This window comes from Oncorhynchus masou, chromosome 12, assembly GCF_036934945.1.
Source record: "Oncorhynchus masou masou isolate Uvic2021 chromosome 12, UVic_Omas_1.1, whole genome shotgun sequence".
NCBI lineage: Eukaryota > Metazoa > Chordata > Actinopteri > Salmoniformes > Salmonidae > Oncorhynchus > Oncorhynchus masou.
Genome location: NC_088223.1, coordinates 68,499,238 through 68,643,416, shown reverse-complemented (window position 1 = coordinate 68,643,416; position 144,179 = coordinate 68,499,238). Strand labels below are relative to the sequence as shown.

Below are 144,179 nucleotides of genomic sequence, written 5' to 3'. Positions count from 1 at the left end.
CTTGGTTCTCCCCAGACCTGACTGCCCTTAACCAACACAAAAACATCCTATGGCGTTCTGAATTAGCATCGAACAGCCCCCGTGATATGCAGCTGTTCAGGGAAGCTAGAAACCATTATACACAGGCAGTTAGAAAAGCCAAGGCTAGCTTTTTCAAGCAGAAATTTGCTTCCTGCAACACTAACTCAAAAAGTTCTGGGACACTGTAAAGTCCATGGAGAATAAGAACACCTCCTCCCAGCTGCCCACTGCACTGAAGATAGGAAACACTGTCACCACTGATAAATCCACCATAATTGAGAATTTCAATAAGCATTTTTCTACGGCTGGCCATGCTTTCCACCTGGCTACTCCTACCCCGGTCAACAGCACTGCACCCCCCACAGCAACTTGCCCAAGCCTTCCCCATTTCTCCTTCTCCCAAATCCGTTCAGCTGATGTTCTGAAAGAGCTGCAAAATCTGGACCCCTACAAATCAGCCAGGCTAGACAATCTGGACCCTTTCTTTCTAAAATTATCTGCCGAAATTGTTGCCACCCCTATTACTAGCCTGTTCAACCTCTCTTTCGTGTCGTCTGAGATCCCCAAAGATTGGAAAGCAGCTGCGGTCATCCCCCTCTTCAAAGGGGGGGACACTCTTGACCCAAACTGCTACAGACCTATATCTATCCTACCATGCCTTTCTAAGGTCTTCGAAAGCCAAGTCAACAAACAAATTACCGACCATTTCAAATCTCACCATACCTTCTCTGCTATGCAATCTGGTTTCAGAGCTGGTCATGGGTGCACCTCAGCCACACTCAAGGTCCTAAACGATATCTTAACCGCCATCGATAAGAAACATTACTGTGCAGCCGTGTTCATTGATCTGGCCAAGGCTTTCGACTCTGTCAATCACCACATCCTCATCGGCAGACTCGACAGCCTTGGTTTCTCAAATGATTGCCTCGCCTGGTTCACCAACTACTTCTCTGATAGAGTTCAGTGTGTCAAATCGGAGGGTCTGCTGTCCGGACCTCTGGCAGTCTCTATGGGGGTGCCACAGGGTTCAATTCTTGGACCGACTCTCTTCTCTGTATACATCAATGAGGTCGCTCTTGCTGCTGGTGAGTCTCTGATCCACCTCTACGCAGATGACACCATTCTGTATACTTCTGGCCCTTCTTTGGACACTGTGTTAACAACCCTCCAGGCAAGCTTCAATGCCATACAACTCTCCTTCCGTGGCCTCCATTGCTCTTAAATACAAGTAAAACTAAATGCATGCTCTTCAACCGATCGCTACCCGCTCCTACCCGCCTGTCCAACATCACTACTCTGGACGGCTCTGATTTAGAATACGTGGACAACTATAAATACTTAGGTGTCTGGTTAGACTGTAAACTCTCCTTCCAGACCCATATCAAATATCTCCAATCCAAAGTTAAATCTAGAATTGGCTTCCTATTTCGCAACAAAGCATCCTTCACTCATGCTGCCAAACATACCCTTGTAAAACTGACCATCCTACCAATCCTCGACTTTGGCGATGTCATTTACAAAATATCCTCCAATACCCTACTCAACAAATTGGATGCAGTCTATCACAGTGCAATCCGTTTTGTCACCAAAGCCCCATATACTACCCACCATTGCGACCTGTACGCTCTCGTTGGCTGGCCCTCGCTTCATACTCGTCGCCAAATCCACTGGCTCCATGTCATCTACAAGATCCTGCTAGGTAAAGTCCCCCCTTATCTCAGCTCGCTGGTCACCATAGCATCTCCCACCTGTAGCACATGCTCCAGCAGGTATATATCTCTCTAGTCACCCCCAAAACCAATTCTTTCTTTGGCCGCCTCTCCTTCCAGTTCTCTGCTGCCAATGACTGGAACGAACTACAAAAATCTCTGAAACTGGAAACACTTATCTCCCTCGCTAGCTTTAAGCACCAACTGTCAGAGCAGCTCACAGATTACTGCACCTGTACATAGCCCACCTATAATTTAGCCCAAACAACTACCTCTTTCCCTACTGTATTTCATTTAATTATTTTGCTCCTTTGCACCCCATTATTTTTTATTTCTACTTTGCACATTCTTCCATTGCAAATCTACCATTCCAGTGTTTTACTTGCTATATTGTATTTACTTTGCCACCATGGCCTTTTTTTGCCTTTACCTCCCTTATCTCACCTCATTTGCTCACATCGTATATAGACTTGTTTATACTGTATTATTGACTGTATGTTTGTTTTGCTCCATGTGTAACTCTGTGTCTTTGTATGTGTCGAACTGCTTTGCTTTATCTTGGCCAGGTCGCAATTGTAAATGAGAACTTGTTCTCAACTTGCCTACCTGGTTAAATAAAGGTGAAATAAAAAAATAAAAAAATAAATAAATGTATCTAACTAACCATGCTGCATTTTGGTCCGATCCTTGTTCCACCTCTTCGTCAGAGGAGGAGTTGGAAGAAACTCGTTACATACCCAAGAAGACTCGAAGCTGTAATCGCTGCCAAAGGTACTTCAACAAAGTACTGAGTAAAGGGTTTTGTATTTATACATTTGCTAAAATTTCTAAAAACTTGTTTTTGCTTTGTCATTATGGGGACAATTACATTTTGGGGGGGGGAAATGAAGTAGGCAAAAACAAATAGAATTCTTTGCTGTGCAAAGACTGCACTTTAGAGTGTAATCGTGTAGCACAGCATTTTGGGGGAAGTTAAGGTCAGGTCCAATATTGACTATGTACCCAAGAGGGAGAGAGGTTGGGCCATCCTAGAAATGTTTTAGGGAAATACATTATAGTATATACAATTTAAAATAAGCTTTTATCCAAATCGACTTATAGTCATGCGTGAATACATTTGCATGACAGGGTTATAAATGTTTTGTATAGCCTTAATTGAATATGATTTATAAAGCCTTCATTAAGCGGTGCTCATGCTACCCTTCATAAAACACAGGTTTATGTCATATTTGCCATTGGTGGTTATACAGTTATACCACATTTAAGAATCCTTTATAAAGCATGACATATGGTTATAGATGATTTGTGACACATTTATATAGTGTTGATGAAGGCTTTATGAAGCCTTTAAGCTGCACGTCATTTAAAGTGGGTCCGCTGAACGTCATTTAAAATGGGTCCGCTGCACGTCAGTTAAAGTGAGTCCGCTGCACGTCAGTTAAAGTGAGTCCGCTGAACGTCAGTTAAAGTGGGTCCGCTGCACGTCAGTTAAAGTGGGTCCGCTGCACGTCAGTTAAAGTGAGTCCGCTGCACGTCAGTTAAAGTGAGTCCGCTGAACGTCAGTTAAAGTGGGTCCGCTGCACGTCAGTTAAAGTGGGTCCGCTGCACGTCAGTTAAAGTGAGTCCGCTGAACGTCAGTTAAAGTGGGTCCGCTGAACGTCAGTTAAAGTGGGTCCGCTGAACGTCATTTAAAGTGGGTCCGCTGAGCGTCATTTAAAGTGGGTCCGCTGAACGTCGTTTAAAGTGGGTCCGCTGAATGTCATATAAAGGGGGTCCGCTGAACCTTATTTAAAGGGGTTCCGCTGAACCTTATTTAAAGGGGGTCCGCTGAACGTCATTTAAAGTGGGTCCGCTGAACGTCGTTTAAAGTGGGTTCGCTGAATGTCATATAAAGTGGGTCCGCTGAACGTCATTTAAAGTGGAACCCATCACGGTCTAAATCATACATACAGTTTGCAGTACACTGTTTGCGTGGCTATCAGTAAAGATGCTGCCAAATTATTTATAGGAAATTGTACCTATTGATGAGGTCCTTACATAAACAAATAGTGATGATTGTTCATTTTGAGAAGAGGTGTAACATACTTACATGATAATATATGTTAATGAATGTAATGTTACAATAAAGTGTCATCACTTATTAATATCATTAAATGTTAATAATGCCAGAATGTGCACCCATAAAGCTAGTATGTAACCTTCCCCATGGCTACCAGACTGTGATGGGTCAAATGAAAAGTTAATCCTTCTTTACTTGTTTTTGCTGAACTTGCCCACTGAAAAAGTTGCATGACGACTCAAACTGAATGTTCGCTACATACTTCAGTCTGAGATTGCCATCATTGAAGTTGGTTGTGGTGATGTCAAAATGAGGGTTGGTGTACAAAACAAAGTCATCATAGATCATTTCTAACCAATCAGAGTATCAAAGGCAATGACGCACTTTCAAAACACTGCTTTTCCCACGTGTGTTCTGGCTCTGGCCCAACCCATCGGTTTCTGGGACCAATCAGAAAGGTTAGAATGAGTTTGTATTCTAGAAATTGTCGGGGAGGTACTAAGATCCAGACTCATTGCGGAGAAGAAACTAACATCAGTGGGCGTGGTGTAGCGTTTGGCCGGAGCAAAGCGTTTGGGTAGCATGGCAATTGAAAAGGTGCCATATAAGACAACATCAGTATTCCTGGCCTGTGTTTTGCAGTGTCTGCGCCCCACAAACTGTTCCAGATATGCTGCGCTAAAATAAGGTGAAATTATGAATTGTCACACTTTCTGCCATCTCAGACTTTCTAGGTATGCAATCCAACACATCCCAACACGTCACATCCCAACATGGCTCACCTCATGTGGGGGGCTGTTTAAAACTTTAACATAAACACAGGCACCATTGTCATGATGAATAGTGTTGCATTGATCTCCCTCCTCTGCTCTTGAAGTGTAGTGGTATCTTGCATTAATGCATCTGAAATGCATGGCGCAAATTTTGACTGGATCGAGCAGAAACATCTCAGAGATGAAAGCCCAGGCGCGAGTCAAAGCAAATTCTCTTTGTTTTTCAACACACTTTAACAACATACACACACACAAACTGGGCCTGGGCAAGGCATGCTGGGAGATACCAATATCTGTTGGGCTTTCCAACAAGTTACAGCATAGCACAGTGATTTTATGTTATGCAAGTCATGTTAAATGTATACTCTCAAAGTAAACCAGGATAGTGGAAGGGGGAAAAATAACAATGTTCCTGAAGACTGATAAGCCAACAAATAAGATAAAACAGGGCATCCATCTTTTGAATGTGTTTAAACTGTCTTAAGACTTCTTACAGCTAGGGGTTCCGCTACCGGCACCCCTCGACAACATTCCGCTGAAAAGGCAGCACACGAAATTCAAAAATATTGTTTAGAAATATGTAACTTTCATACATTAACAAGTGCAATACACCAAATGAAAGATAAAGTTCGTGTTAATCTACCCATCATGTCCGATTTAAAAAAGGCTTTACAGCAAAAGCACAACGTATGATGATGTTAGGTCAGAGCCAAGTCACAAAAACACACACAGTCATTTTTCCAGCCAAAGAGAGGAGTCACAAAAAGCAGAAATATAGATAAAATTAATCACTAACCTTTGATAATATTCATCAGATTACACTCATAGGACATCATGTTACACAATACATGTATGTTTTGTTCGATAAAGTGCATATTTATATAAAAAAATCTCAGTTTACATTGGCGTGTTATGTTCAGTAATGTTTTGCTTCCAAAACATCCGGTGATTTTGCAGAGAGCCACATCAATTTACAGAAATACTCATAAGAAACATTGATAAAAGATACAAGTGTCATTCACAGAATTAAAGATATACTTCTCCTTAATGAAACTGCTGTGTCAGATTTCAAAAAAACTTTACGGAAAAAGCAAACAATGCAATAATCTGAGTACGGCTCTCAGACAACAAATCAAGCCAAACAGATATCCGCCATGTTGGAGTCAACAGAAGTCAGAAATAGCATTATAAACATTCACTTACCTTTGATGATCTTCATCAGAATGCACTCCCAGGAAATTCCAGTTCCACAAATGTTTGATTTGTTTGATAAAGTGCATCTTTATGTCCAAATACCTCCTTTTTGTTAGCGCGTTCAGCCCAGTAATCCAAATTCATGATGCGCGATCACTAGGAGCAGACGAAAAGTCAAAAAGTTCCGTTACAGTCCGTAGAAACGTGTCAAACAATGTTTAGAATCAATCTTTAGCATGTTTTTAACATAAATCTTCAATAATGTTCCAACAGTAGATTTCCGAAATGCAATGGAACTCAAGCTAACTCTCACATGAACGCGCATCACGAGCTCATGGCACTCTGGCAGACCACTGACTCATTCAGCCCTCATTCCCCCCTCCCTCACAGTTGAAGCATCAAACGAGGTTCTAAAGACTGTTGACATCTAGTGGAAGCCTTAGGAAGTGCAATTTGACCCATAGACAATGTGTATTCGATACGCCAAGAGTTGAAAAACTACAAACCTCAGATTTCCCACTTCCTGGTTGGATTTTTCTCAGGTTTTCATCTGGCATGTGAGTTCTGTTATACTCACAGACATCATTCACTTCAGAGTGTTTTCTATCCAATACTACTAATAATATGCATATATTAGCAACTGGGACTGAGTAGCAGGCAGTTTACTCTGGGCACGCTTTACATCCAAATGTGAAAATGCTGCCCCCTATCCCAAACTGTTTTCACCTTCTCCATATTTCACCAAGGCTGTCAATAAGATTGTAAACTGATGCATTCAGTCTAGTAACAGCATTGCCATTCGAATGATGTTTACATAAGCAACATCTGTCTCTGGGTGACGGTACTATGCCGCTACTACTCAGTGTGCTCAGAAGAAGAAATTCTTGTTGAAAGAAAAACTAACTGTGTCATAACCTCCTCTGACAGTCCTGCCCCTCTCTCCAGCACTTGGCCTGCCACTCAAATTAATCATCCTGAATCCCTGTCATCGCATCTCGAATCCCTGTCATCGCCAGCCCTCTGTCACTCCATCTTCAGCGAGGTGCTCTTGAACTCGTCCTCCTCCCTGTCCACTCTCTTCATTAGCCCTTTCTCTCCCAGCTGCGGCCCGCATTCACATGTCAATTATAGGCACCTGTCCAAATGTTGTACAACACTATAGCCCCATCCATGACACTCATGTACAGTCACAGTCAGTCACAATTGTATGAACATGCACACACACACACAAACACACACAGCTAGCAACAACACTTCCGGATCCGGTGTTATATGCGTGTTTTCAAATACTAGCTGGCTGACATGTCAGGCTAGTCTGGTGTTCTATTCTTTACGACGCTTCTGTTTTTGCCACAGAAGCAGAAGCATACATGTCTCTCTTTGAATTGAAATGGATAGAGATTGAACTGCTCTTACTACTCAGGAAGGGAAGAAAAAAACTGAAAATTGCAGGTTTATCTACTGAACACTACAAGTGGAAGAAGGAGAATACCCATCTCTTTTCCAACCTGTGAGAAGCATAGACGAGGAAAGACATTTCAATACTTTCGGATGTCTGTTGCTAAATTCGACAACTTGCTTCAGCGGCTTGCCCATCACATCTCGCACGAGAGAACTCACAGCTTGCCTGTTGCCTGTAGCTTGCAGGAAAACTGTTTGTGACCCTTCGGTTTTTGGCGTGTGGCAGCACACAGCAAAGTATCGCTGAGGAATCTCAACAGTTGTTGATATTGCCTCAGAAATGTGCCAAGCTCTCTGGCCTGTCCTGAAGGAGGATTTTGTTGCTTATCCCTCTGTGGCAAAACGGGATTCACCATGATCAACATGGGGGCATAGTTGGGAGAAAGTTTGGCTACCAACTCATTGCAGGCCAGTTGGCGCTACCAAGGCTCTAGTGCTTGCCGGGGGACCCAAATACTGAGATCATATGTCTTAGTGGGAGACAAAGCATTCCCTTTGATTGTAAACCTGATGCGACCATAGCCAAGTAAAGTACGCTAAATACATGTACTATACAGTGGCAAGAAAAAGTATGTGAATCCTTTGGAATTACCTGGATTTCTGCATAAAATAGTCATACATTTTGATCTTATCTTCATCTAAGTCATAATAGACAAACACAGTCTGCTTAAACTAATAACACACAAACAATTATACGTTTTCATGTCTTTATTGAACACACCATGTAAACATTCACAGTACAGGGTTGGAAAAGTATGTGAACCCTTGGATTTAATAACTGGTTGACCCTCCTTTGACAGCAATAACCTCAAACAAATGTTTTCTGTAGTTGCGAATGAGACCTGCACAAAGGTCAGGAAACTGTTTCAGTTTAGCAATATTCTTAGGATGTCTGGTGTGAACCGCTCTCTTGAGGTCATGCCACAGCATCTCAATCGAGTTGAGGTCAAGACTCTGACTGGGCCACTCCAGAAGGCAAATTTTCTTCAGTTAAAGCCATTGTGCTGTTGATTTACTTCTGTGTTTTGGGTCGTTGTCCTGTGCACCGCACCCCCCAACTTCTGTTGAGCTTCAATTGGCGGACAGATAGCCTTACATTCTCCTGCAAAATGTCTTGATAAACTTGGGAATTCATTTTTCCGCCGATGATAACAAGCTGTCCAGGCCCTGAGGCAGCAAAGCAGCCCCAAACCATGACGCTCCCTCCACTATACTTTACAATTGGGATGAGGTTTTGGTGTACTGTGCCTTTTTTTCTCCACACAGTGTTGTGTGTTCCTTCCAAACAACTCAACTTTAGTTTCATCTGTCCACCGAATATCTTGCCAGTAGAGCTGTGGAACATATTTTGCGAACTTCAAACGTACAGCAATGTTTTTTTTGTAAAGCAGTGGCTTCTTCCGTGGTGTCCTCCCATGAACACCAGTCTTGTTTAGTGTTTTACGTATTGAAGACTCGTCAACAGAGATGTTAACATGTTCCAGAGATTTCTATAAGTCTGTAGATGATACTCTAGGATTCTTCTTAACCTCATTGAGCATTCTGCGTTGTGCGCTTGCAGTCATCTTTGCACGACGGCCACTCCTAGGGAGAGTAGCAACAGTGCTGAACTTTCTCCATTTATAGACAACTTGTCTTACCGTGGACTGACAAACATCAAGGCGTTTAGAGATACTTTGTAACCTGTTCCAGCTTTATGCAAGTGAACAATTCTTAATCTTCTGAGATCTCTTTTGTTCGAGGCATGGTTCACATCAGGCAATGCTTCTTGTGATAGCAAACTCAAATTTTGTGAGTATTTTTATAGGGCAGGGCAGCTCTAACCAATGTCTCTATTCTCGTATCATTGACTGGACTCCAGGTTAGCTAACTCCTGACTCCAATTAGCTTTTGGTGAAGTCATTAGCCTAGGGGTTCACATACTTTTTCCACTGTGAATGTTTAAATTATATATTCAATATAGACAAGAAAAATACAATAATTTGTGTGTTATTACACACTGTGTTCGTCTATTGTTGTGACTTAGATGAAGATCAGACCATTTTGAAGGCCTGCATGGCCCTCCACAATTAACTTTGTACTACAGACATTGACAACACAGTCATCAACACAGTACATCCACCCCACGTTTGTTGACCACTCCACACCCACTGGGGACCTGCATCCAGAAAGGTGGAGACAGGCGGTGCATGAGACACCAGCTTCCCAGACCCAAGAAACATGTTTATTTATTTTATTTATTTCACCTTTATTTAACCAGGTAGGCAAGTTGAGAACAAGTTCTCATTTACAATTGCGACCTGGCCAAGATAAAGCAAAGCAGTTCGACACATACAACAGCACAGAGTTACACATGGAGTAAAACAAACATACAGTCAATAATACAGTATAAACAAGTCTATATACGATGTGAGCAAATGAGGTGAGATAAGGGAGGTAAAGGCAAAAAAAGGCCATGGTGGCAAAGTAAATACAATATAGCAAGTAAAACACTGGAATGGTATATTTGCAATGGAAGAATGTGCAAAGTAGAAATAAAAATAATGGGGTGCAAAGGAGCAAAATAAATAAATGAAATACAGTAGGGAAAGAGGTAGTTGTTTGGGCTAAATTATAGGTGGGTTATGTACAGGTGCAGTAATCTGTGAGCTGCTCTGACAGTTGGTGCTTAAAGCTAGTGAGGGAGATAAGTGTTTCCAGTTTCAGAGATTTTTGTAGTTCGTTCCAGTCATTGGCAGCAGAGAACTGGAAGGAAAGGCGGCCAAAGAAAGAATTGGTTTTGGGGGTGACTAGAGAGATATATACCTGCTGGAGCGTGTGCTACAGGTGGGAGATGCTATGGTGACCAGCGAGCTGAGATAAGGGGGGACTTTACCTAGCAGGATCTTGTAGATGACATGGAGCCAGTGGGTTTGGCGACGAGTATGAAGCGAGGGCCAGCCAACGAGAGCGTACAGGTCGCAATGGTGGGTATGTTATGGGGCTTTGGTGACAAAACGGATTGCACTGTGATAGACTGCATCCAATTTGTTGAATAGGGAAATGGAGGCTATTTTGTAAATGACATCGCCAAAGTTGAGGATTGGTAGGATGGTCAGTTTTACAAGGGTATGTTTGGCAGCATGAGTGAAGGATGCTTTGTTGCGAAATAGGAAGCCAATTCTAGATTTAACTTTGGATTGTAGATGTTTGATATGGGTCTGGAAGGAGAGTTTACAGTCTAACCAGACACCTAAGTATTTGTAGTTGTCCACGTCATAGCCGTCCAGAGTAGTGATGTTGGACAGGCGGGCAGGTGCAGGTAGCGATCGGTTGAAGAGCATGCATTTAGTTTTACTTGTATTTAAGAGCAATTGGAGGCCACGGAAGGAGAGTTGTATGCCATTGAAGCTTGCCTGGAGGGTTGTTAACACAGTGTCCAAAGAAGGGCCAGAAGTATACAGAATGGTATCGTCTGCGTAGAGGTGGATCAGAGACTCACCAGCAGCAAGAGCGACCTCATTGATGTATACAGAGAAGAGAGTCGGTCCAAGAATTGAACGCTGTGGCACCCCCATAGAGACTGCCAGAGGTCCGGACAGCAGACCCTCCGATTTGACACACTGAACTCTATCAGAGAAGTAGTTGGTGAACCAGGCGAGGCAATCATTTGAGAAGCCAAGGTAAGCTTACAAGGCAACCAAAGTTGCTATAGACGTGAGCAACAACCTCAAGGACTACTTCCTCACACCAGCTAGCCAAGTGTCTTTCCAAAATCCTACTGTCACGCGTGGCACCCTACAGTAAATGCTCAAATGGGGTTTGGAAATGTGCACACATAAATTATGTTCTCTTCCTTTGGTTGATGATTGTTGTTGTGAGATAAACACTTGTTTTGCTGTTTTTCTTGTTCACACTTTACAAATCACAATAAAGACTACCATAATGGTAGCCACTTCATCCTTGTTGTTTTAGTTTATCATATTTTTTGGCGGTTGGACCTCAAGACATATAAATAACTTTATGTTATGCCTTTCAATGGGGACTTTTCTGCTATGGTACACTATATATACAAAGTATATGGACACCCGATCAAATTAGTAGATTCGGTTATTTTAGCCACACCTGTTGCTGACAGGTATTATAAAATTGAGCACACAGCCATGCAATCGCCATAAACAAACATTGGCTGTAGAATGGCCTTAATGAAGAGCTCAGTGACTTTCAACATGCCTTGAAGCAAGGTCAGCCTAAAAACTGTTCATCGTGAGCTTCATGAAATGGGTTTCCATGGCCAAGCAGCCACACACAAGCCTAAGATCACCACGCGCAATGCCAAGCATTGGCTGGAGTGGTATAAAGCTCGCCGCCATTGGACTCTGGAGCAGTGGAGAAGCGTTTTCTGGAGTGATGAATCCCGTTTCACCATCTGGCAGTCCAACGGATGAATCTGGTTTTGGCGGATGCCAGGAGAACACTACCTGCCTGAATGCATAGTGCCAACTGTAAAGTTTAGTGGATTAGGAATAATGGTCTGGGGCTGTTTTTCATGGTTTGGGCTAGGCCCCTTAGTTCCAGTGTTGGGAAATCTTAACGCTACAGCAGACAATGACATTCTAGACAATTCTGGGCTTCCAGCTTTGTGGCAATAGTTTGGGGACGGCCCTTTTCTGTTTCAGCATGCCAATGCCCCCATGCCTTACTAATGCTCTTGTGGCTGAATGGAAGCAAGTCCCCGCATCAATGTTCCAACATCTAGTGTAAAGCCTTCCCAGAGGAGTGTAAGCTGTTATACAGTAGCAGCAAAGGTGGACCAACTCCATATTAATGCCCATGATTTTGGAATGAGATGTTCGACGAGCAGGTACCACATACCTTTGTTCATGTAGTGTGCTTCTGAGAGAATGGCTGTCTAGCTGTAGACAATGAAGCTGGACCCTCAAGACATTCACCTTTGTCACAAGTATAAATAACCACAAATGCATTTGCAGACCATTTTAGATATTTATTTAGGAACGTAATACACAAGCGAAAAGTGTGATGAAAGGGTAAATAAGAGAGAAAAAACACAAAGTAAACCAGTGAAATGTGAATTAGGAAATAATAAATATTTAAAAAACACCCGTTTTTGGGGTGAGACTGCTCTGTCTCACACGAGAGCAGACAGTGCACTGATCGATGGTCCTGTGAAAGTACTGTACATTGTCATTTCCCTGACAAATGGGAGACATTGATCAGAATGCATAATGTCAGTGTCCAAAGGTTGCACCTGGACGGTGGGTTGGGTGTTGGTGAGAGGGGCCGGGGAGATGTTGAACCAAACCGGGGAGAGAGATGAACAAAGGGGCAATGAACCACCTGTAGATGGGTCCTCAGGGCTCAGCTCTGTGTCTGGGCTGTTCAAAACATCACCCACTGTGACACCTACAAGCAGATGAGAAATACATTAGAATACATTGCAAGCATTCTTAAAATATCTCCATGGGCTCCTTTGAGTACCTGTTGAGGCGAGGGGTTTCCCCCCCCCCCCCCCCGTTCAGCTGAAAAGGTGGCGCAGGGAATGCAAAAATATTCTTTAGAAATATTTAACCTCCACACATTAAGTCCAATACCTCAAATGAAAGATAAACACCTTGTTCATCTACCCAGCATGTCAGATTTTGCAAATGTTTTACGGCGAAAACACAACTTATATTTATGTTAGACCACCACCAAACCAAAGAAAAAACGAAGCCATTTTTTCCAGCAAAAGATAAAAATCACAAAAGCAGGATTTAAAAAAAAATCAATCACTAACCTCTTGAAAGTCTTCATCAGATGACAGTCATATGACATGTTACACAGTACATTTATGTTTTGTTCGATAATATGCATTTTATATCCATAAATCTCGGTTTACATTGACGCCATGTTCAGAAAATCCTCCAAAATATCCGGAGGAATTATAGAAAGCTACGCCAGATAACAGAAATACTCATCATAAACTTTGACTAAAGATACATGTTCTACATATAATTAAAGATACACTGGTTCTTAATGCAACCGCTCTGTCACATTTTTTTTAACGTTACGGAAAAAGCCTAACATTGCAATAATCTGAGACGGCGCTCAGACGTAACAATATTTCTCCGCCATGTTGGAGTCAACAAAAATACAAAATTACAATATGAATATTCCCTTACCTTTGATGATCTTTCATCAGAATGTAGTGCAAGGAGTCCTAGTTCAACAATAAATCGTTTTGTTTGATAATGTTCAATTCTAGTGTCCATGTAGCAGCATTTGCTATCACTTTCAACTCACATGCCCAAAAAATTACTTCTGGTCCAGGATAACTTTGCATGAAAACTTCCAAAACCTCCAAAAGACATATTACAGGTCAAAGAAACTGGTCAAACTAAGTGCAGAATCAATCTTCAGGATGTTATAATCATATATATCCAATAACATTCCAACCGGATCATTAGTTTTCATCTGGGGCTGATTGGAACAGCCGTAGCACTCAAAGACAAATGCACCACAACAAAATGGCATTCTCTTGCGACACCGACTACTTTCCTTCCCATTAGGACAAAGTTCACAGCAAATGCTCCATTACACTTTCTACTGAATGAGGAAATCTAGTGAAAGACGTAGGAAGTGTTTCCAGATCCATAACTTGTTGGGAAGGGAGAGGGCGATGACGTCAAAGTTGCCCCAACTTTCAGGATTTCAAAACTAGTTTGGAAGATTGCCTGCCCTGTGAATTCTGTTATACTCACAGACATAATTCAAACAGTTTTAGAAACTTCAGAGTGTTTTCTATCCAATATTAATAATAATATGCATATATTAGCAATTTAGGACAGATTTTGATGCAGTTCACTATGGGCACACAATTCAAAGTGGAAATACTGCCCCCTATCTCTAACTGGTTTTAAAGTGCTTACTCAAAAGCACTGATTTCATAAACATCTTGATCTAATTAGCACACACACACCACAGCATCTGTTTTCAGATGTTTGAACTAGCCCTGCTAATGAGTATGATAACACAGTCACGGAATATTTCCCACTCAAAATGTCTCCCATCCAGACAAGAGCAAATCTCACATTCTAACTATTTCTGTAAACATATGATCACAAACATGCACAATGTACGAAAGGACTTGGCTGCATGTCAAAAGTACATTACGTATCTGGTTATATTATTGGTGTCTGTCTGATGATGTCCACGTGAACGAGAAAGCCAATTCAGTTGTCGAACAATCGACAGCAGCAGCCCGACTCCTCGTCTCCCTCACCCTTTTCAGATTGCGAACAAACAGGTCCCAAATCTTTCTCCACGTTTCATTAATATCAGCATGGGTGTTCACATTTCGTGATATCCGTGACATCTCCCTCCAGCTGTTGTTTTTGGCGTGCTTGTTTGAATACAACCACATCGAAGGGATGGAAATGTTCTTGTATGTCTCGCCAGTTTACACACTCTCTTCAAAACTGGACAGAGAAATATACATAATTATGTGTAGAAAATCTCTAAATGAAAGCACAAAGAAGGAAGCTTGCAAGTAGTAGAAGTGAAGTAGCAGAACGTCCAGCTCTTCTGTGTTAATACCACGAGAGAGATGGACGTTACCGGAACAGATGTGATGTAGACATGGGCGAGACTTCCGTTGAAAAACTCAGTCAAAAATGCCCCTCGTTCTCTCAAGGAATGATATGTCGGGGTCTTAATTTCCCGATAGAAAAAAATGTGTCAAATGATGGTGTGTTTTACAAGTAGCGGCCCTATTTGTGACTAAAAAACAACATTGAAACACTGCGCTATGCTCCATCGGTCCTGTTTGCGTATTCTGTGTTGACACATTTAGATTTAGCTGCTCTATGACCATTTTGAGTCAACTGGGTCTTCTGCTGCTCTAAGAGCAGAACTGTACTGTTTTATTTTATGCTGATGTTCTATGAGCAGCACAAGACCTCTGGGACAGCTGCTGCGCTTGTAACAGAACTGTGTCAACTACATATTGCTGCTCTAAGACCATTTTGACTCAAATGGATCTTCTGCTGCTCTAAGAGCAGAACTGTACTGTGTTATCTTGATGTTGCTGTTCTATGAGCAGCATAAGACCTCTGGGACAGCTGCTGCTCTTGAAGCAGCACAAATTAGCTAGTAGTGCTGCTGCTCAACTAGTTCTAGATATTGCTGCACTAAGACCAGTTTGAGTCAACTGGGTCTTCTGCTGATCTAAAATCAGAACTGTGCTGTGTCATAATTTATGTTGCTGTTCTATGAGCAGTGCACTGCGAGCACTGCTGCTCTTAGATCATAACTGTGTCAAGTATACTGAACCAAAATATTACCGCAACATGAAACAATTACAAAGAATTTACTGAGTTGCAGTTCATAACCAAATCAGTCAAATCATTAGGCCTTAATCTATGGATTTTACATGACTGGGAATAAAGATATGCATCTGTTCACAGATACCTTAAAAAAAGTTAGGAGCATGGATCAGAAAACAAGTCAGTATCTGGTGTGACCACCATTTGCCTCATGCAGCAGGACACATCTCCTTTGCATAGAGTTGATCAGGCTGTTGATTGCGGCCTGTGGAATGTTGTCCCACTCCTATTCAATGGCTGTGAAAAGTTGTTGGATATTGGCAGAAACTGGAACATGCTGTCGTACACATCAACCCAGAGCAATCCAAACAGGCTCAATGGGTGACATGTAGGCCATGGAAGATCCAGGAATTACTGGCTTTATTTATCCTTTACTGAACTAGGCAAATCAGTTAAGAACAATTCTTATTTACAATGACACCCTACCCCAGGCTAATGCTGGGCCAATTGCATGCCACCCTATGGGACTCCCAATCTCAGCCAGATGTGATGCAGCCAGGAATTGAACCAGGTACTGCAGTGACACCTCTTGCACTGAGATGTAGTGTCTTAGACCACCGTGCCACTCGGGAGCCCATGATCCTTGCTACATGGGGCCCTGCATTATCATGCTGAAACATGAGGTGACGGTAGCGAATGAATGGCACGACAATGGACCTCAGGATCTAGTCAAGGTATCTCTGTGCATTCTAATTGCCATGGATAAAACGCCCATACCATAACCCCACTGACACCATGGTGCACTCTGCTCACAACGGTGACAACAGCAAACCACTTGTACACACAATGCCATACACGCTAACTGCCATCTACCAGGTACAGTTGAAACCCAGATTAGTCCGTGAACCCAGATTAGTCCACTTCTCCAGCATGCCAGTGGCCATCGAAGGTGAGCATTTGCCCACTGAAGTCGGTTACAACGCCAAACTGCAGTCAAGTCAAAACCCTGGTGAGGACGACGAGCATGAAGATGAGCTTCCTTGAGATGGTTTCTGACAGTTTTTGCAGAAATTCTTCTGTTGTGCCAACTCACAGACAGGTTTTTAGATTTAAAAAAAAATTGAAAACAGATACCTTATTTACATACGTATTCAGACCCTTTGCTACGAGAATGGAAATTGAGCTCAGGTGCATCCTATTTCCATTGATCATCCATGAGATGTTTTTTACAACTTGATTGGAGTCCACCTGTGGTACATTCAATTGATTGGACAAAAACCAAGCCATGAGGTCAAAGGAATTGTACATAGCACCGAGATAGGATTGTGTTGAGTCACAGATCTAGGGATGGGTACCAAAAGATTGTCTGCAGCATTGAAGGTCCCCAAGAACACAGTGGGCTCCATCATTCTTAAATGGAAGAAGTTTGTAACCACCAAGACTCTTCCTCGAGCTGGCTGCCTGGCCATCCTGAGCAATCGGGGGAGAAGGGCCATGGTCAGGGAGGTGACCAAGAACCCAATGATCACTCTGACAGAGCTCCATAGTTCCTCTGTGGAGATGGAAGAACCTTCCAGAAGGACAACCTTCTCTGCAACACTCCACCAATCAGGCTTTTATGGTAGAGTGGCCAGACGAAAACCACTCCTCAGTAAAAGGCACTTGACAGCCCGCTTGGAGTTTGCCAAAATGCACCTAAAGGACTCTCAGACCATGTCAAACAAGATTCCCTGGTCTGATGAAACCATGATTGAACGCTTTGCAAAGCGTCATGTCTGGAGGAAACCTGGCACCATCCCTAAGGTGAAGCATGGTGGTGTCAGCATCATGCTGTGGGGATTGTTTTCAGAGGCAGGGACTGGGAGACTAGTCAGGATTGAGGGAAAGCTTAATGAAGCAAAGTACAGAGAGATACTTGATGAAAACCTGCCCTAGAGTGCTCATGACCTCATACTGGGGCGAAGGTTCACAGTTCAACAGGACGATGGCCCTAAGAACACTGCCAAGACAGGAGTGGCTTCAGGACAAGTATCTGAATGTCCTTGAGTGGCCCAGCCAGAGCCCGGAGTTCAACCCGATCTAACATCTCTGGAGAGACCTGAAAATAGCTGTGCAGTGACGCTCCCCATCCAACCTGACAGAGCTTGAGAGGAACTGTAAAGAAGAATGGGAGAGACTCACCAAACACAGGTGTGTCAAGCTTGTAGCGTCATATCCTAGAAGATTCAAGGCCTTAATTGCTGCCAAAGGTGCTTCAACAAAGTACTGAGTAAAAGGCCTTAATACTTATTTAAATGTGATATTTCGGGGGGGTTAATACATTTTCAAAAATGTCTAAAAACCTGCTTTTGCTTTGCCATTACAGGATATTGTGTGTAGACTGATGAATGGGGGAAAAAATATTTAATCAATTTTTAAATAATGCTGTAACTTAACAAAATGTAGAAAAAGTGAAATGGTCTGAACACTTCCCGAATGTACTGTATCGTGTGCAATATGATTATTAGGCAATGGCAGTTTGTTTGTGTGCAAGGTTGAAGAAGAAGGTACTGTACCTACTTATTAAATTAATTCAATCTTCATTTTCATGTTGTTGGCGTCGCTTTTGAACACACTAAACACAGTACATGTAAATCAACATTTCAAAGAGGGGGGCGGAACTCTTGTGAGATTCGAACGTTTGCCACAATCTGCGACAATTACATGGACCAGACACCAGTCAGTCAAATACACATAATAGTTGCTTTGATGATCAGAGTGTGCTGTTGGACTTAGGTATGTTAAGGATGCCTCCATCGATGAACAAGTGTTGAAACAAGTCCAACTACTATTTTTAATTGGCTGATGCAGTTATGCCAGGATATAAATCAGTGCCACCTGTTGAATTTAGCATAGGGCTAACGTGTGCCATGTTATCGGATGCGGCAAGCTACAATTTAGTGTTCTGTCGCATGCAAGAAAATCAACCATTTTAATTGGCTGATTCCCTAAGTGGTTACTTATGATTGCAAGTATGGTCCTAACATATTTATTTAGTGTGTTTTTAATTAAGCGTTGTGTTGCATAACTTCTATCTAAATTTCATCTCAACCACAATATTTTAGCTAAAATAAAGCGAAGCATCAATGTCAGCCCAGAACCTCAAACAGCAATCAAAGCAGATGTAGAAGCGCGGTGGCTAGGAAAAACTCTCCAGAAAGGAAGGAACCTAGGAAGAAACATAGAAAGGAACCAGGCTCTGAGGGATGGCCAGTCCATTTAGGCCAGATTGTTCTTCAAGATGTTCAAATGTTCATAGATGACCAGCAGGGTCAAATAATAATCACAGTGGTTATAGAGGTACAACAGGTCAGCACCTCCAGGAGTAAATATCAGTTGGCTTTTCATAGCCGAGCATTCAAAGGTCGAGACAGCAGGTGCGGTGGGTGGGTGGGTGGTGGGGGGCATACTTAAGTTCACACAGGACACCAGATAAGGCAGGAGAATTTCAGCATATAAGACGTACTGACCCTAGCCCCCCGGCACATTCCCTATTGCCACATTGATACTAGAGGCTGAGACAAGGGGAGTAGGGGGACACTGTAGCCCTGTCTGACGATACCCCCGGATAGGGCCAACTAGGCAGGATATAACCCCTCCCACTTTGCCAAAGAACACCCCCACGCCACTAGAGGGATATCAACAGATCACCAACTTTCTACCCTTGGCAATTTTCCGATTTTGTTGCCTGACAACCTGGAATTAAAATACATTTTTTTAGGGGTTTGTGTCATTTGATTTACACAACATGCCTACCACTTTGAAGATGCAAAATATGTTATACTGTGAAATAGACAAGAAATAAAAACTTGTGCATGCATAACTATTCACCCCCCCAAAGTCAATACTTTGTAGAGACACCTTTGCAGTAATTACAGTTGCAAGTCTCTTGGGATATGTCTCTATAAGCTTGGCACAGGGTCCCTTACACAAAATAGTCCAACTTGGTGAAGTGAATGTCCATTACATGAAATCCAAATAAAAATCTATTTTAATTGCAGGTTGTAATACAACAAAATAGGGAAAACGCCAAGGGGGATGAATACTTTTGCAAGGCACTTTAGGAGGGCCAAGCACATGAAGTAGCTCTTTCAGTAGTTTCATTGGAATTAGCGTCCAGTAGGCAGCTGGAAGGTTTATAGGCCATTATTATTTTTGTAAAATGTGTCGACAGATAAAAAATCTAATGAATGTCTCCCTTGATCCACTGAGTCTACAGTTATGTGCAGACTCAGGGCAACTGAGTTTGGGGAGAAATACACAGATTCAAAGAGTCCGCAATTTACTTTTCTTTGAATAAGTTGAATTCATCACTGCTGAAGTGAAGGCTATCCACTCTTGGGGAATATTGCTTTTTAGTTAGCTTTGCGACAGTATAAAACACATAATTTTGATTGTTTTAATTCATTATTAAGTTGGAAAAGTAGGCTGATCGAGCAGCAGTGAGTGCTCGACATTACATGGTACGGTCTTTCCAAGCTTGTCAGAAGACTTCCAGTTTGGTGGTGCATCTTGAGTATTATGCAGGGTTAAATTTAGATCCTTGGTTAGGTGGTTAACAGATTTTTGTACTCCAACGTCCTTGGGTAGGTGGAAGGAGTCTGAAAGAGCAGCTAGGAATCTTTGGGTTGTCCGACAATTTATAGTGCAGCTTTTGATAATACTTGGTTGGGGTCTGAGCAGATTATTTGTTTTGCGATTGCAAATTTAATGAGATGGTGGTCAAATAGTTCAGGATTCTGAGGAAAAACATTTAGATCCACAATATTTATTCTACAGGACAAAACTAGATCCAGATCCTATAGAGCTCATCACTCCCCCTAACTGGGAGGGGGCCAGATACAATTATGTGATGCCAACACGTCTTTCTACCTAAATTATACGCTGAAGTTATGTTGCACTTCGTGACCTCAAACTAACATCGTTGGAGCCAGCATGGATAAAATATCCCTATACTATCTACACTCGCCAATTTTAGCCTCAGCCAGCACCATCTTCAGTATTAGCCTTTACGTCGGTAGCCCTGCCCCCTGGTAAACAATGTATGATCAATGGATGATTCTTTTTCTTTCTTTTTTTTCTTCTTTTTTTTGCCCCTTTTTCTCCCCAATTTCGTGGTTTGCAATTGTTAGTAGCTACTATCTTGTCTCATTGCTACAACTCCCGTATGGGCTTGGGAGAGACGAAGGTTGAAAGTCATGCGTCCTCCGATACACAACCCAACCAAGCCACACTGCTTCTTAACACAGAGCGCATCCAACCCGGAAGCCAGCCGCACAAATGTGTGGATGATTATTTTTAAGTGTAACATTGTGGCTAATGGAGTTGCCAAGGTCTAGGGTTTTCAATTTGTCAGAGCTAATGGTGGGAGGCTTTGGCGGCTTATATCCCGTAACAGGTGGAGGAGAGACCTGAGAAGGCTCGTGCTCTGACTCCGACTCATTGTTTAGTGGGGAAAACCAGTTGAAAGTTTCTATCGGCTGAATGAGCGACGCTGGTTGAGCATGCTGAAAGCATTTCTTTCCAGGAGCCATGAGAAAATTGTCCAGCTGCGGGAACAGTGTATTCACACACAGGTATGCGGAGGTCAAACACCTGGCAGGAAATACCATTTATGGCTACCTTCACAGTGAACAGAAAGAATGGTTAGTGGGTTGGAAGAGAGGCAGCCATATTAGGACAGGGTAATGTAATCTCATGTAATGGTAATGTCGGGGTAGGGTAGACATGGTAATGTCACCTCACCTGGATTAGAACGTTATCATGGATCCATGTGACGTTGAAGAGGTGACAATGGGCTGAAAGGGGAGCCTATGAAATGAATATTTACTAGAAGATGTTAGTCATAACAGGGATTCCTACAGGCATCATTATGATAACCCTCACAGTAGTCAGTAGTGCCTTACTACAAATACACAAATAACACTGGTCTACATCACAATTTCCCTCCATTAAAGGCCATGATTCCAACAACTTTTCCTCCAGCATTGAAAATGTAGAATCGGATAGTTTCCACTTGGCCCTGGTCTGTAAAAGAAACACTTTGAAGTGTGACAAAAAATAATAACCCTATGTCATTTATTGTGCTATTCTAAGTCTTTCTTATAAGAAATAGATGAGAGGTCTACATTAATACATACCAGCCATTATTTGATGACAGCTTTATAATGAATATATCTGAGTCATTCTTCAGGCACTCTAGCTAGCTCTCTCTAACCATGCCACCAGCATCATGACATCTGTCTTGTGTGAGCCATCACAGGGACTCGCTGTGAGAGACACATTTACTCTGGAATAACGAAGGGTGACTGTTGTCCACCTCCCCGACTTCATTATTCAAAGCGAAAGGATGTATCACGCTCAGAGAACAAGATGTCTGCCCCCTCCTGCCTGAGACCCTGTTGCCCATCAATACGGTTCAGCTAGCGTTGGCCTCCACCAAGTGGCTCAGGAATATGACAAGAATACAGTTGGCCATTACAGAGATGAACAAATGAATATCTGCAATGCAGGGTTACAGAGAGAAAGAAAAATGAAGATAAGGAATAAGTAAATTCAAATTAACTTTATTATCCATGTTTATAGCAGAAAAAAAGACTTTGTCTCTAAGGGACTAGGTTTTCTTTCAGGTGTCATGTTCATTCTTGCTATGAGGAGCTGTGGCACCTTGCTCAGGTGGAGCAACAAGACATTTGCCTTGACTGTAAATGGATATGTTGAAAGGATGCAGGAATGTCCCAAAGCACTTCTCAAAGTTCACGGATCTCTCTCCCTTCCAAAAACACTGAGTAATTATACAACCTCAATCAACCCCTCCAGCAACGACTCATTGATTTTTTCATGATATCTACTTGGAATGACAAATTCCCATTCCTCGCTTGTGGAAGGAGGGCCGAGGCTCTCTGTCACAAATGTCAGTATGGAGATTATCTCGATTGCTCAAAGACTCACTGTACATACATACTGTAAGTCAATGAGTTCTCAATAGTAAGGCAAGTTATGGTATCACTGAACAGAAATGCAATGTTCATAAGCACAGGGACATGGTTGTAAGACAGATGACTTCAGATTGAATTCATACTGCAGGATTAAACGAAAACATAATTTTACTCATTTGGGAACATTTTTAAAACATAATTAGTATTGTGTAGGCTTTTGTGCTGTATCAAATATTAACACAATGTTTCTCCTCTCTAGTAACTGTGCCTGTGGACATAGGTCACTAACCTGAGAACTTGGAGGATAAACCAGCAGATAAAACAGGCCACAATGTGTCTTTTTTAATTGTATCCTGAAGCTTTTCCTACCCCTTGCGGTAACAAGATTCATGTCATGTTTTGTTACGATTGGCTACCGCTAAACCACAGAGAAAAGCCTTTCTGTTACAGTACCGGTACGTATTTATACTGTTGTTTTGCTATGAGGTGGAAGTGATGCTGCAGAGGCAAGAGAAGAACGTTTTGGGAAACAAATTGCAACGGACTTCTACCATACAGTATAAAGTGGAGAAAAAAATTGTAAGTGGATATTGAATTAAAATGGTTATTCAATCAAAATTATATCAAAGCCCTTGACAGCGTGTAATTGCAATCAGTTAAATTGCTTAATCTAAATGGAGAGACATAGCCATGGTGTGTTTGAGAGAATGAACTGTAGACCGTTTCTCAAACCATTTCCTACAGCGTTTAACTACATTTAACACTGATGATTACATGTGTGTATACTGTCTGGCAGTTGGCTAATACTGATGAACGTACACCACCATTTGTTAAGTAAAAACACTGTGATTGAGTGGCATCTTTACCTCTAACACAGCAAGCCTTCCAAATCTCTACTACTCAATCACTGAGACCAAGAAGTTAAAATGCAAAGATTTTGTAGACAGAATATGTATTAGCCAGAATTATAATGATACTCCAGATATTTACCACCAAATACTTACAGAGAAGAACGTATTTGTATTTTTTGTTGATGGGTGGCTTAGTTGGTAGTTAAAAAGTATGCACACATGACTGAAAGTCGCTTTGGATAAAATCATCTGCTAAATGGCTTATATTGTTATTATTATATTATTGATGGATGAATGATAATGAAGGGGAAGTGTCCAGCGCCCCAAGAAGGTTCATCAGACTTTGCATTAATACTGTCTGACCATGATGGAAGTGTCCCCTCTAACCATGCCTTTTCCCTATTTCAGCTCTATTTCCCCAGAGAGGCATGGAAGGCTTGGAAGAAAAGCAGGCTAGGATCGGGATGCCATAATTTAACATGCTCCAGAGTTGAGATTATATCCGGACATTATGATGGTGGTGAGAAATAGCCCCTCTACACTGTGGGCTTGTGTTCCAGCAACGCTGAGGTGAATAATGGCACCCGGAGAGCAGTGATTTGGTTGCTGAGTTCACATGTACATTACCACAGTTTATGTTCAGAGGGCTCTCCGAGAGCTGAATACTTTATGGTACTTTGTAGGCAAGATAAAGGCATTCATCTCATTTTAACACGGCTGCAATGGAGGGAGAGAGAGGGCCTCAGTGGAATGTGAGTGGCTCTCTCTCTCACCTCCTTCCGTTGTGTTATTCATCCCCTTTCAGTGAGCTCCAGCAAGTCAACTGATTGAGATAATACATTTGGAGTGTTAGTAATGCCACTTTAAGTGCCTCTGGAGGAGCCAGGCGAATTAATAGTCTCCATGCCACGATCTCAGCCAATTACATTATCCCCTGATTTATGGAAAAACAGGCCTTAAATAGAACCGTAACCTTGAGTCGGAGGAATGCAAAGTGAAATAGCTTTTCTATGAAATTCCACAGGCAGAAATGCTCGACATCGCTAAAACGCTTAAGAAATCAACCGTAGACATGAAGAGACGAGAAAACAATGTAACTTCTTTGTTTGTTGATTTGGATTTAAATAGAGATGCTTTCTTTGGCAGTTCAGTGGAATGAGAGTTGAATTTTGACACCAAGGTGAAATCCATGAGTGAACAAGAAAACTTAATGTACCTTGTGGAATGTATTATAATTCAGTCGATTCACCTTGCAGTACTTTGTTATCACTCCCAGCTAACTCCGAAGTGCCTGGAATCCTTTGGACGCTATTGCGCAAATAGGCCTGCAAAAGGCTTTTGAGTGGCTGCCTAAAGTGAAGTCAGACCAAATGAAAGATTTCGAGAGTCAACGATCAGATTTAGAAGCATTAACATAAGAATTTTCTCTGACAGCCATGGCAATAGGTTTTCAAAACAGGCCTAGTATTTCATGTAGACCTCCTTAGAGATATTCATAATAGGCTAATTTATGTAATGCTGATGTATTCTAGCCTTGCTAAAGGTGCAAAAGGGGGCTATAGCAGTATGGCTACAGAGGTTGGAATGCTAGCTACTAACAGATCTTGTGCATCAATCAATGCAATTACATCTAGCAAGGAGGATGATGATAAGGATATCCTTGTGACAAAACTAACTGCCCTGAAAGGATCAACCCATAGACTTCAGCTCACATTAAATCCAAAGTCAGCGTCCTGCTATTAATCTACAGTGACTCAGTGATCGACTCATTGGCCTACAAAGCCTGAGGAGAGCCAGAGAGAAAACCAAGGAACACCACAATGTGTTTGATAGAGATTTCGGATGATTGGCTTGTCTGCATCTGGGAGTCACCACAAGCACATGAGAGTACATTAAAGCAGATTAAAGCTGAGCCTGTTTTGCACAGCAGCTTAAACCGCTTGTGACAGCCTCTTGTCCTGTGGGCCTTCGAGTGGGGCTTCAACCACCACAGGATGACTAGAAGTGCCACCGTTGTTTAGACTGCCTGTAATGCCAGCAGACAAAACCTCCAGAAATCAATGGACGTCCGTTGTTGTTCTGATATCATTTGCTTAGTTTACATACAACGAGTGACCTACCAAGTGGCCTGTGAAACCTGATTTAATCACAGTCGGTGGGTGCTGCTTACAAACCGAAATGAAGCATTCTCATCTACAGCAGTAGTAAAGCCAGACATGTGTTGGTGGGTGAGCCTGCAGAATTTTGGGCGGGCCCAAAAATATTACATAAAAAAAAAAAATGTGGGAAAACAGCTAACTTCCTGCACATTTTTCCATGGAGCAAATAGAAAAAAAATGCAATTTTAGAGCTAATCTCATGCTATTCTACACATTTTGCAGTCAGGCTGGGAGAACCTCTTTAATTTAAAGCTCAAATATAGGTGTGTTGACCGCAATAAAGGCACTGGGTTATGAACTGTCTTGTTTGCTAAATGAATGAAGTAGGCAGTGGCATGGTGCATATAGTCATAGAAGCACAGTGACATATGCCTTAATACAGTCATATCTGGGGATTATTGGAGGTGTGACTATCAGTTAGTTATTTTTGGCATACCATCCCATGAGTGAATGTCATTTCAGTTCATCTGAATGTCATTCCAGTGCACTGCTTGCTATGAATTCTATCTGATAGTGTTTGCATGTTTAGGTAAAAATAAAAAATAATGTCCCGTTTGGAACACTGACAAGTACAGAGCATAAAATATGTAAATACATTCTATGCAACTGATCTACAGTATCTCCAATTCTCCAAAGCTGAGTATATAGTGTAGGTGGCATTCAGAAAGGTCACTGGGGGACTATTGAATATGCCACTGTAATTAAACGTCAGGTCACTGTGGCTGTATTGAACAAAGTCTGGAGTCTACATTTATTGAGTAAAAAGCACATTATGACCTATGATAAAGTAAACATACTAAACATTAACACCATTTACACACACCACTTGTCTCAGGGGTAACAGCTCTTAAAAAGTTATATAACCATGTAAATATGTTTGTTTCCACAGTCAGGGCTATGTGAATATACAGTGGGGCAAAAAAGTATTTAGTCAGCCACCAATTGTGCAAGTTCTCCCACTTAAAAAGATGAGAGAGGTCTTTAATTTTCATCATAGGTACACTTCAACTATGACAGACAAAATGAGAAAAAAAATCCAGAAAATCACATTGTAGGATTGTTTATGAATTTATTTGCAAATTATGGTGGAAAATAAGTATTTTGTCAACTAGAAAAAAGCAAGATTTCTGGCTCTCACAGACCTGTAACTTCTTCTTTCAGAGGCTCCTCTGTCCTCCACTCGTTACCTGTATTAATGGCACCTGTTTGAACTTGTTATCAGTGTAAAAGACACCTGTCCACAACCTCAAACAGTCACACTCCAAACTCCACTATGGCCAAGACCAAAGAGCTGTCAAAGGACACCAGAAACAAAATTGTAGACCTGCACCAGGCTGGGAAGACTGAATCTGCAATAGGTAAGCAGCTTGGTTTGAAGAAATCAACTGTGGGAACAATTATTAGGAAATGGAAGACATACAAGACCACTGATAATCTCCCTCGATCTGGGGCTCCACGTAAGATCTCACCCCGTGGGGTCAAAATGACCACAAGAACGGTGAGCAAAAATCCCAGGACCACACGGGGGGACCTAGTGAATGACCTGCAGAGAGCTGGGATCAAAGAAACAAAGCCTACCATCAGTAACACACTACGCCGCCAGGGACTCAAATCCTGCAGTGCCAGACGTGTCCCCCTGCTTAAGCCAGTACATGTCCAGGCCCGTCTGAAGTTTGCGAGAGAGCATTTGGATGATCCAGAAGAAGATTGGGAGAATGTCATATGGTCAGATGAAACCAAAATAGAACATTTTGGTAAACTCAACTCGTCGTGTTTGGAGGACAAAGAATGCTGAGTTGCATCCAAAGAACACCATACCTACTGTGAAGCATGGGGGTGGAAACATCATGCTTTGGGCTGTTTTTCTGCAAAGGGACCAGGAAGATTGATCAGTGTAAAGGAAAGAATGAATGGGGCCATGTATCGTGAGATTGAGTGAAAACCTCTTTCAATTAGCAAGGGCACTGAAGATGAAACGTGGCTGGGTCTTTCAGCATGACAATGATCCCAAACACACCGCCCGGGCAACAAAGGGGTGGCGTCGTAAGAAGCATTTCAAGGTCCTGGAGTGGCCTAGCCAGTCTCCAGATCTCAACCCCATAGAAAATCTTTGGAGGGAGTTGAAAGTCTGTGTTGCCCAGCAACAGCCCCAAAACATCACTGCTCTTGAGGAGATCTGCATGGAGGAATGGGCCAAAATACCAGCAACAGTGTGTGAAAACCTTGTGAAGACTTACAGAAAACATTTGACCTCTGTCACTGCCAACAAAGGGTATATAACAGTATTGAGATAAACTTTTGTTATTGACAAAATACTTATTTTCCACCATAATTTGCAAATAAATTCATAAACAATCCTACAATGTGATTTTCTGGATTGTTTTTCTCATTTTGTCTGTCATAGTTGAAGTGTACCTATGATGAAAATTACAGGCCACTCTCATCTTTTTAAGTGGGAGAACTTGCAATTGGTGGCTGACTAAATCAATTTTTCCCCCACTGTATACTGGTAATAGCTAGCTAGGATAACAACAACGTAACCACATATGGTCAAGGATTGGGCAACATTGAAAGACCTCATTCTTGCGTTATGACAAAATAGTGATGAAGATCAAGTTAGTTGAGTAGAATTAGTAATGTACAGTGTCTTCAGAAAGTAGTCACACCCCTTAACCTTTTCCACATTTGTGATGGACTGGCTCGATTCGGTCTTATGTAGCAAAATTCAAAATGGTATTTTTTACATTGGATAAAAGTAGACTCAGAGCTAGAAAATGGTATATCATACACTACAGTTGACGAACAATGGGAAAGTCATTGTGCTTTGAAAGTTGATAAAATTGTGACCCCACTTTTGAGAAAACGTCCCTTTAATGTTTTGGTTCAAGTATTGAAGAGCTCATCTTAGTCTATAGCCATTCATTGAGTCTCTGATCCACCTCTACGCAGACGACACCATTCTGTATACTTCTGACCCTTTTTTGGACACTGTGTTAACAACCCTCCGGACGAGCTTCAATGCCATACAACTCTCCTTCCGTGGCCTCCAACTGCTCTTAAATAAAAGTAAAACTAACTGCATGCTCTTCAACCGATCGCTGCCTGCACCTGCCCGCCTGTCCAGCATCACTACTCTGGACGGTTCTGACTTAGAATATGTGGACAACTACAAATACTTAGGTGTCTGGTTAGACTGTAAACTCTCCTTCCAGACTCACATCAAACATCTCCAATCCAAAGTTAAATCTAGAATTGGCTTCCTATTTCGCAACAAAGCATCTTTGACTCATGCTGCCAAACATACCCTCATAAAACTGACCCTCCTACTGATCCTCGAATTCGGCGATGTCATTTACAAAATAGCCTCCAGTACCCTACTCAATAAATTGGATGCAGTCTATCACAGTGCCATCCATTTTGTCACCAAAGCCCCATATACTACCCACCACTGCGACCTGTACGCTCTCGTTGGCTGGCCCTCGCTTCATACTTGTCGCCAAACCCACTGGCTCCAGGTCATCTACAAGACCCTGCTAGGTAAAGTCCCCCCTTATCTCAGCTTGCTGGTCACCATAGCAGCACCCACCTGTAGCATGCGCTCCAGCAGGTATAACTCTCTGGTCACCCCCAAAAATAATTCTTCCTTTGGCCACCTCTCCTTCCAGTTCTCTGCTGCCAATGACTGGAACGAACTACAAAAATCCCTGAAACTGGAAACACTTATCTCCCTCACTAGCTTTAAGCATCAATTGTCAGAGCAGCTCACAGATTACTGCACCCATACATAGCCCATCTATAATTTAGCCCAAACAACTACCTCTTCCCCTACTGTATTTATTTATTTTCCTCCTTTGCACACCATTATTTTTATTTCTACTTTGCACTTTCTTCCACTGCAAATCTACCATTCCAGTGTTTTACTTGCTATATTGTATTTAATTCACCACCATGGCCTTTTTTTGCCTTTACCTCCCTTATCTCACCTCATTTGCTCACATCGTATATAGATTTATTTTTCTACTGTATTATTGACTGGATGTTTGTTTTACTCCATGTGTAACTCTGTGTTGTTGTATGTGTCGAACTGCATTATTCTGTGGACGAAGGATCGGACTAAAGCGCTGCGTGGTTAGAGTTCAACATGTTTAATAAAGACCATAAACATTACAAAATACCAAAACAACAAATGTGAAAAACCCGAAACAGTCCTATCTTGTGCATAGACACAAAGACAGAAGACAACCACCCACAAAGTACCCACAGAATATGGCTGCCTAAATATGGTTCCGATAGCTGCCTCTAATTGAGAACCAATCTAGGCAACCATAGACCTACAAACTAACTAGAAAGGAAACAACCCCATAAACATACAAAACCCCTAGAGAAGTCAAAACACATACATCACCCATGTCACACCCTGACTTAACCAAAATAACAAGGAAAACAAAGAACACTAAGGTCAGGGTGTGACAATCTTGGCAAGGTCGCAATTGTAAATGAGAACTTGTTCTCAACTTGCCTACATGGTTAAATAAAGGTGAAATAAAAAATAAATAAAATACATTTTGCATCATTCACACCCTCTTAAGCCTTAGACCCACCCATCTCTTTAAGGAGTCACATGCATGACATCAGTAGCTTGGTGGTCCAAAATAGCAGAACTGGAGTATTTTAACACAAATGAATCCATCCGTTTAAAAATTAATTTAGTGTCAATCTAGCAAACCAGGCAACTAAAAGCAACTTTCTAACAATGTTTTGGTTCGTTTCTAGCTTGTTAGCTAGCGAGCTAATGTTAAGTTAGCTAGCTAGCCAGTTCAAATAATGACCAAATCATACAGCTGACAACGTCTTAACTTAGATCATTTGTATTCATTATTACAGGAAAATAAACTCACAACAAGATCATTATTTAGAAGTTAATGGCAAGAAAATTACAGAAAATAGCTTACGGTTGTGACTGTGATGAAATAAAAGCATGGCATTCTACCGGAGAATTTTAGAACTGGGACACTGTTTCGTTGGACAAACGTGATATCCTAAATTGACTTTGGTGTAGGTCAGGTTGTTCTTCACATTACCGTCTCTGGTAAACACACACTATATCAAATCAACTATATTTGTCACATGCACAGGATACAGAATGTGTAGTGAAATGGTTGCATGTAGTGAAATGGTTGCTAGAGTCTTTTGTTTTAGCTAGCTAGCTAACAAATGAACCATAATCCCAATTTATAATGTTACTACCCTGCATGAGTCATGAATCCAACTAGATTCAATGTTAACTAGCTAACATTAGGCTATAACTAGCAATGCAATTGGTCTATGATATGAATAATATTACTACACAGATAATGCACATAACGTTAGCTAGCGAGATAGCCAGCTAATGTTAGCTAGCTAGCTAAGAGTACGCTTTAACTTGCAATTAAAATTATTTTCTGAAAAAAATAGACACATATAATATCTTAAAATGTAGCAAGCTAGATTATCTTACCTGTATAATTTACATGGATGAAAGCTTCTCCATCTTAGTCACGGATGCCATGCCATTGCCCTTAGTTTGAAGATGTAATCCAGAGACAGGTGTTTTATACAAATTAAATATAATTTTATTTGTCACATGCGCCGAATACAACCGGTGTAGACCTTACAGTGAAATGCTCACTTACAAGCCCGAACTAACAATGCAGTTTAAAAAATTTACAAATGTAAAGATATAAAAGTAACAAATAATTAAAGAGCAGCAATAAAATAACAATAGCGAGGCTATATACAGGGGTTACCAGTACAGAGTCAATGTGCGGGGGCACCGGATAGTCGAGGTAATTGAGGTAATATGTACACTACCATTTAAAAGTTTGGGGTCACTTAGAAATGCTAATTTTTTTGAGCCTGTAATCGAACCCACAAATGCTTATGCTCCAGACACTCAACTAGTCTGAAGAAGGCCAGTTTTATTGCTTCTTTAAATCAGAACAGCAGTTTTCAGCTGTGGTAACATAATTACAAAATAGTTTTCTAATGATCAATTTGCCTTTTAAAATGATAAACTTGGATTAGCTAACACAATGTGCCATTGGAACACAGGATTGATGGTTGCTGATAATGGGCCTCTATACACCTATGTAGATATTCCATTAAAAACTATGCCGTTTCCAGCTACAATAGTCATTTACAACATTAACAATGTCTACACTGTATTTCTGATCAATTTGATGTTATTTTAATGGACAAAAAAATGTGCTTTTCTTTCAACAACAAGGACATTTCTATGTGACCCCAAACCTTTGAACGGTAGTGTAGGTAGAGTTATTAAAGTGACAATGCATAGATAATAACAGAGAGTAGCAGCAGTGTAAAAGAGGGGGGGCAATGCAAATAGTCTGGGTAGCCATTTGATTAGATGTTCAGGAGTCTTATGGCTTGGGGCTAGAAGCTGTTTAGAAGCCTCTTGGACCGAGACTTGCCACTGTTGTGTCATCGGCAAACTTAATGATGGTGTTGGAGTCGTGCCTGGCCAAGCAGTCATGAGTGAACAGGGAGTACAGGAGGGGAATGAGCACGCACCCCTGAGGGCCCCTGTGTTGAGGATCAGTGTGGCAGATGTGTTGTTATCTACCCTTACCACCTGGGGCGGACCGTCAAGAAGTCCAGGATCCGGTTGCAGAGAGAGGTGTTTTGTCCCAGGATCCTTAGCTTAGTGATGAGCTTTGAGGGCACTATGGTGTTGAACGCTGAGCTGTAGTCAATGAATAGCATTCTCACGTAGGTGTTCCTTTTCTTCAGGTGGGAAATGGCAGTGTGGAGTGCAATAGAGACTGCATCATCTGTGGATCTGTTAGGACGGTATTCAAATTGGAGTGGATCTAGGGTTTCTGGGATAATGGCGTTGATGTGAGCCATGACCAGCCTTTCAAAGCACTTCATGACTACAGACGTGAGTGCTACAGGTCGGTAGTAATTTTGGCAGGTTACCTTACTGTTTTTGGGCACAGGGACTATGGTGGTCTGCTGGACTCAGACAGGGAGAGGTTGAACATGTCAGTGATTACACATGCCAGTTGGTCAGTGCATGCTCGGAGTACACATCTTGGTAATCCATCTAGCCCTGCGGCCTTTTGAATGTTGACCTGTTTAAAGGTCTTACAACAGCCTTCTGTATGTTCTCTTTTCAACTCCCTTCACATATTTGCAATCAAATGCCAGAATTTTCTTCACCTCTTTAGCTATCATACTCTGCTTCCACTGGGCATTCCAATGATTTCAAAACTCCGTCCTCCAGAAAGTGGAGAGCAACACTTTGCAGTTATTCATGATGATTTTCAAAAAGCTGTGTTAGAAAGGATTACCTATACATACTGAGCAGCCCTTTGTTATAGACAGAGGCATGCTACATGGCAGACCGATCCGAACTCATCTCTCGGCATGTCCAGTCTATCCATTATCTTAGCCAATCATGGCTAGTGGGAAGGTTCCTGACTTTTTCCGTTGCTAAACCGACTAGGCTTGTAATTTAACAATTGAATTCGTATTTACAGACCACATAAAAGTTTGTAATTAAGTCACATGAAAGTACACATATTCCAGAAGACATATCTACCAAAAATGCATTATGATTAAAAAAAAGAATGTTTATGTTCAATTGCCTCTCCTGTGAAGTAGTGACATACATCTAGTTTCGTGAAACAAGTCAAATTTTGTTGTGTTACAGCCTGAACTTTAAATTGAAAAATGTTGTCACTGGCCTACAAACAATACACCATAATGTCAAAGTGGAATTATGTTTCTGGCCATTTATAGAAATGAATTAAGAATGAAAAGCTGAAATATCTTGAGTCAATAAGTACTCAAACCCTTCAATATGGCAAGCCTAAATAAGTTCAGGAGTAAAAATGTGCTTAACAAGTCACATAATAAGTTGCATGGACTCTGTGTCTGTGTGCAATAATAGTGTTTAACATGAATTTTGAATGACTACCTCATCTCTGTACCCCAAACATACAATTAGCTGTAAGTTCCCTCAGTCGAGCAGTGAATTTCAAACACAGATTCAACCACAAAGACCAGGGAGGTTTTCCAAGAAGGGAACCTATTGGTAGATGAGTAAAAAAAACAGACATTGAATATTCCTTTGAGTATGGTGAAGTTATTAATTACACTTTGGATGGTGTATCAATACACCAAGTCACTACAAAGATACATACCTTTCTGAGTTGCCAAGTCACAGCTTATTATGTGACTTGTTAAGCACATTTTTACTCCTGAACTTATTTAGGTTTGTGTCATGCCCTGGCCATAGAGAGGCTTTTTATGATCTATTTTGGTTAGGCCAGGGTGTGACTAGGGTGGGCGTTCTATGTTATTTTTTCTATATTTTTGAATTTCTTTGTTTCTGGCCGGGTATGGTTCTCAATCAGGGACAGCTGTCTGTCGTTGTCTCTGATTGAGAACCATACTCAGGTAGGGTAGTTATTTTCTGTTTAGTGTGGTTTGCACCTGACGGAGCTGTTTCGATTGTTACTTTTGTTCCTTGTTGTATTTAGTGTTCAGTTTATTAAAATAATGATGAACACTTACCACGCTGCATCTTGGTCCTCACCTTCTTCATACAACAACCGTTACAGTTTTCCATAACAAAGGGGTTGAATACTTAGAGTCAAGATATCTCACCTTTTCATTTTATATTAATTTGTAAAAATAAACATAATTCCACTTTGACATTATGGGATATTGTGTGTAGGCCAGCATACCCATAAAAATAACCGGAAACACAATGGGAAATGTACGCTGGAGGTGCTTACCAAGAAGACAGTGAGTGTTCCTGAGTGGCCGAGTTAGTTTTGGCATAAATCTGCTTGAAAATCTATGGCAAGAATTGAAAATGGTTGTCTAGCAATGATCAAATACCAATTTGACAAAGCTTGAATAATTTAGAAAAGAATAATGGGCTAGGAATGTACCATATAAATGCCTTAACTGAAGATGACATTCATTGTAAATTAAATTATGTGCTCTGGATTTTAGCACATCATGCTAATATTCCCAATCCTTCAGCACCTCCATTTATTCCTATAATGTGTTCACACTGAATGAAACATTGAGGATAATGCTGTTTTCACACCAACCATAGAGGTGTATCAATCAATCAAATTGATTTATAAAGCCCTTCTTACATCAGCTGATGTCACAAAGTGCTGTACAGAAACCCAGACTAAAACCCCAAACAGCAAGCAATGCAGGTGTAGAAGCATATAATGTATTCTATCATTCTATTCACTGTTGATTGATGTTTTGTTTATTTTTTAGCTAACATTGTAAAATTGGTCAGTAATTGAAATAGCTATAAAAGCTTTAAATATAACCTATTGCAATACAGGAATGCAGGAAGAAATGGTCATGATATAGGTCTCCACACCCTCTAACACATGCATGCTTCCGTTCCAGCATATGTACGTGTGCAAATTGCAGACCAGGTCTTCCCAGGGACCTGGTTGACAGTCAAGGCCTGGGTAGACAAATTACCATTAGCACATACAGCCTGGGTCAAGTACTGAGGGCCACAGATTCATTATCACAGCCATGCTAAGAGAGGCTCCACATGCCTAGACATGGGCCACATTACATGATGAAGAGGGTTGAGATGTGGCTAGGGGTTTCCTTACCTTGCCATTACTCACCTGGATATAATACCACTGTAGTCTGCTTTGTCAATCAACAGCCATCCAATCAAGACTGAGCATAGGATTCCATAGATCCACTGAGATACTGGACATTGCTGACAAAAAGTTATTTCAAGGCAGATGAAGGATGTGATGATTGTGAGACATATTGGAGAGGACATGAGTTCATACAGATTCAGATATAAGACCATAGTTTCATAGTTCACTGTTTGTCACAATATTGTGTACGACAGGCACACACAAAGAGGGAGAGAGAGAGTTGGTTTGTTTAACTATATTCTTGCACAGAGAATAACATGTAAGCCTGTGAATGAAAATACAGTATCGATAATGTGAAACACCAAAAATAATAAAATATAAACCTTTATGACCCCTCTATCTTGCAGTGCAAAACCAGCTTGCAAAGCAATGTGTTTTACTGCTCTATTTATGCCGTATGTCTTTGGTGTTGATCACCGGGCAGTGTGTCAGAAAAATATATATCACCTTGTGGAGTTTCCCAACCTTGGGTTCAGTAATCAGAACCCTTAACGATCCTCACGAGCCCTTCAACACGGCTCCTCTCCCCTCCTAGTCAAACCTCAGCACCTTAGCCGCATGGCCCAACCATTGCTTCTGAATCACACACTCTCCAGTGCCATATAATGCAAGTAATTCGACTGAAATCTCATGACCATTGGAGTCCAGGGTATACTATGTTTAATGCACATGTGTGTTATGTGACTACACAATGGCCATGCATACTTTCTTTCAATGGTCTCTTTCAAGCCAAAATTGTAACATTCCAGTTTAATCTTCAGAGGAAGGGGAGAACCTGCCAGATTGAGGGTTTATTTTCCATTTTCCATTACACAGATCCCAATCATGTCACAACTCTTGTCATAGCAAGCGTTCACTGTTTTCACTAAGGTTCAAGGCAATTGAAAATAATGATTGTAAAGTTGACTCTATTTTAAGCCAGAGCCCGCTCTCCAGTTAACCTTGGTCAGGTCCAACAACAACAACCACCACAACACCAGTAGCAGCCTGTGCTCTCGATGTCTGATACCATGTGGAATCTGCACTACAATCTGCAAAAAAAGGAGCTTAATTTATCTTCTTAAGTGAGAAAGCATGCCAAGATGCGCAACAAACCAAACCCCCAACCAAACTTGTTCAACATTTCCAAATCAATCAAGATTCAAATAAATGAAACTACACACCTGCAGTGCCAAGCTATCGCCAGAGGACAGTGAATAATCTGCCAATAAAATGAATCAAGCAAAAGGGTCTGACTAATTATTCACAAACAATCTGGAGCATGGCGGTGTGCTTAAACAGTTAATAGTTATCATTGAATTAGAGCAGAGATTAGTGCAGGCGCAGTGGCTGGGTTGTTTCATCATTTAGGAGCCTGATGAACTGTGGCCTGGGCTGGGCATTTGTTTTGGGAGAGTGACAGGCAGCCCTGACTTTAATTTGCTAGAGCCTAAAGAAGGGTCAGAGACAGAGAGAAGTTAATTACTAGTGGGAATGCAGCGCCACAGCGGAGCAGAGCATTACAGCATGGCAGAGTCACAGCTCCTGTCTTACATAAACTCAACAAAAAAAGAAACGTCCCTTTTTCAGGACCCTGTCTTTCAAAGATAATTCATAAAAATCCAAATAAATTCACAGATCTTCATTGTAAAGGGTTTAAACACTGTATCCTATGTGTGTTCAATGAACCATAAACAATTAACGAACATGCACCTGTGGAACGGTCGTTAAGAAACTAACAGCTTACAGACGGTAGGCAATTAAGGTCACAGCTATTAAAATTTAGGACACTAAAGAGGCCTTCCTACTGACTCTGAAAAAAAAAAAGATGCCCAGGGTCCCTGCTCATCTGCGTGAACGTGCCTTAGGCATGCTGCAAGGAGGCATGAGGACTGCAGATGTGGCCAGGGCAATAAATTGTAATGTCCGTACTGTGAAATGCCTAAGACAGCGCTACAGGGAGACAGGACGGACAGCAGATCGTCCTCGCAGTGGCAGACCACGTGTAACAACACCTGCACAGGATCGGTACATTCGAACATCACACCTGTGGGACAGGTACAGGATAGCAACAACAACTGCCCGAGTTACACCAGGAACGCACAATCCCTCCATCAGTGCTCAGACTGTCTGCAATAGGCTGAGAGAGGCTGGACTGAGGGCTTGTAGGCCTGTTGTAAGGCAGGTCCTCACCAGTCATCACCAGCAACAACATTGGCTATGGGCACAAACCCACCGTCACTGGACCAGACAGGACTGGTAAGAAGTGCTCTTCACTGACGAGTCACGGTTTTGTCTCACCAGGGGTGGTGGTCGGATTCGCGTTTATTGTCAAAGAAATGAGCGTTACACCGAGGCCTGTAGTCTGGAGCGGGATCGATTTGGATGTGGAGGGTCCGTCATGGTCTGGTGTGTCACAGCATCATCGGACTGAGCTTGTTGTCATTGCAGGCAATCTCAACGCTGTTCGTTACATGGAAGACATCCTCCTCCCTCATGTGGTACCCTTCCTGCAGGCTCATCCTGACATGACCCTCCAGCATGACAATGCCACCAGCCATACTGCCGTTCTGTTCGTGATTTCCTGCAAGACAGGAATGTCAGTGTTCTGCCATGGCCAGCGAAGAGCCCGGATCTCAATCCCATTGAGCACGTCTGGGACCTGTTGAATTGGAGGGTGAGGGCCAGGGCCATTCCCCCCAGAAATGTCCAGGAACTTGCAGGTGCCTTGGTGGAAGAGTGGGGTAACATCTCACAGCAAGAACTGGCAAATCTGGTGCAGTCCATGAGGAGGAGCACTGCAGTATGCGGCACGGTAGCCTAGTGGTTAGAGTGTTGGACTAGTAACCGAAAGGTTGCAAGTTCAAATCCCTGAGCTGACAAGGTACAAATATGTTGTTTTGCCCCTGAGCAGGCAGTTAACCCACTGTTCCTAGGCCATCATTGAAAATAAGAATTTGTTCTTAACTGACTTGCCTAGTAAAATAAAATAAAAATACATAAAAAATGCAGCTGGTGGGCACACCTGATACTGACTGTTGATTTTGACCCTCCCTTCTTTCAGACACACATAATTCAATTTCTATTAGTCACATGTCTGTGGAACTTGTTCAGTTTGTCTCAGTTGTTCAATCTTGTTATGTTCATACAAATATTTACACATGTTAAGTTTGCTGAAAATAAACGCAGTTGACAGTGAGAGGACGTTTCTTTTTTTGCTGAGTTGTGTACATGTATACAGTGGCGATATATAGGGTATGTGATCTCATAATGTTAGTATGTTTACCTATGACTGCAATCAAGTAAAGTTACTCTCTATAAAATGGGATTTCCCATTTGTGCCTGACTGGTTTGATCCAAATTTGTATATTTCAAAGGTACTTCAATGGTACAAAAGATTTTGGATACATGTAAATCCAAATGATTTTGGTTAGAACCACAGATGACATTCATATTTGAACATCCCTGGGTGCCTGATCTCCCACTGCCATATCCATTTAAAAATCTTGACTGGCACTCAGATCATTTTTTTATGAACATTTCCGGGAAATTGAGATGCTGTGTTCCCCTTAAACGAAGTGATGACACTAATCATTCAAACAATAAATCAAAAAGAATTTGTGCCAGAGGGACATTATCAATTTCTAGTTTTAGAACGTACACCATTGAAAAATAATAGATGAAGTTGGCTCCGAGCAAAAGCACTAAGCACTTTAAAAGCTTTCACAGGCTTACAATACATTTCCAAATCAATATTTCATTATCTGGAAAGAGGTGCAATGTTCTTTGTTAATAAAAATTGATAGAGGTACATAGTTCTTTGTTAATAAAAAAATGTTTTTGCTGGATACAGAGTTAAAGTTTACAGTTTGAAAGACTTTAGGCATGAAGATATGGTATAGGGTAGGTAAGGTGGGGGGCTGGCTGTGACCTGTCGCATGGAGAGCCCTGATTGTATATGTGTTTATGGCTCGTTTTATGGACAGAATGCAACGGATCCCTATAGACACGTATTAGGTGACTTTCCCCACAGCAGGTAGTAAGTACTGTACATAAGGAGGTGCTCTGACTCTGGCACTGATTAATCTCATCTTAATCTCTACTCAAATACAATTTGAGAAGGTCCAGTGACACAAATTTGATGTGATGTTTTCATTTATCTGCAATTCGATGTAGTAGCAAGCCTCCGATTTCAGCTTTAAAGCTAATTTCATGCAATTCTGCACATTTTGGCATGTCTTATGTGTGTTCATATGACACCTGAGGGACTCAACAAAATCAATGGGGGTCGAGTTGAAAGCTCGACTAAGTTCCCCAAAAATATATATAAATATGTTTTTAAGTCGGGACCCGCGGTCCTAGGAAGACCGGACGGACCATATAAACCGCGGAGCTGTATAGCATAACTATAATTAATGTCAACTGTACAGTTGACATTTAAAGAAGAATAATTCAAGATTTGGAGGCAAGAGGTGGAAGGTGGTAAGGAAAGTCTATTTTGAATATGTCCCCTCTCTACCCATATGGTGCCATCCCCACAACTGCATGACAGCACACTGTTTATCAATTACCTTTGTAATACTAGTAACTATTGGAATGATAGGATGACACAATATTAAACAAATTCTGTCATTACATTATTCAGCAATCCCGTTCATTCTAAGATGATAAGGTCGCGCGTAACCAATTTAAATATTGAAATTGTAACATGCATAACAATAGGATTGGATTTGTGCCTCTCAATAGCTGCTCAATTTAAACATGATATTGGATTTTATCTGCCCGGAATATAAATTGTGGGCATGTGCTCCATTCAATCAAGAGAAACATATTCCAACACATTTTGCTGGTGCTGTTGGGTCTTTGCATAATTTAGTGCTAAGTGCATTTAGGAGCAACACAACAGTGACACCTAGAGACAAGCAGTGACTATTAGGCAAACTGGCTTCCTTCATTATGATTATCACAACATGAATCCATTGTGTTGCAGAACGCCTCCTATTATATTATAAAACCTCTGAAACCTTACTGCAAAATTAAGTATGTTAATGCAAATCTATAACTATAAACTAGACTGGCATTTACAAAGATCTTCTATACTAATTCTTATTCTAGGAACAGAACTAATGCCCCAAATGTCCTCCTTGCTGATCCTGCAGTGATTATCTATTATAAAGACGCATTCATGATGGAAACAACAAAATACCTATTTTAAGGATGCATTCATGATTCAGCAGGTAAAAAACCCAGACCCCACCCAGGAAATTGCCAACGCGATGAGGACGCTCTGTAAGCAAGTATATTCAGGGACAGATATGAATATTGTTTTATTGAAGCCTTCAGACTAGCTGAAGTCCAGGATGCAATGAACGTGTTTGTGTCGGATTCTGTTATTGCTTTGTCTCAAGGGCAAAACATTCTGTGCAGGCTGCATGGCCGTGTGAGCTGCCGCTGGTGTCTGCAATGGATTTCATTTAGGAGCTAACATGTTGTGGCTGCACAAAATATTCCAACCTAAACCACTACTACTATCATATTAACAGTAACACAACCCGCACTGCAAGAAAATAACATTCTATCTAGAGAGAATACTTCACCCAAGGAGTGAGAAGAAATCTATACATGGCCTTTTCTCAATGCACGACTTCACATGATGAATTATAGAGGGCTTTCTCAAATCAAGTCATTTTATGTCTTTCACAGCCATCTCTCTTGGCAAATCTAGTTGACTCATTGGCTGTGGAGCATATGGTTGAAATTATGCATTATTGAATGTCTTTAATCTTTTATCATTGGATCTATCCTGGGACCTCATAGTACCAAGCACAGAAGAGACCATACCCAGTCACATCAGAAGTGAATACTTATTTCTGAACAGGAAGTTGGCCGAGCAATCCAATGTCTTATTCATCAAGTTCCTCCATATATAGATCAAAATGAATGTGAATCGTTTCACAACCCCATCCTGTAGCAAAACACACTGATTAACACTGGTTAATCAGTGTGCTTTTTAAAACCTGAAACCAAACTTATGGCATGTGGCTGATGCACACTCAGCCTGCCTTGTTCATGTGACAATGTTTCTGCCATTCATTCCAATGTAAGGAATGACACATTGCTGATTTTACAGTATCATTCTACCTCAATCAGCTCACTCAGATCATTGTCTAATTGCTATGCTCGTCTAGTGATTAATCAGTGTTTTCATTTCACAGCGAGAATTCATCTAACATCCTCTTTACTTGTACAGAGCTGATAGACAAGATGGTTTCCTTAACACAAACCTTCAGGGTTATTGGTCTTTCTTGACAGCTGCAAAAGCTTTTTCACAACAATTGTATATTTCCGTGTCGCTGATTGGAGGCAATCATCTGAACAATATCAGCTAATTGGGTGAGGCATTACACAAGCCAGCTTGTCTCCACACAACTGGGGGATAAAAATGCTTCTGAGAAGCTGGGAGTCACCATATTTGAGCGGAGAAAGTAAATAACCACGTTCTGCAAATGTGTCAATAATGGCAGCATTTGTTATACTGCATACCGGTACATAAAAACGTATGATGTATGCATGCCTGTGATTGTGCTGTGCTCTACTAAGGTGTGATTGGGGAGAAAAAATAAACATTAAAAGAAAGAACAGCTGCTATGCTTTTGCTAGCTCTGATGAGTTCTGTGCTCTGGGAAACGATTGGATAGTCATGGGCTCTAACCTGAAATTGAGGGCACTTGTCTGCTGAAATTGGGGCCAGGAGATAGCATTTTATTTTTAAATACACTCAAAGCCATTCGGAGCCGACATGGGTTTTGGCAGGATGAAGTGACAGACAGAACAGACAGGCTGGCCAGATCTGTAACATACGAAATGGGGAAATAGGGCAATTAGGAACAGCAGTGACCCAGCTCCAAGCCTTTCCTCCTCCCAGACTGCTCCCCAACCTGTGACCTTTACAAGATGGGGAAACCTTAATATAAAACTGATAATATACACGGGAACTGTAACCAATTTTGTCACAGAATGATGGAGAGTGGTGAGGATGGGTTGAATAAGTCAAAATGTAAAGGTGAATTCATGGTATTGAGAAACAGATAGAAAAAAGTATTCCTTTGGATGCAGATCAAGATACAGCACAGTGCTCCCCTTGAGAAAACATCATGTCAATGCGAGACTGCTTCTTCTTTACTGCTGCGTTTTAAAGCATTGTCAAGTTGCACCGTTTTGTAAATGCAGTCAGGCCCAAAGGAGAGCCCTGTCTACACTCATAACAGTCACAGATCTAGAAGTAAATGGAGCATAGAAATGGGAGCTGGTGTTACAGGATTACACAAGGGGAGATGGCTTGGTTACTGTTGTCATCCAAAACCAGACACCATCAGGGGAACCCCGACTTGAAGGGTATTTGGATGTTGGATTCGCAGAGTTGTTGGAAGCAAACCAAGATGTCTATTCAGCCGTGGTGATGTGCCTTCTGACAAGGTTTTCGTGTTGATGCTGTGGTTGAGGGAATTCAGCAGTGCTTTGCACAGGTCATAACATAGTGATGCAATGTCGTAGTACTGTCTATTTTCTCATTATGATAAATAAGCCAAGTTTACCCTCTCCCATAAAAAAAATGTATTTTTATTTTACTAGACAAGTCGGTTATAAGAACAAATTCTTACTTACAATGACAGCCTAGGAACAGTGGCTTGTTCATGGACAGAATGGCAGATTTTTACCTTGTCAGCTCGGGGATTTGGTCTAGCAACCTTTCAGTTACTGGCCCAATGCTCGAACCACTAGGCTACCTGTCACTCACACTCCACCCACTATAATACCTGCCACCAGGCTACCTGCATGAATGATGAAAGTTAAATGGAGTTTTGAGCTTGTATTACAGTTGCTAGATTGTAAAAGAATAGAAAGAATTGAGGACAATACAGTGCCACTGACACGGCCTGCAACGGAAACATGCGGTCTCTCCTTCACTGCAGCCGAGGTGAGTAAAATATTTAAACGTGTCAACCCTCGGCAAGTCTGCAGGCCCAGAAGGCATCCCCAGCCGCGCCCTCAGAGCATGCGCAGACCAGCTGGCTGGTGTGTTTACGGACATATTCAATCAATCCCTATACCAGTCTGCTGTTCCCACATGCTTCAAGAGGGCCACCATTGTTCCTGTTCCCAAGAAAGCTAAAGTAACTGAGCTAAACGACTACCGCCCCGTAGCACTCACTTCCGTCATCATGAAGTGCTTTGAGAGACTAGTCAAGGACCATATCACCTCCACCCTACCTGACACCCTAGACCCACTCCAATTTGCTTACCGCCCAAATAGGTCCACAGACGACGCAATCTCAACCACACTGCACACTGCCCTAACCCATCTGGACAAGAGGAATACCTATGTGAGAATGCTGTTCATCGACTACAGCTCGGCATTTAACACCATAGTACCCTCCAAGCTCGTCATCAAGCTCGAGACCCTGAGTCTCGACCCCGCCCTGTGCAACTGGGTACTGGACTTCCTGACGGGCCGCCCCCAGGTGGTGAGGGTAGGCAACAACATCTCCACCCCGCTGATCCTCAACACTGGGGCCCCACAAGGGTGCGTTCTGAGCCCTCTCCTGTACTCCCTGTTCACCCACGACTGCGCGGCAACGCACGCCTCCAACTCAATCATCAAGTTTGCAGACGACACAACAGTGGTAGGCTTGATTACCAACAACGACGAGACGGCCTACAGGGAGGAGGTGAGGGCCCTCGGAGTGTGGTGTCAGGACAATAATCTCACACTCAACGTCAACAAAACTAAGGAGATGATTGTGGACTTCAGGAAACAGCAGAGGGAACACACCCCTATCCACATCGATGGAACAGTAGTGGAGAGGGTAGTAAGTTTTAAGTTCCTCGGCATACACATCACAGACAAACTAAACTGGTCCACTCACACAGACTGCATCGTGAAGAAGGCGCTGCAGCGCCTCTTCAACCTCAGGAGGCTGAAGAAATTCGGCTTGTCACCAAAAACACTCACAAACTTCTACAGATGCACAATCGAGAGCATCCTGGCGGGCTGTATCACCGCCTGGTACGGCAACTGCTCCGCCCACAACCGTAAGGCTCTCCAGAGGGTAGTGAGGTCTGCACAACGTATCACCGGGGGCAAACTATCTGCCCTCCAGGACACCTACACCACCCGATGTTACAGGAAGGCCATAAAGATCATCAAGGACAACACCCACCCGAGCCACTGCCTGTTCACCCCGCTATCATCCAGAAGGCGAGGTCAGTACAGGTGCATCAAAGATGGCTGCTGCCAACACACTGACTCAACTCCAGCCACTTCAATAATGGGAATTGATGGGAAAGGATGTAAAATATATCACTAGCCACTTTAAACAATGCTACCTAATATAATGCTTACATACCCTACATTATTCATCTCATATGTATACGTATATACTGTACTCTATCATCTACTGCATCCTTATGTAATACATGTATCACTAGCCACTTTAACTATGCCACTTTGTTTACATACTCATCTCATATGTATATACTGTACTTGATACCATCTACTGTATCTTGCCTATGCTGCTCTGCACCATCACTCATTCATATCTTTATGTACATATTCTTTATCCCCTTACACTGTGTATAAGATATTAGTTTTGGAATTGTTAGTTAGATTACTTGTTGGTTATTACTGCATTGTCGGAACTGGAAGCACAAGCATTTCGCTACACTCGCATTAACATCTGCTATCCATGTGTATGTGACAAATAGAATTTGATTTGAATTGATTTGAATAGTTTGGTCTCTGACAAAAAGAATGGCAATGCAGCACCAACTCACCTGTCTACCTTATTAATGCACTTCATTTAATACAAAAATATATACAGTCGGGTCCAGTGGAAGTAAAATAGCTCCATAACATCAAGATTCACCTTCATATTTGACAGTAGGTATGGGGTTATTTTCTGCTTATGCATCCTTATTTCGACGTCAAACCCACCACTGGTGTGCATGGCCAAAGAACTACATTTCCATGTCACCTGACCATACCACCGGTTCCATTCTAAGTGCCAATGCTACGAGCAAACTCCAAGCTTTTAGACTTGTTGGATGACATGAAAGTAGAGCTCTACTCAAAGGCATCATCAACTTTACCCAGTACCAGGACATTTTAGTCAAAAACTTGGTTGTCAAGACAATAATCCCAAAGAAATTGTTAATTGACCACATTATCAACATTTTGCAAAGGCCATGAACCCCATTGAAAACCTGCAGTTGGATTATTATTTTTTTACCTTTATTTAACTAGGCAAGTCAGTTAAGAAAAAAATATTATTTTCAATGACGGCCTAGGAACAGTGGGTTAACTGCCTGTTCAGGGGCAGAACGACAGATTTGTACCTTGTCAGCTCGGGGATTTGAACTTGCAACCTTTCGGTTACTAGTCCAACACTCTAACCACTAGGCTAGAAGAGGGCAGTCCATAAGCGTAGACAAAGGATATCAAGGTTCTGGAAAGATTCTGTACGGAGGAATGGTCCCTCCGAATAATCCCTCCTTATGTGTTCTCCAATCTCATAAAACATTTTAGAAAAAGACTGTCGTTATAATCACAAAGTGAGGTATTGAAAGGTATTTAAATCAGGGGTGGCAATAATGTTGACCACTATCTTTTTTAGAAAAAAGATATTACTGGTTAAACAAAATATCTTTCTCTGAGCAATTGTATTAGTATAAAATAACATGCACACATACAGTTGAAGTCGGAAGGTTACATACACCTCAGCCAAATACAGTTAAACTCAGTTTTTCACAATTCCTGACATTTAGTCCTAGTAAAAATTCATCCAGACAGAGATGGTGTAACTGAATCAGGTTTGTAGGCCTCCTTGCTCGCACACATTTTTCAGTTCTGTCCACATATTTTCTATAGGACTGAGGTCAGGGCTTTGTGATGCCCACTACAATACCTTGACTTTGTTGTCCTTAAGCCATTTTGCCACAACTTTGGAAGTATGCTTGGGGTCATTGTCCATTTGGAAGACCCATTTGCGACCAAGCTTTTTCCTGACTGATGTCTTGAGATGTTGCTTCAATATATTCACATAACTTTCCTGCCTCATGATGCCATGTATTTTGTGAAGTGCAACAGTCCCTCCTGCAGCAAATCACCTCCACAATATGATGCTGCCACCCCCGTTCTTCACTGTTGGGATGGTGTACTTCGGCTTGCAAGCCTCCCCCTGTTTCCTCCAAACATAACGATGGTCATTATGGCCAAACAGTTCTACTTTTGTTTCATCAGACCAGAGGACATTTCTCCAAAAAGTATGATCTTTGTCCCCATGTGCAGTTGCAAACCGTATTCTAGCTTTTCTATGGCAGTTTTGGAGCAGTGGCTTCTTCCTTGCTAAGCGGCATTTCAGGTTATGTTGATATAGGACTCGTTTTACTGGGGACATAGATACTTTTGTACCTGTTTCCTCCAGCATCATCACTTTGCTTTTGTTCTGGGATTGATTTGCACTTTTCGCACCAAAGTACGTAATCTCTAGGAGACAGAACGCGTCTCCTTCCTGAGTGGTATGACAGATGCATCGTTCCATGGTGTTTAAACTTGCGTACTATTGTTTGTACAGATGAACGTGGTACCTTCAGGCGTTTGGAAACTGCTCCCAAGGATGAACCAGACTTGTGGAGGTCTACAATTACCCCTAGAAATGTCCAGGAACTTGCAGGTGCCTTGGTGGAAGAGTGGGGTAACATCTCACAGCAAGAACTGCAAACCTGGTGCAGCCCATGAGGAGGAGATGCACTGCAGTACTTTCAATGCAGCTGGTGGCCACACCAGATACTCACTGTTACTTTTGATTTTGACCCCCCCTTTGATCAGGGACACATTATTCACACACATAATTATTTCTGTGAGTCACATGTCTGTGGAACTTGTTCAGTTTGTCTCAGTTGATGAATCTTGTTATCTTCATACAAATATACACTACCGTTCAAAAGTTTGGGGTCATTAAGAAATATCCTTGTTTTTGAAAGAAAAACACACACTCTTTCTATTCTGGTGAGAGCCAGTTTGTGCTGTTCTGTGAAGGGAGTAGTACACAGCGTTGTACAAGATCTTCAGTTTCTTGGCAATTTCTCGCATGGAATAGCCATCATTTCTCAGAACAAGAATAGACTGACGAGTTTCAGAAAAAGTTGTGTTTCTTGCCATTTTGAGCCTGTAATCGAACCCACAAATGGTGATGCGCCAGATACTCAACTAGTCTAAAGAAGGCCAGTTGTATTGCTTCTTTAATAGAACAACAGTTTTCAACTGTGCTAAAATAATTGCAAAAAGGGTTTTCTAATGATCAATTAGCCTTTTGAAATTATAAACTTGGATTAGCTAACACAATGTGCCATTGGAACACAGGTGTGATGGTTGCTGATACAGTGGCTTATGAAAGTATTCATCCCCCTTTTTTTCCTATTTTGTTGCCTTACAACCTGGAATTAAAATATATATTTTTTTTTTTGAGGGGGGGTGTTGTATCATTTGATTTAAACAACATGCCTACCACTTTGAAGACACAAAATATTTTTTTTTATTGTGAAACAAACATAAAATAAGACAAAAAAATGAAAACTTGAGCGTGCAAAACATTTCACCCCCCCCCCCCGAAGTCAATACTTTGTAGAGACACCTTTTGCAGCAATTACAGCTGTAGGTCTCTTGGGGGCTGTCTCTATAAGTTTGGCACATCTAGCCACTGGGATTTTTGTCCATTCTTCAAGGCAAAACTGCTCCAGCTCCTTCAAGTTGGATGGGTTCCAGGCCATTCCAAGACGTTTAAATGTTTCCCCTTAATAACCTCTACTGACTCCCCATCCCGCATGCGGGAGCGTAATCATCGCCTGACACGAATTAGCATAACGCAACAGACATAAATATCCCTAGAACATATTCCTATTCATGAAAATCACAAATTAAATATATTGAGACACAGCTTAGCCTTTTGTTAATCACCCTGTCATCTCAGATTTTCAAAATATGCTTTACAGCCAAAGCTAGACAAACATTTGTGTAAGTTTATCGATAGCCTAGCATAGTATTATGCCTTGCTAGCAGCAGGCAACCTTTTCACAAAACAGAAAAGGAATCAAAATAAATAGTTTACCTTTGATGAACTTCGGATGTTTTCACTCACGAGACTCCCAGGTAGATAGCCAAAGTTCATTTTTTCCCAAAATATTATTTTTGTAGGCGAAATAGCTCCGTTTGTTCTTCACGTTTGGCTAAGAAATTGCCTGGAAAATGCAGTCACGAAAATGGCTAAAAATATTCCAAATTAGCTCCATAATGTCGACAGAAACATGGCAAACGTTGTTTATAATCAATCCTCAAGGTGTTTTTCAAATATCTATTCGATAATATATCCGTCGGGACAATTCGTTTTTCAGTAGGAACGATTGGAGTAATGGCTACCTCTGTATTTTACGCGAGAGTCACCCTGGGAGCCATCAGTTGACCACTTACGCAATGTAGCCGCCTAAGGCTATTCTTCAACATAGATGCGTAAAACTACGTCACAATGCTGTAGACACCTTGGGGAATACGTAGAAAGCGTAAGCTGATTGATAGCACATTCACAGCTCAATAGGGACTCATTGGAACGCAGCACTTTCAAAATATGGGGCACTTCCGGGTGGGATTTTTCTCAGGCTTTCGCCCGCAACATCAGTTCTGTTATACTCACAGACAATATCTTTACAGTTTTGGAAACGTTAAGAGTGTTTTCTATCCAAAGCTGTCAATTATATGCATATTCTAGCATCTTGTCCTATCAAAATATCCTGTTTAAAACGGGATAGTTTTTTTTTTCAAAAATGAAAATATTTGAACCAGGGACCTTCTGCACACATCAACAACAGTCACCCTCGAAGCGTCGTTACCCATCGCTCCACAAAAGCCACAGCCCTTGCAGAGCAAGGGGAACTACTACTTCAAGGTCTCAGAGCAAGTGACATCACCGATTGAAATGCTATTTAGCACGCACCGCTAACTAGGCTAGCCGTTTCACATCCGTTACACTCACCCCCCTTTTGGCCTTCCTCCTTTTCGGCAGCAACCAGTGATCCGGGTCAACAGCATCAATGTAACAGTGTAATTTTAAACCGTTCCCTCGCCCATACCCGGGCGCGAACCAGGGACCCTCTGCACACATCAACAACAGTCACCCACGAAGCATCGTTACCCATCACTCCACAAAATCCGCATCCCTTGCAGAGCAAGGGGAACTACTACTTAACGGTCTCAGAGCAAGTGACGTCACCGATTGAAATGCTATTTAGCGCACACCGCTAACTAGGCTAGCCGTTTCACATCCGTTACACTTGAGCAAAGCGCTTTATCCCTAATTTGCTCAGTGCACCTGTCTGCTGTATGTAACAAAACTTTTTTTTTTACTCCACAACTGCAGGATGTAATCGCAAGATTTCTTTTAACACAAAAACATACTTGTCTCAATTTCTGCATGATTTTCCAGCATAATCAATCCTAAATGAGAACAGCCATAATCATAAAAACAATCCAGCAAATATAATACATGATTTATTTACGACAAATATCAAATCACAAACAGAGTGTATTAGTTGCCCTATCGTGTGTGGATAATGGTGCGATTGAAATAGCCTGTCTTCTGTTCCACTTTAGATGGGAGCCCTTCCACCAGCTTGACAAAGTAGTGGCAGTGCACTTTATCCATGATCGCAAACATTCCTCTGCCATGGAAACGGATATGTTTCAGGTACTTCCCCTTTTTGGAGAATGATTCCATTGAAGAGAGGGAGAAAGGGATAAATGTGTGGGGGTATTTTTCATTCCGGAAATTGCATTTAAATGTCAAACATCAGAATTAAGAGATTTCAGTTTCCATTGGTTTATTTATAATAACCTCTACATTACAATTGCATAAATCATACTCAGCCACTGAAGTGAAGACAGGTATTTTTCAGGTATCAAAAATTACATCCCTATTGGGATTTATCAAGACATTTCCATTGACTTAAATTTTAAACAGTCAGGATGTGATTAAAATGCACTATACACCCTTTGATGATCATCACCATAACTTGTTCTAACCTTCTGCTAAAACAATTTACATTAGAAATTCAATCATGCTATTTAGGGCACACATGAGCAATGTATGTCATACTTTTAGAGATGATTCTAACAAGAGGTTACGTGTATGTGTAAGATTTCAAGAAGATGTTCTAAAGTTGACACTTACCAACATATAAATTGGACTTGTTATGGACTGCCATCTCCTGGGCCTGCAAGATAAAAAATAAAAATAAACAATGTATAACATGAATGGAAGACAGTGCTCAAACACTGACTAAGTCATACCAGTGGATGTTGTCAGTATACTGTAACTATAGAACTACAGTACATTAGCATATCACAAGCCTAAAGAAAATAGTGTATTGTTTTGCAAAAATAGGAAACTAAGTTCCTTGTTGTCCACATGACCAACAAACTATTATGGTCCAAACACACAAAGACAGTTGTGAAGAGAGCACGACAAAGCCTATTCCCCCTCAGGAGACTGAATTGATTTGGCATTGTTCCTCAGATCCTCAAAAAGGTTCTATAACTGCACCATCATGACTGGTTGCCTCACTGCCTGGTATGGCAACTGCTCGGCCTCTGACCGCAAGACACTACAGAAGGTATTGCGTACGGCCCAGTATATCACTGGGGCCAAGCTTCCTGTCATCCAGGACCTATACCAGGCGGTGTCAGAGGAAGGCCCTAAAAATTGCCAAAGACTCCAGCCACCATAGTCATGGACTGTTCTCTCTGCCACCAGAGCACCAAATCAAATCAGATTTTATTTGTCACATACACATGGTTAGCAGATGTTAAATGGGGCTACGGGTTCCCAACTGGGAACCCCCCCTCCCCCTTCAGCCCACAACGGTGGCGCAGGGAAAGCAAAAGTATTCTTAAAAATATTTAACCTCCACACATTAACAAGTCCAATAGCTTAAATGAAAGATAAACATCTTGTTCATCTACCCAGCATGTCAGAATTTTAAAATGTTTTACAGCGAAAACATAGCACATATTTATGTTAATGCGAGTGTAGCGAAATGCTTGTGCTTCTAGTTTCGACAATGCAGTAATAACCAACAAGTAATCTAACTAACAATTCCTAAACTACTGTCTTATACACAGTGTAAGGGGATAAAGAATATGTACATAAAGATATATGAATGAGTGATGGTACAGAGCAGCATAGGCAGGATACAGTAGATGGTATCGAGTACAGTATATACATATGAGATGAGTATGTAAACAAAGTGGCATAGTTAAAGTGGCTTGTGATACATGTATTACATAAAGATGCAGTAGATGATAGAGTACAGTATATACGTATACATATGAGATGAATAATGTCGGGTATGTAAACATTATATTAGGTAGCATTGTTTAAAGTGGCTAGTGATATATTTTACATCATTTCCCATCAATTCCCATTATTAAAGTGGCTGGAGTTGAGTCAGTGAGTTGGCAGCAGCCACTCAATGTTAGTGGTTGCTGTTTAACAATCTTATGGCCTTGAGATAGAAGCTGTTTTTCAGTCTCTCAGTCCCAGCTTTGATGCACCTGTACTGACATTTTACATTTACATTTAAGTCATTTAGCAGACGCTCTTATCCAGAGCGACTTACAAATTGGTGAATTCACCTTCTGACATCAGTGGAACAGCCACTTTACAATAGTGCATCTAAATCATTTAAGGGGGGGTGAGAAGGATTACTTTATCCTATCCTAGGTATTCCTTGAAGAGGTGGGGTTTCAGGTGTCTCCGGAAGGTGGTGATTGACTCCGCTGTCCTGGCGTCGTGAGGGAGTTTGTTCCACCATTGGGGGGCCAGAGCAGCGAACAGTTTTGACTGGGCTGAGCGGGAACTGTACTTCCTCAGTGGTAGGGAGGCGAGCAGGCCAGAGGTGGATGAACGCAGTGCCCTTGTTTGGGTGTAGGGCCTGATCAGAGCCTGGAGGTACTGCGGTGCCGTTCCCCTCACAGCTCCGTAGGCAAGCACCATGGTCTTGTAGCGGATGCGAGCTTCAACTGGAAGCCAGTGGAGAGAGCGGAGGAGCGGGGTGACGTGAGAGAACTTGGGAAGGTTGAACACCAGACGGGCTGCGGCGTTCTGGATGAGTTGTAGGGGTTTAATGGCACCGGCAGGGAGCCCAGCCAACAGCGAGTTGCAGTAATCCAGACGGGAGATGACAAGTGCCTGGATTAGGACCTGCGCCGCTTCCTGTGTGAGGCAGGGTCGTACTCTGCGGATGTTGTAGAGCATGAACCTACAGGAACGAGCCACCGCCTTGATGTTAGTTGAGAACGACAGGGTGTTGTCCAGGATCACGCCAAGGTTCTTAGCGCTCTGGGAGGAGGACACAATGGAGTTGTCAACCGTGATGGCGAGATCATGGAACGGGCAGTCCTTCCCCGGGAGGAAGAGCAGCTCCGTCTTGCCGAGGTTCAGCTTGAGGTGGTGATCCGTCATCCACACTGATATGTCTGCCAGACATGCAGAGATGCGATTCGCCACCTGGTCATCAGAAGGGGAAAGGAGAAGATTAATTGTGTGTCGTCTGCATAGCAATGATAGGAGAGACCATGTGAGGTTATGACAGAGCCAAGTGACTTGGTGTATAGCGAGAATAGGAGAGGGCCTAGAACAGAGCCCTGGGGGACACCAGTGGTGAGAGCGCGTGGCGAGGAGACAGATTCTCGCCACGCCACCTGGTAGGAGCGACCTGTCAGGTAGGACGCAATCCAAGCGTGGGCCGCACCGGAGATGCCCAACTCGGAGAGGGTGGAGAGGAGGATCTGATGGTTCACAGTGTCGAAGGCAGCCGATAGGTCTAGAAGGATGAGAGCAGAGGAGAGAGAGTTAGCTTTAGCAGTGCGGAGCGCCTCCGTGATACAGAGAAGAGCAGTCTTGAAACCTGACTGATTTGGATCAAGAAGGTCATTCTGAGAGAGATAGCGGGAGAGCTGGCCAAGGACGGCACGTTCAAGAGTTTTGGAGAGAAAAGAAAGAAGGGATACTGGTCTGTAGTTGTTGACATCGGAGGGATCGAGTGTAGGTTTTTTCAGAAGGGGTGCAACTCTCGCTCTCTTGAAGACGGAAGGGACGTAGCCAGCGGTCAGGGATGAGTTGATGAGCGAGGTGAGGTAAGGGAGAAGGTCTCCGGAAATGGTCTGGAGAAGAGAGGAGGGGATAGGGTCAAGCGGGCAGGTTGTTGGGCGGCCGGCCGTCACAAGAAGCGAGATTTCATCTGGAGAGAGAGGGGAGAAAGAGGTCAGAGCACAGGGTAGGGCAGTGTGAGCAGAACCAGCGGTGTCGTTTGACTTAGCAAACGAGGATCGGATGTCGTCGACCTTCTTTTCAAAATGGTTGACGAAGTCATCTGCAGAGAGGGAGGAGGGGGGAGGGGGAGGAGGATTCAGGAGGGAGGAGAAGTTGGCAAAGAGCTTCCTAGGGTTAGAGGCAGATGCTTGGAATTTAGAGTGGAAGAAAGTGGCTTTAGCAGCAGAGACAGAGGAGGAAAATGTAGAGAGGAGGGAGTGAAAGGATGCCAGGTCCGCAGGGAGGCGAGTTTTCCTCCATTTCCGCTCGGCTGCCCGGAGCACTGTTCTGTGAGCTCGCAATGAGTCGTCGAGCCACGGAGCGGGAGGGGAGGACCGAGCCGGCCTGGAGGATAGGGGACATAGAGAGTCAAAGGATGCAGAAAGGGAAGAGAGGAGGGTTGAGGAGGCAGAATCAGGAGATAGGTTGGAGAAGGTACGAGCAGAGGGAAGAGATGATAGGATGGAAGAGGAGAGAGTAGCGGGGGAGAGAGAGCGAAGGTTGGGACGGCGCGATACCATCCGAGTAGGGGCAGTGTGGGAAGTGTTGGATGAGAGCGAGAGGGAAAAGGATACAAGGTAGTGGTCGGAGACTTGGAGGGGAGTTGCAATGAGGTTAGTGGAAGAACAGCATCTAGTAAAGATGAGGTCGAGCGTATTGCCTGCCTTGTGAGTAGGGGGAAGGTGAGAGGGTGAGGTCAAAAGAGGAGAGGAGTGGAAAGAAAGAGGCAGAGAGGAATGAGTCAAAGGTAGACGTGGGGAGGTTAAAGTCGCCCAGGACTGTGAGAGGTGAGCCGTCCTCAGGAAAGGAGCTTATCAAGGCATCAAGCTCATTGATGAACTCTCCGAGGGAACCTGGAGGGCGATAAATGATAAGGATGTTAAGCTTGAAAGGGCTGGTAACTGTGACAGCATGGAATTCAAAGGAGGCGATAGACAGATGGGTAAGGGGAGAAAGAGAGAATGACCACTTGGGAGAGATGAGGATCCCGGTGCCACCACCCCGCTGACCAGAAGCTCTCGGGGTGTGCGAGAACACGTGGGCGGACGAAGAGAGAGCAGTAGGAGTAGCAGTGTTGTCTGTGGTGATCCATGTTTCCGTCAGTGCCAAGAAGTCGAGGGACTGGAGGGAGGCATAGGCTGAGATGAACTCTGCCTTGTTGGCCGCAGATCGGCAGTTCCAGAGGCTACCGGAGACCTGGAACTCCACGTGGGTCGTGCGCGCTGGGACCACTAGATTAGGGTGGCCGCGGCCACGCGGTGTGGAGCGTTTGTATGGTCTGTGCAGAGAGGAGAGAACAGGGATAGATAGACACATAGTTGACAGGCTACAGAAGAGGCTACGCTAATGCAAAGGAGATTGGAATGACAAGTGGACTACACTTATCGAATGTTCAGAACGTTAAGCTTACGTAGCAAGAATCTTATTGACTAAAATGATTGAAATGATACAGTACTGCTGGAGTAGGCTAGCTGGCAGTGGCTACGTTGTTGACACTACACTAATCAAGTCGTTCCGTCGAGTGTAATAGTTTCTACAGTGCTGCTATTCGGGGGCTAGCTGGCTAGCTAGCAGTGTTGATTACGTAACGTTACGTTAAAAGAACGACAATAGCTGGCTAGCTAACCTAGAAAATCGCTCCAGACTACACAATTGTCTTAGATACAAAGACGGCTATGTAGCTAGCTAGCTACGATCAAACAAATCAAACCGTTGTACTGTAATGAAGTGAAATGAAAATGTGATACTACCTGTGGAGCGAGGCGGAATGTTGACCGGGTTGTTGAAGTTCAATTCGGAAGACGTTGGCTAGCTGTTGGCTGGCTAGCTAGCAGTAACTCCTACGTTAAGGACGACAAATAGCTGGCTAGCTAACCTCGGTAAATTAAGATAATCACTCTAAGTCTACACACTCTAAACTACACAATTACCTTGGATACGAAGACAGCAAAGACAACTATGTAGCTAGCTAACTAACACTACACTAATCGAGTCGTTGAGTGTAATAGTTTCTACAGTGCTAGTGGACGTTAGCTAGCTGCTGTGCTAGTGGACGTTAGCTAGCTGCTGGGCAGATAGCAGTGTAGACTACGTTAGGACGACGAAATACGATAATTACGCAATTATCTTTGATACAAAGACGGCTATGTAGCTAGCTAAGAAGAAATTGCTAAGATTAGACAAATCAAACCGTTGTACTATAATGAAATGTAATGAAAAGTTATACTACCTGCGGACCGAAGTGTAGATGCGACCGCTCGCTCCAACCCGGAACCTCGCCTTCTGGATGATAGCGGGGTGAACAGGCAGTGGCTCGGGTGGTTGTTGTCCTTGATGATCTTTATGGCCTTCCTGTAACATCGGGTGGTGTAGGTGTCCTGGAGGGCAGGTAGTTTGCCCCCGGTGATGCGTTGTGCAGTCCTCACTACCGTCTGGAGAGCCTTACGGTTGTGGGCGGAGCAGTTGCCGTACCAGGCGGTGATACAGCCCGCCAGGATGCTCTCGATTGTGCATCTGTAGAAGTTTGTGAGTGCTTTTGGTGACAAGCCAAATTAGGGATTGATTGAATAAACACACCAGCCAGCTGGTCTGCGCATGCTCTGAGGGCGCGGCTGGGGATGCCGTCTGGGCCTGCAGCCTTGCGAGAGTTAACACGTTTAAATGTTTTACTCACCTCGGCTGCAGTGATGGAGAGTCCGCATGTTTTCGTTACAGGCCGTGTCAGTGGCACTGTATTGTCCTCAAAGCGGGCAAAAAAGTTATTTAGTCTGCCTGGGAGCAAGACATCCTGGTCCGTGACTGGGCTGGTTTTCTTTTTGTAATCCGTGATTGACTATAGACCCTGCCACATACCTCGTGTGAGCCGTTGAATTGAGATTCTACTTTGTCTCTATACTGACGCTTAGCTTGTTTGATTGCCTTGCGGAGGGAATAGCTGCACTGTTTGTATTCGGTCATGTTTCCAGTCACCTTGCCCTGATTAAAAGCAGTGGTTCGCGCTTTCAGTTTCACACGAATGCTGCCATCAATCCACGGTTTCTGGTTTGGGAATCTTTTAATCGTTGCTATGGGAACGACATCTTCAACGCACGTTCTAATGAACTCGCACACCGAATCAGCGTATTCGTCAATGTTGTTGTCTGACGCAATACGAAACATATCCCAGTCCACGTGATGGAAGCAGTCTTGGAGTGTAGAATCAGATTGGTCGGACCAGCGTTGGACAGACCTCAGCGTGGGAGCTTCTTGTTTTAGTTTCTGTCTGTAGGCAGGGATCAGCAAAATGGAGTCGTTGTCAGCTTTTCCGAAAGGAGGGCGGGGCAGGGCCTTATATGCATCGCGGAAGTTAGTATAACAATGATCCAAGGTTTTGCCAGCCCTGGTTGCGCAATCGTTATGCTGATACAATTTAGAGAGTCTTGTTTTCAGATTCGGTCCACCAAGTCTAGGTCCAAAGTGCTTCTTAACAGCTTCGACCCCCAAGCCATAAGACTGCGGAACAGCTAATCAAAGGGCTACCCAGACCCCTCTTTTACGCTGCTGCTACTCTGTTTATTATCTATGCATAGTCACTTTAACTCTACCTACATGTACATATTACCTCCACTAACCACAGCCCCCACACATTGACTCTGTACCGGTACCCCCTGTATATAGCATCGCTATTGTTATTTTACCGCTGCTGTTTCATTATTTGTTACTTTTATTTTCTATTTAGCACTTATTGTTGGTAAAGGGCTAAGTAAGCATTTCACTGTAAGGTCTAATACCTGTTGTATTCAGCGCATGTGACAAATATAATTTTATCAAATTTGATTTAAAAGCATGCTGTTGACAGTTGTACAAGGATAAATTAGAGGTGTTAATTAAAACACACCACATTGTTGTCATGACGTTGGCCTGGGGGTAGGTTTATGACAGTCATAAATACCTCTTCCCCCCTTTTTCCTCCCTACTGATGTGAAATTTGAAAACCCCTTGGTTAACATTGAGATTCTGGGAGCATCAGAAGGTGGGGGGAAATTAACTACATTTTGGTAATCCAACCAATTGAACATATGGAATTGTTGTTCAATTTAAACGTTTGAATATAAAACTATTCGTGATGGGATGAATTGTGAGAATTGGGTTTTCATGAGTGAATTAGGCCCGACTCAGTTGCCCGCCCATGTGAAGAGACATAGTTTACAACCTATGAAACACACCCCTTTTCTCCCTCCAATATATAAGCCCTTGACTAAAATGTAATCTCCTGTTCCGAGGATGTGAGGACGACGGTCCGATGTCAGAATGGTTCAGATATTAACTACAGAACGAAGCCAACATCAGCGTGAGCTTTGGTTGCGAATGGTATGAACTTCAAACTCTTATTCACTACAGAAGTGATACCTCCTAGCCATTGAGTTAGCAGCAACAGCAGCTGCAAACGAGGGGTAGGAAGGAACAGACAGCGTATCCCGACTATCACACAATGACGTTACTACGACGTATCCAATTGATCACCAGAGACATTCTTCAAAGGACTCGGTTTGGCAACACGGCCTTCCATCTACCACCAACCTACCGAAGCGCAGCTCAGAGTAAATATTTATGCCTAATTTAGAATGCATAAAATACTATATTTACGATAGCACAGCTTCTTCCTTTGGTCCTCAGTCTTCCCGCTCTTTCACTCAAACCCATCCCTTTTCTTTTGTGTAACCATCTGTCATAGCTGTCATGTTTTCCTTTATGACGTAATTTGTAATCAAGGTATGATTAATTCTGTGTATATGTAATTCTGTGTGATGAGTTAGGTATTTAGTAAATAAATAATGAAAGCAAGTTTTGTATTGCTGATTCAACTTCTTAGCCAGGGTTCATGAAGATAACCAAGAATTTACAACTTTCAGATGAGACTGAATTAAGGTGACGATTAATATTGACTGCTATTGATGTAAAATATTACTAGGTCTTTAAGAGTTTATTCGGAAGATAACAGCTCTATAAATATTATTTTGTGGTGCCACCACTCTCTAGTTAACTAGTTATGGCTACAATCCCGATATCGGGATAAGTGTCATAAACAACCGCTGAATAGCATAGCGCTACATGCAATAAATATTACTATAAATATTTATATTCATGAAATCACAAGTGCAATATTGCAAAACAACAGCTTAGCCTTTTGTTAATCTACCCTTTGTGATTTTGAAATGATTCTTTTTAGCGAAAGCAATCCAAGTGTTTGTGTAAGTTTATCTATAGACCGATAAAACATTAAGTACACTTAGCATCAGGTAGCTTGGTCACGAAAATCAGAAAAGCAATTAAATTAATCGTTTACCTTTGATGATCTTCGGATGTTTTCACTCACGAGACTCCCAGTTACACAACAAATGTTCATTTTGTTCCATAAAGATAATTTTTAGATCCAAAATACCTCTGTTTGTTTGTCACGTTATGTTCAGAAATCCACAGGAAAGAGCGGTCATGACAGCGCAGGCAAAAATTCCAAATAGTTTCCATAATGTCCACAGAAACATGTCAAACGTTTTTTATAATCAATCCTCAGGTTGTTTATAAAATATATAATCGATAATATATCAACCGCAAATGTCTTTCACAGTAGGAGAGGGGAAAACAATGGCTGTCCGAACAATGGCTGTCCAAACTCATTTGGCTCATTTTTCAAAATAAACGCCTGAAACTATGTCTGAAGACTGTTGACACCTTGAGGAAGCGATAGGAAAAGGAATCTGGTTCATATCCCTTTAAATCCAGCAAAGAGAGGAAATGGAACATGGAGTTTTCAAAATAGAAGCCACTTCCTGGTTTGATTTTCCTCAGGGTTTCACCTGCAATATCAGTTCTGTTATACTCACAGACAATATTTTGAGCCAACAGTTTTCTAAATATGACATTGTAAACTTTTTCCAAACTAACCTAGATGAAGCAACTTCTCAGGTTAATTAAAGTTTAATTCTCAAATAGCCTATACAGGTCTGATTTATTATTAAATCAGTAAAATGTGTTTTTTGCAAAACCATTCAGTAATCCAGTACTGACAGAAGTCCCGCCCCAGCGGGAATCCCATGTGGCTTCAGCCTTAGGGAGAAGTGTACCATAGTTGTGGTGAATGTTCCCAACATTTGATCTAATGTTTACACTTATGATATCCAATCAATGGAGATTGTATGGATTATCGTCTCATTCAATTTAATAAGTTAAATTGTTGAACATTACTTAATGTTCTTCCAATAAATGAGACACTTAAACTTATTATATTAACCTAGATGAAGCAACTTCTCAGGTTAATTAAAGTTTAATACCCAGATAGCCTACCCAGGTATGATTAATAATTGGCATTGATTAATTAATTCAATTTGCTTTTGCAAATTCATTCACGTCCAACTTCCACATTACTGGTACGGTACTGATGGTTCATCAACATCTATAAATAGATTAAACTTGTCTTTGCCGCTTCCAATGAATTCCAAACCCAAACTTTGAAAAAAAAGGAAAAATGTCTCTAAATTTTCCTAATAATGTGCAAGCTATCAAAGGTGGTCACCACTCCTCCACCCATAAAAGGATTGATCTCTAACCTCAGCAGCAATACCAACCCTAATTATGCCATTAGCGAAAGAAAACAGCCGAAATTGCGAACGCTCTAAAAAATCAACCATCAAACACAGACTTTGTGACGGTTCTCCTCACTTTTGCACTGATGTATCGCCATAAAAATGTGGCATTGGTCCAATACCACAGTGCACAGCTGAGCCACGTGCCAGACATGGCAAACATGAGGGGACAGGTGGAGAGAACTGAGCAACTATTGACAAAAGCAGGAAATGAAAACAATCGGCTAGTCGAGGAACTGCGTTTATTAAATTAAAATTAAATTAAATGTAATTAGAAAAAACTTATGATGATGAACAAGCACAAACTCTCCAACAAAATCGTTGTGTCCAGGAACAACTCGATTTAGCCAAAACTAAATACGAGGAAGTTCACTCCAAACTAGATAAATCTGTTGAGTTATCTACAAACAGGAGCACGCAATTTGATAACATGCAGGCAGTTTTGTTGAACGTTACTCAGAGTAACAATGTTCTACTCCAAATTCTGCAGACCAAAGACGATCAATTGATGAACACAATGACTAGGTTGGATGACAAATCAGCAGAACTCATTGAAGTCGCTGACCAAATGAATGATGAGAGAACTCGGGTGATGAAGATGGAATTCTTCATTTCTAAGCAAGTGGAATAAACCTCATCACTGAATCTCTCGCTCTCTCCGCGGTCGAAATAACTGTAAAGTACATCGCCATCAAAACGACTACCGCTACAATCGACCTGTTCACTACGTTCCTGCACCCAACCTACACAAAGTCTCAGAACACATGGGTAGCAAAAGGTTGAAGGATGATCAAAACGTAGATCAATGTTCTCCAGAAGCTCCACTACGTGAAGAACTAAAGCGAGAAACATTTGAGAAAAGGGTAAGTCACAAGGACTAGACAGGGAATTACCGGACACCAGGTCCGCAGGAATTAACACCCATAGCAAGGACGTTAAAATTCTTATCTCTCCCGCTCTCACTCGAGACCCTATCCAGGGCCCGCTTGATCAAGAAACAAGCCCACGGGATTTGTCTATAGACTCTGATACAAAGGTTGCGAAGAAAAAGGTCAAACGCTTTGTTAAAGCCCACTCAGGATCTGAAAACTAGATCTGCTTCCACCTTGAACAGAATTGACATATCACATCGTTGCAAACAACCACTCCACTGTGGGAACTATGTCCACTAAACACGAATCGAAATGACCATACCTGGAGACAGTCCTGGATGACTGCTTAACTTGTCATGCGCCAATTGATTCGGGTGCGACAATATCACTCATCTCTCAAACATTGTTTGATGATCTAATAAGGGCTTTGAAGCCAACTAAACGTTGGTTAAAAGTGGAACGATGCCAATCCAAAAGGTCACTCAGACTACCTCGCCTCTCACATTGAGATTCATGCTGAAACTACACTTCAAGGACGTATCGCTCGTCCACCCTGTGTATGTTACCAGCCTCGAAACTGTACCCCTGCTACTTGGAGTAGACTTGATGGATCGGTTACTCCCATTGATGGATAGGAAAACCAACCAGGTATGGTCACAGGCTACAGTGCCTTCACCGACCACACTGTCTTCCCCTAACGCTAGCTGCAATGCAGTCATTCACGAGGGTATATGTCGAAAGCACCCCTTGGGAAAAGAAGTTTAGAAAACACTTGGTGCAAAATCCGATCCAAGGAGATATTACGATATCTCAACCCATTCCATCAGCCAATCTGATTGACAATTAATTTCATGATTTTGAGCCAGCTGTCTCTGTGATTGAGCAACTTCCCTCCTTCTTGCAGTCGTGCAATACGGTAGTTGAGATGAACTTCTCTTGCCCTTCGGACACTTCCGCAAACACTGCGGCTGTCTCAGCAAGAAAAACATTGATGTGCAGAGTATACTCTGCTTCCGATGATACACCTTCTGCTTTGTGGGGGACTGTCAACCCTTACTATGACACTAATGGCGTCAGTCCAGCAACTGACCCGATGACTCCCACTGTTGAAACACTTTTCGATATCACAGACCGATATCCTCATCTCAATTCACAGGTACTGAAGAGGTTGCCACACACGGACGCGGTGGTGACTGACAGACGGACAGCCACTGACAACTCGTACATAGGGTCCGAACCTTTTGTTTGCACCTCGGATACCAACACCACATGCTGGTGGGGGGGATCCCGAGACACAAAGGGGGGGAATAGTAGCCCAGACCCATGATGAGCCTTATCGAGGCCGGTGGGGGGGGGGGGGGGGTCGAGACTACGGACAACACCGTACGAGGCCGCCAGAGCATAAATCAAATCTAGTTGTAAACTCCCCTTTTAAGTACAGTGAGGAGCAGACAGGCCCCTAGACGGGGATTATCTTAGAACACATCTAAAATAGTACTGAGGTGTACCACACTGGTCGTAAAGGAAGTCCAGTGGACTTGTCCACCTCCAAAACAAATGGCAACAATAATCATTCCTTGCCATGTGTAGTAGTCACTACAAGACAACTAGTAAAATGCTCTAATCATGTATTCCTGTAGGATAACATTTCAGAATAAATTGGTAGGACATCTTGACCGCTTGAGTACCAGTACCAATACCACAGTCAGTCCAGCAACACTCAGTAAGAGGATTAGTAACCTCACAAGTTAAATTTCTATTGATAATAGCGACATAGCAGTTACTTGGAGTGCAACACGGGGAAGGGAATCTCCATACAATAGTGGAAGACAATGACTGGTAGTAAAACCACTACAGACTCTCTCGACACCAATTCTGACTGACCTCCAGACATTGACCTGAAAATTACCTGACTATGTCAGACTCATTCTGAACAGGTTGTAATCTGCCAGGATACTTGGTTTCCTTCCCTTGACATGTGTGCTTGCGTAAACATAAACTCACATGCACAACGGAACATCCAATTAGGATTTATGCTAGGATCACTTAAGGGTCTGAGCAAAATACCAGCCTTAGTAAAATTTAACATTTATTTTGAGGCCTTTAACTCTACAGCTACAACACTCACCAGTTTTCTTCTCAGAAGTCCATAGGTCATCCCTGTAGACTGCCTAAAACTAGTGCCTTACAGCTGTAGACTTATCATATAGTTATCAACTTAGGATAGTACCCTAAGTAACACCCCGCAAATTAGGAAAGCCCTAGATATGACATTAGACAATGCCATGATAGGGTCATTTTGCCAAGACCACGGACGTAGAAAGAATACAGTCCAATTAGATGATTAAGGGGGCATAAACATATTTTGTTTTGTTTATGCTTTCATTCATTTTGTTTAATTTTCTTTGGCATATAGAAAGTGATAGAGCCATAAACAACTTCCCCATACAACCATCAGTTAGTGCCACAACGCCGCTCATTTGGGAGGAAATGTAATGATATATTTCATGAGTGCGTGTGCGTTGTTAACATCTGCCTAAGTTACTGCCCAGATCTTCCAGTCTGGACGACCAGACCACGGGTCCGGAACATCACTGCTCTAGAGGAGATCTGCATGGAGGAATGGGCCAAAATACCAGCAACAGTGTGTGAAAACCTTGTGAAGACTTAAAGAAAACGTTTGACCTCTGCCAACAAAGGGTATATAACAAAGTATTGAGAAACTTTTATTATTGAACAAATACTTATTTTCCACCATAATTTGCAAATAAATTCATAAAAAATCCTACAATGTGATTTTCTGGATTTTTACCCCCTCATTTTCTCAATTACAGGCCTCTCTCATATTTTTAAGTAGGATAACTTGCACAATTGGTGGTTGACTAAATACTTTTGCCCCACTGTATAATCCTTGACCAAAATGTAACCTCCTGTTCCGAGGATGTGAGGACGACGGTCCGATGTCAGAATGGTTCAGATAATAACTACAGAACGAAGCCAACATCCGCATGAGCTTTGGTTGCAAATGGTATGAACTTTGAACTCTTATTCACTGCAGAAGTGATACATACTAGCCATTGAGTTAGCAACAGCAGCTGCAAACGAGGGTTAGGAAGGAACAGACAGAGTATCCCGTCTATCACACAACAACGTTACTACAACGTATCCAATTGACCACCAGAGACATTCCTCAAAGGACAAAGGACTCGGTTTGGTAACACGGCCTTCCATCTACCACCAATCTACCAAAGCGCAGCTCAGAGTAAATATTTATGCATTTTCCTTTTCCAAATGGCTGGTAATTTAGAATGCATAAAATACTATATTTACAATAGCACAGCTTCTTCCTTTGGTCCTCAGTCTTCCCGCTCTTTCACTCAAACCCAGCCCTTTTCTTTTGTGTAACCAGCTGTCATATCTGTTCCGCCCGCTAGGGACGTTTTCCTTTATGACGTAATTTGTAATCAAGGTATGATTAATTGTTACGAATCCCTTTTGGCCCGACAGTCTAGGGGGGATGGTAATGAGACCCGTAACATAAAGCGAGAGTGAAACACAGAGACCTACAGACATGACATTTACAGAGAGATTGAGCTGAGCTTTAGAACAAACAAATGATGGGGTTTTTAAACCATGGGGAAGGAACTGTGATAGGTTAGGAAATAGGAGGAGGTGTGTCTTCTGATTGATGATTGATTGTTGACTGATTGGGGAGTGATGATTTTCACCTGAGGGGAGAAGGAGAGAAAAGAAACACACACACAGGATACACACACTCACAGGATAACTGTATCCGTAACATTAATTCTGTGTATATGTAATTCTGTGTGATTAGTTAGGTATTTAGTAAATAAATAATGAAACCCAATTTTGTATTGCTGATTCAATTTGTTAGCCAGAGTTCGTGAAGATAACCAAGAATTTACAACTTTCAGATGAGACTGAATTAAGGTGACAATTAATATTGACTGCTATTGATGTAAAATATTACTAGGTCTTTAAGAGTTTATTCGGAAGATAACAGCTCTATAAATATTATTTTGTGGTTCCCCGACTCTAGTTAATTACATTTACATAATTAGCTCAATCAGGTAATATTAATTAAGGAGAAAGGATTTTATAGAATAGCATGTCATATCACTTAATCCGGCATAGCCAAAGACACGACATTGTCTTTGCCCCCTTTTTGTCGTTGAACTTGAGCTGTGCAATGGCCTTGTCAATGGTCATTCCTCTGATCTGTTGGAGGAATTCAAAAGTCAACCAATGATATATTTTAACAAAATAGAATAATTAAAGAACAATCTACAAGCAGGCTGGTCAGAGAAGGTCAGCAGGGAAGACCATAGCCGTGTATACGACGATGCTATCACACTTAGACAACATCTTTGCGTAAAAACCCATCACCAAAAACATGTGTGTCACAAACCTTCAATAAAATTCCATTTGAATTTACTGGCATTTTCTGCAGGGGGTTGGACCTTATGCCATTGGGAATTTGAGCCAAAATATCCACAAGAAAGTAATATTCAAGGCCCAGTGCAATCAAAATTATGTTTCCCGTGTTTTGTATCATATCACAACAGCTGATGAAACTAACACTGTAAAAGTGTGACGCTTTATTTCCTGATAGTTGCTGGTTAAAAATACAACCGACAAAGACCTTCTAATCTGCAGGTTTTGCATCGGTGGAGTTTTGGCTTGCCTGGTGACAGACAAGGGGCAGTGCAGTCAAAAATATGATTTTCTTGTGTTTTATGTAAAGTACAAGTCAAAAGTTGACACACCTACTCATTCAAGGGTTTTTCCTTTATTTTTACTATTTTCTAGTGAAGACGTAAAACTATGAAATAACACATATGGAATCATGTAGTAACCAAAAAAAGTGTTACAACAAATAAAAAGAGATGTTATATTTTATATTCTTCAAAGCAGTCACCCTTTTCCTTGATGACAGCTTTGCACACCCTTGGCATTCTCAACCAGCATCACCTGGAATGCTTTTCAACAGTCTTGAAGGAGTTCCCACATATGCTGAGCACTTTTTGGCTGCTTTTCTTTCACTCTGCAGTCCAACCCATCCCAAAGCATCGCAAATGGGTTGAGGTTGGGTGATTGTGACAGCCAGGTCATCTGATGCAGGACTTCTTGGCCAAATAGCCCTTCGACAGCCTGGAGGTGTGTTGGGTCATTGTCTTGCTGAAAAACGAATGATAGTGGGACTAAGTGCAAACCAGATGCTGTTTTCATTTTCATGCCAGGCAGGTAGGCTATACTCCTGTTGTAAAGATGAGTCATGTGCTTAATATTAGTTGAGAAATATATATAGTAGGCCTAGCCTTTTGAAGCTGATGGGACCTCTTTTTATCCATCACTGTTTTCTCACGCAATTGCATAGCCCATAGAAATGTTGCACATGAGCTCATGGGCTCTCATTTAGTGTTTGATTAGATTTTTTACTACATATGCATTGATGTCAGAGTGATTAGAGGGACAATAGAGTGCTGAGTACCAGGCAATTAGCAAGTTTGGTAGGCTACTAATGACCATCAGTAGCAACAGAGCTTGGAAAAGCCTAATTACCGTGACTAAATGGTCACATGGAATTTGACAGCCTTCAAGTGATGGAAAAATATTGTATGGACAATGTTAGGAATTTGACTAAAACATAAAATTGTCAGTGGAACCACAGTAAGGATTTCATCATCAAATGTACTTTATAAAGCCCTTTTTAAATCATCAGTTGTAAAACAGCATCACAGTGCTTTACAGATACCTCATCTAAACCCCCAAAGAGCAAGCAATTCAGAAGCGGAATACATGTGGTTCAGGGTGTGCATGCTGATGGATAATCAGAACAGGAAACATTCATTGATGACCATCAGGGTCAGGTAAAGACCATAGTGGCTATACAGGGTGCAAACACTTCAAGACTATGGTCAGATGGCTTTCATGTTTTAGGAAGTAAAAGTTTATGGGTGGGGTGGGTTGTGGGGGCTAGTACCTTTCCATTCACCTTCCCACCCATGGGCCAGACTCAATCATAGGACTGACAGAAGAGAGAAGTCTTCAGTCTATACTTGAAGGTTGAGACAGTCTGATTCTATCACATTGGCAAACCATTCCATAAAGAGGAGCTCTGTAGGAGAAAGCCTTGCCTCCAGCTACTGAAGCCATGCTTCCAATTCATCTGACCGAATGGGCAGAAAAGGATCATTACATATAAACAAATATTATGCGCAAAACACATGGAATCTAACCTGGAATGTTGTCGAGCCATACCACCAACTTCTCCTTGGTTTCCTCCTTCATGGCCTTCTGCCGACAGTTGTATTGCCGGTGCTATAACACATGAAGTTGAACAGATTGTTTAAAATACATCTGCGTTTTTTTTTTTGCAAAACACAATTCTGAGTCATCTCAATACCTAACTGATTTCCTGTTACACGTTTATATCTTGTGTCTCTCTGACCCTGGCAGCATTTTAGAAGGCACGGTGAAGGCATCAATACGATGAGAAGGTATCATCTTTTTTGTGCTCTTCCCAAATGTTCTAAGGTTGGACCACAACCTCTCCATCTGTTTTCCGTCAGCAAGCCCACTACCAGTCAAATACTTGGTACCATAAGTGACCTGAAATTTTATGTACAATCAGAAATCAATGAGCATTACAATGGGTGATGATGATGATTAATTAAGGGACTAGGACAAATTACAACTAGCTGTTTCTTAACACTTAGTGTAACTGTCTGCAACTAAAGTGGTGTTTAACAGAATAAATCATAAATACAAGGTTTAATTACCTGACAAGTCAGCATTATGAGCATAGGCATGAAAGTCGGGACTGTTTATCTAAATGTCAAAGTAATTTAGTGTAGCAGCTCTTTTTAGAATTTGTGTAAAACATTACTCATGATTACAAAGCAGGTATGGAGTAATCAGATTCAAGCCATTCATAAAACCGTATCAAGCAATTCATGAAACTCTTACATTGTGGTGGTTAAAAATTCAATACATTATCTAATGTATTATTATAGCTAGCATAGATTGACCTATCAATTTAACCTGTAAATGAGGCTTCAGCTAGCAAGCAATGTCATAGTGAAGAAATGTGATGTTCGGTCCCTGCATTCCTCGCAGGTCCCCCAGCAGGAACACCAGCATTTGCAAGCCGGAAAAGTCAGTTCAACATCCGTCATTGTAGACAACGTCATATATAACTAAAATACATCAGCTACACCTCTGAAGCATTCATCCATCCACATACTTCTCTCCTCTCTCCAGGTTCAGGAACTTCAGTGGGTGCTCGTGCCTGCACGCCATCCCAAACACACCAGTTATATCCAGTTTCTGGATCGCAGTGCATCCCCGGCTTGATATTCTGGATACCCCTGTAAAATAAAGTGAATAAGCATGAGTGAAGAAACACATCACATAAGTCACACAGAAGAGGGCTAGTGAAACTGATTGTGAGACACAGCCCCTTCAAAATGTCTGATACTCCTCCTACAAAGCAGTCAATTCTGGAGGCAGACAATATTTTCATGGGGTCCAAATAGTGCATCAGCTACAATAACTTGATGGCCTTTTTTCTTAAAATGAATTCTACAAAATTATTAGGGATGACTCAATTGTGAGCTTCCATTAGAGCTCAACTGTGGAGATTAACTACTCCTCTTAGTGAAACACTTGTATGTATGGTTTGATTTCCAATTTAAAATACAATAACTTCCAGCATGTATTGGATTTATAATCTCTCTCAAAGACACGCCACACTCCAGCTGAAGGGCTGCAAACTGGCGCAGGAGGTCCACTGAAACGGCTGTTTGTGGCAGATCAGGGTGACAGGTTCCAGCTAACAGCTGCAAAACTGCACCCTGACACCATGAGCTCTTCCTGAAATGAGACATTCAATTTCTTAGATTGCATTGCTAAACATCACATCCGATGTCTTAAGAACTTTCCAAATGACTCCATATTTTTATCATAATGTTAGCAGTTGATATTCTTCAATAACAGACTAAAGCAAATCAGAGGGAGAAAAATATATTTGTTATGTACGCCTCTTGGAGGGGGGAACGCAACACCCTGCTACACTCAACTCCCCGTGGAGTGAAAGAGGTATGTGATTGTAGGTGCGGGTAAGGATGACAGAGGTAGAGAATATTACCGTTTACAGGTAATTTATTTCCTTAACACGGTGATGTGGGGGAAAAGGGGCTGGACGGAACCAAAGCATAGAAATTTAAAGTTAAAGAGCCCCCTCTCCTACCTTACCTGCCTACCCACTACTTACCTAACCTTTTAGCACCCCCTGGCACGCTAACCAAAATACAGGGTGTGGTCCGCCCAGATCTTAAACAGTATTTACGGTCTATGCACACTACGAGTTATGTACGCCCGCAGGCCTCTTGCCTAAGCACTCCCAAGGTATCTTCCCCCCTGGGAACAAAAACAGAATAATTACTAACAAAGTGAACAATTTCAATAATCAAAAACACAGTCCTTTAGGTATACACATACCTCAGAAGTAGCAGCAACAAAACACATTCAACAAAACTGTAACTGGGCAACAACCAAAACAGGACATCAAAGAAGCTCTCTCTTCTCCTGATAAAGGAACACCGGCTTTTATACAGCTGGAGAAGGAATTGGTAATTGAAAACAGCTGTTTTCCCCTGACGAAAGGGAGGGTTCAGAGCTCCAAACATCGATGGGACTGACCAATCAGCTGCTTGGAATCCAGGAAGCCATTTCCTGAAATACACACATACAAACACAAACAAACCCAAAACAACACAGAAACTGGGGAACTAATATATTTATGGCCCTTCTTTGGACACTGTGTTAACAAACCTCCAAATGAGCTTCAACACCATACAACACTCCTTCCGTGGCCTCCAACTGCTCTTAAATGCTAGTAAAACGAAATGCATGCTCTTCAACCAATCGCCACCCCACCCGCCCGCCCGACTAGCATCACTACTCTGGACTGTTCTGACTTAGAATATGTGGACAACTACAAATACCTAGGTGTCTGGCTAGACTGTAAACTCTCCTTCCAGACTCACATTAAGCAACTCCAATCCAAAATTAAATATAGAATCGGCTTCCTATTTCGCAACAAAACATCCTTCACTCATGCTGCCAAACATACCCTCGTAAAACTGACTATCCTACCAATCTTCGACTTCGGTGATGTCATTTACCAAATAGCCTCCAACACTCTAGTCAGCAAATGGGATGCAGTCTATTACACTGCCATCCGTTTTTCTCACCAATGCCCCATATATTACCCACCACTGCAACCTGTATGCTCTCATTGGCTGGTCCTCGCTACATATTCGTCGCCAAACCCCCTGGCTCCATGTCATCTACAAGTCTTTGCTAGGTAAAGCTCCGCCTTATCTCAGTTCACTGGTCACCATAGCAATGCCCATCTTTCCCTCGATCCTGACTAGTCTCCCAGTTCCTGGCACTGAAAAACATCCCCACAGTGTGATGCTGCCACCACCATGTTTCACCGTAGGGATGGTGCCAGGTTTCCTCCAGACGTGATGCCTGGCATTCAGGCCAAAGAGTTCAATGTTGGTTTCATCAGACCAGAGAATATTGTTTCTCGTGGTCTGAGAGTCCTTTGGGTGCCTTTTGGCAAACTCCAAGCTGGCTGTCATGTGCCTTTTACCGAGGAGTGGCTTCCATCTGGCAAGCTCTAGGAAGGGTCTCGTTAGTTACACACTTCTCCAATTTAAAAATAATGGAGGCCACTGTGTTCTTGGGGACCTTCAATACTGCAGAGTTTTTTTGGTATCCTTCCCCAGAGCTGTGCCTCAACACAATCCTGTCTCGGAGCTCTACAGACAATTCCTTCGACCCCATGGCTTGGTTTTTGCCTTGACAATCCACTGTCAACTGTGTGCCTTTCAAAATCATGTCCAATCAATTAAATGTACCACATGTGGACTCCAATCAAGTTGTAGAAACATCTCAAGGATGATCAATGATAACAACACCCACCCGTAGCACGCGCACCAGCAGGTATATCTCACTGGTCATCCCCAAAGCCAACACCTCTTTGGCCGCCTTTCCTTCCAGTTCTCTGCTGCCTAAGACTGGAACGAATTGCAAAAATCAAGTTTAAAATTAAATTGGGGACTTATATCTCCCTCACTAACTTTAAGCGTCAGCTGTCAGAGCAGCTTACCGATCGCTGCAGCTGTACACAGCCCATCTGTAAATAGCCCATCCATCCAACCAACTACCTACCTCATCCCCATATTTTGTTTTTCTGCTCTTTTGCACACCAGTATTTCTACTTGCACATCCTCATCTGCACATATATCACTCCAGTGTAAATTGCTTAATTGTAATTACTTCGCCACTATTGGCCTATTTATTGCCTTACCTCCTTACTTCATTTGCACACACTGTAAACATATTTTTCTATTGTGTTATTGACTGTACATTTGTTAATCCCATGTGTAACTATGTGTTGTAGTTTTTGTTGCACTGCTTTTCTTTATCTTGGTCAGGTCACAGATGTAAATGAGAACTTGTTCTCAACTGGCCTACCTGGTTAAATAAAGGTGAAATAACATTTTTTAAATAAAGAACAAATCATAGTTGTTTTGCTGGGAAGTAGATGGTCATTCCTCCCGTGTCCCTGACCCATTAATCTTCAGTTCCCCATTACAGAAAAACAAACTATTTCCATTGATAATTAATTCCCTCTTGACCTATGTGTTGTGTATTTATCTTTGAATATTCTTACAATAACAAAAGAGTGAACAGGGTTATGGTAAACTCGATCAAATGAAATCTAAATCAAAGTTGTAATTTGAACAGGAATACAGCGTAGTGTGCACAATACAATGAAATAAGTAGATGACACAATCAAGGGGATATTTCATTACACAAGTTGTAAGAAAATCTGAAATCAACTCGGTGCTTGGCACGACAAATTGTCACATTTACCTTACCGCTGCAGGGAACTGTAACTTTTTTTTAGAAACTGTATTTGTACTGTACTATATTTTTTTCTAATATTAAGCAAATATTAAGTGCATTGCTTGAATTTACAACAGGTGTATAGCCTACCTGGCTGGCATGAAAATTGACCACAGGAAAAGCATCCCCCGTTCGCTATTGAAGTGCAGAGATTACGTATTTCTCCCCGTTTTGAGACAGGTACATGATAATAGTTCATTAAAAATCAAAACGAATTTCACACATATATTATTTAGTATATGTAAAGCCAAAATTAAATCAAGAATAGTCTGATTCCAACTGAAATCCAACTGGTGGAGAATGTTGGGAGTGCTGTGTTTTCTCACAGCACAGGTGGCACAGAAATACGTATCTGAGCCACAATACCCACGGGACCATAGATCAGTCTCCTCTAAAACTCCACACATACTGCAGATTGTGTTGGGTTGAAGACATTTCAGTTCTACTGCAGGCATGTGGAGTAGCTCCCTCAACACCTTCTAGGTCTCAAAATATGCCACCTTCCTTTATTTATGCTGATGGATGTGGAGGAGGTGCATCACTGCAGCTGGGCACAACTTCTGCTACAGAGGGAAGTGTCTGCTCTCCCAGTACTTACTAGAGAGTAGTGACAATTGTTACTGAGTGGACTATCCTGGTTAAATTAAGTTGACTAGAACTGAACAAAGCAATTTTCTCACCAACCCAAGTCGATGGCAGGGGTGTAGGCGCTATCGCGCCTCTAGTCAGGCATCTGTAAAGAAAAACAAGACAATGACAACTGATACATAGGACACATAATTATCTATCATAGTTCATGACTAGTAGAGTTACTTTGCTTACACTCAATTATTTTCTTATAGGGAATGTAAAGACGGTTATGGGTAGGAAGTTGTGATTTGCATGGCCATAACTAGTCTGAAATGGCTCCAGAGACAGGTGATGAAACATATTTGGGCTTCAACAAGCATGGGACAGGAATATATTGGGAATACTGGCTAATGGATATAATGTAATATCTAATACTTTCCTCGTCCAGTGGTTCTCAACTTTTTGGGTCATTATAGCCCCGATCACATCTTGCTCTGCCAATAATGCCCAGAAAGAACCGTCTCAAATGCATTTTAAATGTAGGCATATTATCATATAATATTAGTCTTTCTAAGTACTCACTTTGGATATTGATTCCTGGTTGGGAACCACTGGCCTAATCTATCTACATAAGCCACATTAGGTCATGACTTTGTCTATCTGTTCCTTTCATCCCAATTGTCATCTCATTTGATTGGCGTAAACAAAGGATAGGGGGATTTTCCACCATCAAAACCTATACCAGTCATTTAATTTATTAAAGCGAGTGATCAAGAGCACCTTCATGTTGAGGAACATACAGTGCATTCGGAAAGTATTCAGACCTCTTCAATTTTCAAGTCTCTGTCCTTGAGTGGCACAACCAGAGCCGGACTTGAACCTGATCGAACATTTCTGGAAAGACCTGAAACATCTCTAGAGAGACCTGTGCAGCGAAGCTCTCCATCCAACCTGACTTGAGAGCTTGAGAGGATCTGCAGAGAATAATGGGAGAAACTCCCTAAATACAGGTGTACCAAGCTTGTAGCGTCATACCCAAGAAGACTCGAGGCTGTAATCACTGCCAAAGGTGCTTCAACATAGTACTGAGTAAAGGGTCTGAATACTTATGTAAATGTGATATATTTTTTTCATTTGCAAAAATGTATAAAAATCTGTTTTTGCTTTGTAATTATGGGGTATAGTGTGTAATCAACCTAATCCATTTTAGAATAAGACTGTAACGTAACAAAATGTGGAAAAACTCAAGGGGTCTGAATACTTTCTGAATGTACTGTAGGCAACATCCTAATTCTCCACCCCTTTTCAGAAGTGTGCACTTGCACACATCCTGTCATTATTTTAAAATTATATGAACGGTGTAAGCATTGGCTAGGAGTTTAAATCCGCACCAGAAAGTGTATTTGTCACGTTCTGACCTTTATTTCCTTTGTTTTGTATTTATTTAGTATGGTCAGGGCGTGAGTTGGGTGGGCAGTCTATGTTTGTTTTTCTATGTTTTGGGGTATATCTATGTTTCGGCCTAGTATGGTTCTCAATCAGAGGCAGGTGTCATTAGTTGTCTCTGATTGAGAATCACACTTAGGTAGCTTGGGTTTCACTGTGTGTTTGTGGGTGATTTTTCCTGTCTCTGTGTTTTGCACCAGATAGGGCTGTTTTTGGTTTTCCACGTTTATTGTTTTGTAGTGTTCATGTTTATCTGTTTTTATTAAACATGAATCAATATAACCACGCTGCGTTTTGGTCCTCCTCTACTTCACCACAGGAAAACCTTGACAGTATTAATGAAAACGACTATAAATTCAGATCAAATTGCACTCAAAAAATGTTATCCCCAGTACATATTAGCGGGCTATCCCGAGGTAAAAACACTTTAAAAAAAATCCTTTACATTAGCTTTGTAAATCAGTTTAAAAAATAATCAGATTAGGTACATTTGATGACGACATAAAACTTTATTCTAGTTTTAGTTACAGTAAAATAAAAATGGTTATTACCGCCACCAACTTATATGGGGTGTAATAAAAGCTGTGGTTGATACATTTTGCCTACTTGAAAATTACCATATGAAACGTTGTTTTGAACCTGGCACCCCTCTGTCTGATTCACATCGTGTGATTTATGATGATACTATAGTTCTCGATTATATCAACTGATTGGTTCTGTATGGGGTGCAGTGTTGCCAGCTAATTTTCAGGGTAAGTTGATAGAGGCAGGTTGATTTGTTGCTAAAAGTTGCTAAATGACATTGTGATGTCATTGCGTAATAACGTAAAACTACCTCATTACGTAGAATACACAATAACATTATTCTGGATTGTCTGGAACCTGTTTTGTTACTATCTGTTCCAGACAATCCAGAATAGATTTTTGGCTTATATCCAAATGTATTGATAGTGAGTGTGTTACTACAAATATTTGTACTACTCCCCTCACAGACCATAGGGCTATTTACATTGATATCAAAATATTTACCCCTGATACAAACCTTGGTAGAGCATCCTACTGGAAGCTAAATAGCTCATTATTAAATAATGATATAGTTAAATTTGAGGTTAAAGATCTGCTCTCACACTTTTGGGAAAGGGCTTGTGAAGAAAAATCTGATTGCCAGAACTGGAAGCTCTTTAAATTTGAGGTGTCCAAATACCTTAGAAAATATGGTAGTAATCTTGCTAAGACCAGAAGAGCTGAGGAGAAAAAGGTGATCATTAAGATAACTTCCCTTTAAAAGCAGAAGGAGCCTTTATTAGATCTAGGAAAAAATGGATTGAGGAGGGAGAACAGAATTCATCCTATTTCTTTAGACTTGAGAAATTTCACTCTAAAAATAACACTATCCATAAGTTAATCATTGATGGTGTTATTACAGATGACCAAAAATGTATCGCTAAATACTGTAGCAATTTTTACAGAAAATTGTATAGCTCTACGTACTGTCAGGAATCCACAGATATGTTTTTTAACTCACTGAATAATCTTCACTCTATCAGTGATATAGAATCTTAACAGTGTGATGAACCCATCAAAGTTGAAGAGATTATAGAGTCTATCAAACATCTAAAGAACAATAATTCAGCAGGTGTTGATGGAATTACATCAGAATTTTACAAATTATTTTCTGAACAAGTAGCTCCCTTCCTATTTGAAGTCTTTTTAGAGAGTATTAAAAACAATGTTCTCCCTCCTACAATGAGTCAGGGGTTAATAACACTGATACCTAAGCCTAAAAAAGAAGTGCTGCTCATCGATAACTGGCATCCAATTTGTCTTCTTAATAATGACTATAAAATATTAGCCTCACTACTTGCAAAAATAATTAAAGAAGTCCTGGATGCAATCATTGATGAAACACAGTCTGGCTTCATGAGGAACAGACATATTTCTAACTATGTCAGACTAGTATTAGACGTACTTGACTACTCAGACCTAATAACTGAGGATAGCTTCATATTATTTTTTTGATTTTTATAAAGCATTTGACACAGTAGAGCATCAGTTTCTCTTCCACTCCCTTGAGAGACTTGGCTTTGGGGATTTTTTCTGTAAGGTTATTAAGACTCTCTATGCAAATGGTAACAGCTCTATCAAATTGAAATATGGCACCTCACCTAGATTTGAGTCAAAGAGAGGAATTAGGCAAGGTTGTACTATCTCTCCGTACCTTTTTTATTAATCACCCAAATTCTTGCAAATTCTTTAAATAGTCCTGTACAAGGTATTTCCATAGCTGGTAAATAAATTATTATAAGCCAGCTGGCTGACGATACTAGACTTTTTCTGAAAGACGCTAACCAAATTCCCATATCGATCAATGTGATACAATCCTTTTCCAAAGCATCTGGTCTATATCTTAACATTAATAAATGTGAACTCATAGCTGTCAAAGATTGTGTGACACCTTCATATTATGGTATTCCAGTAAAAGAAGAACTTACATATTTAGGCATAAACATTACAAAGGATCAGAAGTCTAGAGGCTTACGAAATTTTAACCCTCTTATTAAAAAACCCCAGAAGAAACTAAATCAATGGCTACAGAGGGGCTTATCTTTAAAAGGTAGAGTCCTAATAACCAAGGCTAAAGGTATCTCTAGACTAACATATGGTGCTATATCTTCATATATTGACAGAAAAATAAGCAAGGAGATAGACCAGATGCTTTTCAACTTTCTTTGGAGAAACCGTACCCATTACATTAGGAAAACTGTTGTAATGAACACTTATGAGAATGGTGGACTGAATTTTCTGGACTTTACTACATTAAATAATGCGTTTAAGATCAATTGGATAAAACAATTCCTAAGAAGACCCACTTCTATCTGGAATTTTATTCCTCATCATGTCTTCTCTACTTTTGGTGACCTTAACTTCATGTTGTTTTGCAATTATAATATTGACAAAGTTCCAGTGAAACTTTCTGCTTTTCATCGGCAGGTTTTCTTGTCATGGTCCTTAATTTATAAACTCAATTTTTCTCCACACAGATATTATATATGGAATAATCGGGAAATATTGTATAAAAACACCTTATTGTATAAAAATAATATCCTATTGGTGAGCCAACTGGTAAATGCAGAGGGTCTTTTACTCAGTTATAAAGAATTCTTATCACTTTACAAGGTCCCTGTAACACCTGTAACACCAGTTGTTTTAGATGCCATTCCCTCGGGTGTTGCTATGTTATTCAGGAACGTGTCAAGACCTGACCCCCAGAGCCAACCTTCTATTGACCCTGTTGACTCATCAGTAGGAAAGATTTGCTTCTCTTTTGGTCCATTCAACAACAGAGCGATATGATTCTTGTGTCAGCCTTATTGGAATGGATTTATTGATAATATCTGTTGGAAAAAAGTTTGGATGTTGCCACACACATACCTACTTGTTAACCAAATTAAGGAAGTTTCCTTTAAAATTATTCATAAATATTATCCTGCCAACCACTATATGAAGAAGTTCAAGGAAAACATCAACTCAAATTGCTCCTTTTGTAATGACCACCCAGAAACAGTGTTGCATCTTTTTTGGCATTGTATGCATGTAAGAAAACTGTGGCAAGACATCAGTAGGTTTATAACTGAACACATTTATGAAGATTTTACACTATTGTGGAGAGATGTACTGTTTGGATTCTTTACATAAAATAGAAATAAGCTGAAACATTTATGTGTAATTAATTTCATTATTCTTTTGGCCAAATTTCATATACACAAATGTAAATTTACAAACAGAAAACCACATTTTCGTACCCTACAAAATTAAATTGAACTGTATTTTAAGACGGTTAAATGCTATACTAACAAAAAAGCAGTTTGAATTGTAAGTAAATGTGTAACGTATGTGAAATGGCTAGCTAGTTAGCGGTGTTCAAGGGTGACTGTTGTTGATGTGTGTAGAGGGTCCCTGGTTCGCGCCCGGGTATGGGCGAGGGCACGGTCGAAAGTTATACTGTTACATATGCATGTCCCTTATTAAGATCCTTGTGTAATTGTAATGTGATATTGTACCCCCTAGCTCGATTGTCCATTGTTTGTAATCTATGTATGCTTGTGTTCCCTCATGTGCTTTATGTATAGATTTGTTGTTAATAAAAGAAATATTTAAAAAATACTCAAATTGACTGGCCATCTCGGCAAAAAATATGATTTGACATTTGTTCAGGTACAGACTCCCACTCTTTTCTGTACTTCTGGCTGTACTATTTTGATTGAGACATGTTGATTGATGTTGTAAGTTCTGTTCAAGATCAAACATTCGTGACCAACTATATTCATTGGGTTTGGCTCCTCGAACCAGTGCTACTGCTGCTGCAGTCAGCGAACAATGATTTGCAATTTGCTGAAATTGCTGCTGACCTGCTGCTGCCTGTGCACGAGCTGCTGCTAACGTCACTCATAATGCACTTTTGCAGCCAGGCACGTGTGTTGTGACTGAGTGTATGACAGATACATTTAGAGGGGATATGCATGCATTTTAGCGTTTCAGTCACTTTTCAAAAGTTGCTAAAAGTTCCAAATACATTTTTTTAAATAGATACATTTGTTGTTAGGTGCTGTTTGGATAAAAAGAAGTTGCCAGGGTAGTCTGAAAAGTTGCTAAATCAAGCAACAGAATTGCTAAATTGGCATCAGTGGGCACGTCTCGTCAAAGACAGTACAGTATGAAGATATACAGTATGAAGATAGGCTAAAACCAAATACTTTTCCAATGGGAACAAATTAGTCATAGTGGGCAGAACAAGCAAGGAGGTGGGCAGAGCCAAGCAAGAGCTAGCGAAATCCCACTGGTGCGTTCTAGCATCATTTGCATATTTCATAGGTGAACGTTTGCAAAGGGTAAAGTCTTCAAAACGTAGTCCACTCTGGAAACAACAAACTGTATTGGAATCAAATGTTTAATGATGAGAACATTTCCAGAATGTCGGCCCAAATCTATCGCGTTCCATCTTCTCCCACTTTAGGCCAGTGGGCTTCCTCTACCATATTTCAAATGATATTTGTCACGTGCCGAATACAACAGGTGAAACTGGCCATATTCAGCTGGTGTCGAGTGTTCGTAAATTAATCAGTTATTCTGCGCTCTCGAATTAACAATGACCATCGCGAACGCACAAAGACTACAACTCTTAGCTAAGAATGACATATAGTTAATATACTGGCAAGTTCGATGTATTGGTACGAGCTAACATCACTCGGGAGCCCCAAGTTTTACTTTTTATTTAACTAGGCAAGTCAGTTGAGAACAAATTCTTACTTACAATGACGGCCTACCAAAAGACAATTTTTTTTTAAAATTAAAATATAGGACAATACAAACGTCACAACAAGAGGGACCTAAAACGACAACATAACACGGTAGCAACACAAAACAGGGTACAAACATTGTTGGGCACAGACAACAGCACAATGGACAAGAAGGTAGAGACAACAATAGTACTGCTTTAATGATATGCTGCGGTTCGTAAGGATAGCGTAGCTAACACGTCAGCCAACGTAATATATTTGAAAAGTCAATGCTTTATTACATTGCTCAACCTTTCTTAACATTTGTCATAATTGTCAGCAATGAAATTGTAGCCAATATCGTCGGACTTCGGCTGCATATTTTCCACAATTTTCTTGAAATCGGAAACCGTTGTGAAGTCACGCCCTTCTCTGAAGAATTAGCATTATGGCCCTAAAAGCACGTACATAGTGTGCACGGCTTGAATATTTCGTATGTTGGCGTATTTAGTACGATATCCATGATATAACCAATAACCATACTCAAATACGTCACAAATAGTATGGTTAGTGCAGTTAGTATAAGTAGGCTAAACGCGAGCTGTGTTCGAATATCTTCATACTCTACTGTTCTTGTTGTGGTTTCGTTTTATCATTGTTAAAATCTTCATATACAGTCAATTATTAAAATGCATAATATACAAATATGAGCTGATAAAACAAAATGTATTCATCAAATGCGAAGGAAAAAAAGGCAAGCATACTGACATAGTTTAACCCTTCTCTGGTTCCGTACTCTTTACGACAATTGGGTCAATCATACGGCTTTCGTTCTGTTTATGATGCAGCATGAACGCTCCACTTGAATAAGACATGTGCTTTTGAATCGTTCTTTATTCCCCAGTGATGTGAATAGATTTTGATTTACTGTATATCAATTTAGATTCTGAATGTCGATTACTCCTTTCACAATGCACGAGAGACTTCTTCCAGCCTCTCCAAACTGGTACTCTTCGCGATGCAGTGACACGAATGACAAGGGTATATTAGCGTTTGGAGCTAAAAACACCATCTATTTGGTTGACGTTACAGCATCATCCTCTACAGTTGTTGGTAAGTACCCTATTATTCTTATGTTAGCCATTGTGTGTTCTAGAAGTCAGTCAGTGGACATGTATCAAATAAACATGGCTAATTCTAATTTGTCTTGCTTTCAGGTGAACTGGTTGGCCACAGAGAGAGAGTGTCTGGCTTCTCATTCTGCCAGCATGCCGGCCAAAGCCATAATTGTGCCAGTACTTCTGATGATGGGACTGTTAAATTCTGGGACACAAATGAGAAGGTCCTGGTAAAGGAGCATAAAACTCACCAGGTAAGTTCCACTCTGAGACCTTTTTTAATAGTGTTGATTCCATCTTGTCTCTCTCTCCCGGGTATAAGATACAATACTTTGAAAACCTTTTTCTATGACAAAATGTATCTAAGTCTATTATGTGTACAGAACACCATTACAGCCCTCCACTGGTCCCCTGGGGAAAAGAACCTTGTGGTGTCAGGGGATGAGAAGGGCATTGTGGTCTGCTACCAGTACAACACTGGTGAATCTCAAAGTTTCTTCCCCGAACCAAGGAATATCTTCTGCCTGTCCTGCTCCCCTCACAACTGGCACTATGTTGCTGTGGGGTATGATATTTAACCTCTAGTGGTGCATGCATGCACAATAATTGCTTATGCTGAGAAGTGTACATTTTAGGGCTGTCCACGACTAAAAAAAATCTTGGTCGACCGAAAGTCGTCTGCTCAAAATCTTTCCATGTAAATATACACCCTATGTGTGTTAATAAAATAAACAATATATGCAATGAGCTGTCTGATGCTTTAAGCTCACTGTTTGATTAAATAAGACACAAATTACTCAAAGGGGAGCTAGAGATCAAGATAAACAGAAGAAGAAGAAAATGTAACATGTCCCGACCATCATCCCACTCCTACTGGCTTTCCCAAATTCTGTCGTTAATCTCCTGAAGTTGCTGGCAATAGGCTACACGGGGAGTCTGCAAACTTTCTCATGTGGAATGCCAATTTATCTTACAATTTCTATCGATCTGTGTGCCAGTTATGGTTTTCTTATGCATATTTTTGTGAAACAGTTTCATTGGATTTATAATAACGTCTTCGGTATTTCAACATCATTGTCATGTGGTTAATCAAAATTCGATGAATATTATACAAACCCAAAAAGTAACTCCTATTGCCATTGCCAACTATGTAAAAAAAAATAGCCTATAAAGCTAACAAATAAAAACATTCCAGCCTGCAGGTAGAAAATATCTTGAGTTTGAATATAAATATCCTATAAGTCACATTGGCATGGCATGTCTGCAATGAACTTCAAATATTGTATCAACTATTAACTTGGCTCCGGCCGGAAGCTCCTTGCAATCAGAAATATGTTCAGATCCCCAAATGGCACATTTATATTCCTACATTTGTGCACCAGCCAGGTAGCCTATAGGCCTACTTCAAAGCGTAATTAGGTGCGCGTCCTTACTCAACATTGACAGGAGCGCTCCAAACAAAAGACTGACTAAATTTACAAAACTCATGAATGGAATGAAATTAACCAAAATGTGTTTCTTGTGTAGCATAGGTTGTGCGCTCTGCAAACAATGTGTCCACTCTGACAATGAGAACAGTAAAATACTGGAGTAATAATATATTTAATGCATTAACAGACATTACAGTAACCAAACAAACATTGTAGATTAGGAATTAATGGTAAATATACTACTGGCAATATATGTAATGGGGAATTGATGTACACTAACAATCAAACGCAAACAGTTCACACAATGAAGTTATGAAACAATGAATGTGCACAATGGCTGGAAAGTGCATTCTCGAGAGAGATGTGCCTTGTGCATCCACATTCCCCTTCTTGGACTGTCCCATCCCACAGCCTCCGCAATGGATTAGATCACTGAGATTGGCGTCAATAAGATGGGTGTCTCGTGTGCCATTAAAAACTAGTATATATTGATATTTTCTACTGCTCGACAACAACAACAAAAATCTAGGTTGAAGTAATAAAAAATAACAAAAATAACAAAAAAAATCTAGGTTGACCAACAGCCTATCGACCCGTTAAATAATTGTTGTCAGCCCTAGTACATTTCACAGCATCCATCGATATGCATCACGAACAGCAAATACCAGTGACAAATTACTTCCCAGGAAAACATTACATATAGTTATGTATCTTAATCTCTCTTAGGTACAAAGATGGCATGATTGTGCTGATTGACGTCAGTAAGAAAGGTGAGGTGGTGCATCGTCTCCGTGGCCATGACGACGAGATCCACGCCCTGGCCTGGGCTCCACTACCCAATGAGGAGGTGCTTTACAGCAGAGTAGACGACAACACAGGTGGTGTGTTATGAAAGATGCTGTGCCGAGCCATCCTAAATGTATTCAGTCAGTGATAAGTGGCATGATGAGAGAACTATCTATTTTTAGTCATCAATGTTTTTAAGATACGTTTTACCCCTTTGTCCACCAATGTAAAGCCTAAGGCCAGAAACCTTGGTGTCTTTTTTTTTTTACCCTGACCTAAACCTCCAGATGCATGCGAAGAAGGTTGTCCAGTCCTGCTCATCTAAGAAATATAGTTAAAGTCAAGTATTTTATTTCAGTCACTGATCTGGAGAAAGTTATACATACATTTTATTTCCTCACACCTATATTACTGTAACTCAGTCAGAAATCACTCTGTCTATAGTAAGTTCAAAATGCAGCTTGGCTTTTAAGAAGCACTAGGAAGTGTAGCCATTACCATATCACACCTATTTTAGCTTCTCTTAGCTGGCTACCTACCTGTCACTTCGAAAATAATAGAAAATTGTACTACACGTTCAAGGCTTGGTTTAGCCTCATCCTATATCGGATCTTTTATCTCCCTACGAATCAGGAAGCAGCCGGAGATCCTCTGGCAAGGCACTGTTGACAAGGCACTCATACATTAAAAGACACTGAAATCCTGACCATCTCTGGCAGACTATTCCAAAGTCTAGGTTGAAAACAGAGAGAGCTTTTGCCCTTTAGGGCCCCTAGACTTTGGAATGGTCTGCCAGAGGAGATCAGGATTTCAGTTTCTTTTAATGGATGAGTTTAATTAGCTTTTCTTTTTCATTGTCCTTTCTCTTGTCTTTTTGTTTCTTTGTTATTACTGTTTTATTATTATTTTATGTGAATCACTTCAATTTGTTACGTATAATTAAAATTATATTTTCAGAAACAACCAATGGGATGACCGAGGGCAAAGAAAAGGGATGTTATCTTGCATCTGGGAGCAAGGACCAGACCATAAGAATCTGGAGCACACTGAAGGGCAAAGGTGAGACGATATCCTAACTGAGTTAACAACCTGCATCCTCCATAGCTTTATCTGCGTATCATACTACTATTGAGAGTTTGTGCAGTATGCTCTTTAAGAGGGTCCCATCTCTTGGAGTTCAAGATGATTATGTCTCTCTCTGTCAGGTGTGATGACCATGAAGCTACCGTTCCTGAAGAGACGAGGGACAGGGGTGGATCCTGCGGTCAAGGAGAGACTCTGGCTCACTGTGCACTGGCCCAAGGGGAAGCCAACGCAAGTCGTGTCAAGCTGCTTTGGGTATGAACTATAAAAACATAATTGAGGATGGTACAGTTAATTGTGATAAATATGTTTTAGTCAGTAACTCGCCTAATACTTAATTATTTTGATCATTAGTTTTGCCCAGACTGTACTAACATTCCCCTGTATGTGAAGGGGTGAGCTGATCTTGTGGGACCTCACCAAGGGAGGCAAGCAGAAGTGGAGCCTGTTAGGAGCATCCTCAGAGGGCCAGAACCACAGCAGGATTGTGTTCAACATGAGCTCAGTGTGTGTTCAGGATAACAGAGAGCTCCTGCTCAGCACCTCAATGGACAGAGAGGTGAGATGAGGGTTAAACCCTCTCGATGTAGCTTGAGCAAGCAATTTACTGACTGTCTATTGACAACAGTGACACTTTGAGTATGGTGTGAAATTGGGCCCTATAAGTGGTCAATCAAACATGCGGTTTATGAGCATTACTTAGCGTGCATATGTGCCGAGAGTGATTACAGAATTTCTCACAAATTTGCTTCTTATCATTATTCCAGATAAAATGCTGGGATCTGTCGTCGTTGGACTGCTGCTGGACCCTTCCCACCCTGGGGGGGTTTGTGTACACCCTGGCCTTCTCTCCTGTGGGTACGGGCTGCTTGGCCCTGGGGGTGGGAGACGGCATGATCCGCGTGTGGAGCACCCTCTCAATCCAGAACAAGTACGACACCAAGACCTTCTGGCAGGGCATCAAGTCCAAAGTCACAGCGGTAAGCGACTCTTAGGGCATATTGATATCAGTTATTGACGAATGGTTTATGGTAAAACTGAATATGGCTAGCGTGTGTGTGTTTGACAATTCTTTGTTCATTACAGTTGTCCTGGCATCCAACAAAGGAAGGATCCTTAGCTTTTGGAACCGATGACGGCAAAGTTGGCATTTACGATGCTTTCTCTAACAAGTAAAACTCTTCATCTACAACTTTCTCTTAACTCTAGTATCTAAGATACTGTATGTTGGCGGTTTAATCCATACTGTTAGTGATTATCAACACTTCTCACCAAGACAATGACATTTCATGTCTGTTATGATGTTAATGAAAGGTCTTTATTGTGTTGTTTCCAGGCCGCCTCAGGTATCCAGCACTTATCACAAAAAGACTGTGTACACATTAGCCTGGGGACCCCCAGTCCCTCCTCTGTCATTTGGTAAGCTCGTAATAAGTGTAAGTGTGTGTGTACTGTATGCTGAGCACCCTCTGACCCAGCAACTTCTCTGAGTGGACGTTGTGCCAAAGCCATGAGTCAGCAGAAAGCATGCATCTCTTGACACTTTTTTTAATATACTCCATAATTCAATGAGTTGCGAAAACAATTATCTCTCTCCCTGAGCCATTCATTGGGAAATGAAGATGGTGGAAAGTACATTTTACCAGCTGCCGGCAGATGACATTTTGATTACCGTATCAGTCATTCAGTCTTTTGAAGCAGTAAACATAATTGCTCCTGTGAGAAAGATCTGCTGATGGTTTCTAAACCAACAAACACCTGTTAATTTGTTTAGACACTTTCTGCTGGAAAGGCTCCAGAATGTCATGTGGACATTGAGATTGAGATGTGACGTCTTGAGGGTTATCAATAACTGATTAGTGTTGTCAGCCTCTGCAACTATCAGATAATATACCATAAAATACGCTGGATGAGTATGATTGTGTGTGAATAAGCAAGACAAGGGGGTGCTGGAACAGTGTATAACAGTCAGCGTGTCATCCAGGTGGAACAGGAGACCGTCTGTCCTACAGCCTGTATAGCTGTGCTGGAGAGGGCATCATCCTACAGCATGACCCCTGGAAACTGGCGGGAGAGGCCACAGACATTGACAGGGTCATCAAGGACACCAACAGCATCAAGGTGAGATGGAAAGGCTATCTACATTTATGCATTTCCTTTTCAGCAAAATCCTCTACTTAGTTCCTTACGTATTTTACCCAATCACTACATGTGGCGATGTGCAATTGAATATAATGTTGGTAATTTGAATAGGTTTTGAAGGTCATGTTCTATTTTCTGCAGCACAAGCTGTCACCCCACACAGATCTCAGCTGGAAACCAGATGGTAAAGTTGTGGCCATTGGCAATGAGGACGGGTGAGTCCTCTCATTCCCTTAAACTGTGTATATAGGCCTGGAGAATTGCCTGGAACCAACTGTCGTCTAGAATGATTGAGTGCCTATCTAAAATAAGACTACAGCTGTAATGATGCATTTACTATAATGTGGTAGATTTTATTTATGTATCCATTTACAGTAGGTCACAAAGTGCTTGAAATGATATGGGGCTAACTATATTTCCTGGCTTTGTCTCTTTCAGGTCTGTAGAGGTATACCAGGCTCCGACTCTCAAGCTGCTGTGTACCATCCAGCAGCACCATAAGATCATCAACGTGCTGCGCTGGCACCATGAACACAGTTCCCTGCCCGAGCTGCAGTACCTCCTGGCCTCTGGGTCCAGCAACGCCTTGGTCTATGTCCACGACCTCCGCACTGTCATAGGTGAAAAGAGTTCCCCAGGGGTGTATTCTAAGAGCTGAATCTTATTTTGAGATCTGAGTGTTTAACTTGAATATTCTATTGATATGTTGTCTGATCTGTGTGAAAGACAAGTGTGCATATCTCAAGGTATGATGCAGTGAGGTTAATATGGGATGTAGAGACAGCAGTAGGCCAGCGGAGGTCTCCATTGTGAACGGTAGTTATGATAACTAATGGCCTTGGAAGATGTTTTTGCTATGCAGGAGTTAGCCATTTCTGGTTAATTTCACAGTATTTTGAAGTGGTCACTGTTTTTCTTTGTCTTTGTTCAGAGACTCCTCCAGAGATTCCCGTTGTGATGACCGAGGCGTATCGGAGCCTGGCGGGTCACACAGCCAAGATCACTGGCCTGGCCTGGAGCCCCCACCACGACGGTAGACTGGTCACTGTCTGTTACGACGGTACAGCACAGGTCCGTCCCAATGTGTTATTTACCTAACAACAGCTACACGGACCCAGCCTTTACACATTTTACTAGTGCCTACTGTTTTCTTCCATGTGGTTCTATATAGTGATGGGGGGGAAATTGATATAGTTGCATGTCGCAATATTATTTTGATCAATTTTATTATATCGATACATGGACTCCAAGTATCGTTTCTTTTTTGTTGTTGCTAGGTAGCGTTTGCTAGTGCTAGTTGGCTGTACCTGTGCCATTTATAGCAAATTAAATCTATATGGTCCCCAGGTGTGGGACGTGCAGAAGGAGGAGGGGCTGTGCAACTACAGGGGTCACAGGGGCCGGCTGCTGTGTGTCCAGTGGTCTCCTGTGGACCCGGACCTGGTCTGGACGGGAGCAGATGACTTCACTGTGCAGGAGTGGGCTGTGTCCAAGCAGGAATTCACCAAGCCCCCTAAAAGTAACAAAACATTTTTTTTATTTCTAGTTTTATTCACAACGTTGCTTTTTAGAATGTTGCTGGTTGTGTAAATGGTCAACATTTGATCATTTTCATATATTTGATTGTAAAGATCCATAACATATAGAGTGCAATGAATTGTATATTGTTCTAATGATAATACAAAGGTAAAAATGTATTTCTCTTCTTAGCGAAAAAGACATTTGACCAAGTTAAGGCCAAGTTAAAGGCCAAGAAGAAGAAGAAGGCAACTGGGAAAGGAGGAGCAAAGGCGGAGGAGAGCTTGTCTCTAATTGGAGGGGTGTCCCCGGCACCAGGAGAAAGACCATCTGACAATGAGGAGGAGGAGGATGAGGGAAGCGAGACTACTAGCATCTCCTCAGTGACAGGTAGCACTGCAGTCATGTCCAATCTACTATTACATTGTCTGTCTCAATCCAGTCATCTCCTTCAATTGCATCTGCCATATGCAATCCTTAAATAATGACAATGTCATACAGCTCACACATACTACTCTTTTTATTTTAGTCTCTTCATCCAGTAATCAGATGGACAGACCTGTGATGGAGAAAGTGCAAAATGGAGGGAAATCCTTACTCACTGTAAAGAAAGAAATAAAAAAAGTGGAGAAAACAGGTACTGTATGGAATCCTATCAAAATACACAAAGAAAATTGTTCATGGGGCACAGAGTTTTTTTCCTAACCACGTGAACTAACCAAGAAAAACATAGGGCCCTTTATTAAATGACAAGTGTAAGTATCCGTCTCCATCCACTCCAAACCCTCTTGCGGTCTGTCCTTCCTCCAGAGGTGACTCTGAAGAAGAGGAAACCTCGCTCCATGCTGCCCCTCAGTACCTCCATGGACCACCGCCCCAGAGAAGACCTCCAGCAGGACTGTCTCAACCTGGCAACAGTCAGGCACTCTGAGGGTGAGACTCAATCCAACCTTATCTGGATTATACTACAAGATTAGACATGTAGCCCAGTAGCTACACCTTTTGAGGACCTATATCAGGGATCATCAGCTAGATTCAACTGTGGGACGATTTATTTGGGGGTCGGGGGGCCAGAACATAATTACAAATAGGTGGTAGACTGCAAATTGACTGCAAAGAAGCCCAAACAGTTATTTTTGACTAAAAGGTAATAATTTCAAACCTCACTTACATTTGTATACGATCACGTGTCTCTCTATTATGCGTAGGAATATAGGAATATATAGGAATATAGGAATATATATATATATATATAGGAATATATATATATATATATATATATAGGAACATCAGGAAATATGAACAGATTTCTTAAATTAAAATCACTTGGCGCTGATTTCATGATGTTTTTTTGCTCAGAACTTAGGGGGCCAAATAAACCCCAGTTGGGGAACCCTGACCAAAACAATGAACATGTACTCAACTATTGTTTCCTGACTACATTTTCATGTGTAGGCGCCGGGATAAAAAAAAAGCACCAGGATTTGTCTTTATTTAAGTCTGCATCATAAGATTCATGAGACATGGTCCAGAAAGATAAGTGGTCATTTTTTTCCTGTCCTCCATAGAGCAGCGTTTGACTCTGACCCTGTCTTTGTCCATCCCTGTCTGTCCTCAGCCTCTCCAGCCCACTGTGTCCCAGGCCTGGGAGATCACATCCAACTGGGTCTGTTCGCAGACAGAGATGCCCTCTATAGGATGTTCCAAGAGGAGGGTGAGTACACCATCTTATGTTGTATTATATGATTGTTATTACACGTTCATAACGATTACATACTTTTTTAACACTTTAATAGCACTTATTATAACACTTTCATAATACATATACATGTGTTATAATGCTTTCTCTATGTGTCTATACATGTATGTTTGTATATACAGTACCAGTGAAAAGTTTGGACACTTACTCATTCCAGGGTTTTTCTGTATTTTTACTATATTCTACATTGTACAATAAGAATGAATAAGAATGAAGACATCAAAACTTTTAAATAACATGAAGTAACCCTCTGCGTTCCAACTCATCCCAAACCATCTCAATTGGGTTGAGGTGGGTGACTGGAGGCCAGGTCATCTGATGCAGCACTCCATAACTCTCCTTATTGGTCAAATAGCCCTTACACAGCCTGGGGGAGTGTTGGATCTTTGTCCTGTTGAAAAACAAGTGATAGTTCCACTAATCGCAAACCAGATGCGATGGCATATCGCTGCAGAATGCTGTGGTAGCCATGCTGGTTGTGTGCCTTGAATTGGAAATAAATAGATCCCAAAAGCAAAGCACACCATCACACCTCCACTTCCATGCTTAACGTTTGGAACCACACATGCGGATATCATTCGTTCACCTACTCTGCGTCTCACAAAGACTCATCAGACCAAAGGACAGATTTCCACCGGTCTAATTTCCATTTCTCGTGTTTCTTGGCCCAAGCAAGTCTCTTCTTCTTATTGGTGTCCTTTAGTAGTGGTTTCTTTGCAGTGATCGATCATGAAGGCCTGATTCACGCAGTTTCCTCTGAACAGTTGATGTGAAGGTTACTTGAACTCTGTGAAGAATTTATTTGGGCTGCAATTTCTTAGGCTGATAATGTCTGCAGCAGTGGTAACTCTTGAGTCTTCCTTTCCTGTGGCAGTCCTCATGAGAGACAGTTTTATCATAGCGCTTGATGGTTTTTGCGACTGCACTTGAAACGTACAAAATTCTTGAAGTGTTCCGCAGTGACTGACCTTCATGTCTTGAAGTAATGATGGACTGTCATTTCTCTTTGCTTATTTGAGCTGTTATTGCCATACTGTGGACTTGGTCTTTTACTAAATATGGCTATGTTCTGTATACCATCCCTACCTTGTCACAACACAACTGATTGGCTCAAACGCATTAAGGAAGACATACATTTCACAAATTAACTTTTAACAAGGCACACCTGTTAATTGAAATGCATTCCAGGTGGCTACCTCCTGAATTTGGTTAAGAGAATGCCAAGTGTCCAAAGCTGTCAAGGCAAAGGGTGGCTTCTTTGAAGAATCTCAAATGAAAAATATATTTAGATTTAACACTTTTTGGGGGGGGGGTTACTACTTGATTCCATATGTGTTATTTGATAGTTTCGATGTGTTCACTATTATTCTACAATGTAGAAAATAGTAAAAATAAAGAACCCTTGAATGAGTAGGTGTCCAAACTTATGACTGGTACTGTGTGTGTGTGTGTGTGTGTGTGTGTGTGTGTGTATATATATATATATATATATATATATATTTCACACACACTACATGACCATAAAGTATGTGGACAACTGGTGTGGATGAAATGGCCAATTCCCCTCCTTTGAAAGGGTGTCTATAAACCTTACTGTATATACAGTGCATTTGGAAAATATTCAGACCCCTTCCCTTCGACATTTTGTTAAGTTACACCTGTCTGTATAACGTCCCACAGTTGACCGTACATGTCAGAGTAAAAACCAAGCCATCAGGTCGAAGGAATTGTCAGTAGAGCACCAAGATAGGATTGTGTCGAGGCACAGACCTGGGGTAGGGTACCAAATAATATCTGCAGCGTTGAAGGTCCCCAAGGACACAGTGCCCTCAATCATTTTTAAATGGAAGAAGTTTGGAAACACCATGACTCTTCCTGGAGCTGACTGTCTGTTCAAACTGAGCAATCAGGGGAGAAGGCCCTTGGTCAGGGAGATGACCAAGAACCCGATCGTCACTCTGATAGAGCTCCAGAGTTCCTCTGTGGAGGAGGGGGAACATTCCAAAAGGACACCCATCTCTGCAGCACTTCACCAATCAGTCCTTTATGGTAGAGTGCCCAGACGGAAGGCACTCCTCAGTAAAAGGCACATGACAGCCTGCTTGGAGTTTGCCAAAAAGGCACCTGAAGAAACTCAGACCATGAGAAACAAAATGATCTGGTCTGTTGAAACCAACATTGAACTCTTTGACCTGAATGCCAAGCGTCATATCTGGAGGAAACCCGGCACCATCCCCGCGATGAAGCATGGTGATGGAATCATCATGCTATGTGGATGTGTTTCAGCCTCAGGGACAAGGATACTAGTCAGGACCGAGGCAAAGATGAACAGAGTAAAGTACAGAGAGATCCTTGATGAAAACCTGCTCCAGAGCACTCAGGACGTCAGACTTGGGTGAAGATTCATCTTCCAACAGGACAACGACCCTAAGCACACTGAGGCGAGGAAACATTGTCACCACCAATAAATCCACTATAGTTGAACATTTCAATAAGCATTTTTCTACGGCTGGCCATGCTTTACACCTGGCTACACCTACCCCAGTCAACTTCCCTGCAACCCCCCACAGCAACTCGCCCAAGCCTCCCCATTTCTCCTTCATCCAAGTCCAGATAGCTGATGTTCTGAAAGAGCTGCAAAATCTGGACCCCTACAAATCAGCCAGGCTAGACAATCTGGACCCTCTCTTTCTAAAATGATCTGGCAAAATTGTTGCAACCCCTATTTACTAGCCTGTTCAACCTGTCTTTCGTATTGTCTGAGATTCCCAAAGATTGGAAAGCTGCCACAGTCATCCCCCTCTTCAAAAGGGGTAACACTAGACCCAAACTGCTACAGACCTATATCTATCCTACCCTGCCTTTCTAAGGTTTACGAAAGTTAACAAACAGATCACCGACCATTTCGAATCCCACCGTACCTTCTCCTCTATGCAATCTGTTTTCAGAGCTGGTCATGGGTGCACCTCAGCCACGCTCAAGGTCCTAAACGATATCATAACCGCCATCGATAAGAGACATTACTGTGCAGCCGTATTCATCGACCTAGTCAAGGCTTTCGACTCTGTCAATCACCACATTCTTATTGGCAGACTCAACAGCCTTGGTTTCTCAAATTACTACCTCGCCTGGTTCACTAACTACATCTCAGAGTTCAGTGTGTCAAATCGGAGGGCCTGTTGTCTCTATGGGGGAGGGTTCAATTCTCGTGCCGACTCTCTTCTCTGTATACATCAATGATGTCGCTCTTGCTGCTGGTGATTCTCTGATTCACCTCTACGCAGACGACAACATTCTGTATGCTTCTGGCCCTTCTTTGTACACTGTGTTAACTAACCTCCAGACGAGCTTCAATCCGTACAACTCTCCTTCCGTGGCCTCCAACTGCTCTTAAACGCAAGTGAAACTAAGTGCATGCTCCTCAACCATTCACTGCCTGCACCTGCCCGTCTGTCCAGCATCACTACTCTGGACGGTTCTGACAACTACAAATACGTAGGTGTTTGGCTAGACTGTAAACTCTCATTCCAGACTCACATTAAGCATCCCCAATTCAAAGTTAAATCTAGAATTGGCTTCCTATTTCGCAACAAAGCATCCTTCACTCATGCTGCCAAACATACCCTCATAAAACGGACCACCCTACCGATACCCGACTTCGGTGACGTAATTTACAAAATAGCCTCCAACAGTCTACTCAACAAATTGGATGCAGTCTATCACAGTGCCATCCGTTTAGTCACCAAAGTCACATATACTACCCACCACTGCAACCTGTACACTCCTTGGCTGGCCCTCGCTTCAAACTCGTCGCCAAACCCATTTGCTCCATGTCATCTACAAGTCTTTGCTAGGTAAATCCCCGCCCTATCTCATTTCACTGGTCACCATAGCAGCACCCACTCTTAGCACGCGCTCCAGTAGGTATATCTCACTGGTCACCCCCAAAGCCAATTCCTCATTTGGCTGCCTTTCCTTTCAGTTCTTTGCTGTCAATGACTGGAACGAACTGCAAAAATCACTGAAGCGGGAGACTCATATCTCCCTCACTAGCTTTAAGCACCAGCTGTCAGAGCAGCTCACAGGTCACTGCACCTATACATAGCCCATCTGTAAATATCCCATCCAACTACCTCACCTCAATACTGTTATTTATATATCTTGCACCTTTGCACCCCAGTATCTCTACTTGCACATCTATCCCTCCGGTGTTTAATTTGTATATTGTAATTACTTCGCCAACATGGCCTATTTATTGCCTTAACTCCCTTATCTTACCTCATTTGCACACACTGTAGATATACTTTTTCTACTGTATAATTGACTGTATGTTTGTTTATTCCATGTGTAGCTCTGTGTTGTTGTATGTGTCGTAGTTGTAAATGAGAACTTGTTCTCAACTAGCCTACCTGGTTAAATAAAATAAATAAATAAACACAGCCAAGACAATGCACGAGTTGCTTTGGGACAAGTCTCTAAATGTCCTTCAGTGGCCCAGCCAGAGCCAAGACTTGAACCCAATTGAGCATCTCTGGAGAGACCTGGAAATAGCTGTGCAGCGACGCTACTCAGGATCTGCAGAGAAAAATGGGATCCCCAAATACAGGTGTACGAAGCTTGTAGCGTCATACCCAAGAACACTGAAGGCTGTGATCGCTGCCAAAGGTGCTTCAACAAAGTACTGAGTAAAGGGTCTGAATATTTATGTAAATAAGTTATTTCTGTTTTTTTTTTGTAATAAACGTTGTTAAATTTCTAAACCTGTTTCCGCTTTGTCATTGTGGGGTGTGTTGTGTGTAGATGTACATTTCTTTAATCCATTTTAGAATACAGCTGTAACGTAACAAAATGTTGATAAAGTGAAAGGGACTGAATACTTTCCGACTGCACTGTGCGTGTGTGTGTGTGCGCGGATAAAAGGTGACTGACAAATCACTTCCATTCTTCTTATGTTGTGGTGTGCCTTTGAATCCTGTAGAGGAAGGCCATGTGGAGGCAGGTCACTATGAGTCTGCGGTGTACCTGAGACTATGGAAAGGTGACATCGCTGGAGCTCTGCAGGTGGCCACTGAGAAAGGAGAGCTGAGTGATCACCTGCTCTCAGTTGCACCTATGGGTAAAGGGCACTAATTTTAATTGTAAAATGTTTTATTTCTTTATTTATTCCATTTTAGAATGCATATTTTGAATATTAAGTTCTTCAGATTCAACAACCAACTAGTCAATTTAGTTAGTTTTTGATTAGTATAATTTTTTTGTTCTCTTGCTCTTTGACATGGTGAAGTGCTGTATGTAAAATGCATGCAGGTGTGTAATAACACTTGTGAAACCCTCTCAGCTGGTTACCAGGTGTGGCTGAAGACCGTGGAGGTCTATGTGAAGCAGCTGTGTCTTCAGGAGCAGTTCCTCAAGGCTGCCTCCCATCTTCTCTCCATCAACAAGGTCTACGAGGCCATCGACCTCCTCAAGTCCCACCAGCTCTACAGGTCATTCAGCAGACACACACACGTTTGTCTGTTTATTTTACACATAAATGATGAAATAAAGAATAACAAAGTTAGTGTTGTAGGAGGATCCATTAGAGTAACTTCTAAGTGGTAGGATTTTAGATTGTGCTACCTGTGACTGACCTATCAATGGGAGTGATCATTGTAATCTCTAAGCTGTGAGTGAAATGTTTGTGCTTTCTCAGGGAGGCCATAGCCCTGGCCAAGGCTAGGCTGCAGCCAGATGACCCTGTGCTCAAGAAGCTCTACACCACCTGGGCAGCCGTGCTGGAGAAAGACGGCCACTTGTCTACTGCTGCTAAATGGTAATTAAAACTAACCTTTACCTATTTTCATTAATAAAACTGCGTCTTGGTGTAAAAGTGCACTGTGCAATGCAGGTAGAGTAAAATCTGGTTCCTCGAAATAGCCGACTTGATGCTAAAGGAACTCGATGTGTATTTATCACTCAGTTATCTCGCCGTGGACTCCAGCTTCGACGCAGCAAAAGTCATCGCCAAGAAAAACGACCCTGTCTCACTGAAGACGGCCGCCAGTCTGGCGAGGATCGCTGGCGAAAGCGACCTGTCCTATTCACTCTCCCTGAGATGTGCCAAAGACCTGGCGTCCTCTCAGGATTGGCTGGGAGCACAGCAACTCCTCAGCACACATGAGAGCCTATTGGTAAATTGCCCTGAACTGGCCGCTGCTTATAGATGAAGATGCTCTATATAGTCCCATTGATTAGCTATAGATGATGGTCAGATAAGAGTTGCGTGTTGATTTTCATGCTTTATCTATACTGTCCCCCTCTGCTATAGGCCCACCGGTTACATTACTGCACTATTGAGCTGCTCACTGTGAGTCTAACAGGGACCGACATAGTGACTTGGACCTGTTCCTCCATCCATCCCTGGTCTGCTCCCTGTAAGAATCAAGATGGCTTCCTTGCTACCCTGAAGGCTGTGTGGGAGAGAGGGTTTGCTGTCTCCCCCAGCAACCCAGAGATACTCAAAGCTCTTCACCAACAACTGAAGGCTATAGAGAATCCTCAGACAACACCTAAAGTTCCTATGAAACAGGTAGGTCATCAGTGGACAGAGGCTGGGCTGGGGTGAAATTATTCTGCTGATGGGATGGAGAGATATTGACTGATCTTAATATGAAAATGTAAGTTTGTAGACATTTAGGAGAAGATCTACTCTGTAGACAGTGGTGCCTCTGCCTGTGTTTTCATCTGAACCCACTGTAAATGCTCTTGTCCCCCTCCAGCTTCTGATCCAGCTGTCCCTTGACCTGACCCTGGGTGCAGTGAGCTGGTTGCTAGGTGACTGGGGGGCGGCCCTAGAGAAGCTGTTGCAGGGCGTGGCCAGAGGGAATGAGGCGGGTCACTTCTTGCTGATGTCAGAGACCTGTCGGCTGCTGTTTCCTCAAGGTGACTCAACATCTTAGTTTACCCATCTTTATTATCCATGGCAAGGATTACACACTGACGCATAAGAATATAAATGTATACAATATTTTTTGCACATATACTGTATTTGTACAGTACCTTCAATTTAGAAATGCTACCATAGAGCAATGTCCAATACATATAATGTTAACAGGGTTGTTTTTTTTTCATACAACAGCCATTCTCTTCAGTCTTATACAAAATCCATAAACCAATCTTATACAGTTGGTGGCACAGAATGGTTAGTAAGTTAAACATTGTTTTGCTGTAATATAATGCATTGATAACATGTTTAATATGGATTTTAATGGTGGAAGAGGCATGGCAGCTTCAGAGATCTCCTTAGATGCACTCCAGCCTGTGCCGTGTCCATGGACATCCCAGTCAATAGACATCCTAGTATAGGAGTGGCCCCAGGGAAGTGTCCACCTCCTCCAATACCGTAGTGTTCAGAGTTGCAGCCAGTTGGTTTAATCCCAGAGCAGATGGCCATGGCTGCTCGTTCATTATTGATCGCTCTGAATGTGATGACGCCAGGTTTAAACTAATTTCTTGGCTTGGGTCCATAAAAGTCTGGTGTGTCTGTGGTTGTAAATAAGAATGACTGGTCCTCTGTTGCAAGACGCTACATTGTATATCACCGGGTAACACTTGAAGAGTTGGTTTCCCTTTTGAAGGGTGAGGAAGTGTCTCTGTGTGGTAGAGCAGGATGGAGGCCAGGTTCCAGTGTTCCATAGGAGTTGTTAGGGACCTGCTTCACTGACATGTCCTCAGCCATGGTGTCATAATACCCAGGGCTCTTGGAAGTTGTTGGCGCTTGCGCCCTCTGGTGTCCCAAAAGTGGCCCAGTTCCCCTCTCCGTCTGGGTGGTTTGTTTTTATTTTATTTAACTAAGAAAGTCCGTTAACATTCTTATTTACAATGACGGCCAAACCCTAAGGTTGCCTACCCTGCTGGCTGGACCAGCGGTTGCCTACCCTGCTGGCTGGACCAGCGGTTGCCTACCTCGCACTTCCCGTAAATGTTGTTCTCGTGCATGCTTGCCACAAGTGTCCAGCTGCCAGTGGTGGTCATATCACTGAAGGTCTGGTATATGATCCCACTTGCTGAGTTCAGGTAATACAGCACATCTTCATGTTGGTCATATCGGTCCCTTATTTCTTTGCAGCTTCTGGCAATGGCTTGTGTTTCAAAGCCAGTTCTGGCCACTGCAGGCCTGTCCTCCTGTACTGCTTATGCAAGTTGAGGCAGTGAAGTGAAATGAGTTGTAAGTCTGTCTACGTGTTATATATTGAAAACAGTAGAGGGGGATCATCAACAGGAGAACACAGATAAATGTCTGAGGCTCTGACTATAGGAGGTTCTGTTTGTGTTCAAGTCTTGGCAATACTTTTATTTATACTCATGTCTTAACCATATGCTCTTATTTCCCATGTCTGAGAGAGAACTGAAAAGAAAGCTATAAGGATTTACTGGAAAGTACTAGCCCATCTCAGCAAAATTGTGTTGATAACAAGAATGGTAAAACAGCTAAACAATGATAAGCCTAGTTGATTATCAATAACATTCACAAGAGGCCTCACGTTTGATAACATGTACTGTTATACTTTTAATCTGTGTGAATTAGTCCATTCCAGGAAAAAAGGCCCAACCCTTTAACTGCAGTTGCACTGCCTGGTGACAACAGGGCAATCTGTGCCTACAGTACTCAATATCACTGGAAGTGTGGACACTAAAGCTGTATGGTCCTCGTCTTTCAAATGTATGAAATGCATCCTTTAAACCAATGTGAAATTCTCATTAATTCTACTCTTTCTCTGCCAGGTATCGACTCCATCTCAGAACACAAAAAGATGGTGGACCCCTCGGATGAGAAGGCCTTGGCTGCAGCTCGGAGCCTGGAGGCGTTTGTGTGTTACCAGGACCTCTACCACATGTGGTGGAGCCTCAGCACTAACACAGCAGGAGCTCAGAGAGACATGACTAATGGACTGCACTCAGCCAGCGAGAACCACATCAATGGATTAGATGGCCACGTTACTGACACTCCAAATGGAGATGGGATGGGATGGTGTGTGAACGCTCAGAATGGAGACGTGAAGATGGGAGTGTGTGTGAACGCTTGCCAGGTGCTGCTGTCTGAGCCCCACGCAACCTGCCAGGCCACACAGAGGGCTATAGCAAAGATCCAGCAGAGACTGGCCTCCATGGTGCACCAGCACAGCCAAACCCAGGAGACTAAAGCCAGCTATGGGGAGGGACAGACTGAAAACCCCACCTCGGCCCAGGGCTCCACTCCAACAGACAGCCAAGAGTCCACTGATGCAGGACAAGGGTACAGCATATTTTTTCTCATTGTGTCTTTGGACATTAGAGTTAGCTGTTTAGACTATCAAGATAACTGCAATAATTTGTTACTTGGTAGTTGATGTAAGTTGGTTATGATTGTTTGTCATCTGTTTTTCAGAGCTGACACTGAATCTCTACCCTGCTTGATTGCCATGGTTTCTGAGCACCACAAAGAGTTGGCTGACATCCCAGAACATGTCAAAGTAAGACACCCTCATACTTTTTTACTGAACTTTTTTCTGATGCTATGGTCTTTAAAATATTTTTTTTATTTCAGAAATATCCATACCCAGATGTTCTGGAGTGCTGCTTAGTTCTGCTCTATTTGAGTAAGAGTTCCGATCTTGTTCCTGATCACCTAAAGAATGAAGCAGTGGCCTTGATCCGCAAGTATGGAACTTCCTCTCTCCGCAAAGCCTCCCAGCGATTCCTATCTTAATGGTTATTTTTCTTCAGTCTGAACAAAGTCAATGTAAAATGCACATCAATAAACATTTTCACTAAGCTAAGTCTGATTTACTATACATGGGTATATGAATACCAGCCTTCAAATAAATGTGTATTGATTCAGAAGTAGGATTTTAGTTCAATGTCTTTGCACTGCTGGGGGCCTAGGCCCACTCAATTGTGTACATTACTGTGGTTAGAGTATCCCTCGATCATAGGCCCTGATGTCTAAGGCTCTAAATAAAAATTCCAGGTAGCACAGCAAAATATTTAGGAGCATATGTGAGAATTGGTTGCATGTTACAACTATAGCAAAAGCTTGGTCTAGGAAGAAATGGCAGCATGATATGGATAAAAAGGCTCTGCAGTGCAACCCTTTCACCTAAATATTTTGCAACAGGGACAGAATTGGTTCAATAAGGCATGCCCAAAATAGGAAATACTATTGAAAATAGATTTTTTTTAATATACAACTGTTTCAAACAATGCATGTTGTAAAAACAATAGCAACCACAAACCATCTTTTTAAACAGAGCAGTGAACAAATTAAAAGCAAATGTTGCACAGAACTGCAGTGTGCCCCTAACATTTATACTCAGACCAGCCTGGCACCCATCTAAAACTTCTGTGAAATTTTACTTTAAAAATGGTATGATCCTACAAGCATGTATCCAACAAAGAACTGGTTTTCTGATTGATACCAAGGCTTGAGCTACAGTTGGGTTTAAATAACGTTGGTTTTGAAAAGCAGTGCAGATAATTGTTGAGCACTTTCAAATGCTAAACTTCTTATTCGAAGTACAATACAAGAGCTGGTCCCATGCTTTTAAAAGAGTTGTTACTGCAATGCTGATAAACAAAGGTTTCTGAATACTGGTCCTGGGTGATAAAGGCTCAATAGTGGTACAATAGGGAATTTGAATGACAGTCTGCAGTAAAATCAACTATGACAGAACAAAATGGGTTCAAGAGCAGAGTCTGGTAACCAATGTCCTTTTTGCAGCTGGTGAAGCTGGACACAAATTAATCTCATGTATTCTGGGAGTGGGGGGAGAAAATAAACATCTACTGGATAGGTTAAAACAAGTGTGGCTTCCACTTGATGGCCTCGCGGTCGATCAGTGCTTGTTGTTGGTTTCCTCTTGGGAAGAGCTTGAGATGCCGTTCTGATTTTGAGTGGACCCAGAGCCCAATCCATACAATCGCCCACAATACTTTGCGTCATCAATGTTGTCTTCAAAGAAAAGCTGCAAAAGAAGACAACTTGTTTCATGTAACTCCCAAGATGCCAGTCCTCATCGAGACTAGTTCTCAAACTTCCCAATCTTTTCTTTCCTGACCACTCTTCAAAAAAAGACTTGACAGGTGTAAGTACAACGTTAAATCTGTCCTTTCACCTATTAGTTGTCATGGAAGACAGACAATAGGTACCTCTTTCATCCTAAAGAAGGCCATCCCTGTGAGCAGCGAATCCGAACCGGCCTGGTGTTGTCTCCCGATCCTCTTTAGTTCCAGCTGGTCAGCCACCTCTTGGAGTCCTCCCTGAACAAACACATGTTGACACTCAGCTAACTGGAGACATATGCTCTGCCTCAGAGGAAGTCAAAGGACATTTCATGTCAGTCACATTTTGGTGAAATAAAATATATTTGTAAAAAGGTGGACACCTCACTATAGGCCAGCATTGACTAACTGAGGTGGTTTGATGAGCCATGCTTGTGTGATGGAGTAACCTTGCCTGAGACTTAACTTGCATTAGGTAATCAAGCTAATGCCTAGGCTTCAGCTCAGCAGGCTAACTAAGTTGAGACATTTGGCAGCCAACAGTGCGTTCATTGGTTTTGCAAATAACATAAGCAAGTTACCAGGAATGTCTATTTACCTTCAAGTTTTTGCAGCTCTTCATCAGATATTTGACATCATAGATTGCAGGGAAGAAGAGATTGAGGATCTGGAAGAACTCATGTTCCTCCTCAGGTAGCCGAGTGTCTGTTAATAGCTTCACCAGGTAGCCAAAATCGTACCCGCTGCAAATGAGAAATACGACAAGGAGATTCATTACAACTTGATTTTGCAAATGACTACTAGGGCACTGTTGGGAGTGTTTATGACTAGGGCCCAGAGTTTATCCTGTTTACCAGAAAAAAATGCTAGGCCCACCTACATCGCAACACATCCCTACCTGTGAAAGGAGAGCCACTTGACATTTTCACACAGCACTAAACCGGATGTCATCAGGAGCTCAGCAAAGTAGAGTGTGTCAATCCCCTCTTCCTCGTGCTTTTTGAATTGGAGGCCGGAGTTCTGAAGTAAGTCTATCGAGTCCTGGGAGTACATATCCTCTCTGTTTACAAAAGAACAGACGATTACTCAAGAGCCTTCTAACGACGCATCAGATCCTACCCCAAAACATAAGCATAGCATAGTTTTAATCTCATTCCTGGCTATACTGTTTTATAACAAGGATTAAGACCCACGTTAAATTAAATTTGAAATTGAACTGCCATGTCGTCGTTCCAGGGGGATAGTCTCCATCCTCGTTCATAAATGACAGTCCCAGTTGGATGATTTTCAGAAGGTCCACGTTGCACCTCAAGAGCTGGTACTGGTAGTCTACCGTACTGCGAAACTCGCCAATGGGTCGAACCACCACTCCGGGGAATTCTGTGTCCTGTTGGAACAAGGACATCATTAATGACAAAAAAAAGTTTACACAATACATACCAAAACCTTCATAGATCTACTAAGAATCAATGAAAAAATTTGCATAAGGCACATTTATCATGATATATTACCATGGCAATGAAGTTGTAGCTTTGAATTATCTGTCGGATTTTCCTCATTTCCTCATCCACATTGCTTGCCCAGACCTCACAGATAATCTGACTGGTATCTGCCAGTGCAGCTGGCATTTTTGCAGGTTGAGGAAAGGACTGAAAACCCCGACAATTCTGCAGCACTTTCAGGGAACAGTCTGTTGAAAAAAATTCAAGAAGAGGTTGAACGTTATCTATGCCATTCAGCTAATCATCAAATAACTGCAAAATGATAGTTAAAGTTGTGTGCAGTAGCTGGAGTTAACACAAACTAATATATATCTTCAAAATGTGTGGATTCAGCTATTTCAACCACACCCATTGCTGACAAGTGTATAAAAATCAAGCACACAGCCATGCAATCTCCATAGACAAGCATTGGCAGTAGAATGTCCGTACTGAAGAACTCAGTGACTTTCAACATGTCACAGGATGCTACCTTTCAAACAAGTCAGTTTGTCAAATGCCTGCCCTGCTAGAGCTGCCCGAACAACTGTAAATGCTGTTATCGTGAAGATGAAATGTCTAGGAGCAACAACGGCTCAGCCGCAAAGTGGTAGGCAACACAAGCTCACAGAACAGGACCACAGAGTGCTGAAGCATGTACAAATCTGTCCTTGGTTGCAACTTCAGCACAATAACTGTTCCTAGAGAACGTAATGAAATGGGTTTCCATGGCCGAGCAACCACACACAAGCCTAAGATCACCTTGCGCCAAGCATCGACTGGAGTTGTGTAAAGCTCACCGCCATTGGACTCTAGAGCAGTGGAAATGCTTTCTCTTGAGTGATGAATTACACTTCACAAATCTGGGTTTGGCAGATGCCAGGAGAACATTATGCATAGTGCCAACTGTAAAGTTTGGTGGAGGAGGAATAATGGTCTGGTGCGGTTTCATGGTTCGGATTAGGCCCCTTAGTTCCAGTGAAGGGAAATCTTAACGCAACAGCATACAATGACATACTAGACGATTCTGTGCTTCCAACTGTGGCAACAGTTTGGGAAAGGCTCTTTTCTGTTTCAGCATGAAACACGTGCACAAGGCGAGGTCCATACAGAAATGGTTTGTCGAGATCGGTGTGGAAGAATTTGACTGGCCTGCAGAGCCCTGACCACAATCCCATCAGTCACCTTTGGGATGAACTTCAACTGCGAGCCTAGCCCCACATCAATGCCCTACCTCACTAATGGTCTTGCGGCTGAATAGAAGCAAGTCTACGCTGCAATGTTCCAACATCTAGTGGAAAGCTGTTATAGCAACAACGGGGGGGACCAACTCCATATGAATGCCCATGATTTTGGAATGAGAAGTTCGACGAGCTGGTGTCCACATACTTTTGGTCATGTGGTGTACATGTCTGGGCGCCTAAATCAAAACCTGACTGGCCTGTATGATGCCAGCGAGATAAAGAGCAAACGAACTTGGCTGGATAAAACAATCCCGGTGTTGGTTTTCTGCAAATGAATTAGTTGATTGTATAAACACTGAACTAGCTAAGGTTACCTAGCAACAATTAAATGACGGACAACAAGCTATGCAGTAGCTAACTAGCATCCAAATGGCATGTAGCATTAGCTGCCGTTAACGAGCCCAGATACTGTGGAAACAATATTGTATGCCAATGCTAGCTAGCTAGCATCACTGGAAGTTAACTAAAATAAAATGTTCGCTCTCTCGAATCAGTCTTCTATTACACATAGTTAAATACAACAGCACGTAGCCAAGCTACATTGGGATAGCTAGGTTGCTCAGTTTGCCAGCATTGGTGACGTCAAGATGGCTCGCTAGCTGGAAACCACCAGGCTAGCCAACTCACGTTGGGAATAGTTTTGACTTAAACATATTATTGTATTAGCTAGTTACTATGAAACGTGTAAAGCACAAATAACAATATCTACCTGATCCGTCGTATGATCTTGTTCCGTTGGGGCTACTGCTAGCCCTTGCTAACGTTGCTGCATAACGTTGGCTTCCTTACTCTATCGGAAGTCATAGAAATACATCTAGGCAGGCGCAGTAAAAAAAAAAAAAAAAAAAAACTCACCTTCACGTCTCACTTGATGCTCTGACCAGTAGCTAGAGTATGGACTGTGGACATACACCACCTCATTGTTATCCCCCCCCCCCCCAGAGAAATACAAACTTAAATTGCTACATATCTATAGCGTGTAACTTCAATAATGTACATCAATGATGTCGCTCTTGCTGCTGGTGAGTCTTTGATCCACCTGTACGCAGACGTCACCATTCTGTATACTTCTGGCCCTTCTTTGGACACTGTGTTAACAACCCTCCAGGCAAGCTTCAATGCCATACAACTCTCCTTCCGTGCCCTCCAATTGCCTTTAAATACAAGTAAAACTAAATGCATGCTCTTCAACCGATCGCTGCCTGCACCTGCCCGCCTGTCCAACATCACTACTCTGGACAGCTCTGACTTAGAATACGTGGACAACTACAAATACCTAGGTGTCTGGTTAGACTGTAAACTCTCCTTCCAGACCCACATCAAACATCTCCAATCCAAAGTTAAATCTAGAATTGGCTTCCTATTTCGCAACAAAGCATCCTTCACTCATGCTGCCAAACATACCCTTGTAAAACTGACCATCCTACCAATCCTCGACTTCGGCGATGTCATTTACAAAATAGCCTCCAATTCCCTATTCAACAAATTGGATGCAGTCTATCACAGTGCAATTCGTTGTCACCAAAGCCCCATATACTACCCACCATTGCGACCTGTACGTCTCGCTGGCTGGCCCTCGCTTCATACTCGTCGCCAAACCCACTGTATCCATGTCATCTACAAGACCCTGCTAGGTAAAGTCCCCTTTATCTCAGCTCGCTGGTCACCATAGCATCACCCACCTGTAGCACGCGCTCCAGCAGGTATATCTCTCTGGTCACCCCCAAAACCAATTCTTTCTTTGGCCGCCTCTCCTTCCAGTTCTCTGCTGCCAATGACTGGAACGAACTACAAAAATCTCTGAAACTGAAAACACGTATCTCCCTCACTAGCTTTAAGCACCAACTGTCAGAGCAGCTCACAGATTACTGCACCTGTACATAGCCCACCTAAAATGTAGCTCAAACAACTACCTCTTTCCCTACTATATTTACTAAATGTATTTATTTAGCTCCTTTGCACCCCATTATTTTTATTTCTACTTTGAACATTCTTCCACTGCAAATCTACCATTCCAGTGTTTTACTTGCTATATTGTATTTACTTTGCCACCATGGCATTTTTTTGCCTTTACCTCCCTTATCTCACCTCATTTGCTCACATCTTATATAGACTTGTTTATACTGTATTATTGCCTGTATGTTTGTTTTACTCCATGTGTAACTCTGTGTTGTTGTATGTGTCAAACTGCTTTGCTTTATCTTGGCCAGGTCGCAATTGTAAATGAGAACTTGTTCTCAATTTGCCTACCTGGTTAAATAAAGGCGAAATAAATAAATAAAAACTTTATAGTTGCCAATGTGGTTGGTTTCATGTCATGACCCTATATATATCAAGGTTTCAGCACAATAATTTCCCAATTATCCAGGAGTTAATTGGTTTGTAAAAGTTTTTACAAATGAAATGCTTTATAAATTGTGTCACATTTCCTCAAATCTTCAACTGGATGGACGTTGGTATGCCACAATAATCAATGCGAAGCTTTAATAGGATGTTGTTTAAGACATTATCTTTATTTGAAAAGTGTAAAAATACCTGACTTAAAATAGCTCAAAAAGTCCAAGGAAAACCTGATACAGTTCGAAGACACAGATGACCACAATCACTTTTCCTACTAAGACACAATTACAATAGTTGTCATCATTCAAGTACTAATATTCTGGTTATACAATTACACCTGAAGATAAACAGGGAGGCATGTGTGCCAAAGCAATATCACACTAATTTGCAATACAGACACCTGAAGTACTTATCCTAAAGGGGGTTATCCTGAAGTCCTGGTGTTATGAATAATGCATTGAATCATGGTAATTGTGAGACATGGAAAAGTCTATATTCAGAATTTCTCAATTAATGTCAGTACATAAGCACAGTATTTGTATGAGAAACGCAGACATCAATGTCATTCAAACATGTCAGCTCTAGACTCCTCAAATACTGTACATTGGTATATCTACTGTGCTGTACAACAACAGCACTACCAATACTCCACAACGAGTAAACACCGTTTGTCAAAGGTACATTTCTTCGGAGGCGTGGCACTTTAGATAGGCTTCGAAATGAATATAAAATAAGGCTGAGGAAGTATTTTTAAAACCGCAATGACATGTCAATGCTTTTTGTCAGGGTCCCTTGTTTGCACAGCTGGCAGAGAGATGTAGTCACTGTTGGTTAGAGTTAGCACTACTTTGAATGTGGGACACCTCTAACACAGGCATGAGGAGCTGGAAGGAATCCTGGATGTACGATGCACTGTTTGAAGCCTAAAGAAGACAAGATACATACAGTACATAGATACAGTTGAAGTCGGAAGTTTACATACACTTAGGTTGGAGTCATTAAAACTCGTTTTTCAACCACTCCACACATTTCTTGTTAACAAACTATAGTTTTGGTTAGGACATCTACTTTGTGCATGACACAAGTCATTTTTCCAACAATTGTTTACAGACAGATTATTACACTTATATTTCACTATATCACAATTCCAGTGGGTCAGAAGTTTACATACACTAAGTTCACTGTGCCTTTAAACAGCTTGGAAAATTCCTGAAAATGATGTCATGGCTTTAGAAGCGTCTGATAGGCCAATTTACATAATTTGAGTCAATTGGAGGTGTACCTGTAGATATATTTCAAGGCCTACCTTCAAACTCAGCGCCTCTTTGCTTGACATCATTGGAAAATCAAATGAAATCAGCCAAGACCTCAGAAAACAAATTGTAGACCTCCACAAGTATGTTTCATCCTTGGGAGCAATTTCCAAATGCCTGAAGGTACAACATTCATCTGTACAAACAATAGTACGCAAGTATAAACACCATGGGACCACGCAGCTGTCATACCGCTCAGGAAGGAGACGCGTTCTATCTCCTAGAGATGAATGTACTTTGGTGCGAAAAGTGCAAATCAATCCCAGAACAACAGCAAAGGACCTTGTGAAGATGCCGGAGGAAACAGGTACAAAAGTATCTATATCCACAGTAAAACGAGTCCTATATCAACATAACCTGAAAGGCCCCTCAACAAGGAAGAAGCCACTGCTCCAAAACCCCCATAAAAAAGCCAGACAACGGTTTGCAACTGCACATGGGGACAAAGATCGTACTTTTTGGAGAAATGTCCTCTGGTCTGATGAAACAAAAATAGAATTGTTTGGCCATAATGACCATCGTTATGATTGGAGGAAAAAGGGGGAGGCTTGCAAGCCGAAGTACACCATCCCAACAGTGAAGAACGGGGGTGGCAGCATCATGTTGTGGGGGTGATTTGCTGCAGGAGGGACTGGTGCACTTCACAAAATACATGGCATCGTGAGGCAGGAAAGTTATGTGGATATATTGAAGCAACACCTCAAGACATCAGTCAGGAAGTTAAAGCTTGGTCGCAAATGGGTCTTCCAAATGGACAATGACCCCAAGCATACTTACAAAGTTGTGGCAAAATGGCTTAAGGACAACAAAGTCAATGTATTGGAGTGGGCATCACAAAGCCCTGACCTCAGTCCTATAGAAAAAGCGTGTGCAGAACTGAAAAAGCGTGTGCGAGCAAGGAGGCCTACAAACCTGACTCAGTTACACTAGCTCTGTCAGGAGGAATGGGCCAAAGTTCACCCAACTTATTGTGGGAAGCCTGTGGAAGGCTACCCAAAACATTTGACCCAAGTTAAACAATTTTAAAGGCAATTCTGCCAAATGCTAATTGAGTGTATGTAAACGTCTGACCCACTGCGAATGTGATGAAAGAAATAAAAGCTGAAATAAATCATTCTCTCCTATTATTCTGACATTTCACATTCTTAAAATTAAGTGCTGATTCTAAGTGACCGAAGACATGGAATTCTTACTCGGATTAAATGTCAGGAATTGTGAAAAACGGAGTTTAAATGTATTTGGTTAAGGTGTACGTAAACTTCCGACTTCAACTGTACATAAACGATGCAACACATTTGTAAATCTGTCACACACACAAACACACAATGTTATGATTCAGCTTTCAGTAGGAATGAAGAGGATGTGATATGCAGCAATGTACGATAATTAATTCGATACAAACCTCCAAAAATACTCCCGTTATGAGTGGATTAAGGACATCTCCATTTTCATTTGACTGCAAAAAACAAAATATTTTGGTCTTATTAGTCAGTGAACTAGGAATCTTATACACCTATTAAAGGGATACTTAGGGATTTTTGCAATATAGCCCTTTATTTACTTCCCCAGAGTCAGCTGAACTCACTCACGGATACCATTTTTATGTCTCTGCATCCAGTATGAAGGAAGTTAGAGGTAGTTTTGCGAGCTAATGCTAAGTAGTGTTAGCACAATGACTGAACGTCTATGGTATCTACTAGCATGCTTGAAAAAGAAAAGGAGAGCTTGGATGCAATAATTGTATAATTAACCTTTCGACAGACAAGCTGTCTTCATCAGTGTATAATGACAAACACTGCGGTTCACTAATTTATATACTTGGAAAGAACACACACAGGTGTAATCATGGCCAAGTGTTGCTTGATTTTATTGGTTGATTTACAGATGTAAATAGAACATGTGAAAAAAACAAAATTCATTGCATTAACGCTAGTTAGAGACAGATCAAAAAGTGCTGGGGGGTAGTGGCGAGTCCAACTCAAGGTGTCATAAAAAAAAATTTGCACTCCCCTTCCCAAATTTACAAATATTTTCACATGACCCTCCCCCTTCATAGAATTATCTCAAAATAATGTTTATGGCCACAAAGAACAATAACTGTAGAGAACCTGTGTTTATAAACATGGATATCGACTTAGACACTTCAGCATGCAGTCAATGCCACGCAGGGCTACGGGCCAGAAGGATGAGGGTTCGTCAAACAACACAGACGAGCTCACTCTCCCTGCGTTGGACTGGTAACCGGAAGGTTGCGAGTTCAAACCCCAGAGCTGACAAGGTACAAATCTGTCGTTCTGCCCCTGAACAGGCAGTTAACCCACTGTTCCCAGGCCGTCATTGAAAATAAGAATTTGTTCTTAACTGACTTGCCTGGTTAAATAAAGGTAAAAAAAACAACAACAAAAAAACACCTTATTTACATAAGTATTCAGACCCTTTGCTATATGACTCAAAATTGATCTCAGCTTCATCCTGTTTCCATTGATCATCCTTGAGATGTTTCTACAACTTGAATGGAGTCCACCTGTGGTAAATTCAATTGATTGGACATGATTTGGAAAGGCACAGACCTGTCAATATTAGGTCCCACAGTTGAGAGTGCATGTCAGAGCAAAAACCAAGAAATGAGGTTGCAGAAATTGGCCGTAGAACTCCGAGGCACAGATCTGGGGAAAGGTACAAAAAAATGTCTGCAGCATTGAAAGTCCCCAAGAACTCCGGATCCTCCATCAATCTTAAATAGAAGAAGCTTGGAACAACCAAGTGTCTTCGTAGAGCTGGCCAACCGGCCAAACTAAGAAATCAAGGGAGAAGGGCCTTGGTCAGGGAGGTGACCAAGAACCCAATGGTCACTCTGACAGAGCTCTAAAGTTACTCTGTGGAGATGGGAGAACCTTTCAGAAGGACAACCATATCTGCGGCACTCCACCGCCAGGCCTTTATGGTAGAGTGACGCCTGCTTGGAGTTTGCCAAAAGGCACCTAAAGACTCTTTGCCTTGATGCCAATTGTCATGTCTGGAGGCAACCTGGCACCATCCCTACGGTGAAGCATGGTGGTGACAGCATCATGCTGTGGGGATGTTTTTCTGCAGCAGGGACAGGGAGATTAGTCAGGATTGAGGCAAAGATGAATGGAGTAAAGTACAGAGAGATCCTTGATGAAAACCTGCTCTAGAGAGCTCAAGACCTCAGACTGGGGCAAAGGTTCACCTTCGAACAGAACAACAACCCTAAGAACCCAGCCAAGACAACGCAGGAGTGGCTTCGGGACAAGTCTCTGAATGTCCTTGAGTGGCCCAGCCAGAGACCGGACTTGAAACTAATCAAATATCTCTGGAGAGACCTGAATAGTTGTGCCGCGACGCTCCCCATCCAACCTGACAGAGCTTGAGAGGACCTGCAGAGAAGAATGGGAGAAACTCTCCAAATACAGGTGTGACAAGCTTGTAGCATCATACCCAAGAATTGCTGCCAAAGGTGCTTCAATAAAGTACTGAGTAAAGAGTCTGAATACTTCTGTAAATGTGATGAGTTTTTTTAATTAACAATAAATTAGCAAACATTTTGAAAAACCTGTTTTTCTTTATCATTATGGAGTATTGTCTGTAGATCGATGAGGGAAAAAAACTATGTAAGAAAATGTGAAAAAAAGTCAACGGGTCTGAAAACTTTCCAAATGCACTGTATACAATATTTGAAACATATTTTCCACAAACAGGTTTCTGTACCAATGCACTACACAACCAATAAACAAAGCATACAGACTTTGGGCACTTCAAAATCATGTTTTGCGTTTTCAACACCAAAATACACGACTGTTTCGTTTGTCAGTTTGTTGTTTTTGTTCAGTATTCATCTTTATTAAAATGATTATGAATACGTATCACGCTGCACTTTGTCCTCTTCTCCCGATGACAAACGTTACACAGCCTCAGATTTCAGTCCAAATAAATGCTTCAGAGTTAAAGTAACAGACACATCTCAATATCAACTGTTCAGGGTAGACCGTGTGAATCAGGCCTTCATGGTCGAATTTCTGCAAAGAAACCACTACTAAAGGACACCAATAATAAGAAGAGACTTGCTAGGGCCAAGAAACACGAGCAATGGACATTAGACCGGTGGAAATAAGTCCTTTGGTCTGATGAGTTCAAATTTTACATTTTTGGTTCCAACCAGCTCCAGGCTGTGTAAGGGCTATTTGACCAAGAAGGAGAGTGATGGAGTGCTGCATCAGATGACCTGGCCTCCACAATCACCCAACCTCAACCCAATTGAGATGGTTTGGGATGAGTTGGACCGCAGAATAAATGAAAATAAGACTAAGTGCTCAGCATATGTGAGAACTCCTTCAAGACTGTTGGAAAGGTATTCCAGGTGAAGCTGGTTAAGAGAATTCCAATAGTGTGCAAAGCTGTCATCAAGGCAAAGGGTGGGTACTTTGAGATTCTTCATACTTTTTTGATGACGACATGATTCCATATGTGTTATTTCATATTTTTGATGTCTTCACTATTATTCTACAATGTAGAAAATAGTTTAAAAAAATAAAGAAAAACCCTTGAATGAGTAGGTGTCTCCAAACATTTGACTGGTACTGTCAAATATATATATACATATATATATATATATAAAGGAAGTGAAGTTATGGCCTAAACCCAGAAAGATAGAGATATGCTGGTGACATGCTACAACACCAACATGCATTTCTTTATGTGAGATGGCTACTGCATCTACTATACAGGTATAGACATACAGAGGTAGGGTTATTTGTACATTTTCGATCCAAATATTTTATATAAGCATTATATTGTTTGATTATATGAATACTCTGGTAGGCCTGAAACAGCTGAGGCGGCATTGGTACGCACTACGCTCTTAAACTCTTGATGGTTGCTAGTCAGTGCCCTGTTACAGACATGCTGACAATTCTAAACTTTGCAAGGCATGTCACTTGGCCCATCTCTTCGCATAGCCCACCAGTAAGAAATACCGTGGGAATAAATATCACTGAATGACGAAAATATTGGAATAAAGAAGGCTAATGCAATTGAAGGCATGTATCGAACTGTTGCTTACTGAAACTCCCAAAGTCATCTTATCATTGTAATACATATGAAACAATAGCCTTCTGTTTGTGGCACACTGGTCTCATAGACTAGACGTACATCTGTGATATCCAGATTAGTATGATATGCACAGCCAGAAGAGGACTGGCCACCGCTCGGAGCCTGATTCCTTTCTAGGTTTCTTCCTAGGTTCCTGCCTTTCTTAGGAGTTGTTCCTAGCCACCATGCTTCTACATCTGCATTGCTTGCTGTTTGGGGTTTTAGGCTGGGTTTCTGTATTGCACTTTGTGACATCGATTGATGTAAACAGGGCTTTATAAATACATTTGATTGATGTTACATTTGGTATGGTTACATTAGAAAGAAGGTTACTTAAGGCAAAAACAAAAGTACGGTGGTGGTCAGGGTGGATGGGTGTGAGTATAATGTGAATGTCTTGCAACCCAAAGGTTGCGAGTTCAAATCTCATCATGGACAACTTTAGCATTTTAGCTAATTAGCAACTTTTCAACTACATACTAGCTACTTTGCAACTAATTAGCAGGTTAGCTAACCCTCCCCTTAACCCTTTAACCCTAACCTTAACCCTAACACTCAGTTTAGCTAACGTTAGTCAGCTAGCTAATGTTAGCCACCAAGCCACCTAGCTAGAATTTGTAACATATTGTACATTTAGAAAATTTGTAACATACAATACACATTGTAATTCGTAATATATCATACAAAATGGGTGATGACATCCACAAATGAATACATACCATATCATCCTAAATGGAGTGTGAATAATATGTAATTATCTGAGACCCCGTTGTGTGTGGTCAACTAGATGATCATTTCAGCATGATTTTGATTGGGACAGAGACATCGCGATACATTTATCAGTGTAAGATTTTTGTTTTCACTGAATCACCGTTTGGATATTGGTTAAGCTACAATTAGTCTGGGAAAATGTTAGCTAAATTGCTGTGAGTGCTGCTCATTGTCATCTTGTATAGTTGTCTCAATTATTAGAAAATGTTGCCATGATATGTAGTTTAACAAGTGGATTATTTTGCTAGCAGTCGCTTAGTAGCCTAGACCTACTCCCGACCAAAAACCTGTGACTTCACTGACTTCTCATCCCTAATTGCTCCTGAAAATTGCTCTGAATAAGAGTATACTAAATTACTAAAATGTAAACGTAAAAATGTTGTCTGATAATTAATCAATGTGATTTTATTTCACTGAATTTCCATCTGTACAGGCTATTTGGAGGCGGTATAGCTCAACTATTAGTTTGCTCATCTTGGGGCGGCAGGTAGCCTAGTGGTTAGAGCGTTGGACTAGTAACCGAAAGGTTGCAAGATTGAATCCCTGAGCTGACAAGGTAAATATCTGTCGTTCTGCCCCTGAACAAGGCAGTTAACCCACTGTTCCTAGGCCGTCATTGAAAATAAGAATTTGTTATTAACGGACTTGCCTAGTTAAATAAAGGTAAAATAAAAAACGAATCTATCACTGATCAGAAACATTTTCTGTGACAAGTTGTGTGGGAAAGATATTATTTGTATTTCATTCTGTTATATTCTTACTATAGTATACACTGAGTATACCAAACATTAGGAACACCTTCCTAAGATTGAGTTGTCCCCCCCCTCCCCCTTTTGCCCTAAGAACAGCCTCAATTCGTTGGGGCATGGGCTCTACAAGGTGTCAAAAGCGTTCCACAGGGAGGCTGGCCCATGTTGACTCCAATGCTTCCCACAAGTTGGCTGGATGTCCTTTGGTTGGTGCACCATTCTTGATACACACAGGAAACTGTTGAGGGTGAAAAACCCAGCAGTGTTGCAGTTCTTGACACAAACCATTGCGCCTGGCACCTACTACTGTTCAAAGGCACTTAAATATTTTGTCTTTCCCATTCACCCTCTGAATGGCACACATACACAATCCACGTCTCAATTGTCTCAAGGCCAACCCCATCTACACGGACTGAAGTGGATTTAACAAGTGACATCAATAAGGACTCATAGCCTTCACCTGATCAGTCTATGTAATGGAAAGAACAGGTGTTCTTAATGTTGTTTATACTCAGTATATATGTGTGTTGACAGTAATCGGGTAGGTTTGTCTTGTCTGTTTAATCAACAAAATAACAAATTATTGAATTAATTTGGATGGCGCAGCCATTGCTGCACAGACACGTACTATAGGCCTAATTAAACTCAAGATACGCCTACCCACATCTGCACACCACAACTACGACTCGTCCCCGGCATGCCGGCATGAAAGGCATAAGAGGGTTATATAAACATCACCCTATCTGTTTTGTTTACAGGAAAAATACCTTAAATCTTATGCAAAAGCAGTTTTTGTGAAACTCAAAAGACAGTTTATAGTGAGGCATAGTGAGGCAGTACAATTAAGTTAACATCTGAAGCTGAGTTCTGTGAATGTGGCTTCCAAGAGTGTAAGCTTAGTGACAGGCGAAATATACTTTGTGATATAGTTTGTATAGAATCACTACCTTACCCCTATTGTGGTTAAACAGGAGGTGAACTTCTTGGAAAGCAGCGATATCTCTTTACACAACACAATTGTTATTCTGTAAGAGGAGAACAAAATGTTGAGTTCGAGCACAATCGCACACTGGAATATGACAACAATGAGGGTATCAATACACACACGTTATGTCTGAAGGTTAGGGATGTGTGAACCAGAGCTATATCTATGACTAGTAATATAACACTCTGTAGATGGCTGATGGTGTGTAGGAACTTACTGCGAGAGGATTTTGGCCTGCTCCAAAGTGATGACCTTCTGGTTGTTACAGAGCAGGATCATCTCGGCCACTTTGTGGAACTGCTCTATGGATCTGGCTGTTAGCTCTGCCAGGCTTTTGATGGCTGACGAGTAGACATTCTGAGAGGAATCAACAACATCCACATCAGTAGTTACAACAGAAAGAAGCTCCATTCCAATAGTCACAATGTCAGATAATAATTTTGCATACCTCAACAGTATAGGTTTTTGCCACTTCCTCTTCATTCCTTTCCTCTTCCTTTATGGGTTTGGTCATTTGGGCAATCTGGTCACATGCATTCTTACACACCTGATGAGTGTTTGCAGAGAGAAAATAGGTTAGAGATTAGTGATCTACCATGCCGAAAAAGCAAAGTCGAGGAGTGCTCAGTCCTTTCAAAACGCAGTCCTGCCAAAACTCTCCAGAAGATGGCAACAAACACTGCTATATTATTGTACCACTAGCATGAGGCCGTAAGATCACTGGCTTGAAATTCAACCAAAACAGAAATGTATTGTGCCAACCTTGCCAAGTTTGTCAGCTGTTGTGGGTATGTGTAGTCCATCAAGGGCATCTGTTAATTCCCTCAGAAACTCAGCGCCATCTTCATCTGAAAATAAATATGAATAAACAAAATGTATTGCTTTTGCTCATTGTATTTATCACACAAACATACTGCCATCTTTCCCTAAAACAAGATAACAATGCTGATATTTTTCAGTTGAATTATCACCCACAGAAAAAAAAAATAATAGAACAAAAGTATTTTGTTTCTGTTGTGAGTACAGTGGTGACCCATCATTCTGGGCAGGTAGGGCAGAGACCCACCTGTTTTGAGTCCTACCTGTTTAGCAAAAATATATACAGTACCAGTCAAAAGTTTGGGCAAATCTACTCATTCAAGGGTGTTGCTTAATTTTTTACTATTTTCTAAACTGTGAAGCATTTATTTGGGCTGCAATCTAATGAACTTGTCCTCTGCAGCAGAGGTACAGTGGGGCAAAAAATATTTAGTCAGCCACCAATTGTGCAAGTTCTCCCACTTAAAAAGATGAGACAGGCCTGTAATTTTCATCATAGGTACACTTCAACTATGACAGACAAAATGAGAGAAAAAAATCCAGAAAAAAATCACATTGTAGGATTTTTAATGAATCTATTTGCAAATTATGGTGGAACATAAGTATTTGGTCAATAACAAAAGTTTATCTCAATACTTTGTTTTATACCCTTTGTTGGCAATGACAGAGATCAAACGTTTTCTGTAAGTCTTCACAAGGTTTTCACACACTGTTGCTGGTATTTTGTCCCATTCCTCCATGCAGATCCTCCTCTAGAGCAGTGATGTTTTGGGGCTGTTGCTTGGCAACACAGACTTTCAACTCCCTCCAAAGATTTTCTATGGGGTTGAGATCTGGAGACTGGCTAGGCCACCAGGGCTTTGAAATGCTTCTTACGAAGCCACTCCTTCATTGCCCGGGCGGTGTGTTTGGGATCATTGTCATGCTGAAAGACCCAAGATTTTTGTTCTCATTTTGTCTGTCATAGTTGAAGTGTACCTATGATGAAAATTACAGGCCTCTCTCATCTTTTTAAGTGGGAGAACTTGCACAATTGGTGGCTGACTAAAAACTTTTTTGCCCCACTGTAACTCTGGATCTTCTTTAACTGTGGCGGTCCTCATGAAAGCCAGTTTCATCATAGTACTTGATGGTTTTTGCGACCGCAAGTTCTTGAAATGTTCTTGAAATGTTCCGGATTGACTGACCTTCCTGTCTTAAAGTAATGATGGACTGTCATTTCTCTTTGCTCATTTGAGCTGTTCTTTCCATAATATGGACTTAGTCCTTTACTAAATAGGGCTATCTCCTGTATACAACCCCTACGTTGTCACAACACAACTGATTGGCTCAAATGCATTAAGAAGGAAATACATTTCACAAATGAACTTTTAACAATTAACACCTGTTAATTGAAATGCATTCCAGGTGACTACTTCATGAAGTTGGTTGAGAGAATGCCAAGAGTGTGCAAAGCTGTCATCAAGGCAAAGGGTGGCTACTTTGAAGAATCTCAAATAAAACATATATTTTGGCATTAATTCATGTTACATCAGTTTGCAAACAATGTAAACAACTATAATAATTGAGTTAATAAAGCCACATACTCTCTTTCTTGAGTAAGGCAGCTCCAAAAGCAGGTGTTTCAGACTAACTCAGTGCTTTCAGTGGTGGAGGGGCAGCCAGCGAAAGCACAGAGCGTAGGCATTGGTAATGTCCTCTAGTTGCACTGTGATTGGCTTAGTGCTCGGTCACTCATGGGGACACTGCAGAATCTACAGGGAGAGCTTGGCAGTTCAAGCCCCCTTGGGTGCTGTCATAGATTTACAATAGAGGTTCCCATCCAAGAAGGCTCAAGGTCATTGGCCACAGATAAAATGACTTCAAATCACATTATATCTACCATAGCTTTGATTGGACTGATCATGTCAACATCATACCTTCAAAATCTTAGCTAGACAAGCAAGCTAGCTAGCTAGCTAGACAAGCAGTCATCATGAATCATGTAGACAATCTACTGACAAATCCTTTTCAATTTATGTCATGTGAAGAGAAATTATAGATATAACGTATTGGTGCTCATCGGCCATAAACATTACACAACAAGTCGGAAATCGCAAATTTCAACAATGCAACGCAACAATGAGTAGCTTTGAAGAAATCAGTGGCTAACTGCAAGCTTTGCAAAGCAATCAGTCTTTTGTTTCCCCTGCCTGCTATTTGGCGGAGAGAGTGTGTGGTCCAAGTCTGGGTTTAAGGATTTAAAACATCTGTCTGAAAGGGTCTCTTTTCCGAGCTTAAAAGGATAAATATGCAACACCATGTCCCAGAAAAGGTTGAATACATTGGCTATACTCTCAATCCAGCATAACTTCTGCCGCGTTCAAAACAACTGGGAACTTGGAAATTTCAGACTCCCGAGTGTTCAAGACAACTGGGAAAAAAACAAGCTCCGACTGATAAAACTACATGTAGAATGGTCATCCTCTAAATGGTCCTCTTTCTAAAGCTCCGACCTAAAGATCACTGGCGTCATGATTCGTTCTAGTTTTTTTCCCAGAGTTCCCAGTTGTCTTAAAAGCACCATAAATCCAGAGAATGCCAGACTTTGATGACAGTTTGCCCAGAAGGACAGCTCGCTTGCTCATTAATGTCTTTATCGAAATTACGGCTTGACTCTTATCAGCTCATCGTTCCCTTATGCCATAGTTTGTACATCTCAACTGTTATATTGCTTATATAGGTATATCTCATTAGTATCTTATTCATAATTTTCGGCAATGTTGAAATTATGCAATTATGTTGTGGTCTGTAATCATGTTTGCCAGTGACAGTTTCTTCCCATTCAGATATATATTTATTTTCAACAAAAAGTTCAGTAATAGACCCATGTAATTCCAGTTGATATTGTGAGGGTTGTTTTGTTTGCGCAATGCGCTGTCTGTGCGTCGGTATTGTGGTAAGTGGATCCTCGTGATTGTATTTTCCTTCCTTTTTAGACCACATAGGCCTAATAAAATACATAAAATGTTAGGCTAACCGTGTTGCTCTCTCTCTCTCTGTGTGGTGACTTAAAGAAGAGTAGAGTTAAGGCCTGAACATCTTGCTGAATTTATCTAAACTAACATCTGAATTTCTGTCTGTGTCCATTTTGAAAGTGCAGAATGAAGGCCTACCTCGTTTGCTTGCACTTGCTAATACTTAGAGCTAAGTGTTAATGATAGAAGAACAAACATTATGAATTTACTGAACATACATTTTATAATGTTTGTGTATGGTTCAAAAGTAAAAACTAATTTGTTATTATTGAAGGAGAATGCGGTTCTTATTGAGTTACACAAATCCACAAAAAGTCAGTGGAAACCATATTTATTTAAGCAAGTCAGCCATATCAGCTATGTCTTTTAAAAAGGCAGTAAATGAGGTTGATGGAACTGTTTTCCTGCCAGACTAGGCTCCACTGAAAGCCAGGTGTAGCGGTGGTACGGATTCACTCTATGGTGCTGAAATTAAAGCTCTGCTGTTGTGACAGCTTTATGTAGGCCCTAACAGTTTGTGGGCACTGTTTGTCACTGTTATAGTGCTGTTTAATGTATTGTTTAATGTTGTGTAGTGGCTTTGTTGGCACGCATCTAAAAACAAATTGGCTGCCCCAGCAAGATTTACATGCTAAAATTGTCACTGTTTGAGTACTTAAAGACTGTAAATGTAACATTGTGATAGTAGACTTTATGTGACTGTTCTGTGAGGGTAGGCTACCTTTCTTTTCTTCCACCTCCTCGTCATCAAACTCTACCAAAGAGAAGGGTTCCTTGATGAGCTTCAGGTCCTCTTTAAGTTGGGCCAGCTCCTCTCCAGACAGAGTGGTTAGAACAGACTTCACCTACACCACACAACATACAACTGATTCAGTCATAGATAAGATCTACTAAAATGGGTAGGCAACTAGATTCAGTGTACAATTGGTACACTGAAAATTGACTACAGCTCGGCCCAAAAAGAGATTGTATTTAAAAATAACAATTTTATACCTTGAGACACAATGAGACATGCTCACATATGTATATTTTTACTTTATTTGTGGGAATACTTGGGAACAGATTTCCTAAATTAAACTCATTTTTAGCTGAATACTTGGTGATTTTACAGTCTTTTTTTTATCAACCCCCCCAAAGAAAATCACTTGCTAGCCTGTTGCTAGCCCCTGTACTAAAAGAAGCCAGGAGGATTTTAAAGTGCCATGGACCTGTTTTTATATTTGAAGAGGTTGCAATGGCTGTAGGTTCTCCATTTACAAGTGAGCAAAAATACAGCTAACATGATGTTGTATTAATTTCAACGGAAGGCTGTGTGCTGTGTGCAATCAATAATGTTTTGAGGCTGTTTACTTGTTTCTTTGTACGAGGTACCAAATGTGGAACTTGCTCAGTATTACCTTTGATTCACTCTCCCTTGAGAGAATCTCCAGAGCTTCCAAGTGGGCTAGGCCCTGGAATTCATCGAACAGCATTCCGTAATGGGCCTTCTTTTCCGTGTCGAAGGAAACCTCCCTGGCTGTTTGATGCTCCTCACGCTCCTTGGCCTCCCGTAAGACCTTCAGCCAAAGCAAAAACCTTATTCAATCTTGGTCAGAAAGCTTTCGAATGCAAATAAAGTGTAAGCACAACACTGGAGGTCGCTTCTCTAACATTCATTCACCTGAGAAAGAGTGTTAGTCTTGATCATCAGACCCTTTGTTTTCTTGAAACCTGGATCTCCCTCTGCTATGACATCCATGGTCTTCTTGCCTATGAACTCCAAGGCATCCAACCCCCCTGTTAGGACTGTTTTCCCCTGGAATATAGATATTTAAGTCAGTAACCAAGTCAATTTTGCCCATAAACAACATATTATGAAGGTAATCGTCAAAAAAAGCAGAGAAGCATTGTTTCTTACAGTGCTTTGAACAACACTGCTGAGGGATGAGAACATTCCCATGGCTGATGCTCCATCTCCTTTCCCTTTATCAGTTTCATTACTGGGTTCACCTAGAAGTAATATACATGTCAGACATCAACCTACTGTGCATAGTTGCAACAGTGAAGTACTCTACATCTCCACAACAAACGCATCCTAAATATACTAAGGCTTATCACGGCTGATGCTAAATCCAGAGTGATGACTCGTGTTGATAATGTTGATGACCAGCGTGTGCTATCATTACCTTCTTGTTTAATTACCTCCTCTCTAATTGGTGCAGACAGCTCTGTGGAGCTGGGGATTCCCAGTGAAGTCTCTGCCTTCTCAATAGCCTGGGTGATCCCTTGGCCTCAGAATGAAAAGAAAGGAATACATTTATTTTTAGATCTTTGAAAGTGTACCTATGCTGACTGAAAGAGCAGACATATTGTTTAACATGACACCATAATGATAATACAAACTGACTATTACTCAGACAGAGACAAACCAAAAACTCTGACATTAAAATATGTACATCCATTTTTTGGATCTCCTCACCTACAGTGGCCACAGTGGCCGAGGCCGTTGACATGATGGACTTTCCCCAGCTCCCCCAGTAGCCCCATCCTCCCCGGGCTACTGTCAACTCAATGGATCCCTTCAGGAGAGTGAGAGATGGAGAAAGAAAATGTTTGTACCGGACTCTACCGTTTGTAGCCTATACGGCTATAATAAAACCTAAACCATATCCAGACCTTAAAAGGGACAATCAGCAGTTGCTACATCAGTTGTTTTTGTTAGATATACACTACCATTCAAAAGTTTGGGGTCACTTTGTTTCTGGCCATTTTGAGCCTGTAATTGAACACACAAATGATCAATTAGCCTTTTAAAATGATAAACTTGGATTAGCTAACACAACATGCCATTGGAACACAGGAGTGATGGTTGCTGATAATGGGCCTCTGTGCACCTATGTAGATATTCCATTAAAAAAATCTGCCATTTCCAGCTACAATAGTCATTTACAACATTAACAATGTCTACACTGTATTTCTGATCAATTTGATATTATTTTAATGGACCAAAAAATTGCATTTCTTTCAAAAACAAGGACATTTCTAAGTGACCCCAAACTTTTGAACGGTAGTGTAAATGAGTTATATGTACCCACTAATTCTTGAAGAATACAACTTATAAATGCATCATGAGCTTAGTTGCACTGTCATCCCATCAGAACCAAAAATATTACTTTGTTTTACTCAAATGTTTATAAGCAAAGTAAATATTAACAAGCACTACATAGCCTCAAAACATGGTTAAAACTATAATTTTGATATCATGGATGGTCGGTCCCTGCATCCATAGCTCTATCTATGAATTTGAGAGAAAAAAATTCTCCAGACCCATCCCTCAGCTTCTTACCAAAACAGTGGCGGGAGCACGCTTTGTTATTGTTTCAACTGCTGATTGGTCTTTTAAGTTTAGAAGTGAAGCTTATTGAATCTTTCACCCAGCTGTATCACATCATGTCTTACCTTGGCTGGCTCTTCTTCTACTTTGGGTTTCTCCTCCTGAGTCTCCTGGACTTCAACTGGAGGTTTTGGCTCTGGTCTTTTCCTGGTCTTCCTTTCCTTTCTGGTCGGGGTGACATCTGTGGAGTTATCTGTGGTGCTGTCTCCAGTTGGTATCTGTGGAGAGCTGTCTGGTGTCTGTTGAGCACTGTCTGTTAGTGTCACAGGCATGGGTTGCTGCAGTGGGGCCTCTGTCTCTGCGAACTCAAAACTCCCAGCAGGGTCACTGGGGACTTCGCTGTCCGACATATTAACACATACCTGTTGTTATTTGATGAAAATAAAATAAGAACTTCATGTGCAATGTACAATGGCAACTAAAAACAGGTTTAAAAAGGACATTCTATCCAATCATTAAGCTGGAGGTAGAGGTCTCGTGCCATACTGACAAGGCATTTTCTTGCAGATTTAGTCTACCTTGATAGCTAGATTAGCTAAATGACAGATTAGGTACTGATACTCAGAAACTAAGATAACAGTTGTCTGAGCCAAACATAAGATGGCAAGGTAGGCAGTGTTACATAAAACACATTCAAGTGGAAGTAATTCTACACTCCCTGGAGGAATATTACTTGTATTATTATTATTTTTTACATTTTCTGACAAGCGAGCACTTCAATGCCTACTTCCGTGGCCTCCTACTGCTCTTAAATGCAGGAAAACTAATGCACGCTTTTCAACCGATCGCCGCCCGCCACGCCTGCCCGTCTGGAATCACTACTCTGGACGGTTCTGACTTAGAATATGTGGACAACTACAAATACCTAGGTGTCTGGCTAGGCTGTAAACTCTCCTTCCAAACTCACATTAAACATCTGCAGTCCAAAATTAAATCTAGAATAGGCTTCCTATTTCGCAACAAAGCATCCTTCACTCATGCTGCCAAACATATCCTCATAAAACTGACTATCCTACTGATACTTGACTTCGGCGATGTAATTTACAAAATAGCCTCCAACACTCTACTCAGCAAATTGGATGTAGTCTATCACAGTGCCATCCGTTTTGTCACCAAAGCCCCATATGCTAACACCACTGCGACCTGTACGCTCTCGTTGGCTGGCCCTCGCTTCAATTCCTCATTTGGCCACCGTGGCCACCTGGAGGTCACAAGATACTGACTGGTTTTCTGATCCACGCCTTTAACTTTTTTGTAAGGTAGCCATGACCAACAGATGCCTATTCGTATTCCCAGTCATGTGAAATCAATAGATTATGGCCTAATGTATTTATTTCAGTTGACTAATTTCCTGATATGAACTATAATTCAGTAAAATCTTTTAAATTATTGCATGTTGCATTTATATTTTTGTTCAGTGTAAATACCACGGGAGTCCTCTTACATTTGGGAACATCACAGTCCAAACAACCATTAAAAGGAAGGCTCTTTCCCTCAGTTGCCCATGCACACCAACAACAACAAGATCAACAACTAACGCTAGCAGAGCGAGATTAGCTAAAAATCTAATCTGGGATAAACCCCTCAAACTTGTTCAGCTAGTTGGCCTTCAAAATTGCACTGATAACCGATGGAAAATAATAACCCGCTTGTCCCGTTGTCAAGGAAGTGAGTTTGTGTTTATACAGGACCTCCCACCCCCAACTACAGTCAATCAATCATGTCAATGTGGAGCCCTCAATATTGTTAAAACATTTTGGATGTGCACAGTGATGCGGTATGGAGTGCAATTTGGCCTCTGCGAGACAACGCAAATACGTCACACCCTCCACCAAGAGCCCTTACAAAAAAAGATGGCAGTTTTGAATCTGCAATAAAAGTAGTTGTTGACTGTGTTATTTTGGACACAGTAATTGCAGAATAACTACAAAGTACTACAGTTGAACTGCAGCTATAATTCACTGTAACTGCAGTTGCATTGCAAAAGTACTGCAGTGAAAAAAAGTGTTATTTTTGATGCAGTATTTGAAGTTATACTGAATTCTGACTGCAACCTTTTTTCGTAAGGGAGCCTCCAACCATATTTTCGGATTAAGTATAAATTGGCTTTGACTCGATTGCATATCTTACTGCTTTCTTCCTGCTTCCATGCACTGTGCTTTCCTGACGCCAAATAATCAGCATTTCTTAATATTAATTCAACGGATTGTGGTCAGTGAAATATGGTGTTAAGAAATTGCATACCTACTGTTAATAACAGTATTTATGAAAATGTATTACAAGTTCATAATTAGATGGTCATTTTCCATTACGAAATATGGTTGGAAAAAATACTTTTTATCATTATTTTGGTGCAATGTTTTCATAAACCATGTACCATGTTGATTGGCACACAAAAAATGTTGACGTTCGTCACATTACTGCTAAATAATGTGTTTGTCATGATGTGCGCACTCTGCAGTTTCAAAATAATCCAAAGGGTGTCAGCCTAGACCACAAATTAATGTTTTGCATGAAACAATGTTCTGTTTATGTGCAATATAGCAGGATTGGGATTTTAGGCTGCCATTTTTAGGATTAAGTTGGAACTGAGTAAACCCACATTAGCAGAAGGCTTATATTATACATGTAGAGTGGGGGGACACAGACAACTTTTGCAAATAATACGTACAAACTCATGCACCAAACACGCTTGAAAATAATAATTTTATATTATTGGGGTAATAAATCAGATTCCAAGGTCAATTATTTCTACCTATTTAATTACACAAAAACAAATATACCCCCTCCAACCCCTCCCTTCCCCTGAGGAACCTGAGAAAGTTTGTGGGTTTTACGCTTCACAATTTTACACAAATGTACATACCAACATACACCCTTTTGCCAACTAAATATTCACAATGTCTGTGAGTTATATTACACAGTAATAGGATGTTAGTCCATCCATGCAGATTAGAAATTAAACAAAATTATACTGTAGGTAAAAAAATCCCAAGTCTTTGTGTGTGTTACGTTACAACAGTGAAAGAAAGCTATTTTCCTGTTGAGGGTAGCATCAATCTACATTACCTATTTGTCAGCTGTGCAAACCTGTTTATGATTTCACTCTATTCCAAGCCTGTTAACTATATCTTTGTCAAATGTCAAGACAGCCTGGTGATGCATTCTATCTTGGGTCATTGTGCTCCTAAACCAGGTATGTAGACATCTTAACGCACTGAAAGATCTCTCATAGCTGCTAACTGGGTTGGTCAGCGCAACCTGTATAATTGATTTCAGTGATTGGAACATACCAGGGTCTAACAGTGAATACAGTTTATACTCACAGGACATGCCAGAAGTGGAATCTTTTTTGGGGGGTACATCCTATGGCTTGAAAGGACTATGATACATGTGTGTCTTGTGTGGGCCTTCCCTTTCCTGTGTTCTCCTCTCTCGCTCCTCCCTTTTCCATGCTGTCTGAAATTGTGCTTTTCCTGAATCCACTATATTATTACAATGAATAGTATCAGTACAGTTGCACAATGGAGTATTCTGAACACAAAAACAGAGAGCGAAAGAGAGAAGCAATATGAAGAACTGGAGAACTGTTATATAATATTTACCTGAATTGAGCTAAAGGTAAAATATGGGATAATTTATGTTCCTTAATGATAATAGCAGTTCAAGCAATCTTAAATCTTATGAACATTTAACTGTCTTAGCTTATCACTAACCACGATATCTGTGTGTTCTCTCTCTCTCTCTGTTCTACTGTACGCTCCTCTGTCGCTTTATGTAGATGCAGAATAATATCAGTGCATTTGCAATTGTGGGCAAAAGACGTGGGGCTGAGCCAAAATCATTCGGGGCTTGCATAGGTCTGGTGAAGTCAATGGTTCAAGTTCAACATAGCTAGCTATCTAGCAAAGCAATTCATGTTTCTTGCCAGCCAATCAAATGACACCTGCATCTTTAGCTGTAGCCACCAAAAAAAGATACATGGGGGGAAAGTCAGTTACTCACCCACTCCTCCAATGACAAGACATCCTCCCAGCAGTTAGCTAGCTAATGTTAGGCTCCTTGTTTTCAGCTTGCTAAATAAATAAATATCTACATAAATAGATACGCTAGCCTAGGGGTGTCAAACTCAATCACCGAAATGGCCATATTGAAAAAAAACAACGTTTATAAAAATAAAACGTGCATCTGCGACCCCAAACTGGCCATTGTTTTATTAAAAACAAATGCTGTATATAGAATTTTAACATATTTAAAAAACGAGATAAAAAACATTCTCCGGCCTTTGCAGATGTGAATAATATGCTGCGACCCTAATGAAAAACGAAATTTACTCCAAACAAGAACGTAGCTATAGGTTGTTGTAACATTTAAATTTAAAACATGTTTTACATTTTTTTTGCAATGCATGGATCACCGGTGTGGTTGAATGTAGCACTGCTGTATGGTGCACTCAAAATGTATTGTAGTTGAGTAGCCAGCCTAGGGTACTGTTGAAATTTGCTGTGAAAGGCCTACATGTTTCTCCTTTGCATGGTGTTTTGTTGCAGGTCTACTTTTTTGGTTATCCATTGTCAAGGTTTAGAAACCAAAGCCATACTGAAACCAGTGTTGCCAACAAATTTTCAGGGTAAGTTGCTAGAGGCAGGTTGATTTGTTGGTAAAAGTTGCAAAATGACGTTGTGATGTAATTGCGTGATAACGTAAAACTGCGTCATTACGTAGAATACAAAATAACGTTACTTAAATTGACTGGCCATCTCGGCAAAAAATATGATTTGACATTTGTTCCGGTACAGACTCGCACTATTTTCCGTACTTCTGGCTGTACAATTTTGATTGATGTTTTAAGTTCTATTCAAGCTCAAACATTCGTATTCATTGGGTTTGGCTCGTCGAACCCGTGCTACTGCTGATGCAGTCAGCCAAAAATGATTTGCAATTTGCTGAAATTGCTGCTGCCTGTGCACCAGCTGAGCGCCTGCTGGTGACGTCACTCACAATGCACTTTTGCAGCCAGACACGTGTGTTGTGACAGAGAAAATCGTTTTTGTGTCATTTTGAGGGGAAATGTGTGCATTTTAGCGTTTGAGTGACTTTTCAAAAGTTGCTAAAAGTTCCAAATAAATGTTTAAAAGTAGCCAAATTTGTTGCTAGGTGCTGTTTGAAAATAAAGTTGCCAGGGTAGTCTGAAAAGTTGCTAAATCTAGCAACAAAATTGCTAAATTGGCACCACTGACTGAAACATTTTAGTAGCCTAGCTAGTACTGTGGCATCTGTCTGTACACGTTCCCGCCACTGCGCGAAATGTATTGGCGAATTATATTAATCATGCATTGAACCGCATCCGTCTATTCTACCAAAAATGCCTTACTGTATGTCATGGAATTTTGTGTCAAATATAACCTATTTTTAACACCTCGTACAAAATTAGTTTCGAAGCATAAACTGGGAAATGTATATTTTTGACTGATTATGATTGTCGGTCTGTTTGTTTCATATCTGTTTCATATCAGGGGCGGCAGGTAGCCTAGTGGTGGGCCAGTAGCCGAAAGGATGCAAGTCGAATCCCCGACGTGACACGGTAAAAATCTGCCCCTGAACAGTTCCTAGGCCATCGTTGTAAATAAGAATTTGTTCTTAACTGACTTGCCTAGTTAAATTAAAGTTGTAAAGACGCTGTCAGTTCCACGCTAGAAACTAGCTTGTTTTTAATCTAATATTGCTATCATTTTTTCTAGAAATGTGGCAGATAAAATTCTACGAAATAAGCTTACGAGCTTGTTTTTAATCTAATATTGCTATCATTTCTTCTAGAAAGGTGATACAAGTCTACGAAATAAGTTACATTGTTTAAAAAAAGGCTACAAACTATTGACGTTACAAACCTAGCAATTGTATCCGAAAAGTCATAATATTCTTGATTTTATTCTTTATCTTGCAAGGGCTTGTGCTACTAGCCACGTCACACGATGATTTGTTTGGGTTGAGAGTTTCCTCTACTGCTAGACGCGTGGATTTCCTGTACAAAATAGTACACATCGCCACCTGCTGAGCGGGAGTGAAAAAACATTCGCCAGTTGGTTTAATTAGTTTATTAGGGCCAAAATCAAATTACCAAAGATAGCGCCTAGATAACTAGAGATAACAACTTGCAATATAATGAACATTGTAAATGTCAATCAGCATACTGTACTTTGAACGTCTATGTTGATCTATCTATGCAGATTCTGACCACCATACATACAGTGTCTTCAGAATGTATTTACAGGCCTTAAGTACCAGAGTGACCACATGTCGGGGACAATCCTGCATTTTGGCCTTTAGTTCCGGGTCCCGTAACTAAACTATAATGTCCTGCATTTTATCAACAAATTCAAGCACCACTAATTTAGGAAAACAAGGTTGATTTGTCCCTTTTTTCAGTCAGACATTCTAAATGGTCTATTATAGTCATGTTGCACTTATGAAAATATATCTACTGGTGATGTTAAACCCTTCTCAAATTGTTTTTTATATCTTATATTCTGCGCAGCGCAAGAGGAGACAGGCCAATATCATAGGCAACAAATGTTTATCAAAATCCTTTCGAGCTAAATTCCAGCTAAACTTGGAGAGGACAGTTAGGTGTAACTACGTACAAAATGTGTGCTTCTGATGAAGAGCTACAAAAGTAGCCTAAGTAAATGGCATTATTAGACTAAATGCATATTCCCATGAAAATGATTGAGAACAAATGATTGGCATACGATGCTGCCAACATGTTGTATTCATGTAGGCTACACTATCGCGCGAATGTCCCACAAAATCATTCTGTTGGGTATTTTAAATGTGGTCACCCTACCCTTGACTTTTTTTCACATTTTGTGTACATGGATTAAAACATTTACATTTTTGTCAGTGGCCTACACACAATAACCCAGAATGTCGAAGTGGAAATATGTTTTCAAAATTTGTACAAATGATTTAAATATGAAAAGCTAAAAAATCTTGAGTAAATAAGTATTCAACCTCTTTGTCATGGCAAGCCTAAATAAGTTCAGGAGTGAACATTTGCTTAACATGTCACATAATAAGTTGCATGGACTCTGTGTGCAATAATAGTGTTTAACATGATTTTTAAATGACTACTTCACCTCTCTACCCCACACATACAATTATCTGTAAGGTCCCTCAGTATAGCAGTGAATTTCAAACACAGATTCAACCCCAAAGACCAGGGAGGTTTTCCAATGCCTCTCAAAGAAGGGCACTTATTGGTTAAAAAAAATGAAAAAAATATCCCTTTGAGCATGTTGAAGTTACTGAATACACTTTGGATGGTGTATCAATGCACCCAGTCACTACAAAGATACAACGGTACAGGCATCCTTCCTACCAGAAAGGAAGGAAACCGCTCAGGAATTTCACCAATTGAGACTTTAAAATAGTTAAAGAATTTAATTCCTGTGATAGTAGAGAAATGTGGATGGATCAAAATATTGTAGTTACTCCACAATACTAACATAAATGACAGACTGAAAAAAAGAGCCCTATACAGAATACAAATATTCAAACATGTTTGCAACAAGGCACTAAAGTAATACTGCAAAAAAATGTGGCATATGTGAAAATAAATTATATATGGGGCAAATCCAATTCAACACATTACTGAGTACCACTCTCCAAATTTTCAAACATATGTTGACTTCATCATGTTATGAGTATGCTTGTAATCATTAAGGACTGGGGAGTTTTTCAGGATAAAAAGGAAACGGAATGGAGCTAAGCACAGGCAAAATCCTAGAGGAAAACCTGTTTCAGTGTGCTGTCCACCAGACACTAGGATATTAATTCACCTTTCTACAGGACATTAACCTAAAACACAAGGCCAAATCTACACTGGAGTTGCTTACCAAGAAGACAATTAATTTTCCTGAGTGGTTACAGTTTTGACTTAAATCTGCTTGATAATCTATGGCAATACTTGAAAATGGTTGTATCTATGATCAACAACCAATTTGATCTTGAATAACTTTTTAAAGAATAATGGGCAACTATAGTACAATCCAGGTGTGCAAAGCTCTTAGAGACTTAGCCAGAAAGACTCACAGCTGTAATTGCTGCCAAAGTTGATTTGAACATTTATTGTGTAAATCCTTATGTAAATGCATATTTATGTATTTCATTTTCAATAAATGTGCAAACATTCTAAAAATATGTTTTCACTTTGTCATTATGGGTTATTGTGTGTAGCTGGGTAAGATTATTTGATTTTCTAAATCCATTTTGAATTCAGGCTGTAGCTCAACAAAATGTGGAATAAGTCAAGGGGTATGAATACGTTTCTTTTAAAATCTCCTTATACAAACTTATACATATGAACAACAACTTACAGATGCACATAAACAATGACTACATCTCATCTGTCTAGACCCACATGCTCACACGCCCATCCCTAGTAAGTGCATTATTGTTTGCCACTTGGCCTTAATTGTATACATTTGTTTTTCTCGGTCGCCCATGCGATTTTTCCATTGTATTAGTGATTGCGGATTGATTGAGTTCCATGTTTTTAGGACACGTTTTTTCAAGTTGAGTGATGAGAAGAGAATCGTCCTGCCCATTGGGTATCTCACTACACCCCCATATGCCATGTCTTGAAATATGCAGAGAGACAGATTGAAAGTACATTTACATTGTATTATTCTGACAGACAACTTTCTAGCTCCGCCCACAACTTCCGGACTTTCTAGCATTCCCAGAAAGCATGGATTATGCGGTCATTATTATTTTCACACTTAAGATATAACTCTGCCGTTGTGTTGTATAATTTGTGGCTTTTGTCTCTTGTATAATAAATTCTATACATTAGTTTATACTGGATTAAGCGTACATTTTTGTTAACTGTAATTTCATTAGTTATGCTTCAACTTCTCCTCCATATTGTGCCAACATCAGTTCTTTTAAAATCTTGGTTCCAATAGTTTATATATTTTTTTATATATCTATCAAGGCACAAGGCAAGACCCAGATGCAGACACAGGAGGCAGATGGTTGGAGTCTTACAATATTTAATAATCCAAAGGAGTAGGCAAGAGAATGGTTGTGGACAGGCAAAAAGGTCAAAACCAGATCAGAGTGCAGGAGGTACAGAGTGCCAGACGGGCTCATGGTCAAGGCAGGCAGAATGGTCAGGCAGGTGGGGACAGAGTCCAGAAACAGGCAAGGGTCAAAACAGGGAGGACTAGAAAAAGGAGAATCACAAAAGGAGTACGGGAAAAACACGCTGGTTGACTTGACTAAACATACAAGACGAACTGGCACAGAGCGACAGGAAACACAGGGATAAATACACTGGGGGAAATAAGCAACACCTGGAGAGGGTGGAGACAATCACAGGAACAGGTGAAACAGATTAGGGCGTGACAATGTCATTTTCTCACTCAAGTAAGATTCCCTCAAGGTTGCTCTGATGTCCAAAACATTTCAAAACTACATTTTGTGATATGTAACTTTTAAGTTGCATGTACAGTATTTTAAATTATCTACATTGGTCAGTCCAAAATTGTGCCCAACAGGTGGGGCGAAGGACACTGTCTACCGGTGTGTTGTAGCTATAGCCGGCTAACGTTGTCAACCCTGCCTCGTCTTCTGTGGGGTTTATCGGCGGTTGGCATCCAACGTTATGGTTCATTACCACCAACTACAGTTGGTGGTAATGCCCCATCCTCTATCAGGGTCATTACCCCTGCCTCTCGCCTATGTACCGGAGTCACAGCTTAAAAATGTACTAATAGAAGTATAAAGAGGTGTTCCTGGAGATGCAGGAATGCCCACATGCAGGAACGCCCTGAATTGCAGGCTGCAGTTGCACCCTTCTCGAATGCAGAAGCCACCAGTTACTGTTTGTTCATGAAGGTAGCTAAACAAAGAAAGTGTATAGTTAATTTTCTGTTTGTTGGCTGCTGTAGTTATGCCTTTTATTGTCGATTTTATCTAAGCTGTGTTGTGAGAATCTATAAGTATTCCATGATTAATCTTCATCGGGGCACTTATGCTAGCTAACGTTACTGAGCAACATTGTAGCTGACATTTGCTAACTAATGTTAGCTAGCTAGCGCGTCCAAGTCAGCAATTTCCTTCAGCACCACACCATCACGATGCACACCAGTGCCCCTGTCTGTCACCATCTAAGCGGCCTGATATTCAGACCTCCAATTGCCAAATTGATTAGTCACAGGAATAAGGACAAGTAAAGCCAATGAATGGCCTGTTTTACAAATGTTGGGCCTAACACATGGATGGACAGTCATCAAATTCCATTGCAGGCTGACACGGTAGGCTATACGGTAGCCTGTCCAGACCAACAGTCCTGTCCAGACCAGCAGTCGTTTTTTGGTGAAGTCCAGACCGGTCTTGATTTCCACATCCACTGATGTTGGTTTTTGGTCCAGTCTAGACCAGCCTTGATTTGACCCAAACAAAGACTTCTATGTTTGGTTCAAATTTGGTGCGGTCTTGATTTCAACATTCACGGACATAGGTTTTTGGTCTGGTCCAAACCAAATCTGAACCAATTATAGATGTCTATGTTTGGTTCAGATTTGGTTCGGACCAGATCAAAAATCTATGTCCGTGAACGTTGAAATCAAGACCGCACCAAATTTGACTGCTTGTCCAATAGAAATCCCTGATCACACTTGTAGGCAGTGTCATGGTGGCATTGGCTAGCTAAGCTCATGCGCAGAAATATATCATTAAGTCTTACGGTCGTCTCGCACCAAACTGTGCAAGTGCAGGACGACAAATCAAAGGCACTCCTTCGATATCAAGTTGTTTTTGACAAAAATGAAAACTTCAGTTTGTCATTTTCACGATATTGGAGTAATAACATGTTCAACAAAAAAATAGGTTGTGCCTTTAGATTTCGATGAAATTAACAACTAAGGAAGAATTTTTCACTTCTCTCATTGACTTCTCATATCCCAAATCCCGGCTTGGTCTGTTTGGTCTGTTTCGCAAGATTTAAAAACGCAGTGATAACACGGATCCCCAAGATATCCTAGCCAGGACAAACATATTTTTACTATTTCATTAATATCATCAAAATATACCTGATAAAGTAGAATCCTGTTGAAATATGATGTTAAAAGTACAATTCCTAGAAATGAGGTAAAACGGATTGAAGTTTGCCTGCATTAAAGTCCCCGGCCACTAGGAGCTCTGCTTTTGGATGAGCATTTTCTTGTTTGCTTATGGCCTTATACAGCTCGTTGTGTGCGGTCATAGTGCCAGCATCGGTTTGTGGTGATAAATAGATGGTTACAAAAAATATAGATGAAAACTCTCTTGGTATATAGTGTGGTCTACATTTTATCAAGAGGTAATCTACATCAGGCGAGCAATACCTCAAGACCTCCTTAATTTTAGACATTGCGCACCAGCTGACACACACCCCCATCTCTCACCTTACCAGACGTAGCTGTTCTGTCCTGCTGATGCACGAAAACCCAGCCAACTGAATATTATCCATGTTGTCGTTCAGCCTTGACTATGTGAAACATAAGATATTACAGTTTTTAATGTCCTGTTGGTGGGATAGTCTCGAGTGGATAACATCCAGTTTATTTTCCAGTGTTTGCACGTTGGCCAATAGAACGGATGGTAGAGGCGGGTTATCCACTCACCAACTAATTCTCACAAGGCACCCCTATCTCCGCCCCTTGTATTTCCATCTTTTCTTCACACGAATGACGGGGATTTGGGCCTGGTCTCGGAAAAGTAGTATTTCCTTCGCGTCGGACTCAGTAAAGAAAATATCTTCATCCAGTTCGAGGTGAGTAATCGCTCTTCTGATATCAAGAAGCTCTTTTCAGTCATAAGAGATGGTAGCAGCAACATTATGTACAAAATAAGTTACAAACAATGCAAAATAGCACAGTTGGTTAGTAGCCTGTAAAATGGCAGCCATCCCCACCGGCACCATTATCCAAATATCATACTTGAGTAAAAGTCTAGATACCTTAATAGAAAGTTACTCAAGTAAAAGTGAAAGTCACCCAGTAAAATACTACTTGAGTAAAAGTCTTAATGTATTTGATTCTAAATATACTTAAGTATCAAAGTAAATGTAATTGCTAAAATATACATAAGTATCAAAAGTAAATGTATGGAGTAAAAAGTACATGCCGGCTTTTTGATTTATTACATTTTTTTCACAACACCAATTGTACATGTCCAAATTCATAATAAATATGCTGAAAGAAGTTTTGAAATTTTGAAGACCAATGCATAAAAGTTCATCCCTACACATACATGTCACACTTGTGTTCAGAGGGTGGCTACTTTGAAGAATCACAAATAGTAAATATATTTAGATTTGTTTTAACACTTTTTTGGTTACTACATGATTCCATATGTGTTATTTCATAGTTTTGATGTATTCACTGTTATTATACAATGTAGAAGATAGTAAAGATAAAGAAAAACCCTTGAATGAGTAGGTGTGTCCAAACTTTTGACTGGTACTGTACATACAGAATAATATGAAAAGCTCTGAGACCAGGTTGCAGCAGGGGGGCTATGGAAAGCCACTGGGCGGTTAGGTATGACTCCTTTGGGTTTATGTAAAAAGCCAGAAAAACACTCCTCATCTCTCATCTCTGTGGTAGGCTAAGTGGATAATGTGAACGGCCTCCGTTGACCATTTTGATTTAAAAGGGCAGGGTCAAGTTGACCGTTAAGCTGCTTCACTCTTAGCTACAGCTGTAAAAAGCATTAGGGTTATTAGACTGGTACAGAGGAGCCAGCCCAGGTTAGCCTAGAATCCTACAATAGCCGCAGATTTTTTGGCCAAAAACTTTCATTTGATAGCAACTGGTTCATAGGAAGAGAGTGGCTGAAATACTTGGTTACTACAGATGCTGCATTTTGTTTCCCACGTTGAAAGTTCTAACGCAGTCAAAGACTTCACCCAAGCTGGCTATTCAATCTGGAAGAATGCTATTGTTAGGACCAAAAGATTTGCTAGGCACGCATCAAGCAAAGGACGTTTAAAATGCAGTGCACTGTGGAAAGAAAAACTAGTTTGAAGTGCTATTGGTAACATCGGTGTCACTCTGACTTGTTTGATGATGGGCAGCTGGCAAGAAATCCCATGTATTTGTCTGTGATTGTGGACATTATTGAGTCTATGGTTTCAAACCAGACAACCACTAAGGGGGACTGTCAGATGTGTGCGTACTGGTAGCGAAGTCAGGTGCTGGAGAGCAGAGATTTGTGAACGGGCAAACACTTTATTTAGGCAAAAGTGCCAAACAGTCACAAGTAATTATGTTTAACAATAAACATCTTTGTGAAAAAATAACACAGAAAAAACAAGCCAGTGTGGCGCGTCAACAATACACATGTAACACAAACAATCTTACACAAAGACATGATGGGGAACAGAGGAATAAATACATGTAGATTGATTGGGGAATGAAAACCATGTGTGCAGGGAAAAAGACAAAACAAATGGATACATGAAAAATGGAGCGACGATGGCTAGAAAGCCGGTAACATCGACCGCCGAACGTCACCTGAACAAGGAGAGGAGCCGACTTCGGTGGAAGTAGTGACAGGGACGTTAGACTCAAAAGGGGAGTAAGGCAGTGGACTTTTTCCGTCTATGATGGAATATACTGTGCCTTCAGAAAGTATTCAGAATCCTTGACTTTTTCCACATTTTGTTTGCGTTACAGCCTTATTATAAAATGTATTAAATGTCCCCCCCATCAATCAACACACTATACCCCATAATGACAAAGCAAAAACAGAATTTTATACATTTTTGTAAAAGTGCTACAAATAAAAAACTGAAATATTACATTTACATATATATTCATACACTTCACTCAGTACTTTGTTGAAGCACCCTTGGCAGCATTGAGTCTTCTAGGGTATAATGCTACAAGCTTGGCACACCTGTATTTGGGGACTTTCTGCCAGTCTTCTCTGCAGATCCTCTGAAGCTTTGTTAGGTTGGATGTGGAGCGTTGCTGCACAGCTATTTTCAGGTCTATTCAGAGATGTTTGTCCGGGATCTTGCTGGGCCACTCAAGGACATTCAGAGACTTGTCCCGAAGCCACTCCTGCGTTGTCTTGGCTTTAGGCTTAGAGTCGTTGTCCTGTTGGAAGGTGAACCTTCTCCCCAGTCTGAGGTTCTGTGCGCTCTGGAGCAGGTTTTTATTAAAGATCTGTCTGTACTTTGCTCCATTCATCTTTGCCTCAATCCTGACTAGTCTCCCAGTCCCTGCCGCTGAAAAACATGACCATAGCATGATGCTGCCACCACCATGCTTCACCGTAGGGATGGTGCCCAGTTTCCTCCAGACGCAACGCTTGGCATTCAGACCAAAGCATTCAATCTTGGTTTCATCAGACCATAGCATCTTGTTTGTTATGGTCTGAGAGACTTAAGATGCCTTTTGACAAACTCCAAGTGGGCTGTCATATGCTTTTCACTGAGGAGTGGCTTCCATCTGGTCAATCTACCATAAAGGCCTGATTGGCAGAGTGCTGCAAAGATATGGTTGTCCTTCTGGAAGTTTCTCCCATCTCCACAGAGGAACTCTGCAGCTTTGTCAGTGTGAACATCGGGTTGTTGGTCACCTCCCTGACCAAGGCCCTCCTCCCCGCTCAGTTTGGCCGGGCAGCCAGCTCTAGGAAGAGTTGTGGTGGTTCCAAACTTCTATTTAAGAATAATGGAGGCCACTGGGTTCTTGGGGACCTTCCCCAGATCTGTAACTCAACATAATCCTGTCTCGGAGCTCTACAGACAATTCTCTCGACCTCATGGCTTGGTTTTTGCTCTGACATGCACTGTCAACTGTGGGACCTTATATAGACAGTTGTGTGCCTTTCCAATCCATTGAATTTACCACAGGTGGACTCCAATCAAGTTGTAGAAAACTCTCAAGGATAATAGATGGAAACAGGATGCACCTGAGCTCAATTGAGAGTCTCATAGCAAAGGATCTGAATACCTATGTAAAGAAGGTATTTCTGTTTTTGTTTTTTTATATATTAGCAAAAAAAAAGAAAAACAAGTGTTTTCACGTTGTCATTATGGGGTATTGTGTGTAGATGCTGATTTGTATTTATTTCATTCATTTTAGTATAAGTCTGTAATGTAGCAAAATGCGGAAAACGTCAAGGGGTCTGAATACTTTCGAAAGGCACTGTACTCTCCAAAAAGGCAAAGAATGTGTTAAGGTGTTTAGCACCATACCCCACAATGCCACATACACGTCACAAGATTGTCTAAACGAGATCATAGCGCTCATGAGTGAGATTGTCACTGAGGAAATAGTTAAAGAAATCTGAGAATCTTGGTGCACACTGAAGGTAGACAGGATCAAGGATCCTACTGGATGTGAAAAAATCTCCACTGGACACTACAGTAGGCAACCAGGACAGAGGAGAAGAGACTGAATGTAAATTACTGTTCTTCAGCATGTTGGATGCTGTCATTGGAGAAACGTCAGAACGATTCAGTGAACGCAACAGCCAACTGGTGGAAGCCCTGTGTTTCCTTGACCCAGAGAGCCATTACTTTCTAGATGTGAAAAATGTGAAGCCACTGCTGGATCTAAGCAAAACTGATTTGGAGGAAGCTGAGTTTAGTGTTGCTCAGAAAATAACTGAAATTGCACGCTCTGGCTCCATTGAGGACAAATGGACCCCACTTGATATCCTGCAACGATTCTTTGGACCTCTGTCCGCTATGACAACTGTGCTTACTGCACTGAAATATGGACAGACTTTCTGGGCATCCACAACTACATGCGAGAACCAATTTTCCACTTTTATAAATGTGTTCAGCCAGCACAGAAGAAGCATGCTACACCTGAGGAAAGCTCAATTAATCCAACTGGCATTTGAAGGGGATCTTACAATAATATTTTGGAGAGAATGGAATGATTGATTACTCAGGAAGTTCCACAAAGCATCAAGGAAGCTGCAACTCTTTTGAAAAGATACGATTGAAACCAAATCTAGCTAGTTGGTTTTTATCAAAATCTTGCTTTGGTGTGAAGGGCGCTATCCATGTTGCCGATAGAGCGCAGCACGATTTCGTGCCATTGAACCTGTTACTTCTTGGTCAAAATAATTGTTTGGTCTTTTATGTTTATTGTGGTATTGGGTGATATAAACAGAATTCATTATAATTCCAATGCAAGAACTCAAATAGCACCCGTGGATAGAGCTACTACATAATGGTATTTTTCATCATACAAATACACTGAACAAAAATATAAACACAACATGCAACAATTTCATAGATTTGACTGAATTACAGTTCATATAAGGAAATTGAAATAAATTCATTAGGCCCTAATCTATGGATTTCACATAAATGGGAATACGGATATGCATCTGTTGGTCACAGATACCTTTAAAAAAAAGTTCGGGGCGTGGATGAAAACCAACTGTCAGTATCTGGTTTGACCACCATTTGTCTCATGCTGCGCAACACATCTCCTTCACATAGAGTTCATCAGGCTTTTGGTTATGGCCTTTGGAATGTTGTCCCACTCCTCTTCCATGGCTATGCAAAGTTGCTGGATATTGGCAGGAACTGGAGCACTCTGTCGTACACGTCGATCCAGAGCATCCCAAACATGCTTAAAGGGTGACATGTCTGGTGAGTATGCAGGCCATGTGGGACATTTTCAACTTCCAGGAATTGTGTCCATATCCTTGCGACATGGGGCCATGCATTATCCTGCTGAAACATGTCACAATATCTCTGTACATTCAAATTGCCATTGATAAAATACAATCGTTTCTATTGTCCATGGTTAATTCAACATTGACATCAGCAAACCGCTCGACAACAGGCTGTCTGCCATCTGCCCGGTACAGTTGAAACCGCAATTAATCCGTGAAGAACACACTTCTTGGTTGTGCAAACTCATAGTTTCATCAGCTATCCGGGTGGCTGGTCTCAGATGATCACGCAGGTGAAGAAGCTGGATGAAGGGATTCTGGGCTGGTGTGGTTACACGTGGTCTGTTGGACATACTATCACATTCTCAAAAACAACATTATTTTAGAGAAATGAACAGCTCTGGTGGACATTCCTGCAGTCAGCATGCCAATTGCACTTCCCTAAAAATTGAGACATCTGTGGCATTGTGTTGTGCGACAAAACTGCGCATTTTAGAGTGGTCTTTTATTGTCCCCAGCACAAGGTGCACCTGTGTAATGATCATGCTTTTTGGCAAAAGTGAAATGCTCACTAATACGAATGTAAACACATGTGTTGAGGAAAGTCCATCAGAGCTGTTGCCAGAGAACTGAATGCTCATTTCTCTACAATAAGCCTCCAAAGTGTCCAACGGCATTTTAGAGAATTTGGCAGTGTATCCAACCGGTCTCACAACCACATACCATGTGCATGGCGTCGTGTGGATGAGGGGTTTGCTGACAAAGGCATAAGCTAAGGACAATGAACACAACTGCATTTTATCAATGGCAATTTGAATGCACAGAAATACCGTGATGAGATCCTGAGGCCCATTGTTAGGACACATTTTTTAAAGGTATCTGTGACCAATAGATGCATATGTGTATTCCCGGTCATGTGAAATCCATAGATTGGGGCCAAATGTATTTATTTCCTCATATGAACTGTAACTCCCTAAAATCTTAGATACTGTTGCATGTTACGTTTATATTTTTGTTCAGTATAGAAAAATAATTTAAAGTATTATTTGCCTCAGGGAAATAGGTGTAATTCTACTATATTTCCAGTTGGTGGGGTGCTGCACAAAACCTTTACAGCGCTAGCATGGGTATCTCAAGTGGGATAAAAGCAATACTTTGTGAAATTAAATGCCATATTGGATAACTATAGGGACAATTGATAGTAAGGTTGAATAATAATTTAATTCTTACTGTTGAGTCACACCTAATGGCATGTGCTCTACATACATGATTCCTACTTGCCTACATGTGAAATGTGTTTGTATTCTAGCAATGACTATACATAGTTAAAATGACATTTGAATAGCATTCAGGTTAAATGGCAATTGAAAAAACTTACTTGGCTTCAGTGGGTAAACAGTAAGAACTATGGGGACAAACTATTACAGGGACATACAGTGCATTCGGAAAGTATGCAGACACCTTGACTTTTTCCATATTTTGTTACGTTACTGCCTTATTCTAAAATGTATTAAATAAATGTTTTTCTTCATCAATCTACACACAATACATAAGTATTCAGACCCTTTGCTATAAGACTCGTAATTGAACTCAGGTTTATTATGTTTCCATTCATCATCCTTGTGATGTTTCTATAACTTGATTGGAGTCCACCTGTGGTAAATTCAATTGAAACTAGACATGATTTGGAAAGACTCACACCTGTCGATATAAGGTCCCACAGTTGACAGTGCATGTCAGAGCAAAAAACAAAACATAAGGTCAAAGGAATTGTCCATAGAGATCAGAGACAGGATTGTGTCGAGGCACAGTTCTGGGGAAGGGTACCAAAAATTGTCTGCAGCTTTGAAGGTCCCCAAGAACACAGTTGCCTCCATCATTCTTAAATGGAAGAAGTTTGGAAACACCAATACTCTTACTAGAGCTGGCCGCCCGGCCAAACGGAGCAATTGGGGAGAAGTGCCTTGGTCAGGTAGGTGACCAAGAACCCAATGGTCACTGAGCTCGAGAGGTCTTCTGTGGAGAAGGGAGAACCTTCCAGAAGGACAACCATCTCTGATGAAACCAATATTGGATTCTTTGGACTGAATGCCAAACGTCACTTCTGGAGGACACCTGGCACCATCCCTATGGTGAAGCGTGGTGATAGCATCATGCTGTTGGAATGTTTTTCAGTGGTAAGGACTGGTAGACTAGTCAGGAACGAGGTAAAGATGAATGGAGCAAAGTACAGTGCGATCCTTGATGAAAACCTGGTCCAGAGCGCTCAGGACCTCAGACTGGGGCGAAGGTTCACCATCCAACAGGATAACGACCCTAAGCCCACAGTCAAGACAATACAGCAATGGCTTCGGGACAAGTCTCTGAATGTCCTTGAGTGGCCCAAATACAGGTGTGCCAAGCTTGTAGCGTCATACCCAAAAAGACTTGAGGTTGTAATCGTTGCCAAAGGTGCTTCAACATAGTAAGTAAAGTAAAGGGTCGGAATACTAATATAAATGTGATATTTCAGTTTTGTATTTTTATACATTTGCGAAAATTTCAAAACCTGTTTTTGCTTTGTAAAAATGGGGTATTGTGTGTAGATTGATGAAGGGGAAAAAACAATTAATCAAATTAATAATAAGGCTGTAACGTAACAAAATGTGGAAAGAAATCAGGGTGTCTGAATACTTTCTGAATGCACCCTAGACACCTCTTCCTACCTACACCGAGAAAAGAAGATGGATGTTTCAAATCAAATCAAATGTATTTATAAAGCCCTTTTTACATCAGCAGATGTCATAACCAGCCTAAAACCCTAACAGCAAGCAATGCAGATGTAGAAGCATGGTGGCTAGGAAAAACTCCCATGAAATGCAGGAACCTAGGAAGGCACCTAGAGAGGAACCAGGCTCTGAAGGGTGGCCAATCCTCTTCTTGGGATCCTGAGGGGCACAATGGTCTAATGCACTGCATCTCAGTGCTAGAGGTGTCACTACAGACACCCTGGTTCAAATCCAGGCTGTATCACAACTGGCTGTGATTGGAAGTCCCATAGGGCGGTGTAAAATAGGCCCAGCAATGTCCGGGTTTGGCCGGTGTAGGCCGTCATTGTAAATAAGAATTTGTTCTTAACTGTCAGGACAATAAAGGGTCAATAAAAATGTTTTACAAATTCTGGCTATGCCGAGTGGAGATTATAAGAGTATATGACCATTTAGGCCATCTTGATCTTCAAGATGTTGAAACGTTCATAGATGACCAGCAGGGTCAAGTAATAATCACAGTGGTTGTTGAGGGTGCAACAGGTCAGTACCTCAAGAATAAATGTCAGTTGGTTTTTCATAGCCGAGCATTCAGAGGTCAAGACAGCAGGTGCGGTAGAGAGAGCGAGAGCGAGAGAGCGAGAGAGAGAGAGAGATGGGAGAGTCGACAACAGCAGGTAGCACGTCCGGTGAACATGTCAGGTTTCCAGAGCCACAGTCAGAGCAATTGAAACTGGAGCAGCAGCACGACCAGGTGGACTGGGGACAGCCAGGAGTCATCAGGCCAGGTAGTCCTGAGGCATTGTCCTAGGGCTCAAGTCCTCCGGGAGGAGAGGGAGAGAGGGAGAGAATTAGAGGGAGCATACTTCAATTTACAAAGGACACCAGATTAGACAGGATAATTACACCAGATATAACAGACTGACCCTTGCCCCCCTGCACATAGGCCATTGCAGCATAGATACTGGAAGCTGAGATGGGAGGGGTCGAGGGACACTGTGGCCCTGTCCGGGGGTATAGTCGGACGGGGCCACAGTGTCCCTCGACCCCTCCCGTAGGCAGGATATAACCCTACCCACTTTGCCAAAGCACAGCCCCCACACCACTAGAGGGTTATCAACAGAGCACCAACTTACTTCCCTGAGACAAGGCTGAGTATAGCCCACGAAGATATCGGACAGGAAGATCACATCAGTAACTCAACCCACTCAAGTGACACACCCCTCCTAGGGACGGCATGGAAGAGCACTAGTAAGCCAGTGACTCAGCCCCCGTAATAGGTTCAGCGGCAGAGAATCCCAGTGGAAAGAGGGGAGACAGCAATGGCAGTTCGTCGCTTCAGTGCCTTGCCGTTTACCTTCGGCACCCATTGGCCAGACTACACTCAATCATAGGACCACTGAAGAGATGAGTCTTCAGTAGAGACTTAAAGGTCGAGAACGAGTCTGCGTCTCTCACATGGATAGACAGACCATCCATAAAAATTGAGCTCTATAGGAGAAAGCCCTGCCTCCAGCTGTTTTCTTAGAAATTCTAGGGATAATAAGGAGGTCTGCGTCTTGTGACCGTAGCATACATATAAGTATGTACGGCTGGACCAAATCGGAGAGATAGGTAGGAGCAAGTGCATGTAATAGTTTGTAGGTTAGCAGTAAAACCTTGAAATCAGCCCTAGCCTTAACAGGAAGTTATTGTACAGTAGAGAGGCTAGCACTGGAATAATATGATCACATTTTTGTTTGTTTTTTCAAGATTCTAGCAGCCGTGTTTAGCACTAACTGAAGTTTATTCAGTGTTTTATCTGGGTAGCTGGAGAGTAAAGCATTGTAGTAGTCTAATCTAGAAGTGACAGAAGCATGGATAAGCTTTTCTGCAACATTTTGTTGCAACATTTTTTGCAATATATATAAATATATATATAAAAAAGTAAGACCAGGTCCCAGAGTAACGCCGAGGTCCTTCACAGTTTTATTTGAGACTGACCATCAAGATAAATTGGCAGATTCAACAGCAGATCTCTTTGTTTCTTGGGACCTAGAACTAGCAACTCTGTTTTGTCCGAGTTTAAAAGTAAAGTTTGAGGGATGATTCATTGAATTTAACCAAAGATGCGTAATACACTAGTGCTAATTTCTTTATTCCTTCATCAGCCTCAAGTATAGAACACATCTCAAGTATAGAACAAATCTCAAGTATAGAACAAATCTCAAGTATAGAACAAATCTCAAGTATAGAACAAATTCTGAATTGGCTGAGCGAGTTGTGCTTCTCTGGCACTCTCTTATCTTACTGAAGGACTTTGAACAAATGCACTTCAACAGCAGAAGATTAGTTCAAATGCTCACTGCTGTTGGTCTAAAGGTGTGTGCTTGTGTGTGGTGGTGTGTGATAGTGTGTCTGGGTATGTGTTTACATGTTTGTTTGCGTGTGTAGGTGGAGTGATTCATTGCAGCAGTCCCAGATAATTGATTATTGTATACCTCAGGACTGCAACTTTGGGCTCAGTTATATTCAGATGTGAAAATATGAAATAAAAAAACAAAACATTAATATTGTAAACAGGGTCTTATGAACTCAAACCTACAGCATGTAACTGATGTTTTAAAATGATTAATTTGACTAGTTGTCACGTCCTGGTCTTAGTATTTTGTGTTTTCTTTATTTATTTGGTCAGGCCAGGGTGTGACATGGGTTTTGGTATGTGGTGTGTTTTTGTCTTGGGGTTTTTCACAGGTATCGGGATTGTAGCTTAGTGGGGTTTTCTAGCTTAGTCTATGGCTGTCTGAAGTGGTTCTCAATCAGAGGCAGGTGTTTATCGTTGTCTCTGATTGGGAACCATATTTAGGCAGCCATATTCTTTGAGTGTGTAGTGGGTGATTGTCCTGGTTTCTGTCTCTGTGTTACTTTGCACCAGTATAGGCTGGTTCGGTTTTTGTGTTACGTTTGTGTTTAGATGTTTTTTTATTAAACATGAATCTCAATAGCCACGCCGCATTTTGGTCCGACTCTCCTTCACATAAAGAAAGCCGTTACACTAGTTTTACCATGGCTTTAACAATGAACACACAGCATTGTTTAACTCCATTCAAAGCTACTAAAAAGCAGTAAAGTCATTCACAATGTGGTTTACAAAACTTATAGATGAAGCATAAGCAGAGGCCTCCATGAGCTCTGCAGTAGAATGGGCTGTTGCTGACCTCTGGTGAATTCAGCATGAAATCAACAAAAAATGTCACCATGTCATTGAATTTAGGTTCAAAGTT

The 144,179-nt window shown here is 41.4% G+C and overlaps 3 protein-coding genes and 1 pseudogene across 5 annotated transcripts; 1 reads left to right on the top strand and 3 right to left on the bottom strand.

Annotated features, from left to right (window-relative positions):
- The first annotated feature begins 80,233 nt into the window (after window positions 1-80,233).
- On the top strand, window positions 80,234-99,049 carry gemin5 (gem (nuclear organelle) associated protein 5). Of its 2 annotated transcripts, none has more exons than XM_064981767.1 (28): window positions 80,234-80,534; window positions 80,639-80,793; window positions 80,923-81,104; window positions 82,696-82,847; window positions 83,713-83,814; window positions 83,961-84,093; window positions 84,232-84,397; window positions 84,606-84,818; window positions 84,925-85,010; window positions 85,175-85,257; window positions 85,823-85,959; window positions 86,122-86,195; window positions 86,419-86,600; window positions 86,912-87,051; window positions 87,328-87,499; window positions 87,691-87,888; window positions 88,028-88,135; window positions 88,309-88,431; window positions 89,117-89,212; window positions 94,236-94,373; window positions 94,596-94,743; window positions 94,950-95,069; window positions 95,217-95,427; window positions 95,565-95,825; window positions 96,016-96,178; window positions 98,021-98,531; window positions 98,664-98,748; window positions 98,823-99,049. In XM_064981767.1, exons 1-28 carry the CDS (start codon window positions 80,372-80,374, stop codon window positions 98,982-98,984), a joined length of 4,464 nt encoding a protein of 1,487 aa, XP_064837839.1. In that variant the 5' UTR covers window positions 80,234-80,371; the 3' UTR covers window positions 98,985-99,049. The 2 variants fall into 2 exon arrangements, with proteins under 2 accessions (XP_064837839.1, XP_064837838.1); XM_064981766.1 differs by having other exon boundaries at window positions 82,696-82,850.
- Window positions 96,439-97,234, bottom strand: LOC135548989 (intelectin-like; annotated as a pseudogene).
- A 383-nt stretch (window positions 99,050-99,432) lies between the features above and the next one.
- cnot8 (CCR4-NOT transcription complex, subunit 8) lies at window positions 99,433-103,836 on the bottom strand. Its single transcript, XM_064981770.1, has 7 exons — window positions 103,708-103,836; window positions 101,788-101,966; window positions 101,470-101,663; window positions 101,175-101,336; window positions 100,875-101,019; window positions 100,424-100,534; window positions 99,433-100,239 (listed from the first exon to the last, which is right to left on the bottom strand). Exons 2-7 carry the CDS (start codon window positions 101,902-101,904, stop codon window positions 100,111-100,113), a joined length of 858 nt encoding a protein of 285 aa, XP_064837842.1. The 5' UTR covers window positions 101,905-101,966; window positions 103,708-103,836; the 3' UTR covers window positions 99,433-100,110.
- Window positions 103,837-105,490: 1,654 nt separating this feature from the next.
- Window positions 105,491-127,459, bottom strand: LOC135550718 (protein FAM114A2-like). Of its 2 annotated transcripts, none has more exons than XM_064981768.1 (14): window positions 127,363-127,459; window positions 121,540-121,836; window positions 120,560-120,659; window positions 120,267-120,371; window positions 119,999-120,090; window positions 119,762-119,896; window positions 119,499-119,657; window positions 118,823-118,946; window positions 115,028-115,113; window positions 114,714-114,812; window positions 114,483-114,622; window positions 114,233-114,305; window positions 108,054-108,107; window positions 105,491-106,261 (listed from the first exon to the last, which is right to left on the bottom strand). In XM_064981768.1, the coding sequence occupies exons 2-14, from the start codon at window positions 121,822-121,824 to the stop codon at window positions 106,160-106,162; spliced, it is 1,554 nt and encodes a 517-aa protein (XP_064837840.1). In that variant the 5' UTR covers window positions 121,825-121,836; window positions 127,363-127,459; the 3' UTR covers window positions 105,491-106,159. The 2 variants fall into 2 exon arrangements, with proteins under 2 accessions (XP_064837840.1, XP_064837841.1); XM_064981769.1 differs by having other exon boundaries at window positions 121,540-121,813.
- Between the last annotated feature and the right edge of the window lie 16,720 nt (window positions 127,460-144,179).

Bases quoted from the DNA above. Each gene is read 5' to 3' on its own strand.
- cnot8 (XM_064981770.1), bottom strand. From the start codon at position 101,904: ATGCCAGCTGCACTGGCAGATACCAGTCAGATTATCTGTGAGGTCTGG. The intron at 101,337-101,469 runs GTGGGTCTTAAT...TTTTGTAAACAG, and splicing joins AATTTCAAATTTAATTTAAC to AGAGGATATGTACTCCCAGG. The intron at 100,240-100,423 runs GTACCTATTGTC...CTTCTTTTGCAG, and splicing joins CCTTCTTTAGGATGAAAGAG to CTTTTCTTTGAAGACAACAT.
- gemin5 (XM_064981766.1), top strand. From the start codon at position 80,372: ATGTCGATTACTCCTTTCACAATGCACGAGAGACTTCTTCCAGCCTCT. The intron at 85,011-85,174 runs GTAAAACTCTTC...TGTTGTTTCCAG, and splicing joins TACGATGCTTTCTCTAACAA to GCCGCCTCAGGTATCCAGCA. The intron at 87,889-88,027 runs GTAGCACTGCAG...TTTTTATTTTAG, and splicing joins TAGCATCTCCTCAGTGACAG to TCTCTTCATCCAGTAATCAG.
- LOC135550718 (XM_064981768.1), bottom strand. From the start codon at position 121,824: ATGTCGGACAGCGAAGTCCCCAGTGACCCTGCTGGGAGTTTTGAGTTC. The intron at 120,091-120,266 runs GTAATGATAGCA...TATTACTTCTAG, and splicing joins GGAGGTAATTAAACAAGAAG to GTGAACCCAGTAATGAAACT. The intron at 114,306-114,482 runs GTAAGTTCCTAC...CTCCTCTTACAG, and splicing joins CAGGCCAAAATCCTCTCGCA to AATAACAATTGTGTTGTGTA.